Source organism: Pogoniulus pusillus, chromosome 4 (genome assembly GCF_015220805.1).
Source record: "Pogoniulus pusillus isolate bPogPus1 chromosome 4, bPogPus1.pri, whole genome shotgun sequence".
NCBI lineage: Eukaryota > Metazoa > Chordata > Aves > Piciformes > Lybiidae > Pogoniulus > Pogoniulus pusillus.
In genome coordinates, this window is record NC_087267.1 from 26789650 (window position 1) to 26933828 (window position 144179).

A 144179-nucleotide genomic window follows, 5' to 3' on the forward strand; every position below is an offset into this window, starting at 1 on the left:
ATGTAAGCAAATCCTCTGTATTTTGAACTGAAAATAGCCCATGTAGATATAGCCTATCTTGTATGAAGTGATTTTTGAGAAACATACCATCTAAGAAAAAATGAGCTCATTCCTCTGCCTGTTCTGAAGTGACTAAAACCAGGGAAACTTCAGTTATCATGTCAAGGCATTTGAACTACTAATCTTTGTTTCCAGCAGCACTTACTCATTCAGACTTGGCTGTTGTATTGCCATCACGTGGTTTGTATCCTGCTATCTTGGGACTGTCACAGGCAGACAGGCTCCTGTCTGCTCATATTGTAGTGTTTAGAAGTAAGCTGAGTGAACCATTGGCCTGTGACACTGCCCATAATACTCTCATGCTTACGCCTCAGTGAGCAGTTTTCATATGTATCTCAAAGAAAAAGTCCTCTAGGAAAGGAATGCAAAACTAGGTATTTCTGAAAAATTCAGTTGTCTTTTCTGAAACACTTTCTGCTGCACAAATTCTCAACCAGTTTTGAATCTAAGCAATTCATATTCAATGTCATTGGTCATCAGGAAAGCTATGCAGCTGATAATTATAGAGTAGAATAACAGTAAAAATAGAAGAAATATGTTAATCTTATCATTCTGCACTTCAAACAGTTAAAAGAACCCTGCGGAGTAATGCAGATGGAGAGGTAAAGCTACAATATATCAGTATAAAATCTTTTCGTACTTCCATATTGCTCTTTTGTTTTTGTTTTCTGCACTAATTTTCAAGCTAATTGTCTCTCTTCTAGACAATTAATAATCAAAAAGTGGTAAACATCTGCATCAGCAATATTCTTTCTTCTTTCCATTACTTTTATTTAAATGTATTTTTATTATGTATAAGCACTAGAGCACATTAATTTCTTCTGGAAAAAAATACTTTCAGAAAACAAGTAAAAGACTTGGATAATGATGTGCATGTATTTGCCTATTAATTCTCTTCACTCAAGTATGCATGAGTAGTATTTCTGGTGTGAAAGTTACTGTCAATGTGCATGAATCTCAGGGACAGAGCACTTCCAATTTCAGTAACTGACTGCAGGGTCTAGTCCAATCGCTCATGGGAGTTCATGAGGGCACACATCTGGCACAATGTTAATCATATTTGCTCTGACACACAGCAGTACATCAACTATTTCCCTTGGCAAATTACTTTATATTGTCCCATATAAAAATGGCTGACATCTTCAAAATGCTAATGAGAGATATGCCAATTTTTAGAAGAGCTTGGATGGGTTCCAACTACTTTTAAATGTACTCAACAAATTGTGAAATGGACTCAGTATATGGTTACAAATGCAATATGTTAATTTACTTTCTTGTTGCATGCCTTGTAATCTACACTGGCAGAGATAAAATATAAGCGGATGAATAAAAGTCTCTAAAATATTGGTTTATTTTTGCTTATTTTGCCTAATTGTTTATTCTTCTTCACTCATTTTTTTTATACCCTAATTGATCAAAACATAGTAGCTTTACAGTACATACACCAGTTTGCATCACTGATAGATCTACCCCATTACATTTCAAGCCAGAAAATGAAATTCTGATTGGATTACTCTAAATCACTTTTTCTTTTTCATTGTACTATGATGAAAATACCCTCAAATTATACCTCTATTTATTATTTTTTAAACATTTTCCTAACAGACTAGGTCTAAGCTTTATCATACTGATATGCCAATGTTCTCAGCTGAGTATAATGAGGCACACACTCAAGATCTATATAAAACAGATTTACCTTCCAAAATGTATACTTTGGATTAGAGCTATGAACAAAATTATTTAAAAACAAACAAACAAACAAAACAAAAAAACTCAATTTACAAAAAAAATTGAGGGTTCTTATTTACTCATTCTAACATGACTGAAATTAAAAAGGAGGTTAGGTTTGGCAAAGAAACACAAACTGATTTGGGAATGGGAGGGAAAGAAGAAGGAAGGAATGAAGTTAGAAAGTGTTTCCAGGAGGAGGAAAGGAAGGAAGGAAAGAATTAAGAAGATATTTGGAATTCAAAAGGAATTTGTAATTCTGAATTTGGAAGGAAGGTATCTGGAATTTGGAAGGAATGAACTCAGATGGAAGGAGGAAGGAAGGAAGGAAGGAAGGAAGGAAGGAAGGAAGGAAGGAAGGAAGGAAGGAAGGAAGGAAGGAAGGAAGGAAGACCAAGCAAAAAACAGGTAGAGGGATGAATGAGGTGAGTTTCTGAAAGTTGGTAGTTAATTTTGAATCATGACCAATGAACAAGAAACTGATTTATTTAATGCCATGTTAGCTAACAGAATTTATATCTACAAGTGTTTCTATTGTTTATAGATTGAAGACCTTAATGACTATAAGTGAGAACAAATTAATTGAAGAAAACCAATGCTACTCTTAAAAAGTATAGAACTAAGTATCTTCTTTTTTTGAAATGTTGGACATGTAGGCTCTCCAAGGTGAGATACAAAACTCATGAAAATAAATGAAAGATTTTTTCTGATTTTGGACAACCAAGATTACATTTTCAACAATTCACCTCTCTTCTTTATTCTTTAGCTGTGTGAAGGAAAAAAAAAATCTCGGAAGCATCCATATAGCCAATGGAGAGAATACAAATAGATCAAAACATGGTTTACATTGTTTGGAAGAGGATCTGCAAAACCTACTGATTTTGCAACATGGTCAAAAGTGTTCTGGGATATTGCTTGCTGTAACATTAATTCCAGTGAGAAGTGGAATACTTTACAGCAGACTCATTCCTAAGAGCTACAACATTGTATTTTTGAAGTCTGATGTTATGAACAAAGTATAGTAATTCAGTGTAATAAGAACAGCTTTCTGATAGAAGGAGAAATTTGCATGATTTACAAGACTGTGAATATGTTCAGAAAGACTACATCTTCTTGAATAAGCTTTGATTATTATGTACAAGTCTGGGAGGTGTTTTATATTCTTTATTCTTTGCAATAACCCACAATAGTGATGTTTAAAACACCACATACTGTAGAGTATAATGCATATATGACAAAAGATGCAGCATTTAGCATAACAAATGAAAGATAAATGCTGAAAGCATGAAATGCTTAGCCAAGGTAATAATTTTAAATAACATCAATAAATTCATAATTACACCCACAAAAGTATTCAATAAACTAAAGAGTTTAGCTTCTGAAAACTCCTGAACCTAGCTTCTACTGTAATTATTTGTTAAACAACTTTCTGATTGTATCCATGATACACAAAGTCTGAAAAGGACTAGTTACAGGTAAAGCTATGCTGCTTTATTTCTAGAGACTCAGGCATAAATCTAAGGATGCTGACATTGCTGGATTTATGTACAGAGTTGTGATGTTTTGACACACTCTGAGGTTTTGTACTGTTGGAGAGATTCTTGCTAGCAGAAGACACAAAATGATAAACATGAGCAACCTGTGCTGGGAACGTCCTTGTATCCATCTTGGGAGTTAAGATACCAGGCGCTGGGTAGCACCCCCCACATGCAGCTGCAAGGGGTGGAGTGCCAGCTGCAGGTGAGCAGAGTTAGCCAGCCCCAGAGACTGACCCTCAGATTGTTATGGTATATTACCCTATCCATGCCTTACATGTAACCCTGTACCCTCTATATGTAACCAATCTTGGTGGAGCACACCTCTTGCAAGAAAGCAAATAAGTCTCTACATCATGGAAATAAAGCAGACTATGACCATCTAACCATATTGGTGAACAAAGAGTCATTTTACCCAGGTGCTCCATTGGCATTAATAGTGCTGGTCTCCCAGAGACTTCTGCAACAACATCCTTGGAAAAAAGGTGGATGTCAGTGCCTTATCCATCATAGTTCACAACCCAGCACATTACCTCAAATTCACCTTCAGTAATGGCTTTAGCTATAGCTTCAGGATGTACTTGGGTATTGCTGTGGTCTGAGCATGGTTTATTGTCATTGCTATGGAAGCAGGAAGTCAGGATTGTTTAGAACCATTCAGGTTGGTAGGAGTCAAAACTCCCCTGTTGAGTTGATGAGTGGACACATAAACAACAGTTCTGTGAAGCAAACATTTCCTAGCATGCACAGGTGGTTTGATGAAGTCATATGTTAATAAACAAAACATTAAGAAGATGTTCTAACAGTGCTAAGATGAGTGAGGGCATTTGATTTGGAAGGTCTCACAGCCACAAGAGCAGTGACTTGCCACAAGGGAAACTGTGCAGCTGCCGTCCTGGGAACGTTCTTGCATTTGCATTATGGGGACACAGAAGTCACTTAGTAGGCTGTGAGCTGAAGAGAAATGTTATAAATTCCCTATAAAAAATATTGATAAGTAATAAAAAGTGGTTTGAGAACAGAAAGTATACCTGACTAGAACATGTAGAAGTAATAACAGAACACCTACCAAATGCATGAATTCTTTTGATAGGCCAATTGGTAAGGTAGTATGAACTGGTCAGGGATGTTCCCAATACTTTGCTAGAAATCTCAGTCTTGATTTGTAGTTTAGATAACTTGAATCTGAATCCAAACACTAATCAGACATTTGTTCACCATTAATGAAAGTAGATCATGCCCATATTTGAGAAAGACTGATAAAATATTTATTTACAGTAGATAAAGTTGAAGCTTGCCACAAAGAACGTTTATGTCTTCACATGGAGGCCAAATAACTGTAAAAATAGTATGAGATATCAGTTCACTGAGAAGTCCTATGCAGGGAGAATTTATCCTTCTCTACAACTACCTCAAGGGAGGATGGACTGAGAATGGATGCCAGCCTCTTCCTGAGACTAGAGGAAATAGTTATTAACTGCACCAGGGGAGACTTAGCCTAGATTAGGAAGTATTTTTTCACTGAAGAGCTATCAAATATTAGAGTGGTATTAATATGTCAATGAAGTACTCAGGCCTGAGAAATGATTGTCATGAGGCCTGGATGGACATTTTTTAAACTACATATATTATTTAGTGAAGTTGTCTTCTCTGCATTGAATAAATCATTTAAAATAATTTCCTTCACCTGAAAATGTATCTAATTAAGCACTGCTCACTAAGTAATGTGTTTGAAGAGTGGTGGCATGCATAAACTGGACAATTTGCTAAGAATAATTTTTGCAAATATTCAAGCAATTTTGGCTCTGGTCCTGTAAAAAGCATATTTACTGAAGTGAATGAGATTCTCAGATTTTATCTATGCTGCTGTGCTAAGATTACAACTGTTCTCTTGGACTGAGGCAATTAGGCATAAAATGGTCAATTTTCATGCTAGCAAACACAGGTAAGTTCCATGACAGTGAAACCATATGTGAACTGCCACAGTCCTGAAATATGCCACTTCATGCACCAGGGCCAAGAGAGATTTGATAAAGCAGGAACCGCTGTATTGTACACACAGTCCATGCAGTGTGTATGTTAATGACAGTGAATATCGTACACAGATTTACTGAAGACAGAACATACTTCAAGATGTATTTTTATTAGTATATAGGATTTTAGGCTGTCATTTGAAGTACATGCTGAAGAAAAGTAAAGATATCAAAGTAGTGTCTGTAGTCCTCTAAGTGTGGTATGTGCTCTCTAATCTTGTGGAGGTTATGCCATTCCTTACTGTGCCTGTTATTGAGGCCTCCAAGGAGAAGGACGTTATAGGCATGACAGAATGCCTATAACCATGTGGATGAATATGTGACATGATGGTAAATGAACCAGTGGAACAAAACATGAAGAATCTGTGCTTCTTGAATGGGCTTTGCTCATGCTTTTGTGCCTGGGGGCCCCTTCTAGACAGCACTAAATAAATAAAAAGAATACAAAGTTCTTTAACTAGAAGGCTGAGTAGAAGGAGGAATTAATTCTCAACTTTTTCTTTTGTTTTCCTTAGTTTCAGTGATCTGGTATTTGGGGAAGGGAGGGAGAGTAGGGGGTGGAATATATCATTAGAGATGTGGCAGGCTAACACATTTCACATGAAAAGAGTTTAAAGGTAGGGCACCTACAAATAATATATCAGGGTGGATAAATTTGGCAGGAACACAGTGTGTTAAAAAATAATCAACAAACTGAAGTATTAATCTAATGATCTCAACATGCTCTACAAAGGAAGTAAATGTTTGTAACTCAGTTCTGCAAACTGAGAAATTTATACTCAAATATGCTACCATCTTCTGCTGCCAGCTGCTATTCTAACATCAGATGTAAGATCCAAATTTAAAATGCTTAACTCACAATTTTACCTGACTTCTTACCAATATTTGTCAAAGTTTAAAGTTTATTACATGAAAGTAGTTAAAATCTCACCTTGAAAAGAAAAAGTTACATGATGAAAACGTTATGATCCTTGAGGTCCCTTCCAACCTGGTATTCTATGAATCTATGATCTCTATGGAAAAATTACAGATCGTTCTGGTTTGTGGAACTTCTCCAATTCATGTTGTTCCAGTCTCTATAAATAACTGTATTCAGGAAAATCTTCTAATCATTATTTGTTGAAATTTTTGTGTCTATAGGAAGTTTAGAGGAAGTCCATGTGAAAACTTTTTTGACACACTTAAAATACATTTCAGACAGGAGCTTCTGGTTCAGTGCCCGAAACTCTTAGCTGATGGGTGCACACAAACTTTAATCAATCTGCCTTTTAGAAAGGATAGTGTCCTTACACTACACAGAAACTACCAACGAGATCAGACAATGACTTCAACATTTTTGTTTGAAATGGGAAAGGGAGTTGAATTTTCACGTCAGAAAATGTCAAATGCTGCAAAAGTAAAAACTTATTTCAGAACAGAAGGAAAATATCTGCATTTTGTAAACAACACAAGTGAAATGTTGGAAGTAAATGGAGGTGTGTTCCTATTGATATCACAGTCAAAACCTCTACTGATATACTGACAGATTTTTCAACAGTTCTGTCAATGCAAGGCTTACAAATTTTCTAGATTTATCTACACTTGTAAATAACAAAAATAGTAACACCTATTACGCAGAGCTGGAGTAAAAGCCACAGAAGAAAACAAATGGGAAGAAGTTATGTGAGTAGCTTTACTGATTCATTGTCTTAAAACTATTTACTTTTTTCTCATCTATTTAGAATAAACCATTAAACCAGAAGTAAGCTTAGACAATCCCTAAGAAGGAAGAAAATGAGTCTATCTCAAACTTCTTAACTGACCTGTAGAAGTCTCTGCTGATATCCTTGTTAGCGTGACTCAGTGGGAGCCATGACTGATCAGTGAATTGACATTTCTTGTTCTTGCTGCTCTGCTAGACATACAGTCCCAGATGTTCCATGAATAATATAATTGTGATGTCCCTGAGAATGTCGATTTTTATTTGTCACATGAACTGCTTGGGTTCATCTTAGCTCTTTTAAAACTGTCCACTTTATTTTTTTTTCTGAGTGGTTTCTGTCTTGTAGGAGACTCAAGAACAAAGGATATAGCCTCTCAGTGGTTCATTTCAGGGCCATGCAGATGAAGTGAGGTAATCTATGAACAGATTGTCAGTCAAGAGGCTCTTTGGTATCTGTTTTTTAACAGTGGCCGAAATCTAAGAGTTGCTAAGCACTTGATTCATCAGTTACTATCACATTTGTTTCAGGAATTAGACCCCTACACCTTTAACATAGGCCAGAGAACAAATGTGTAAACTATCCTTGAAAGTCTTGAGTCTGAGCTGTAGGTTTTATTTATGTTTTTCTCTGTTTAGCTCAATACTTTCCCTTCACAACAGATGAACTGAAAACAAGTGCAATGAAAGCCAGATGCAACATCCTGAAGAAGACTGGAACTAAGTAATAAAGATTCTTCCACGTTGAACATATTCATCGGAAGAGCTTCATAGTTTGAAATTAACTAACGCAATTTTGTTCATGAGAGTTTTTTCTCAGATTTCTGTGTCAGATTTGCTGTGAATTCTATAGAGGACTGTAATGCCTCATTATACAGACATTTTCAATACCATGCCATAGATTTTATGTGGTGTGCTATTTTCTCTGTTTCAAAGAATTTAAGAGAACCATGAAGAAGGTAAGACAGAAACATCTATGAAATCCCATTACTGAATTATAAAAATTCTAAGTGAGACAAAACTCAGAAACTCAAAATATGTGAAATGCTAATAGGAAATCTGATTCTTAAACATGAGCATGAAAAAGAAATAAAATAGAAGACCTTCTGACACAACAATGAAAATAGGAAGCTATTGAATGGAATTTGTTTTAATAGTGTTTTGGAAGAAATTTTACTGTGACCGTTTACATCAGGAAGACTTGTTACTAGTGGTGTAAAGATCTCCTAAGTGGAAAAAAATCAAATGCCTATATGATAAGCCTGTAAGATAAGCTTTACTGTTGTATTTGAGGAGGGGTGGGAAGTGTTAGAAAAAGTTTTCCACTTACAGAACTGTGTATCCTCAACTTAGGCTCACTAATTTAAATGTCACAGTTGAAGGTTTATTTCTATCTGTGTGAAAAGTGCAGGCACATACCTCAGGCAGGCAGTTCACTTAATCTTCAACCTGTTTTTGTGTAATGATTAACCTGGGTAAAGCTTTAAAGAGTTATTGATCATTCCATTACCTAAGCAGCTGATAGAGTGGAGGTTAAGTTTATGGAAAAGTAAAGAAGTCTTGTCTGGTTTTATCCATTGCAGTCTGTTCTGTGAATACTTTGGCCCAAATCTTCAAAGCATATGTGAACTTCTTGAAGAGTATAAATATTGTCCCCAAAGTCAAGAATATTATTTGCTTACTAAAATAAAACTTATATTTAAGAGTTGTGATAGACAAAGGTGATATTTGATGAAGCACAATGAAACTTCGAGGAAGCTAAGTGTTAATCTTTTTATTAATATATAATCCCTACACTAAGATGAAATTTACTTTCCTAAGAATATTTAGAAAGAACTATTTTGATTTACTTTTTTTTCCATTTAATGATTCTTGTTAGATTGCTTCCTTTTAACTTTTCACTTTTTTATCATATATGGATTTTAATGAGGTGATGATGGGGGAAATGTAAAAATTGTATAGGAAATATATCCTCCAACAAAATCTGCTATAAAAGCTTAAAGACTTTTCTGCATCCTGAATCTGTGAGGTTCACTGATATAGTGTGAGGATGTTCCTATTACTACAATAACACTTGTTATTCCTAAGTATTTCTTAGTATTCCTAAGACAGGGAAATCCCAGTCTCCTTTATTTACTTACAAAATTTTCCATTGTTTTTGCACCTGAACAGAGTGAAAAAATGTCATAGTACATGAGATGTGTCTCAGCCTACCTTCAGACATCACCAACAAAAAAAAATCATCATAAAGCAGACATCTAAGAATGTCTGAAAAATACCAGTTCCTTTAAATTTGTTTAGAATAGGACAGATAGCAATTTGCTCACATTTAATCATCTATGTCATAAGCACGTAAAGCTATACAGGATGAATTCCATTCAGGACATCCCATAATATTTCTACTATGATTATTTGTTTAATTATAGGTAATATTGAAGGGGATAAAGAAATCTTCAGTGGTCTTATTGGTATATTTGAGCTGATATAATTTGTTCTCTATCTCTGAAAGTCAATGTGTCGCTCCATTGCTAAGGATCACAAATATGACATATTAAGATTTAATGTACTATATGTTTTTCTGTTAAAGCAGGGTTGCTAATATATTGTTCTTTTTCAGGGAAAGTGGTGAAATTATAATCTACCTAAACTAGAATAGGTTGCCTTTTACTACCTCCTTTCAATGAATTCATGGCACTTTCTAAGCTAATATTTGCTAATATTCTTGATGCTAGTGTACTACAATCAGGTTTTACATAGGAAAAGACAGACTAACAGCTGTTAAGGTCCTCTGTCTTTCTGAAATTCCTATCCAGTAAAGCCTGCCTCTCTGACTAAAGATAAGAAAGTGGGATAGTGGGTTCACTTTCTAATTTTAGAAATGACCTTGGGCACTGCAGAAATAACACCTGCAGCACATGAAAACCCAGTACAGATAGGCAGATTTCAATGTAATGAAATCTCTTTGTAAAAAGCGAACTTGGGAACTTCTTAAAAACAAATGTTGCATGTACCAATATTAATGCATAATTTTAGCATTTTGGCTGAAATCATGCACAAATATTGTTACTTCTACCTTCCATAGCTTAACCTCAATCCATGCTTTATGTCAAGCCAGGACAGCGCTGAAAGTACAGAATCGGTCAGAGTGATTGCTACAATCTCATTCAAAATAGGATTAACAATCCTGGATTTAAAATTAAAGAGAAATCTTGTAAGAAAACTTTTTCATTTAAGTCAATACTGATAATTTGGGTATGTTCAAATCAGCATTTGGATTATCTGCTGTATTGGTGAGGTTTGTGGGTGAGAAAGGAAGACTTGTGATACCACAGCAGAATTCCACAATATGAAATATGTATTATTCCAACATGCAGAATATCTGACATTGCTTGCTCTACACAGACCTCAAATTATAGTACATCCATTACTGAAGTGGCCATAGTCAATGGACGTTCTGTCTGCATTATAATTTTGATTAATCCATTTCTCATTGCTTCATTGGCTTGCAGGTTTTGCAAAACAGGAATCCTGACTGCACTTTGTTAAGCATAATGTGAGTCAAGCCATCATATAGATATAGAAATGCTACTGTTAAAATTTTTGGTTCTACTTCTACTTCTACTTTTAGATAAGTAGATAACATATTGCAAATACATTTTCCCTTTGCTTCTAACTTGACATAATAAAGACTAGTTGCCAAAATATATTTTTCTCTCTAAGAAAAAGTTACTAAAAAACCCCAAAAAAACCCAAAGAAATAAAGAAAGGAAGGCTACTGCCTAAGTTTTGGGGTGTGGATATTATTTTTTTTTCAGTGAAAGTGAGTAATGGACCTGATTGTGATTGCACTAAATACAAGAAAACCATTCATAGAAAATTCAGGTGGCTCATCTATACAGAAAACCTGTGTTTACTTTCTCCTTCCTACTTCCTACTGGTTGCATGTGCCACTTACATCTTGTCTTTTAGACAACAAACCCTCTGAAGTAGGACCTGTGCTGTACTCTGCTTTACAGGTCTACTACAATTCAGTACTCAATTTAATCTCCACCTGCTTCTGTAATGTAAGCTGCTAATATTAATGTTCATATCTGATAAATAGTTGACTAAAGTAATTTTTCTTTTATTTTTGGAAGGGATGTGCAATTATCCTGTTTGTGACAGCTCAGCGTGGTATTCCTCATGTTGAGAAAGTCATTGATACATTAATTGCTAAAAAAAATCTTACAGGATCAAGCAGAATACATGTGCCAGATAGTCTAACTACTGGTCAGGTATATTTCATGAAACTGCCTCAGGTACAAGGTAACAACAACATGTTTGAGAAGCTGTCACCACTTTGGCAACTCCTGTTCCAGTATTTGTTCTTGCAAGCACCAAGTGAGCACTGGATCTATAAAGCAGTCTAAGTATGTGTGCTAGTTTGAAGCAAGCTAGAATGTTTTGGTAAAAGAACTAGATAATGGGCAGTGAAATGAAAACAATTGATGTCAACTTCTCTCACAGTCTCGCTGAGAGCTCTGGGAAGAAGAAGTAAACTTTCTCCATTTTGTCTCTCACTCTTGCTTTTGCCTTAGACCTAGTCACATCTCATTAACCCTGCTCCTACTAACCTTGCTCCCTAACCTCTTGGCTGCACCTCTCTTCTTCCTGAGAACTGGGGTAAGGTTGAGAGGGCCGGGGGAGGTGTTGGGGTGGTTTGAGAGCCCCTCCTGGGGACTCAGGTTTCTGGGAGGGGAGTTGTGCTTTTGTATTGTTTATCCTTTGTATATTTCTGTATATAATTGTATATAACTGTATATATTGTAAATAGCTGCTTGTAAATTCTGCTAGCTGTAAATAAATTGCTTCATCTATATTCCCAGGGTCCGTCTGAGTTAGCTGGGGCAAATACAAAAGTGTGGGGGGGCGGGGTAACCCCCAAACCATCACAGTATGGTCTTCCTTGCACTACACTCCTCTTAGCTTCTAAAAATCTTATTCTTCCCAATATTAGAAACAAATTCAGGTTTTGTCCCCTTTTTATGGCTCTGCACACTAACAAGAAAGTTTTGTTTCTTCCACTGGAATTGTTTGAAATGGCCTTTTTTAATTTGTTCAATTCTCCTAATTATATCAGTATCAGATATAGTTATATCTATATCATAACTATATCAGATAGCTATAGCTATAGCTATAGATAGTTACAGCTATAGTTATAGCTATATCATAACTATATCAGATATGTGTATCCTCCACACATCAGCAGGACAACTCATATGCCTGGAGCACTAAAATGTTTCACAGAATTAAGAGACTAATTGTGAACTTATATGTATCGCCTTCTTTTTAGACTACATACTTTGATCCAGTATGGGACCCATTCTTTCAACTAACAGGTCTTGTAGGGTCTTAAGTTTTCTTATATGAACCATTTCCACGTGTATTTCAGCCAACGTGTCACTAGACTGGAAATCACTAAATATTTGACATATGTCACAAGTTTAAAATAAATTGACAAAAAAAGTGTCATATTGCATGCAAAGTTTTAAAGTTACAGGATCACAACATCACAGGACCACAGGATGTTAAGGGTTGGAAGGAACCTCCAGTGATCATCGAATTCACAGTATCACAGTATCACCAAGGTTGGAAGAGACCTCACAGATCATCAAGTCCAACCCTTTACCACAGAGCTCAAGGCTAGACCATGGCACCAAGTGCTACATCCAATCTTGCCTTGAACAGCTCCAGGGACGGCGACTCCACCACCTACCCAGGCAGTGTCCAATGACTCTCTCAGTGAAGAACTTTCTCCTCACCTCAAGCGTAAATTTCCCCTGACATAGCTTGAGGCTGTGTCCTCTTGTTCTGGTGCTGGCCACCTGAGAGAAGAGAGCAACCTCCTCCTGGCTACAGCCTCCCCTCAGGTAGTTGTAGACAGCAATAAGGTCACCCCTGAGCCTCCTCTCCTCCAGGCTAAACAATTCCAGCTCCCTCAGCCTCTCCTCATAGGGCTTGTGCTCAAGGCCTCTCACCAGCCTTGTTGCCCTTCTCTGGACATGCTCAAGCATCTCAATGTCCCTCTAAACTGGGGACCTTGCAGGACCATAATCTGGTGCTGGTCACACAGGAACACATCTATATGGCTCTTGAAAGTCTCAAGAGGAGACTTCGCAACCTCTCTGGGGAGCCTGATAAGTCTGTAGTAATATTTTCAACCCTGTGGATTCAGTCAAGAATTAAGTCCATGTGCAAAAGCGATGTTACTAACTGAATGCTGATCAACTCATAGGTGCTTATAATCAGATTTCTCTGGAACAGAGATTTGCCACAGCCTGTCATAATGGATATTGAAATAATCACCAAGCACTCAAAAATTTTGCATGCATATATGAATTAAATTGGAATTAAAACAGTGAGTTTTGCATTTTTCTAGCTGGCCACACCTACAGAAGAGACATTTTAGTCTCTAAAACCATTAACAGAATATCCAAATCAAGATAAACCCATCCTTAAAAATTGCTGCCTATTTTTAGAAAGCAGTCACAGGACTGCTCATTTAACTCAGAGCAAAGTCTAGTACAGACATGATGCCTGGCATGAGGAAAGCAGCAAAAGTACATGGCTCAGCTCATGCAAAGGTAACGACATGTGAAGCAACAAATTTGAAAAGAAGCCATGTTGAACACCTTGATTATTCTTTACTTTTCTCAAAACAATGCCAAACTGCTTCCTGCTCCTGGTTAAGTCTCTGAAAAGCAGAGAAAATGAGCAAAGAGTAGCCTCCATTTATGTATTCCAACATCATACGTCCAGCTGTGAACACATTTCCATTATCACTCTATGGTTGATAGCAGTTCTTACCAAGGAAAGACTTCTTGGACTTTGGGAGACAGCTGGAGTGTATAATTTTGTTGTGACTGTTGAGGTATTTTTTTCCCCAAATCATACATTTGGGTTTCATTCCTACATAAAACAGGAGTTTTTCTGGATAAAGGAAAATACTGTGTCCCAAAGTCCTGGTCACAGCAAGGAGGTAAGAATCGTTTCAAGACCAAGAGTTTGCACATTAATACAAGTATGAAATTGTGGCAAACAAATTTGTGAACTTTGTTGATAACGTTAGTGCAACACAGCACAGGAGATATAATTTTTAAAACAATTCAAGATTAGTAGAGAGATGTGCAAACTTACATATAAAGATCATAGAGTCATAGAACTGTTGAGGTTGGAAGAGATGTTTGAGATTGTCCTGGAGTCCTGTATACCCCTAAATTCCTCTCCCTCTGTGGCTTGAATGGGAGAGGAAAAGCTGCCTGGTTCCCCCACCCCGGCTTGCCCTGCAGGCCTGAAGGGAGAGAGCAAAGGCTTTTCCTGCACGAGGAGTGCCCGTGCAGTGTCCGCGCTGGAATCAGGCTGGGATTGGCTGTATCCTTCTCGCCTAAGGAAGTGGTAACTCTGCTCTTTGTCTAGAGAGGGTATAAATACTGAGGAGACTTCCTGCCTTTGGGGTTCCCGGCCTTGGAGTTCATTCCTACCTGAACCTTCTTGCCTGCCTGAGACTTCTCCCCTGGCCTCGCCTGGCCTGGATACAGAAAGAGCTCCAAAGGCCTGCTACAGCCATTAAGGTCCTTTTGTGCAAAGCTTAACAACTCTTAATGACCCTCCTGCAGCTGGTGAAAGGGAATGAGAGAGACAGGCCGCATGACAAAGTCAGCCTGATCGTGAGTTATTTTGGCTCAGCTCAGCTTTATTAGTAAGAAAATGCTATGATTTAATAGCTAAAGCCTTTTCCAACTGTCCTGGAGTCCTGTACCCCTAAATTCCTCTCCTGCCCGGACATCGGGGGAAGGGGGAAAAGCCGACTGGTTTCCCTCCCCCCTCGCCTGCCCTGCAGCCGTGAAGGGGGGGAGGACTGCCCCATGAGTTCCCGTGCTGGAGCCAGGCTGGGATTGGCCGTGCGCTTTCGCGCCTAAGGTGTGGTAACTCTGCCCTTTGTCTAGCGAAGGTTATAAATATTGGGGGTCTTCCTGCCTTTGGGGTTCCCGCTTTGGATTTTGCCTGTGCCTGGACGTATGTGTCTGCCTGAGCTCGCTCACTCCCCTGTGCCTTGACTGCAGAGAGACCTTCAAAGGATTTGCTTTCCTATTAACACCTTTGTGTGCCTAACGACCCTTAACGATTCACCTGCAGCCGCTGGAGGAGGAAGACAGACCGCACGAGCCAGCCTGAGTGAGTTATTTGGCTTAGCTTAATTTAGTAAGAAACTGCTATTAATTAATAGCTGAGGCCTTTTCCAACTTCCGACTTCCAATATGGTCAGATTATTGATGGTATCCTTGTAGGTTAATTCTCATGCAACTGAATCTGCTTATTAAACTGAATTAATCTTTGTATATATAGTTGTGGGGGCGGGTTTTTGGGAAAACAAAAAATAACTATTTTTGATAAATTCCCGACTCGGCCACGTATTAATTCCGGCTCTCCGCAACACCAACTTCTGACTTCCAAAATAGTCAGATTATGGATGGCATCCTGTAGATATTCTCAAACAAGCTGAATCTGGTAATTAAAACTAAATTAATTTCTGCATAGAGTTTTGGGAGCGGGCTTAAGGGAAAATAAAACAACTCTATTTTGTATAAAAATTCCTGACTCGGCCACATTGATTCCCTGTCTCCACAACAGAGATCAAGTCCAACTGCTCACCTAGAGCTCACAATCTCACCACTGCTGCTAGGCTAAAGATGAGTCCTGTTGCCTTCTCAGATTGCACATCTGTCAACATCATAAAGAGATTTTTAAATATTGGACAATAATTGAACTTCCAGTGTATTGATTGAATATGTATTACTTGATCCTTAGATACACTGTCACTGAATTTTAAGTAGATCCTCATCATTAGTATCATTTTGGCTTTGAAGAAGACATTTTATTCTCTCCCTGTTTTTTCTCCTTGTGAGGTGGCAATTGGTGACTGGAAGAAATTGTAGAATCATAAACTGCTCCGAGTCGGAAGGGAACTTTAAAAGTCACCTAGTCCAACCCTTCTGCAATGAGCAGGTATCTATTTAATTACATAAAATTTCTTAGAGTTCCCTTGAATGTTTTCTGGGAAGGGGAATCAACGATCTCTGGGCAGGCAGTTTCAGTGTTTCACTAACTTCTTTGATACGTTTAGTCTGGACTTAATCTCCTTTAGTTTAAAACTGTTGCTTCTAGTCCTGCTAAAACGACTGTGTCTATCTTTCTTATAGGCCTGAACCCTTTAAGTACTGAAAGGCCACAATGTGGTCTCCCCAAAGCCTTCTCTTTTACAGGCCGAATAATCCCAAGACTCAGGTTTTCTTCACAGGAGAAGGCCATTTTTGTGGCCCTTCTCTGGACCCACTCCAAACAGGTCCATGTTTTCCTTTGTGTTGAGGGCTCTGCAGCTAGATGCTGTACTCCAGGTGGGGTCTTCCCAGAGCAGAGAGGAGACTGGAGCAGACTGTCCAATGAAGTGGTTGAATCATCACCATCCCTGGATGTCTTTAAAAGGCGTGTAAATATGGTGCTCAAGTATATGGCGAAGCGATGGACTTGGCAGAGTTAGATAATGGTTGGTCTTAAGGATATTCAGGGTGTTTTTTGACCACAATGATTCTTAGTGTGGTTTTGTGTGTGTGTAAGAATTATCTCAGGCTCTCTGAGGGATTCTGAAGGATTCCTCAAGACTCTCAGGAATCAGGCAAAACACTGATTTGTCAACAAAATATGTCACAGTAATAATCATTTCTCTTATGATAATAAGAAAATATAGACATGTTTTTTTCAGGTAAATCTAATCCAGTAACCTCTGCTATGCACACAAGCTTATTATAAACAACTAGCACAATATACAAGCAGATATTTACAATATATACAGTTATATACAGAAATACACCAGATAAAAGGTAATACAGAAACACAACTCTCCTCCCAGAAACCTGAGTCCCCAGGAGGGGCTCTCAACCACCCCTGCACCTTCCTCCTACCCCTCTCAACCTTACCCCAGTGCCAAGGAAGAGTGGAGGTTCGACCAGGGGGTTAGGAAGCAAAGTGGATTAGTCCAAAATGGAGGGTGAGGTTAGAGAGTAAAATGCGGCTCAGAGCTATCCAGCAGCAGAAGATGAGAATCCCTTATCTATGGTTTGCTTTTCATTTTTATACATGTCAGCAAGCCTGTGAGGAAAGTCACCATTGTTTTCCTTTCACAGCCTGTAATCTAGTTCTTCTCACCAAAACATTCTAGCTAGCTTCAAACTACCACATAAGTGTTTTATTACATGGGGAAATACACATCTATGCCTTCTTTCCAGTGAATGGATTGGCTGACAGAATTGGCAGGACAGACTTACTGTACAGAAAGGTGTTACACTTTTTTATTAAAACTTAACACGATGACTTGGTGCCATGGTCTAGCCTTGGGCACTGTGGTAAAGGGTTGGACTTGATGATCTGTGAGGTCTCTTCCAACCTTGGTGATACTGTGATACTGTGATACTGTGACTAAGTACCTACATGAAACATACAAAGAAAATCTCTGGAAAGCTGAAAAGAGAAGACTATTAGTAGTTATTAACAAATGCAACAACAGTGAATTTCAAAGAGAAAATCGCTTGCATATAGAGAAGAGAGAATCAGATGGGCGTATCCTCAAATGCCATCAACATTGGGTTGTGCGTTATACATGTGATAATTAAATTATGCCTGTAAGAAAATGATGAAATATGCAATAGGTTAGCAGAGACAATGTAATGGCTGACCTAACAATATTTATGCAGGCACAAAGGTAAGCCAGAATTCATTTACAGGTTTTATTAGACTTCCTTCCAGAAACAGCTCTTGATTTTAAACAGAAAGTTGAGTATGATGCAGAAATTTCTGCATCTGTGTTATACAAGTGATCAGATTATTTGGTTAAAAGGGTCCCTTGTGGCCTGAGAATCTGAAACTTTACAAAAGCATTGTAATTAACATAATGACTTGTTTGATGTGTATATTGTAGCACAAACTCAGGCTATGTGTGAGTATGAAGACAGTTGATGACCATAATGTTGTGTTACCTTCACAAATTGCTGGGTCTGGAGATTACTGTGTTGTGGCATAATAGCAAATGACAATTTGTAAGCTGTGATACAAATGTTTCTAAACCACTCAGGTTCTTATCATGTGATGGGGAACCCACAATTTCTAATTAAGTCAGTAGGAGAAACAATCACTTAGCAGATGTGAAAACCATACTCATAAAAGTTGGTTTCTATTTCCAGAGATAAAGTTAAATGATAATCTCATAATTAAATTAAAAATTCCATCCAGTGTATATCTGGTTTAAGGTACATATAAAATTTAATGGAACATTAAGCAACAGGGCTATCTTATTTAGTGCTGACTACCTTATATGAAGAATTTGTTATTTTGGAGGCATTTATAGCTGGGCAAATTACACATTGTAGACAGCATGCAGACTTCAGTCTCTACTGTGTTTTAATTTATATTTGTAGTGGCCTCATTCAGTAGCTTAAAAAAACAAGATTATCTTTCATTGTAGGTTCTACACAGATTAGGTGAACAGATGTACTTTTTCTTAAGCTCAGACAGGAATATACTGCCTGTTAGGTTTAGTTACTGAAGAAAGCTATACTGAGAGCTAATCAGGTGAGAATAATATAGGCAAATGTAATGCTTCTTTCTAAGCCTCATTTTAGAAAACATTTGATATCAAGTGAAATATTTAGGTGGATATTAAATTAAAAACAAGTTTAGCTGTCTGAATTGGAGTTGGTTTCAGTGGATATTAGCATGACTTCATTGCTATTTCACTTTAATGTCAGAAATAGACATTGTTTCTCTCTTCTTTGTTTTTTACAGTTTGGTCAGAGTGTTATAAGCATTTGTTTGCCGCAGAACTTATCTGAAGTAAGCATGGATCAACAGGAAGTAAACTCATTTATTTACGGCTGTTTATCATGTTTTCCTTGCATTAAAACTTCAATAATCCCTGATGGGTTTTACTTCCTTCTTCATATCATCATGTTCTTCAACTTGACCTGCAGACTGAAGTTTTCCCAGTTGCAGCATGCAATGCTACTTGTCTGATGCTCTCCAAACAGTTAAGCTGGCCATGGCAGTGGAGGGGAAGACTCTTAGGAAGGGGAAGGTTCTGAGTGAGCAGAAGTAGTTACCTAAAGTTAATCTCCCTTTTAAGTGTCTTATCTAGAATCTATCATCTAAAGTATATGATTCAAGATAAGCTTTTTCATGTGCCCTGAGCTGAATCAGAACTGCATTTGTCAATAAACCATATATACATGTATTTTTGCAATATATATTTATTCAGCAAATGAGATCAGCTGAACCATAAATTGATGGTATTCTACATTGCCATGCCAGATATTAAAATACAGAACTATAAATAAGTCACAGAACAATATTATGTTCCAAAAAGATACTTGAATTTTATGATTTGCTTCTTGAAAGAAAATCATGCTATGTTTCCCATTAACAAAGTACTTGATTCTCTGGGTAAATGGAGGACAAGTATCATTCCTAAAGGAAACTATTTTAAGCGCAAAATTACAGTCCCTCAGGCATTTCCATTTTGGCAGCTGAAATACAATTCTGAAAGCCTACAAGTCAGTAACAGTGATTAAAATCTTCTTTGTTTTAATTAATAGCCATAGCATAAAACAAGAGGCAGCCATATCCTTTAGAATCAATTGTCATAATATAACAGATCTGTTTCTGTAATAAATACAGAGAATTAATTCTTCATTTACACAATGGAAAGGGTAAAGAATGAAACCCTGCAGCGTAACACATACCCCTCGAACCTTAACTTTTTTTTGTGTTGTTGTTTAATACTACAGTGTGTTGCCACTTTATGCTCTTTCTTCTTCGTTACACAGTTCATGCGAACATGACAGAAATGTTCTTCCTCCAGGATTCCATCTGGCACTATCTTAACAGGAAATCAGGGAATTTTACAAGCACAAAGAATATGTCTGAGTAGATAAACACTACACACTTCCAAGTAAGATGAAATGAATACTCCGTTGTTTCACTGATTTCTAATATCATTCCACACTCTTGATCAGAAAGGCATGAGAAACACTTACTGGGTTGTTGTTTGTTTTCTTTCTGCAGGCCTGTAATTACTTCTAGTCTGCTTTTCATGTCCTGTGGTAATGATTTCATTGCACACAACCTTTTCATTTCTAATGAATTCATCATTTGAAATTTTAATGTTTTCAGCTGCATTCTTTCCTTTTTTAGTGTGATCTCAAAATACTATGCAGCGTAAAGTGAACAGAAGAGATCTTTTAAAATTTACATCCTAATTAAACTTGGAGATATCTTCCATATCAACCCATTATTTCCCAAACTTGCTAAGTGCAAGCATTCATTTGTTGGTTTTTTTTTTGTTTGGTTTTTGTTTGTTTTTTTCTTTTGTTTGTTTGTTTTCCTCTCACCAAAGAAATAAGTCAGCACTCTGTCTGCAAACTGGATACAACCTTATATTTAATTTAGACTATATGGCTGGAAGTCTTTTTACAAGGGGTGCTAATCATCTGCTACATAAAAGTATGTGAAAACACGTTCCAGAATGTGAGCACATGTTTCCCTTAGCAGGTGACCCACTGAATTCTGTCACATTTAATATCTCAAGGACATATTGTCAGCTTTACTTAGAGAAAATAGCATCCTTCTCTGTAAGCTGTCCTATTCATACTTGTAGAACATCAGATAATGTATTAGTGAACAGAAGTGAAGGTATCTGAATATATCAGTGAAAATACTATCTGTCCAGTGATCATCATTTTTTCTTCACTATTTTTTTTAATTATGAGACTTTTAAAATTATTTTTTTCCCCTAGATACTTGTGCATCTGACTTTCACAAAAAAATAGTAAAGTAGTAATATAACCATTACAACATGCTGACTGATAAGAGATCTCAACGTATCTGGGCAAATCACTGAACAGGAAAAGAAAAGTTGTGGTTTCCTGATTCAGCTAGTTCTTTGTATCACAGCCAATACAATAAACAGATTTATCACAATTTGGCTGCTCGGCCTGAAGGCTACAGTTAAGATGATGAAAAGAATAATATTCATAATGACCAGCTACTCCAAAGGTTTACTCAGAGCATTCTAGTCAGCTTTCTCATAGAGTTGATCCTTGGAGGGGTCAAATCTACCCACCGGAAGATGTCCCAAACCTAAAGGCATAAAGCTGTACAATTAAAATATTTCCCCACACTGCTTCATTTTCTTCTACAATCCATAAATTCTATTCTGAATATACACAGAGAGAATTTCAATCTAACAGAATCATAGAATCATGGAATAGAATCATAGAATGCATTGAGTTGGAAGTGACCTTCAAAGATCATCTAACTCAACTCCACTACTGTAAGCAAGGACACTTTAAATCAGGTTGCTTAGAGCCCCATCAAGGTTGACATTGAATATCTCCAGTTATGGGGCCTCCTTACCTCCCTGGGGATTTTTTCCCAATGTTTTACCACCCTCATATTAAAGAACTATGGTAAGGTTTCACCAGATCATGCTGGTCATGATTCTTTTGATGCAGCCTAGGATGCAACTGGCTGCAAGCAGGCCTTGTTGGCTCATGTCCAGCTTTTTGTCTACCAGTTACCCTAAGTCCTTCACTTCCTCAAGCTACCATCTTAAATCCTGTGCTTTTTCATTTATTGCACTCACATCCTCTTCTGTTCTAGCTTTGTGTGGTCTTATTCTAATCCATTCTATTATATTGTGTTTATTATATATATAACTAATGCATAGTTTATACATTCTAAACATATATAGTTATGCTCTTATATATTGTGATACATTCTGCACCCACACCCTCTCTAATGTATGTATTGGGTTTGAAGTTTCAGCTGTTGTGGAAACATCTGCATAATTTGATTTAAGTTCTCCAATTTCACCCCTCCATCCATTGAGGAGACATATTACAGTAGAATGAATAAGTAGAAAACCACTGTGACTTCAAAATGAAATGCATCTCATTCTCCTCATTAGCACCTCTTACAATACAGATAGTTGTATCTACAGAAACAAATTACCAAAAAACTTCCTGAATGGAAGTTACCTTTCTGGAGGTTAAGGGATAGAAGTAGTAACAGGGAGAAAAGTAATATCATATATATGTGATGCAAGACTACTTTTCACTTGCATCTGTGAACACTGGATGAAAGAGCATAAGACAGCATCTAGCTGAGAAATGAAGCTAGGAATGGCAAAGTGAAATGAATTATTTGCCAATAAAGAAAGAAAAGAGGAAGGAAGTGAATGTAGCATCAATGAAAATAATGCTAAGTCAAATGGATGCCCTGTTGGTGATGATGCTTATGGATGTAATATCTCAAGATGACATTTTCCAGATAAATCTTTCCTCCAGCAATAACAGCTGAGCAGATAGAAGAACTGTTTGAATAAAAAAAAAAACTTTGTTGAGCCTGAGATTTCTTTGTGTGGTAAAGCAGGCATGTGATGGACAGACCCCTTTTGGTTTCCAAGACAGAAAGTACTAAAGAGATCTGTGTGTCTGGTGGCTAAGATGCACAAAAGGGATGTATACAAATGCGTAACAATGACATTGCTGATGAACATTCAAGCAGTGCAAGTGTCCCTTGCTCCAACATAAGACAAGCAGTAGACCAGGCCAAGACAAAGAGAAAAGTTATGCCAAACTCTCAACTAGCTAGAGAGATGGCTGTTAAATATGTGAGGGAGATCAAACGATCATGAAAACTACTCTTGCTCACAGAGTGTTGATGCTTTGCCTGACATTACTGAAGAATATGTTAGCGAGAATGCTAATTGTGAACAACCTCTTTCACTGAAATGGTCTTACATGGACTTTGCAAACAAATATATGCCTCTGAAAAGTGAATCTTGGCAACAGATGATAGATACTCAAGAAATCAATTCTTGGCATGTTTTTGCCATAGGACTGAAGATGATGATGAAGAAAACGATTAAGAGTATTACTGTTGTCTTCCAGTGAATAGGAAATAAATAATTTTTGAAGGAATTATAACCTTGAAACTTCATAAAATTCAGTGAGTTGATACTATCTCCAACTCACATTGAATTTCTATGTTCCTATTGTCTCTTAGGAAAACTGCCAGAAAATTCTTATTTGTTTAATTATTAAATATAATGAAGAGTCAAATGAAACAGTATAGGTTACAGATTACTTTAAAAATGTTTCTATTTCCAAAGTTCTATGGTGCAAGAAGACAAAATGCAGCATGGTTGGATCTTTAAAACTTACATGTAGTGGATCTAGGCTTCATTTATATTTTTTAGGTCAGTCTTAAAGCTGAGCTGTACTAACCACATTCTACTTCAAGAAAATGATTTATTTTTTCCAAAGGATGTGATCTCCTTCAGCTTCAGAGTCACACACTCTGATCTAACAACAATAATGATCTCTGGAAAACAGAAAGTTGTTGATGTTGGTTTCTTGAAAAGCTCCCATGCCCTCAGGCTTTGCCTTGAGTTAAGCCCTGAGGTGAGTTACAAGCACTAGCAATTACTTCCTTCTCTTCCTGTCTTCTTGGTCAAAGCCACATTTCATTATTGCATTTACCAATTTGTACATCTGGTTGACAGGCCACATGTATATATTTTTAATGACATTCAAAATTCATTCTGCTTTAGAGGTGAACTTTGAACTCTTTATATGAAGGTCAATCTTATAAACACTCACACATACAATTAGCCTTCATACATGAGTAGTCCCATGGAACTGGAAAGAGACCACTCACATTCATAAGCAAGTATCAAACTGAACGTGAACTACTGCTTCTAAGAGCAACTATCCCTTGGTGACCCTTCCACATACAAAAAAAGAGATTCTAGCATTCCCTTACATTGCAGAGAAACAAAAAAATGCAATTCAGAAAGATGTTTGCTCCAAACACATACTGTCTAGAAGCAGAACTTTACACTGTATTACCATGTCTACTTCTCCTGGGACTACTTGGAAAATATTTACCTTGAACAAAAATAGACACATTGCAGCATATCCAGCATGCTCTGAGCAGACATGAGCTCACACTTTGTGAGCTTCATGAAAAATAAAATCTATGTGACTGCTGACAGCGTGATGTTGCTCTTGCTAATGAATGCTTCTGAGACAGCTCAGGACTGGAGCTGTATGAATGCAGTCACACAGCTTTTGCATCAAGGCCAGCCTGAGTACAGCTGCCTTGGAGAACAAGCATAAACACGTTACAGATGCAGCCCTAAAGGTACCACGGAGCACCTCTAGGCATTCTGCCAACACGCTACACCAGTGGCAAGCACAGCAGACCACTGTGACTTTCCTCATCTTTCCTGACCTAGAGTGCCTCATTCTCACCCATTCCTGGTTAATTCACACTCCAGGAGTGCAGAGGCAAAGACTCAAGAGATATACCCATGAAGGGAATTTCATTTAATCAGGAAACTTTCTCTAATTCCTTATCTCTCTAGGACAGCTACCCTGCAATGAAGAAGCAGATGAAGTTTGACACATACTACAGACTTATTGAACTCAAACATTTTGTGGAGACAGGTGGACTGAACTTTTCATATTCAATATAATAAAAATATTACACACTGTTCCTGCCTCTGTTCAACCAAAACAAACTAAACTCAGCTAGCATTAAACATCTAAATACTAAAAATAAACATCTGAGCTACTACCAGAAGTTTACTTTGCAACAACAGACCTGATTCATTTAGTATTAAAACATGCAACTGTGATATATAGATGTCTCTTCATTGACTCTGAAGTGTCAATATTATTAGACTGTCCAAGGTTGTATTGCCCACCTGAATTTTAAAGAATTATGCCAGATGTGCTGGTGTTAGACTTTAGTAACACACAGATTATTAATCCTTGAATAACCTGTTATGATCACCAGGAGTTATTTCTTCCAGAAGTCTCCTTCAGCAGAAGAGAAATCGGATAGGTAATATCAGACTGAATCTAAGAAACCATATGAGGAGAGGCTGAGGGAGCTGGGGTTGTTTAGCCTGGAGAAGAGGAGGCTCAGGGGTGACCTCATTACTGTCTACAACTACCTGAAGGGAAGTTGCAGCCAGGTGGGGGTTGGTCTCTTCTCACAGGCAACCAGTAACAGAACAAGGGGACACAGTCTCAAGTCGTGCCGGGAGAGGTCTAGGCTGGATGTTAGGAGGAAGTTCTTCCCAGAGCCCTTGGAATGGGCTGCCCAGGAAGGTGATGGTAGTGTTCAAGAAAAGACTGGATGAGTCATTTAGTGCCATGGTCTGGATGACTGGATAGGGCCGAGTGCTAAGTTGGACTGGATGATGTTGGAGGTCTCTTCCAACTGGGTTGATTCTATGATTCTAAGTTTGCTAATATGAATTAATCTGGAGGTTTTCTTATTGCTTTAGCTATAGAATTATTTGTTGGGGTTTTTTTACCACTAAAACCAAAGAACTTGATTGTCTTTAATCCTGAATACAGAAAGATGGAAGAAGAAAGGACTTTAACCAAAATCTCCATTTTGTTATTTTGTTGGCTGTATGCCTTGCTCTTCGAAGTCCACGCACAGAAGGCCCATAGAATTTTACTGCTGAAAGGCAATCTATCTCCCACGCTGGCCAGTGGGAATGAAGTACAGAGTAGTGTTCTTGTAGAGTCCATGTACAATTCTCTTCAAAATTCTGCTGTAATGTAGTTTTAAGCATTTATCTTGCAAGATAGCATCTATTCAGCTTCTATACGAATACTGTGAAAAGGAGGTAAAGGCTTCAGCCTTGACCTTCTGAAACATACACCTTCAGCTGAGATGTCTATATTGCATCAGCTCTTGGACAACATGACAAAAGTCAGCATGAGGTCACAGATAAATGGCAGAGTCTGATGCTAGTAACCTGCAAGGTGGTATATATTTTAGTCTGCACAAAGGTATGTAGGAGCCTATACATTTTATCTTGGTATGATATTGACTCAGGGGAGGCTTATTTTAAAATAGTGAAGATGTGAAGAAAATTGGGCTTGAATTTGGGATTCAGTTTTTTCCATACAGATTTATAAGGAGTGTATATACCTATATACATATATACACACATATATTTATGTATACATATATATAAAAGTATGAAAGCCTCGGGTGGGTAAAATACCATGATTGCCAAGTGCAAATTACTATTCTAGAACACTGTTCTTGCCACATAGGATAAGAACGAAGACTATTTTTTTCCTCATCAGTGTGAGAAATTATTATTTCAGAGTGAAATTTCACTGTTTATTAGAAAACATCCCTTTTTTTGGTTTGTTTTAATGAAAGCTTCCCAGCCACAAGTTTATCAGTCTCTGTGCTTTTCATATTCATTTCATGGTTGATTTAATGTAACAAATACTTATCTTCTTTTAACCACTACAGGCTGCATCCTTGACAAGATGAGGCAATTCAGCAATAATCTTGACCCCCTTGTGAAACAAGGTTTCACTCAGAATGACGCAAATCTTAGCCTCTTCATCAGCACTTGTAAAATAGTTGACTCATACACCTGACTCTTTCTGTGCAGGTTTCTCATAATATCAGAAGTTTCATTCTCCCAAATAAAGGTCAAGGTACAACAAAACAAAAGCTCTAACACTCCAAAATGCTGTGCACAGCCTGCAGCTTCTCTGGTTTCCCTGAGTTGTTGATGTACTATACTTTCATTCAGTTTACTTGAAGAGATTTTTTTCAGACATCCTGCCTTTTGCTAGCATTCAAACTAATGTCAAGATTTCTACCACAGAAAACCTATTGGGTTTGCTGAAAATATGTCATCAATATTTGGCTCTTTTGCAAGTGTAGAATGTGATCTGGGTTGCATTCAGGTTGCCCACATGGTGCAAAGCCTGTGAACATATTGTAGCCTTCCTCATAACAAGTAAAAAGATAATGTCAAAAATTTCAACCAGTTTCCAAGGGGACCTGAGGGACTATGCTTACATAGGAGGCAACTGCTGCTTTGTTCCCATTCATTTTCACTGTTCAGGCTAGCTGAATTGCCTCGTGTAACCTCAGGTTGATTTCATTATTTTATTTTCAGGGTGGAGCACTACCATGATTATTTTCTGTAAACTGCTGTAGAGTGAGATTGTGAAATAGAGGGTGAGGGAGCTCAGCTGTGCAATTCTGGCACAATGAACAGTTTCAAGGGATCAGAATCTTTGTTATGATTTCGGGTGAGTCACTTTGGAAACTATTCCAATTTCCAGGGTTTTTTTTCCCCACTGTTACTCATTTTCTATTCGCTGGATGCTGCCTTTTGAAGTTAAGGGCCTTATCTATAAGACACATGGAAGACAGCTCAAGGGGAAGCATCCCGCCTGCAACCCCTTTTCCTTGGGGGTTGGAAATACTAATTCCTTCCTATTTCCAAACTATTCAAAATTGTGGAAATTAATTAACTGATTTCCTAAAGATCTGGATCTCACTTAAAAGCCTAATTAGTATAACTATAAAGTACTGCTACTGCACACACAGTGGATACTGTGCAGTGGATTATGCCTTAATAGCTGTCTACAGACACCCAGGAAAAGTTTTTGCATGAGTCTGTTTCTTCAAGCATTTTCACTTTTTATTTCACACAGCAAAAATATCACATGGATTCCCTCTACTCACAGGCTGGGGCAGCTACATACGGCCCAAGTAGCTTACTTAGGATGGTGGGGAAACTGTCAACACAAAAACATGACAGGTTGCAGAAAGCAAGCAGAAGACAAAGCCCTGGAAGAAATGCATACCTCTAGAAAAAAAAAATCCTAGAGAAAAGTACAGGAAGGATTTATAGATAACTATAGAAATACTTCTAATTGTTACTGGCTGATATATTAATCAATATTTTTGAGAAGCCAAACCTCTTGACTACAAAAAAAAGCTATGGGGCATATATGCACATTATTGAGAATAATGGCAGCATTTAACTGGGCATTTGGTCTAGGAGTTTTTTAAGGGGAAAAAAAAAAAAAAGAGAAATTACCTTGGGGGACAGAGTGTGATGTCCCAATACACACCTGTGAGTAGTTAGTTGATTGTTACAGCAACTTCAGTGTTATTATTTATAGCAGCAGTACAGGTACTGAAACTGCTGCGTAACTTTAATACTAGGAGACAGGAGTGTGGATGCCCTCAGCATTGTGAATTACACAATCTTTATTTGAAGTATGATATTAAACAGTATTTTGTATACCTAATATTTGCTTGCCAGTTACAGTCACTTTCTCTCTTGACTCTGCAAGCAAAATAATACCTCATTTTAAAGAAAGTATCATCAAAAGGGGTTCCTACTCAAAAGCCTCTGTAATGGAGATAAATATATTTCTGTTTTTCCCAGCAAAGAAAGTTTCCACTCTAGGAATCTCCTTTCCATTTTTTCTTAGAATCACATCCTAATCAAGAAAGCTTGTAATTCAGCACTTCATTTGGTTACATTTTCAGTCGTTAAATTCAGATCTTCCGCCTGCCAGCTTGTATAGATGAATGGTTGCTCATGTTATTGCACTGTTTGTACTTACTGTTTTGTAGGGAGTTTGGTCTTGATCAACACAAAGTTCATATATCACTGTCACCTTCAGAAGCAACTGAAATAAACACATGTAGCCATGGGGAGGATTGCATTGTGCACCCAGCCTAGTTATAGAGCAATTAAACACACTATGGAAGAAAACCAGTAATGGATTGATTAATTTACAGATGAAATGCAATTGGACAGTAGCAGATGTCCAATTGCATTTCATCTTGAAGTAGAGAAAATAGCTGTACTTCATCTGAAACAATGAAAACCAGTCCCACCTCGACAAACTGCAGTTAAATATATAAGCGTATTATCTGGATACAGGTCTACAGTAAATTTTCTGAATAGTTAAGTGGCCTTAATGTTATATTATATTATTTTAAATATTGCCTTTATTTTTTTTCCAAAAGCATTTCCATTTGTACAAGTTGTGGTTATTTTAAAGGATTATGTTTGTGGTGGTGGTGTTGACAGTGGATTTTCTTCAACTTTAAAGCTGCGCTTTGTGGTGGAAGTAAACTCCCTCCATATGAATATGCGTAAAATTACTTTCACTTTCAGAAATTCCTACTGGTTTTTAATAACTACATGCCTGTGTCCAGCAAATTGCTGCAGCAGTTTGTAATATCAGTGACTCTATTCTCCCAGAATCTCAAAAACAAAATTTTTCTTTCTTATGGAGATTTGAAGCCCAGATCTGTCTTACAGAAAGCAACCTTGGTTATTTTCCCTATGATTCTCTTGGCTCCGATGCCTTGTAGCTGTATTGCCACAAAGATTAATGATGAACTTTATTCAGGCAATCTGATACAGGAGTAACTATGATGAAAACAACATGAAAATTAAAGAAAAGAGAAAGAACAATGAGCAATTCAGACTGCTTACTTTACAGGGCTACCAGGTTTTGGCATCTTAAGCAGTTGCTGAAGAGAAGGTGCCATGATGTCTATTAGACCTACCCAGTGTAGAGTCTGTTTAATTAGCCATTAGACCATTTGTATAGCTCCTGCTTTCATTCTGTTCCATGTTCCAGATTTCTTAGAGAGATATTTCCTATTATTCAGCACAGTGAGGGATATCTATGGTCCTTTGCAGTGATTCAATAAGTGGTTATCATGGAAGGCCAGACCACAAAGGCAATTGAGCAGAAAGAGGGTATTAAGTCTTTAATTGCAGCTTGCACAAATCACCATGGAAAACAAAATTCTCTGTTCCCAGCAGTAGGCCTCGAAGTTTGATATTTTTTTCATAGAGTTGAAAATTTTTGTAGGAAAAATATCTAAATTTAGAAATGGTCCTTCTGTCATTCTGTCTTGATTCTGCTTGGGTCACAGCTGTATACCATACCATAGACATCATGTGCATTATAAAGGGAGAAGCTTGCTGAGGATAGGGGCCCCTCTTGCTCTTCCTCTTCCTTCTTCTCCTGCTTCTGTCCATGACTGGAGAGATACACTTACTATGTTGATCTGGAGGACTGCTTTCCTGTTTATTGTGGCTGCTTTACATTCAGTAACAGTAATATAACTGTGTATACCTCATATTTGTATTAGTCTTAACATTAGGTTTGCTTTTCCATTAAATCTGTTTTCATTTTGACCCACAGATTTCATCTATTTTCATTTTAACCCACAAGTTCCTTCCCTTTATTTGATCCCCCTTCCTGGCTGGGAAAGTTTCCTTGCATGACAAAACAAATGCTACAGTCTAGCTCTGAATACAGGGTAAATAGCTGCACGCTCTGAAAGAGTGAGACAGGAAAAAAAAGTGAGGCACTTCTAAGATTTGTGCAAACAGGGAGTTCAGTGTGGAAAAAAAGCAGTCACAGTCTTTCTCATCTCCAGAAGGCTCAATGTTAGCAAAACAAAACAACAACAGTGACAAAAAAATGTTGCATGCTAGAAGAAAAAAAAAAAAAGGGGGGGGGGGGGGGGAGGAACTCACTGTTTGTTTAAAAATAAGTGCAATATACTGTCATCTTTCAACAATTTTCTCTCATGTGGCATGTTTCATAAACATTTAAATATTTCTCCAGTAGGAGGCTATTTTGTTCTTCCTTTGGTGTCTCAGATGTACATACTTACATACATAATGCAATAAAAATAGCATTGAGTTAGCCTTTACCTGTGGTCACTAATAGATCATTAAAAAAAAAATATAGTTGCTGACCATTTCTGCCACAACTACAATTCAGCAGGTCTTTTTTTACATGCTGCAATATTTTAATGAAACAGTTATGTTCCTGATTTTTAATATTTTTGTAGACCTGTATGGGAAAGCCCTTATGACACACTTTATATTCATATCATTCTTCATATTCATATGATGGAGCAAAGCTGGAGGTGGGTAGGTTCAGACTGGGCATGAGGAGGAAGTTCTTCACCATGAGAGAGGTGAGAGCCTGGAATGGGTTGTGCAGGGTAAAGTGTCCCTGCCCATGGCACGGAGTTGCAACTAGATGATCCTTGTGGTCCCTTCCAACCCTGACTGATTCTATGATACTCCAGGTTGTACAGTTACAGTTCTTTATAGCCTCTTATACTGCTGACTGAAGTCACAGGTATTTGCACATATGAAGGCCTTTGACAGGCAAATCAGTTCACAGACCAGTTATTTCTTGTCGTCAGTGTAATCAGTCTTGCATAATATAACATAGTATCGATGCGAGACAAAGGGTTGCCCAAATATGCAGAGCTTTAATCCATTGAAACGTTAACCACACAGAAAGCATCAAAAGAAGACATCTACTATAGAGAGGTACAAGTAGTGTTCCACATTGTGGTGATCAACACAAACAGAGCATGAAGTATAGAACTGCAAGAAATATAAATAGCTAAATGACCAAGGGGCTTGTAGAGATTCCTAAAATTTGATGTTCAGGTTTATACTGATCGAATCGTCTAATACAAGGTGATAAATTACCACATACATTAAAAGTATCTGTGCTGTCCACACTAAAGAGCCTATGATTTTCAGTTGAGTTATAATGTTTACATCTCCCTGCTAAGGGTTTGCACATGCTGTACCCAATTTCATTTATTCTGACCTGGTAAGTTCTGTGAACTGAGAGGAGAACAATTAAAGCACTGGTTGCCAAATCACTACAAACTATCACTTAAAGCTGTTCCAGAGGTCAGGTCTACCAGAGTGTCCCAGCAGCAGTGGAGACTAACAACAAACTGGTCTGTATGTGCTGGTAGACAATAGATGAAGGAAAGTGATTATGTCTCCTTGCTTTGCAGTCGTTAGGCCATGTCCGGGTTCTTGCATCCAGGTATAGGCCACTGGGACACCAAAGTTGCTGATAAAGTGAAGCAAGTTCAGCACAGGGACACTGTGGTGGCTGGAGCTGGAGAACTCAGCCAGTGAGGGAGCACTGAAGGACCTGGATGTACAGGTCCTGTACAGCCTAAGGCAAGGCTGGCTTTGGCGTGACTGACCAGCACCAAAGTGCTGGTGCCCATGGGTTTGAGGAGATGAAGCCAGACCCTGCACAGAAAACAGATCAACCCAAGAAAGATTTCAGCTGGATATAAGGAAAGAATTTCCACTCTGAGGATAACTAAGCATTGAAACAGGTTGTGCAGAAGGGCCAAGGAATCTTCACCTTCAGTGGAAATGGTTGAGTCCCAAGGAGACTAATCTATATTGAGTGTTGATTCTTCCTGAAGTGAACAAAGCTCTTTCCAGCCTAACTGACTATCATTTAGCAGTCCAAATCAGATAGAGAATACAGTGGATTAAGAATGACACACAGCAAATGAGAGATGAGTGGACAGAAACAAGCAGATTAAATACCTGCACTGTATTTTTGTAGTCCTCTGTTTATTGTAACTTTTATTCATTCTGAATGGATGATCATCACAAATATTTCAGTGCTAGTTCTAAGAATTAAAGGTCAATTATCATCTTCTTCAAAAGAGAGATTTGGGGAATTGCGAGAAGGGAGTTGTTTCTAGTAGGAGCTTAATTTTATTAAAAAAATATTAATTTGCCAGGATAAAAGCTTGGATTTAAAGCTGTTTAAGAAACCCCATGGAGCCATAAAGTAATACAGAATGAATTGTTTTGGTTTTGTTTTAAATAGATTAATAAAACCAGGATTAAAACCAGCAGACTCAAGCAAAATTGGAAGAGGTGTATTTATTTGCTATTTTACCTTTCAAGTGATAGTTTTGGTGATACTCAATACGGTGCAACTTTTAAATTAATACCTAGTGTTACAGTTTGTCCTCTGCATTACTATAAGATGTATTTTTTCCTATGGTTTATTTTTCCCTGGTGTACTTTTCATAAGCTCATTTTTTCCTAGTGTATTTAGACTCCTAGTTCATAGTTCTCAAGTCATCTGCATTTATAGAAGACTATCATTTTAAGCATTATAACCTCTAGTCTTCAAGTTGTCAAATTCCTCCTCCTGCAATCCCCATCTCTGCCCCTCCCCATTCCCAATTAAAAAACAAAAACAAACCCAAAATCACTAGTTATTTCCTTCCAGAAATAATACCCAGTGACTACAAATGGGTAGCATGTCTGCAGGGCTTCAATGACACTGAATCTAGATTAGTTTAGAAATTACTTGAAACTCCACCTTGTCTGGAAAAGGTGGCAAAATTCATCAGAGTAACACATAGATAAGATCCCTGCAAATGTGGGTGAATGTAACATGCTTATGCTGCACTTCTCAAATTATTTCACATCTGTTTGCTAAGCTTTTGATCCTAGTTAGAGGAAGCAATAATAGTTATTTGCTACCAAATAAAAACCTTATTTTAATTACAGCCCAAATTCTCCGGCCAGATCATGATGCAACTAATAGTACTAATTGGCAACTAGGATACATGTATACATCAAAACAAAGGTGTAATATGCATTGCCACTTTAGATGCAATGGCCAAATAAGATCAAAATAGAACTGACTGCACCACGGCGTAAATACCTACACAGGATACAAATTAGAGTACAACCATGAAACTTCAGTGTGTGATTTCATAATATGCTAAAATTCTGCACCTTCAGCCTGATCAAAAGGTGTGGCAATACCTCTCAGCTGCTGTTGTTGTCTTATTTCAGCTATAGTCAAGAAAGCACAGTCAGACTTTGGCTTGGATATAGTAGCCATACCCTGTTTCAGTTTCAGTAGAGAAACAGACTACTGGGCTTGCATAATGTAAACTATTCTCACCTGCTGAGACTGGAGTAGAGGAACATAGGCAAGAAATGGAGGAGGGGAGAACTTAAACAATAGTAAAAGTAGAGGCGGTAGGATCCTTTCAGGACATTTTTGGCTCTAGGTTTCCACAGGAGTATGAGCGTATGGCATATGCTACAACTCAGTTAAGACCAGACATCCGGCAGGCAAGCCGACTTTTTTTTTGTGAATACTGAACTCTAAGTAAAATAAGAGAGGTTGTGTATTTGTTAGGCATTTTTTATACGTAATGAGACAATAGAAGTTACTTAATTATGAAAGAAAACAAATCCATGAGTCAATTTAAAGAGAGCAAACAATATTTTGAGGATAATACTGTGAAATAAAATGTATCTCATGATTTTTTCATACCAGGGATGTCCAGAATGTTCACCTGCAACACCTACTTTTGCTACTCTGATTTGAGATCTATGCAGAAGGAAGAGAATTCTGAAACTTGACAAGTTGTGGGGTTTGCCTTCCCTTCCCTTCCCTTCCCTTCCCTTCCCTTCCCTTCCCTTCCCTTCCCTTCCCTTCCCTTCCCTTCCCTTCCCTTCCCTTCCCTTCCCTTCCCTTCCCTTCCCTTCCCTTCCCTTCCCTTCCCTTCCCTTCCCTTCCCTTCCCTTCCCTTCCCTTCCCTTCCCTTCCCTTCCCTTCCCTTCCCTTCCCTTCCCTTCCCTTCCCTTCCCTTCCCTTCCCTTCCCTTTCCATGCAGTGAGTTTTATTGCCAGGTGAGCTCTTCTGTCAAGATCTCTCAGCCCCATTTGACAGGCTTCTACATGTTTCAGAACTTGAAAGACGCACCCAACATATCATCAGTGTTCCCATCATTGGTCATGTTGACACTGGCTTCCTCCCAGATCAAATGTGAACTTTTTGTTTTCCTATTTGTTTTTGTTTGTTTCTGTAAAACGGATTAGTCTGTAGTGTACCAAAACAAAATAAAAATCCCCCCTAAAAAAAATTAAACCCCCAAAAGCTCAACAAAGAAAAATTAAAACTAACCAACCAAAACAATAACAACAACAAATATCTTCCAGTTAAAAATAATATTTAACATGATACATTATTCCCATCTTAAGTATTCAAAGTGTCCAAAGAAATAAAAATCTAAATTTAAGCAGAAAACTCATTAGGAAGAGTGCAATGTGAGTTTGAAGATAACAGTTTAAGCCAAATAAAGACATGTATTTCAGATCTCTGATACTGATTAAATACATTTGTGTTACTCAACAATGTCTGCTTGTTGGCCCCAATTCAGCAAAGCATTACATATGACTAATGCATGGAACACTTTAGAATAACCAGATGGGTTCTTACAGCATCTTACTAAATATGGGTTTGGATATTTATTTAGCAACTGTATTCATGTAGGGTTTTACACTTGGTTTGCTGTAGATGTCATCAATCCTATGATTCTTTTTTCTTTTTCTCTTTTCCTCTTATGCTCCACATGGCAGTTTCCCATTTCCCTCTATATGGGGGGGAATTTGAGAGGAGGAACCAGTCGAGATGTGTCTGGTTTGCTTTTATGCTTACACTTTGCAAATATAGAAATAGACTATGTCTTTGTTTATATAACTGAATTGCATCTCACTGCGTTTGGTATCTCAGCAAACTGTTGTGAATGCCTACACTTTTTGTGAGTGCCTGAGTACCAGATTAGAAGGCTAGAAATGAGAGGAATAGACTTCTGAGAAAAATATATTATGCATTAAAATGGCATTGTATGGCTGTTTACTGTTTCTAAATGATTTCCAGAAGAAATGTGCAAACAGAGAGATGGTTTTCCTATCTGCCAGTTCTGCAAACACAATATGAGAGAGTCAACAAAGAGTTACATAACTATTTAAAACCAAATTATTTGATCAAAACCATTAGGCACTCTACCTGTGCAGCCTCCTTATCTTTTCAGTTTTACCTTTGTCACTTCCTCCCAGTTGTACTGGTCTCATCCACTTTTTATTTCTTGTCTGGAAAGAAACAAAACAGCTCATTTGAGAAAGGAAATGTGACTGCATGTGCCAACACACTTCATGTCTCAGTATAGCTCAGGCACAACTGCAACACTAGTAAAAGCATCAGTGAAAAGAAGATAAAATTCATGATATTTTTGTACATTATTCAAAGGAACCAGTGTGAAGCCTCTCTGTCACTCATTCAGTAGACAAATGCCTCCTTCGCACTTGTGTTCACTCATGGTTTCTCTCCATGCAAAAAACATAGCTTTTAGGATGACATAAGCTTGCAACTCGAACAGGTGAGTAAAGATATTTTATTCAGCCAAGTAATCAGCTTCTGAAATTGGACACCTTCAAAACTGGGTGAGGTTTTTTAAGGAGCATTGGGAAACTTCATGTTGCTTCAGAACTTTGAAGATTAGTTTTATTGCAATGAAAGCCAGAGGGTTTACAAGTGAACATTAAAAACACACAACGTTTAATATGGAGGATAAATCTTACAGACGCTACACATAATTTCTACGTTGGGATTATTATTTAATGACATGACAGAATGAAAGACTTTGGTTTTATTTGTATGTTATTCTCTTTTGGAACTGATGCTCAAGGCAAAACACAAGGTGTGCCAAGTAGGGAAAAGAACACAGATAGTCTGTTCCTTTTCCTCATGCACCTGTACAGGTCTGGAGCAGGATGGCGCCATGCATACTGTGGGACTTGAGTGAAGAGGTGACCCACAGTGCTTAAGCAAAATTAAAGATGTGGTTTACCACACTGGTTTGCAGGAAAGGACCCCTCTCTCCCTATTTGCCTGTGAGAGTCTGCCTAAGGCCATGTCTGTACAACAAAGCAGGGCGCCATGATAGAAACTTCAAGCTGAAAGACCTCAACCGACTGTACACCAGGCTGCGCCAGGTTTTGTGGGCCCAGATACATTGCAGGGGCAGTAGTTGATGATGTATCCAGAGCATTAAGTATCGCTAGAAAACTTTCTCCAAAGAAACTGCTGACACCTCATTTCTGCCACGTTCATGCTAAGTCTAGAACTGGTAGGAGGAGGCTGGGGAATATGGATTAAGGATGCCTGCTTTGGCTGTGTACAAACTTGACAGCTGAGGAAGGTCCAATTCTCTCCATGGTTATCCCACTTCCAGACTCAAGCTTGCCTTCATACAGCTGGCCTGGAAGTCTTTTCATAACATTTCCCCCAAAACTTAGGAAACTGCAGAAAAAAAAATGAGATATAATAATGTGTGCCACCACCAATGCTATTACATATAAATATGCTGAGACCTAAGGCTACTCCATAACTGAAGTCCACTAAAATGGGTGCCTGGCACACTCTTAGTCACTTCGGAGTCCCTAGCTGCATTTCAGATTAGGTACTGTAGTATAGGAGTGTGAGGTCAGTTACAATTATGTATTTAGGAGACTCAAATCCCTTCAGAACAGTTACCTACACTGCTCTTCCACTGGAACTTACACCAGTTATCAGCAATGCCCTGTGTTAAGGTGACCAAATCTTTCACTAGCTATCTAAAGTTTGGGTGTACAGCTTCCAGGAAAGCAAAAGAGACAGGGATGTCACTAAAGTGGCCTATCTCCCTGAAAGGGAAGTTTCTAAAACAGTTGAGAAAATTAGTTTTGAGGTACCTATTTCTCTCCATAGATAAAAAGGGGACCCCACGTAGTCCTATCTACAAAAAAATTAAACTACTTACTCCATAGATATCTCTTCTGAACACATAACCTTTTTATGGAAAGAGGAAAAACACAATACAGAGAAAATTCATTGCACACTTTGAACTGAACTTCCTGATTTCAGCTGTCAGTTTAGGTTTTGCAAACCAAATAAGGTCACCTTGGATCAGGCTCTTAGAAGGATATACATATGTGTCCCATGGAAATATGCTTGATACTCTTTATGATAGGTATGAAATGCAATTCTTTGCAAAATTTCTCCCCCTCTTCCACTACACACACTCTATCACTGCCTTACTATATCACATATACAATAGAGAGAAAAATAACTAGGAAGTAAACAAATGGGAGCAAAGATTCTTTCTACACATTCAATGTTGGATGATACCATGAAGCATTCTCCAGAGTGACTGAAACTCTAATCTTACTAACGTCTTTGGCTTCTAGTAATTTGAAAGTCACATCTGTAAGAGCTCAATAATCACTTCCGTGCATGTAACTTACAGCTATTCCTTGGATATTTTGCCTTTATCAAATATCAAAAGCATTCCAAGTCAAAGTGCTGGTATCTTTCTGCACTACAAAATAAATCAGGTTGCATATAAGTAAGCCATAGGGAGGAACTTTCATTTAAACTTAAAAGGTAATAATGGTTTCCCTTCATACTTTAGAAACACTCACTGCCTAAACACCAGCATATCAACTAGTAACATACAAAATCTCTAATAGTTTGTCTTATTAAGAACTATTATAAAGACTTTCTTCCCTCAGAAGAAACCCAGGTTTTGACAATTCATGTTTAATGTAAGTGGTGTTTGGGGTTTTTTGTTGGTTTTGGTTTGTTTCATATATAGGAGAAGAAAACTTGGGGGTAAATACACTGTTCAAGAAATCATGACATAGAATATATATTGTGGAAGAACATTATAAAATATACACGCAGGCCTTTATTCGTATGCCTTAAGGTGTATACATACATGCATATATTAATCTAAGTCTTTAAACCAGAGCTAAAGTAGATGCAGGTCGATACATCTTTGTCAGGAAAATTATCATAGGAAAGTAAGTTTCCGAGGGCAGCAGCTGTATGGAGGAAAGGGAATATTTATTTGGAAATCATTATGTGTAAGTGGACTTGGACCACTCTCAGATGAACATATCTTCTGAAGAACTGCAGCATTCTGGGTGCAGTTAAATGCAAACATTTTGCAGGGCAGTAAGGGAACAAGCAAGGATGTGCTCTGACACTGGCTGTGTTAAGCGTCTGCCTTTTCATCCATGGTTGATTTGTCACCAGTGCCCTGCTCACTTCCAATCTGCTGATGGAGCTGCAAAGTGAGCTCTTCCTATGCTATCGAAGTCCAAACAGACTGAGTTTACAACGTTCTTTTTTGGCATGAGTTATGGTGCTTGGCTTGACCAAACACCACTCTGGCCAGCTCTCCACAGCATGAGTTAGTGACATATAAGAAACTGAGCATGTCTGAAATGGTTGTTTCTGGAAGGGCCTCATAGTTTCTAGCTGCCTATGCTTCTCAGGTTTTCTGTGCTAGTTGTAATCAAGCTATGTTGTTTAATATTAACCAGTCCACCATAATAATAATTTTTCAAACTGTTTATAACTCTGGCTTATACAACATTCTGCAACAGCGAGTATCATCGTTAAATCAGGCATTTGGGGTGTGTGTGGGTAGTTTCCTTTTATGTTATATCTTTAAGCGTCCTTGATCACTAAATCCTGGTATAAAAGACTATAGTTCAGCTCATGAAACGGTTGGCAAATAGTAGGCCAGTAATCTCTCCGAGAAAGGGAAGACAGAAGGTGATTGCCATCCCAAGGACAGCAAGGTTTATAAGGTCTGGTCATGCCGTCACATTCATTAGAAACCATCTTTAGACACTGTGTTACAGCAGATAGAACCTGATAGCCTAACCATACCAAAAACCTGTGCCAGCAAACTTTCCATTTATACCAATTTCCATTTTCTCCAACTTCTGTTTTGAAAATTACTTTCCATTTATACCAACTTCACAACTTGTCAGACATTGTACCTGAATGAAACAAAGTATACACTGAAAGACATCTTTGTTGGTAAATCTATGCTATCTATTCAACCAGGATAGTGGTGTTCCTTAGTGATGTGATATTTAATGTGCCTAATTTAGTTAGTGATGCTGGCAGACACTTTGCATACAAGCTAGGCTTTGCTTTTACTTCTTTCTTCTTTTGTTTTGCTTCATTTATCTCAAATTTCCTCTTAATTTACCTAAACCAAATGAAAATAAACCTTATGTATTCTGAAAATAAATTGTATTTCTACTGGTTCAATTAACCTTTTCTAAAACAAATGCTAAACGAAACCAGGATATGTCCTTGTAAAGTACACAGCAGAACATTTAAGCAAATAATTACAATAGGGTTAACTTTTTCACTTTGTAACTGATATTGTGTTCAAAGAACCACTGTAACACTGAGCTTTGAAGAAACATGGAGACTCAATTTTACGGGAGACTCTTTGTTCTCATTATACGCCAAGCACATAAAAGAAATCTAAAGACTGTAGCAGTGCAGTGAGTCAGGTCTGGAGAGATGCTGACGTTAGATGTTAGGACTGCAGGACATATAGCCCATGTACTGCTCAAAGAAATGATCAGAGGAACAGGACATGTCAGGGGGAAGGGCTGATGATTGACAAACAGAATGTTCCTCTTCTTGCATATGTATAAAATACCTTTTTTGAACTAGTTTGTTATGAGTTTACAAATATGCATCCTGTTGGTTCTTAGCATACATACTATTATCTATTTCAAAGACTCATCTACACTCACATTGTTTCCTTCTTCAATGCTGGATGTGCTGCTGCAATTACTGTAGCAACTGTCTGTGTCACAGGCTGTTTCTCTAAGTTTGCATAGCACTGAGACAAAATGGGGCTTTGATACTTCTGAAGGTCATTCATACAACACAAAGAAAGAACATATGCATTTATATGGCTCTTTGTTGTTATATTTGGATTTTTTAATGTTAGTTTAAAACAAGACCTTTGAACCTCTATTTATAGCTTTAGTAAGATCAGTCCAACATCCTCCTGAAGGTTAACAGCCTTTTGACCTCCTACAAAAGGCAACTGTGGCAAATTTCACCTAGATAGTTCTGATTATGCCTGTAAAGCAGAGGAGTATGTAAGAACCTGTTGACTATCAATGGAAATACAGGAAAAGAGTATTTATGTATCTTAAGGGTTTCTTTTGCCATAGTACCCTTTATAACACCACGAGAAAACAAAAGTTTGCAGTGTTGTAGAGCTCTCTAATAATAAGCAGCTTGTCCTTGTTTCTTGTTTTTCAAGAATGGTTGTTCAGACCACTATCACAGACTGCTCCTTTCACATCTGTTCTGCAAAAACCTTGGGTTTTTAGGAGCATCAGAGGCTTGGGAAGCCTCAGTAAACATTAGGGAATATATTTCTGTATTAAGATTGTATATCTCATTAATTAACAAAATTCATTAAACCCAATATGTCTGCATTTGCCTTGCAAAAATAAAGTACTTCTATGGTTATTTCTTTACTCTCCAAGTTAGCTAAGATCTTTCGTTAGTTAATGACTTACTTTTGCTATTACAGCAACTTGTCCTTCAATTACCTTGAAGTATACAAATAGCTATTAGCTTGCATTAGTCTTTAGCATCTCATTGGCTTAGGCATTTTGTGCTGCACTGAAATAGATATATTGGGAAATAACTGAAAACTTTGAATTCTTCTAATTTATGTCATTTTACAGAAACTAGAGATCACTTGTCACACCTCAGTCACCATGTATATTTGGTGACTCTTGGCTTTCACCACTTAATGAGGAGTGAAAAAAAAAAAAAAAGAGTCAGTTTATATTTTCAAGCATTTAAGATCTATGCTGTGTGCCTATATATTAGGCATACAAGTAGCATGCAAAATACCTGTGTCATAATTTATTTATGAGCTTCAGAAATGCTGATATAGCAGCATATATTCAGTATCAAGTACAAAACTGTTTAGCTTCTGCTGGACTCCTTTGACCTGGAAACTCTAAAGGTAATGACTGTGTACACACTTGATAAGGATGCAATTATACCATTTATAGTAATACATGATTGTATCAGTATAAAAGTACTTTGACATACAGATCACAAGCCATGTCTATGAAAATCTTTCAAATAGGACTTGTGTCAGAGCACAGCTGTAAATGCAGTAAGGTTTGTAGGATGTAAGTGCTCTACTGCTCTGTGTCCTTCCCTGTCCCCCATCTCAATTCAAAGAATTGGGTCAGTAACTGGATTTTAAACACCTGGTTTTAAGAACTTGGTGGATTCCCTGTCTGGTTCTCAGACTTTAAAGGAAAGGTAGGGAAAGGGATTTAATTTCTTACAGTTTACTTTCTTCTACCTTTGAAGTTCTAAAATACTTCTTCAATAACCACAGCTCATTTTGCCAGTTTGCAGAAGCTCTGTTGTGCTTTAATTGTCAGAAACATGGAATTGTGTTACTAATACAGTTTGTTGCCCCACTTAGTGTTGGAGTGTGTTTTTCTTCAATATTTGCAGGATATCAACGTCTATCTTATTGGTCTGCAGTACTACAATGAAGACAAATAAACTAAAGAAAAAAACAGTGAAAATCAGCATATGCTATAGGTATTCACAAACTATTTACATATAGCAGTCATGTTACCCCAGGTTGATAGACGAGGAAATGGATTTATATCATGGCACTACTGTATTTTTTCTGTCATTGTTCTTCAAAATCACTTTCCAATTTAATTGGTTTAGACACAGATCTCAAATTTTATTTTTCTTTAGGATAGGCACAAAATCCCCCAATAATTATGTTTCCTAGCTCCACTATAAACATTTAATTCTTGAATGTGTATAACAAAATATCATGAGTTAAGTTGAATATTTGCTGCTGTTTATCAAAACCATTCTGCCTCATGCCAGCTTCAATATGGAAGTGCTGGCTGGAGCAAAGTGTTATGGTGCTTGAAGTTCAGATTGTACTATGAAAGTCTTCCTGTTCCGATTGCTGGTTTTGGGTTCCAGGTTTGGGTGTTGGCTGTTTTCCACAGTGATGTTGGCAAGACAGGTAGGAGTTAGCTCTCAGTTTTCTGCCTTATGCTGCCCTTTTTACCTGTAAATGGGCTAAGCTAAGGTAGTTGTGCATTCATTTACTAGATAAGGTAATTGTGCAGACAGGAGGTATACTTTTGAGCATTTCAGCTGGTTCAGAATGTACACTGAAATGCATCTAGCTCCTCCATTTACCTTTATGTTTGTTTTTGCTCTACTTTCTTGCCGCCTGTTCCTGACATATTTGACTGAGAATACCATGAAAACGTCTGTGCTGATATTATTGGGAAGACTAATGTGCAAGCCATGAGATTTGCACATGACTAGAGATGCACACACACTCAAAACATTATTAGGAGCTGAAGATATCTAAGCAATATTATCTGTATTCTACTTGATTCAGTTTACCTTTGAGCAGCTTACAATTCTAAAAAAGGATATACTGGCGGTGAATAAAACAGGTTGATGGAGACAGCAACATTATGCTCTCAAAAGAGAGCCAGCTCAGCCCAGTTCAGTCCAAAGCAATCGTTTCTTGTGGCAAAGTGTATTTTCCTATCATATGCAGAAATATTAATTCTGGGACAGAATATTTTGTTTCTGTGAGTTCCTGTATGCAGTCATTTGTAACAACTGGGTTTCATCCATCAAAAGCAAAAGTTCTTGAAAAGTTGGAATTAGAAAATATTTGGAGTTAGAAAATATTTGGAGTAATAATTCCCCCCCACCCAAGTTTCTGTTAATTAAAATAGATATATAAGTCTGAGACTATGAAGTGATAGGAATATCAACTTTGATAAATATGAATAGTGATCAGATGAGTGTGTGGGTGCCTTTCTTCCTTGTAATCTACAGATACCTAAATATTTCTTTGGTTTAGGAAGAAATGATGTACTACACGTCTCTTTGACTGGACACACAGGAGAAACCTTAGCTACACAGAAAACATCCCCACAGCATCTGAAAAGAAATTCTTCCAAAAGAACTCAAAGAATTCCACATGTTTCCTCATAAGTAGTAAGTCTCCATGTTTACAAAATCATAGAATCATAGAATCATAGAATCAACCAGGTTGGAAGAGACCTCCAAGATCATCGAGTCCAACCTATCACCCAGCCCTAGCCAGTCAACTAGACCATGGCATATATTCCATGGCATATATTGTAAAACCATATATTTCTAATATTTTGCTACAGCTTGGCCATATGCAGGCCAAAGTTCCTAAGTACAGCAACAAGTATTATACCTCATTAGATCAAAAAGCACATAGGAAAACTTTTTATGAGGTTTCAGATACAGTTTATACTTTAATCTCAGGAAATGGACCTGGAAAAGGACTAGTATAAACAAAGCTTAGGGTTTTTTTTTTCCTTCAGTTATGCCAAGTACCCTTATGCAAGATGTACTAGTATTTACAAACATCTCTGTGTTTTGTCTTTGAGCAAGACAACCTGTATATGTATTTTGGAATTAAAATTTATTCTTAGCTGGTTTATTTTAATAATTTACATCATACATCGTTGCTACAAAGTTAAATTCAGTTTAAATAAATCATTTTTAGTCATTTTGTCAATAAAATTTTCTTTCTAATCACCACTCCATGCTCTTCTCAAGAAATAAGCATAAACATATTAGTGCCTTAGTAGCTAAATAAGGTATCTGCTTATTTCACTTTCTTTTCTTTGGGTTCTATATGATGCCTGCCTATAAAATGAACTGCCTTTTAGGGAAAATATAATAAATAATTGTATAGAAATGCACAATACAGTGGCTTATGGTTTTCACTGTATAATCCTGTTCTTTATTTGTCATAGATAACTTTTTGGCATTTTATATACATAGTGTAGCTTTATATATACATTACATGTTGCAGAACTTTGTACAAAGTGGACTTAAAGTGTGATTTATGTCAAAGCTGTGTACAGAAATGATCATAGGGAATTTTTATAGTTTAATTCCATTTTCTGAAGAGCAGGATAAAACTATGCCAGTGTCTGCAGATGCAACCATACCTATACTGAGATTCTTGCCTACGTGGTTATATGGTTCATAGAATCATAGAATCATAGAATCAACCAGGTTGGAAGAGACCTCCAAGATCATCCAGTCCAACCTATCACCCAGCCCTATCCAGTCAACTAGACCATGGCACTAAGTGCCTCATCCAGGCTTTTCTTGAACACCTCCAGGGACGGTGCCTCCACCACCTCCCTGGGCAGCCCATTCCAATGGGATATCACTCTCTCTGTGAAGAACTTCTTCCTAACATCCAGCCTATACCTACCCTGGCACAACTTGAGACTGTGTCCCCTTGTTCTATTGCTGGTTGCCTGGGAGAAGAGGCCAACCCCCACCTGGCTACAATGCCCCTTCAGGTAGTTGTAGACAGTAATAAGATCACCCCTGAGCCTCCTCTTCTCCAGGCTAAACAGGCCCAGCTCCCTCAACCTCTCCTCATAGGATTTGTGTTCCAGGCCCCTCACCAGCCTTGTTGCCCTTCTCTGGACACGTTCCAGCACCTCAACATCTCTCTTGAATTGAGGGGCCCAGAACTGGACACAGTACTCAAGGTGTGGCCTGACCAGTGCTGAGGACAGGGGAAGAATAACCTCCCTTGTCCTACTGGCCACACTGTTCCTGATGCAGGCCAGGGTGCCATTGGCTCTCTTGGCCACCTGGGCACACTGCTGGCTCATCTTCAGCTTACTATCTATCAGTACCCCCAGGTCCCTTTCCTCCTGGCTGCTCTCCAGCCACTCAGTCCCCAGCCTATAGCGCTGCTTGGGATTATTGTGGCCGAAGTTAGCAGCAACTACAAAAATAACTGACATTTTTAGCAATAAAACTTCTATATTTATTGCTGTACTGGCCCTTATTGAATTTCAACATGTATATATGCAAAAAATGCTTTACAAATATTTAAGTCTGATTTAGAGCAGCCCCATTCTTCTTTCTCGTGTATTAACAGTGTTTGATTGAGTGTGGTTAGGCTACTTGATGCCTTATAGCATTTAATGCAAAAAGTCTTTGGAGTGGAGTAGCAGTGTACACAGCTAGTGAACAGAAAAAGACAAGATAGGCACTTTTGAGAAAGTGTGGACTGATCAAACAGGCTGTACTTTTACTAGTATTCTTTTCAGACAACCCAAGGTCAAATGAACTCTAAGCATAACCTGGTACACATCATACCCTGGACTACAGGATTCAGACGTTCCCCAGAATGAAAAACAACAAACAAACAAACACACAAACAAACAAACTAAACCCAAAAAACTTTCATAATTCTATTGAAGAAGTTCTTCAAGTAAGGCCTAAGATACACTCACTAAATCCAGTTCCTAAATATAGCAGTGAGAGGCAAAATTGAGGCTTTATGTGGTCTACATGATTCATCTCAGAAAGCATCATGTTCTGCCCTCAAGAGAGCCTTTCCTCCACAGCGTAAGGGAAATCACAGCTTTCCCTTCTAGCAAATAGCAGCATCTCTAAAAATTGTCCACAAAGCAAATGTCCACCATCTCTGACAATTAGTTTCATTATCTCTGAAACTGGAACCACACTGATCTGCAACAGTTAAAGGTTATGCCTGCTTATGCGTGATACAAAATAGTGCAATACTCTTACGAAATGCACATTTTGCCTTCACACAGCCAAAGAAAAAAAATATTACTGATTTCTGCTTTAGACTGTCTGATTGAGGAGTACCAACAGATGAAAAAGTTTAATGCCAGTCCAGTCAGTGTACTTTTGACCAACATGAAACTCATGTTATGCAAAGAATGAAACAAACCTGATCATATATAAATGATAACAGTTATATATATGAGGAATACTAGAAGGATCAAAAATCAGACAAGAGTCTGTTACCCTGACCCTGCAATTGGATATTACATCAGTCACTAGTGGTGTCCCTCAGGGATCAGTGCTGGGCCCCATCCTCTTTAACATCTTCATAGATGATCTGGATGAGGGCATGGAGTCAGTCATCAGCAAGTTTGCAGATGACACTAAGCTGGGGGCAGATGTGACTGAGTTGGAGGGCAGAAGGGCTCTGCAGCAGGACCTTGACCGCCTGGACAGATGGGCAGAGTCCAAGGGGATGGGGTTCAATAGCTCCAAGTGCAGGGTGCTGCACTTTGGCTACAACAACCCCATGCAGAGATACAGACTAGGGTCGGAGTGGCTGGAGAGCAGCCAAATAGAGAGGGATCTGGGGGTGCTGATTGATACCCACCTAAACATGAGCCAGCAGAGTGCCCAGGTGGCCGAGAGAGCCAGTGGCATCCTGGCCTCCTGCATCAGGAATGGTGTGGTCAGCAGGAGCAGGGAGGTCATTCTGCCCCTGTACTCTGCACTGGTTAGACCACACCTTGAGTCCTGTGTTCAGTTCTGGGCCCCCCAGTTTAGGAAGGACATTGAGATGCTTGAGCGTGTCCAGAGAAGGGTGACGAGGCTGGTGAGAGGCCTCGAGCACAAGCCCTACGAGGAGAGGCTTAGGGAGCTGGGGTTGTTTAGCCTGGAGAAGAGGAGGCTCAGGGGTGACCTTATTGCTGTCTACAACTACCTGAAGGGTGGTTGTGGCCAGGAGGAGGTTGCTTTCTTCTCTCAGGTGGCCAGCTCCAGGACAAGAGGACACAGCCTCAGGCTGCGCCAGGGGAAATTTCGGCTCGAGGTGAGGAGAAAGTTCTTCACTGAGAGAGTCATTAGGCACTGGAATGGGCTGCCTGGGGAGGTGGTGGAGTCGTCGTCCCTGGGGCAGTTCAAGGCAAGGTTGGATGTGGCACTTGGTGCCATGGTCTAGCCTTGGGCACTGTGGTAAAGGGTTGGACTTGATGATCTGTGAGGTCTCTTCCAACCTTGGTGATACTGTGATACTGTGATACTGTGATACTGTGGTGCCATGGTCTAGCCTTGAGCTCTGTGGTAAAGGGTTGGACTTGGTGATCTATGAGGTCTCTTCCAACCTTGGTGATACTGTGATACTGTGATACTGTAACTTGAACACTATAAAACATTGCTGTTGAGACATTAGACCCTTACAGCAATATCACAGTCTGCACTTTCAGTGACAGATATTTACTCTTCAATAAAGCCAGAATAGCAAAATCTTACAAGGCTTTATGGTCTTTGGCTTCCTGGAGTTTGGCAGGCTGCTCATCCACCTGACACAATTAATCCCAGCAATTACTTGATATAACAATGGAAACATGTGAACTTTTTCTGAGAATGACTTTATTTTATATTGCATAAAAATATTTGAGGAAAATGACTGGCACTGAAAGTTCAGCTCCTGATCATTTACAATACAGCGTACATTAGTCTAAATGCAGTCTGTGAAGTCTATGCCATCTGTTGTTTAAAAAAAAAAAAAAAGGGAAGTGAAAAATGAGTTCCATTTGCTTCAGACAACTATGGGGTGGTCAAGCTAGAATACTTGGCACAGAAGATGTTTATAATTGAATTATAGTTTACATCTGGGCTGTGCTCATGGCTTATTTAACTCATCTGCAGCTCCCTTTATTATCACAAGCACTAAAACATATTTCTGCAGTCCTCCTATGGGCTCACTGCCACTAATCCTGGCTACCAAGTTGTGGGCTAAGACCAACCTGGACCCTCGATAGCTGTGGCAGGAATTCCAAGGCAGGAGTTTCTGTGAGTAAGGTTTCCTCTGCAGACAGCCTGCAGGAGCTAACACTGCTGCCAAGAAGGCAGTCATTTCTCCCAGCAAAATCAACAGCAGGGAGCAGGACTCCTGAGTGATAAGTAGTAACCAAGTTCTGGAGTCAAAGTTTATTTTTTATATCACAGTGCTGCAATCTGGCAGGCTGGATTTCCAACAAAAGACATTCTGAGTGAGGATGCATTAGAAAGTGAACAGTAGTCATGCCATCGTCCAAAGTGTTTATCTTGGCTGTGTCCACGGATGGGAGACACATTACGCCACAGCTGGGGAGCCTTCAGTGGTGGCAGAGCCCTTCACATCAACACCACAAGGTGATTTGGCCTTATCAGTGCTGATAAGACACAAACATAGATAAGGGAATGTGAGTTTCTATCTGTTGGAGTCGGTGTCTGCATTTTCTCCCTGAGCTTTTGCTGTATAACCCAACTAATCTTTTCTGCTTCTAACCCCACTTGCTGATCCTCGCAACTCACCTTTACTGCAAGGCAGACTCTGGGATAAGGTAGAGGGGTGGAAAGAAGGTGGAAGGGTGGTTGGGAGCCCCTCTTGGGGACTCTGATTTCTGGGAGGGGTATTGTGTTTCTGCATTACTTTTAACTTCTGTATTTCTGTATATAGCTGTAAATACTGTAACATATTGTAAATACCTGCTTGTATATTGTGCTAAGCTGTGAATATAAAGCTTCCTTCCTTAACTTCCAGCCAGCTGAGTCTAGTCTGGGTGATTTCATAAGAGTGGGGTGGGTGACAGCCAAACCATCACAAGCACACACAGAGGGCTCTTTGGTGAAACTTCAGATGCCTGTATTCCTCATATATTAAATAGACAGTTTGTACTAACTCTTTTGTATGAAACAACAGCACTTTAAAAAGCACAGTTCTAACAGAATGAAGAAAACAGTTGTTGATAGCTTTATGTTAGTGAAAGAATTAATAAAAGAGAAAACAACTCTTCAAAAACGAGTAAATATGAAAAGTAACTCAGAATTCCAAACTAGTATGCAGTATGCTCTTTTCATTAGAATACTAGCTAATTAGTGATGGCTGTGCTGACCACACAGAATGAGTCAGAGTCTTATTTGGATTAAGTTGCAGTGGTTAATACAGTTGAGATTGTTCATCTAACTGGCTCAGCAGTTGTATCCATGTATAATCAAAAAAAAAACCAAAAAAACAACACCAAAACAAAACAGCTTGATGTCTGGAAGATCTCATTTTTCAATATTTTTCTTTTAAATTCAACATTTTAATTTCTAAACAGTGCTCACAAAGGATAGCTTTCAGTCACTCGTGCTGCACTTTACACTCATTCAGTCCAACTGTTAAAGGCAATTTAGCAAAGCACTTAAACACAACCCATGTGTATCAACAGAGTACCAAATAGTAGAATAGATTTTCCTTTGTTCCTTGGGGAAGAAACAAGGCAGTCTGACCCTAGTCCTCTCAGTTTGTCCCTAAATGTCTATAGAACTATGTTACAGGTCAGCTGGAGAGAATGTAATCTAAATGCCATGTCCAGGTGCACATGTATATATAAACGTGGTAAACATTTTGGAGCCTGAGTGTCCCCTTAGAGTGAGTAATCCTGTGCAAACCCAGTACTACACTCAGGACTTGAAGCATTCTCTGACTCAGGAACACTTTACAAACTGACTCATACAGATAAATATGCAAATATTCCCCTAACGATTCCTCATCTCTGTATCATATTATTCTGAATGTAGTGGAATACTCCTGTTATTCTTGGGCTCTCTCACAGACACAAGGGCTGAGACTTAAGGCCTGGAGCCTGTAAAGACATTCTTTCATACCTGAGCATTGCTTCTTTTATTTACAAGGGAAAAAATAGAAGTAGAGAGGCTGTTTTTTTTTGGACAGGGAGAGTACTTGAACAGGAACAGTGTTGTGGAATTGTGTAAATCAAATTCTTTCTTTCTTTACATTTTGAAGTTCAGTGTAGGCTTTCCCCTACAGTGTAGGCTTTGTGATAACAGCTCTAGCTGAGGAGGGGAAAAATGTCCTATTGGGAAAATGTGCAGACAGGTCCATCAGATAACAAATATCTGAGTAGAAAGTGAATTGAGAGTGACAGCAGCATCCCGCTGGCAAAACAAGCAAAAAAAAAAAAAAAATCAGGAAGCTAGTGAGACATGACAAAGAGAGTAAATGAAATTAATCTTCTTCCTGCTGACAATAAAGTTTAGGCCAGCCACAAATACCCAGCTTTGCACTACACACAATTATATTCCGGCTAAGTATGTTTCAAAATTAACAGGAACTTGCTGTAAGCTTTGATCAACTGAATTTGTGATACACAGGAATAAAAAAGAGCTTTTATTTTTCCAGATGGACTTGTGTTTTCTATAATGCATTAGGGTCTTGTCATACATAGTATCTTACTTTCAGAAGTCGTTGGCATCAGAAGTGAAAGTGCAAAACGTTTGTTGAGAAGTCATGAAGCAATCACAGAGTGTCAAAGCAAGAATAACAGTGTGCAACTTTGAATGGTAAAAATTTCCTTTCTCTCCCATTAAAGCTTTTTTTTAATTTAAGTCTCTAAGCTTACTGTGAGATAAGTGAGCTATAACTTCATTTGAATTCCCTTGGGAGATTTCTGTGAATGGTCACTTTTGTGGAATAGTAGCAAATACAAATCTAAATGTTTGTTTTAAAATAAGGCATGACCTTCCGTTTCCTTACCCTATCATGATGACAGAGAGAATCGGAGAGTCCAGAAACATAGAACAGGATGGAACAACCTGACTCTGACTTAGACATGGACTGATTGAATCTAAACTATAACTGCAAATCATCCCACTTGCTCTGACAGGAATAATTGCTTGATGTTCTTCCTCTGCTGAGATTGTCTGATACTTCTCTCTCAGTCATTTGTGACATTAAACTATTAACAAAGAGGTAAAGGATGCAGTACTTGTTACTATTATATATACTATTATGTTTACAAAATTCTAACTCTGTCATTTCTCCTAAGGCTAAGAAAATTTGAGAACTGAGAATGACCTCTTAGTGTGCTTAGAAACCATGCAGGTTTTGTTATAAAATTAACTTCCCAGAAGTACACCAGTGCAAAAAGTGTGCTATTGTAGCTGTCTCTGCCTTCTCACACCCTGCTTCAGTGTAGGAAAGAGACTGTTCACCAAGGCCAGCTTTGGTGAAGGATGCCAATCTTGTAAAATTCTTTTGCTACCAGAGGAGATAGATTTCCCAAACAGACAAGTCTGAGAACCCCAGCTAGGCTCCTGTCCTGTCTGAAATTGCCTCCAGGAGAAGTGTGCTCTTGCTACTGAGTAGAGAGATAAACAGAAGAAACCATGCTTTTGATAACATCATTCTCTTTCGATTTTCCACATAAGCATTAAGTGCCTCAAGTGTTTTTCAGCAATATGTCATTGGTTTCAAGTATATTAGAGATTACATTTGTTCAGATTGTCAGAACATGAGAAACAGCTGATTTATCTTATGAGGTCTAAACTTGAGCAGCAGACAATAACAGAGGGACTGGGTAGTGACATAGCAATGTTTTTCCAGAGTGCACCATCTGAGCCTCAAGTGACTCGTGGCTCAGGGAAACACAATATGGCTCAGTCTGTATTTCTCTAAAGATTAGTCCTGGAAAATATTGTGATGAGAGCTCTATCTGATCTGCCAGCTTACCTGTGAACAGCCTGCAGCTCGGCCTGGGGAATATGCCTGCACATACATCCTGGCAGAACGGAAAGAGAGTACTCAAATTACAGTGTATGACAGCTCAGTGAATGACATGATGCAGCATGCAGCAATAAGAAGGTATTATCAAAGAGAAGAATTCAATTCTTACTTTGTTTGGCTTATGGGAAATTTAACCTTTAAATTTAGTCATGACCTGTAGTAAACAGCATGTAATGTCAAGAGCATCTCTAGAGGAAAAGTTATTTAGCACAGCTAAAATGCGAAAGAAAGATATTTCCTCATTCCTGGGGTGAGTGGGATGGCAATGAGGAAACACCTTACGCTGTTTCTGGAATGATGACCTGACAATACATCACCATTTATGGATAGCTGTGCCAAAGCCCCTCTAGCACTAGTCTCATCAATTTTTGCTGTTGCTCAAGTCAGCTGGAAATTTTCTGCCTGCAAATTGATTTTTAGCATTCTTTAGAACCAGAAAACAGAACAAAAAAAGGCCTAGTATCTCTTCAAATAAAAGACAGATGTTTTCTATTACAGGAAGGTGGTGGCTTTACTACTGTAAAATAATGTTGGCTTACCTCTTTCAAAACACTACATATATTTCTCAATGAGAAATAGGCACTGCAACCACTCTTTTTACAGTTTGCTCTGTAGGTGAGATATGGTGCATGTAGTGCTCCTTTCCAAGATACATCAAACATGTAAGTACATTCATAAAGAGTCCTAGAAGGTGATTGCAGCTAACAACACCAAATAAATGGAAAAGGAGATCATTTTTCAAGCCGAATGAATAAAGAAGGAGCTAAAAAAACTAAAAGTGTTCATTTTTGAACTAAGAGTGTAGTCTGAAATTATCCAGACAAATGTATATGGCTGGAGTCTAATGAATTGTGACTTTAGGTGCCATTCATGCTGTTAACTTATGCACAAACAGACCATAATATTTTTTTTCAAATTATGGCTGACAGGCTGTCTTTGTTTTCCAATGTTTACACAAGCAAGCAAAACTCATAGCTTTCCAAGATTTTTCTACAACTGTCTATTCTTTGCCATTTTCACTTGCCATCAAAAACATCATTGTTTAGTGGAGTAGACTGGAGATAGGATGGTAGCTAATTCCTGAAACAGCAGTTTTGTCATATTTGATGCAAGGACACACACAAAATCTCAGATTCCATACAGATGAAAGTTTCATGTTCAACAATCATTTAATTCTAGTTTAAGTCACTCAATAGAACATAATTCTTTCCTTTCTTACCACTGTATTTAGTATAGCCAAGATGAGATAAGATAAAGTATCATTGTAGAAAAGCTTCTGCTGAATGAGCACTGTTTGAGAAAAACATATCTTGAAGTAATGGAGAATTATTTTAAAAATAACTTTTATATGACAGGAAGAAGAAATCTACAATATACATAATGATACTAAAAGTGAATTTAATTTATTACACATGCAATTGCCTTATGAAAAGCAGGTCTTTTCATGGTAACTGAAGTCAGATTCTGAGCAGTATTTATGAAAGGAATGATCTCAGTTAAATAGCTAGGATCATTTTCATACTGTGAGTCACATATGCAATATATTTATATATATATCTCTGTATAGAAATCATTATGTTCAGGCTTCATTACCTTCCAACTAGACATTCAAATTACTGCAAATAAAACATTGCAATAGACCTTTTATGGAAGGCTAGCTAATTAATGTGAGACGATATTTATCCAAAATCAATATTGTTTATTAATTTTGATATTCAGAACTCTTGCCACCCCTGACCACTAATTTTAATAATAATTGGATCTTTGCACTGTCATGGAAACTTTATACAGATAATAACATAGGATCTACAAATAACTAGCAAAAAAAAACCCTAAACATTAATTACACTCAATTGAACTGGAAGAGAAGGTTCCTGTGGTCAGTATACCACTTGTCCACTAGATGGACTCAAGGAGATCCTTTCTGCTTATGGCAGAAGGAAATGGTGAATTACAAGGGGCTGTAAATATTTTCTCACAAAATACAGTAATTACTCACAAAATCTCCTGACTTGTAACCTAGCTACATCTTCAGATAGTACCCAAACGCTTTCAGGGAATTCTGTTACATATCAGTGCTGAGACTTCTGATTCTTCCCAGACTGGGGAAAGGAGGCAGACAATCTCTGGCCTTATCCTGGTTTCTCTGGATGATCTGTGTATCTCCAGGGCTTCTCATCTTGGCAGGAGACTTTCAGGTGTAGGCAGGAGGTCTTGCCATGTGCAGTCCCTCAGGGATAAGTGCTGGGCCCCATCCTCTTTAACATCTTCATTGATGATCTGGATGAGGACATCGAGTCAGTCATCAGCAAGTTTGCAGATGACACTAAGCTGGGGGCAGATGTGACTGAGTTGGAGGGCAGAAGGGCTCTGCAGCAGGACCTTGACCGCCTGGACAGATGGGCAGAGGCCAATGGGATGGCATTCAATAGCTCCAAGTGCTGGGTGCTGCACTTTGGCTACAAGAACCCCATGCAGAGATACAGGCTGGGGTCGGAGTGGCAGGAGAGCAGCCAGACAGAGGGATCTGGGGGTGCTGATTGATACCTGCCTGAACATGAGCCAGCAGTGTGCCCAGGTGGCCAAGAGAGCCAGTGGCATCCTGGCCTGCATCAGGAATGGTGTGGTCAGCAGGAGCAGGGAGGTCATTCTGCCCCTGTACTCTGCACTGGTCAGACCTCACCTTGAGTAGTGTGTTTAGTTCTGGGCCCCCCAGTTTAGGAGGGACATTGAGATGCTTGAGCGTGTCCAGAGAAGGGTGACGAGGCTGGTGAGAGGCCTTGAGCACAGCCCTACGAGGAGAGGCTGAGGGAGCTGGGATTGTTTAGCCTGGAGAAGAGGAGGCTCAGGGGTGACCTTATTGCTGTCTACAACTACCTGAGGGGTAGTTGTGGCCAGGAGGAGGTTGCTCTCTTCTCTCAGGTGGCCAGCACCAGAACGAGAGGACACAGCCTCAAGCTACGTCAGGGGAGATTTAGGCTTGAGGTGAGGAGAAAGTTCTTCACTGAGAGAGTCATTGGACACTGGAATGGGCTGCCCGGGGAGGTGGTGGAGTCGCTGTCCCTGGAGCTGTTCAAGGCAGGATTGGATGTGGCACTTGGTGCCATGTTCTAGCCTTGAGCTCTGTGGTAAAGGGTTGGACTTGATGATGTGTGAGGTCTTTTCCAACCCTGATGATACTGTGATACTGTGATACTGTGTCTTAGAATCATAGAATCATAGAATCATAGAATCAACCAGGTTGGAAGAGACCTCCAAGATCATCCAGTCCAACCTATCACCCAGCCCTAGCCAGTCAACTAGACCATGGCACTAAGTGCCTCATCCAGGCTTTTCTTGAAGACCCCCAGGGGCGGTGCCTCCACCACCTCCCTGGGCAGCCCATTCCAATGGGAAATCACTCTCTCTGTGAAGAACTTCTTCCTAACATCCAGCCTATACCTACCCTGGCACAACTTGAGACTGTGTCCCCTATGTGTCTTAGTACAATGTCATGCTGGCTATGCAGGCTGATCACATGGAGGCATTTAGAGCCTCTTCCTGGTAAACTTGAGGTAGTTTCCAGGCAGTTCAGGATGCAATAAGGCAGTAAGGCAATATACTGCCAGGAGCAAAGAGCAATAGCAGTAGACAACAGCAGGCATGAATACAATGGCAGAGCACCTTGTGTTACCTGCTCAACTCTTTATCAGTACAGCCTGAGACTAATGACTCTTTGGACACAGAATAGCCAAGCAGAATGGCAGTTAGCCAAGCTTGACCATATTAGATGAAACCACAGGCTTGCTTTACACAAATTTGGGAAAACTTTGGCCTTGCACAAGGCAGGCACAAGCCAAGCATAAGTATATCACAGGATGTAAACAAGTCTGGGCAGGCCGGAGTCCTTAAACTCAGTGGCTCCAAGTTCTTTGTCCTCTTTCTCACATTTGCTTCTCCCCATGGCAGAAGGAGGGAGAGCAGAAAATCATGCCTGGACAAGCCCGGACATGTATAAGCCTATTTTGGCCTGCTCAGGTCTACCACAACAAGGCCACTACTGTATAGGTGGTAAATGCCACGTTTATTACAAAAAGCCACTTCATAGTACTTCCAAACATTAACATTTTTACTGTGACTGCTTGCTGTAGCCTTTTGTCTATCAAAAAAATTTCCTTAGATGCTGCAAGACACACTTCCAGAAGTGTCATCAGGTACCATGAAAAGCTATTAAAAATGTCATTTTTAATTTCTTGAATTGTAAAATTATGGACGTTTAAAATCTGGTATTGCCCCAGCAATATGTTTAAAAATATACATTTAAAATCCCACTGGGGACCTGGATATCTCTTTTTCCCATAAAAGTAATTCCCACTGGCAAAACAGAGAGATAGCACACATTGTGCCTCTGAGTTGTTCAAGGATATCATGTCATTAGCATGCAGTTTGGGGCTGTTGCAATTTAAGAGAATAAAGGGAAGCCTTATTTTTGCCAAAATGTTTAAAAATATACATGTCCAATCGGAATTTTCTGAAGTTATTTACAACCATATAATCCATTAACAAAAGAGAAGTGCAGAGGTAATAAGCAATCAGTAGAATAACAAGAAATGTATATTGAGCAAATGTAACACAATACTGAGATTTATAATAACTATATTATCAAGGCAGAAGCTGTATAAAAGTGTTACTACAGCTGTTTCTGCTGTTATCAAATCAGAAGCATATACATTTTGTATAGAAATCCACATTCTAAGTTGCTGGATTTTTTTTTTTTTTCTAATATTAGGCAGTATGGGTATTAATAAGTTAATTTTTAAACTACTTTGGAAAGGTCAGTGTAGAAAGATTCAGAGGTAACAAAATATTAGTTTCTGCATCTCTGTTTTTTCCTGTTTTGCACATCATGAGTGTAATGGATGGAACTAAAAGCTAGGAATGCATTTCTCATCTTGATGTTGACAATAAGTTTGGCCTTGGACAAGTCAGAATCTCTCCACTTCAGTATACTTAATGGTAGAATAAAGCTGTATATGCACTGTGAATCTCTGAGAGATGGATTCCAGCATCCTAAAGAAATACTTTTGGAAGGTATTGAAAAGCTTTGTAATATTCTCCAGAACTTTCTATCTTACAGCTCCCCTACAGAGGCACAGTTCCCCCACAGTTCTCAAGTACTGCAAAACATCACAGTTAAATGGAAATGCTTCAACTCAGAATTGGTAGTAAGACCTCAGTTAGACTTTGTGGTGCCTAGCAGTAAGGTTTTAACAAATTGTCTATAGTAGTAAAAAAAAATCAAAACCCAACAAACAAACTCATAATTCAGGACCTTCCTACTCAGGTATGAAAAGAAGTTTTACATCCTAACTGTGATCATGCAGTTTAGCCTTGATCCTCAGGTTCTCACTTTCTGCATCTGTCCTCACAGTAGAACCCTGGTATCAAGTGGATGTGCAACAACCGCAAGATCCTGCAGCCTTCCAGATCTTCCTGTACCCCTACCTCTCAATTGTCCGTTTTCTGTGTCGATACCAGCACACAGGGCAGTTGCAGAGCCATACTGTGAAGAATAAGGATCATCTTCTTATAAGAACCTTGGAATATACTTATTGCCTCTATTAATTTTGCACAAACTTAACATAAATGGGAGATATGATTGCCTTCTTTCATAAGAGTGCTTTATCCAATTCTTAGTGACCATTAGGCTTTGTTAAGTATTATTTTGCAATTTTGATTTCTCAATTATAGACTATTATCTACTAAGTATTGCATCTATATATCAGTCAATCCTGTCTGGAGCAAATACATATATTAGCTGAACTAGTATTGCATAAGCTACTTTATCTCATAGCAAAGCTGTTAACTAATTTGGGACAAAAATGTTAAGTATCGAAATGTTCTTTTCAGGTCCATTTCCAGATTACTTCAAATCAAGTCTTTTTGACATGAGATTCCTTTACAAATATGTCATCTGAACTTCTAATGAGCTTCCATTGAAATTCCAGAAGTTATGTGATCTGTAACAGACATACTTCTACCACCATTACATCAGGAGTTTTCTTTCATAGGAACCTAAGCTTTGTTCTGAGGAACTTCGAAGTGTTTAACTAAGCAAGTGTTCTTATTACAAATGCTTACTATATCAGGCAGGAGCAGAAAAGTAAATGTTTATGTTGTGTTAGTAAGCCAAATATTCTTTGCAATTTTTTTTTCACATTTAATAGTTCAAAAGATTGCCCCAGACAAAACCTCCCTTGGACATTTTTAACCACTTAAGTATCATTATTGAAAGCAAAGTTTGACCCTAATTGCATAATAATAATTAATACCAAACTAATACTTGGAAATAGCTTGAAAAGATCAGATGTCCATGTCACAAAATTACAAAACAAGAAAGAAAATTACATAACTTTAAACTTTGAAACATGAGTCTGGATTCTCTGAATCTCAAAGTCTTAGAGGAACTAGATGACTAAATTACATAATAGAGATTGTATTTTTAAAATTACTGAAGGAAAAAAAATAGGGGAAAAAGCAATGAAGATGAGAAGACAGTATATCCTAACAGCTATCAACTTCTAATCTCATTGAATTAATCTGACCTAAAAGAATTGGAAGAAACTGTATAAAATTTCTTGTAATTACTTAAAATTATTTCTTGCTCAGTCTACATGTTGTTTTTTCTCACCAAATTTAAGAGGAAGTTCGCTTTTGAGATATTATTTCTGAATTTAAAATTTTTCTTCCTAAATGTGTGTTTAATATTTAATCAATTATCTTTTTTTCCAGATTTTTCATGGGTACTGTTTGCAAACAGCTCAGTGCAGTTCCATTTTTCAACATATCTTCTTTTATTTTATATATATATATATATGTAAAGATATTTCAATTTTTAAATATAATATTTCAAAATACTACTCAGGTAGAACAGTGATCGAGGAAAAACTCCAAATGAACTAGAGAATGTAGCTGCTGATTGCATAAACTAAGAAGGGTGTGAAATAATCCCCTTTGACAATCCTCTCATTCTTCTATGAAGAACAGTTCCAGCTGTGAATCTGTCTTTTAAAACAATCTTCCACTAAGACTTCTTTTTTTATTATAAATAAAAAAATACATCAGATGGCTGCTATCCTTGCACAGTTATGGCAAATCTACATTCAATAATGGAGCCTTTTGCTAAGATCTTTTACTTGGTTGCAAAGGGTTCATACTCGAAATGAGAATATCAGAGCCAGAGTTTTATTTACTAAGAAATAGCAGTGGGCTAACTCCACTTCATCTTCTTCAGGACCGTGTCTCAAAGTGCTGACCTCTGTGGTTTGGAAAGACGAGTCATGTTGCCCAGTGTGGCACAGACATGCTCTTACACATTTCACATGTAGATCAGTTGGGGCCCTCTCCTTGAAAAAAACCTCACTGCACCTGGATCTTGGATTGTAGTCTGATCTTCAGCTAATAAAAAGTACAATCAAAAGACAAGAATGCTACTTTTCGTTGCCATTTGGTCTCCAGATTCTTAGAAATACCAGACAGATGTTTGAATTCACAATAGAGACATGCAGAAGCTAAAACGCTGTGTGTTTTCAAGAATATAGAACACTATGTTGATGTAATGTTCTGAGCTTGCTTTCATACACTGTACATTTGTCATTCCATTACTAATTTATTTCTAAAAGCCATCACATGGCAAATGAACTCCACAAAAATATCCATAGTAATAACAATGACTAATGTGTAGTATTTAAACAGTGCTAGTCCTCTTCAAAGCATTTCACAAATATAAATTTGTGATCAGAAGAAGAATAAGACAATTTTGGCTGGAATGCTTTAGTGCCTAATCCTTTGATTAATTAATATTTATAGGCTTCGTTTTATCCCTGACAAAATTCTGTAGATTTACTTGGATTTTTTTCCAGAGTGATTCTGGCCTGCTTTATTTGCCTGCCTTTCTTGGAGGTATTAGAAAATATATGAAACGTTGAAGTCTGAGGTAGCATCATTTTATGCAGTGGTTTTGTTTTTTATCTCCTGGATACAATGCTTTCAGACTTTAGACAGACAATTGAAAGCCAAAATATCTCAGACCATTTAAAAACTATCCTTCACACAGCTAATTGTCAGCACTAAGGGAGATGCAGCATTACTCTGTGCACCTCTCCAGAGGCTACAACAATGACAAACTGTGACCATGAGTAAGGAACAAGAATAGACATGAAGAAGTATGTTTACAAAGAGTTAACAGGGACAATTTCTAGTTTGCAAATAGTTCAGAGGATCCAAGGAAACTACTGTGCCATAGAGTGGGCTGTGTTACTCAGTGATCACGTAGAGGTGCAATAGGAAAAAAATTACAGGAAAGATTTTATTGCTTGCCATAGCCTTTTGGGGCCATTCTTGAGACAGAATTGCTCTAGAGAGATCCTGAGCAAAATACTTTCAAGTGGATAACAGCCAAGTAGTTTGGACCTTCCTGAGCTCCTAGGAATGCCCAGGAGCATAAAGCAAGCAGGCCAAGTTTTAGGTTTTGAGGTGTTCACCTTTTTTTGTTTATATTTGGTTGCTTGTTTGTTTGTTTTGTTTCATTTGTTTTTTGTTTGGTGTTGGTTTTATGTCTGATTTTATACTCCCTGAGCAAATGTCAGAAGCTCCTGCTCTAAGGCAGGCTCAATACTCTCAGGGCTGACTTAAATTTTCTTTTTTTTATGTTAGTTTCCATGAAGATAGATTGATTAGATGAGAAAGTGCTCAGATATATTTTCTATCCACTCACAGATCCTCTCTTCTTTGACATTTTTCATAGAACGCTAGGGTTTATAAGAGACCTCCAGAGATCATTAAGTCCAATTCCTCTGCATAGCAAGATCACATAGGTCAGGTCACACAGGAATGCGTCCAGGCAGGTTTTGAAGATCTCCAGAGAAGGAGACTCCAGAAGCCCTCTGGGTAGCCTGTTCCATTGTTCTGTCATCCTCATGGTAAAGAAGCTTTTTATGTTGAAGTACAGTTTCCTCTGACTGAGTTTGCTGCTTATCCTGAGTATCGCTGAAAAGAAACTGACTTCATCCTCCTGACAGCTACTCTTCAGATATTTGTAGATATTGACAAGGTCCCCTCTCAGCCCTCCTTTCTCCAGAGTAAAGAGCCCCAGGGCACTCAGTATTTCCTCTTAAGAGAGATGATTAATCATCCTCATAGCTTTTTTCTGTCGTTGAAGAAAGATGCTGAGGTGCTGGAACATGTCCAGAGAAGGGCAACAAAGTTGGTGAGGGGCCTGGAGCACAAATCCTATGAGGAGAGGTTGAGGGAGCTGGGCCTGTTTAGCCTGGAGAAGAGGAGGCTCAGGGGTGATCTTATTACTGTCTACAACTACCTGAAGGGGCATTGTAGCCAGGTGGGGGGTGGCCTCTTCTCCCAGGTAACCAGCAATAGAACAAGGGGACACAGTCTCAAGTTGTGCCAGGGTAGGTATAGGCTGGATATTAGGAAGAAGTTCTTGCCAGAGAGAGTGATTTGCCATTGGAATGGGCTGCCCAGGGAGGTGGTGGAGGCACCGTCCCTGGGGGTCTTCAAGCAAAGCCTGGATGAGGCACTTAGTGCCATGGTCTAGTTGATTGGATAGGGCTGGGTGATAGGTTGGACTGGATGATCTTGGAGGTCTCTTCCAACCTGGTTGATTCTATGATTCTATGATTCTATCCCCTTTAAGAGTAGACACTGATCTGGAGAAATGTTGATTCACAGCAATCTCGACCCACCTGTACAAGATAACAATTTTTTTTTGTTTTGTTTTTTTTTTTTGGGGGGTTTCTATGTCACTTTTACAACCCTGATATTTGCATTAGAGATCAGATGGACTGAGACAATTGATAGTTTCAGAATAACCACCATTAATGATCTGAGAAAGAGGCACTTTTTTTTTTTCCTTAGAAGAGATGCATTGCATCTCAAAAAATTCATAGCAATTTGTGAAATTATGAGTAAATTATACTTTAAAGCAGAATTGTCACCTAGAGCAGTGCACCTCTGGCTTTCTGTAAGCTATTTTGGCATTGCACTGTTTCAGCTAAAGCATTTTGCTATTCATGTAATGAAGAGAATCACCTGGTAATTGAAAGAAGGATAGAATTAAAAAATAAGATGCCAGGTAGGAGTCATTAGTACCTTCATGAACACATATGAAGAATTCAGGATTCATTAGGAGTTAACACATATCTTCTCTTGATTTGATATTCTCTTTTGTCACTGAAAGTGTCCTTACAAGCATATATTTTGATATGGGGAAATGTTTGTTCATTCTAATTTATGCCTAACCATGTAAGAATTCTGATTTGTGCAGGGTCATTAAAAAAAAAAAGTAATAAAACCAAACAAACAAACCACAAAATCAAATAAAAGGTCACAACAGCATGGAGCATATTAGTTCAGCATTATAGAAATAATATATTAAATATATATAATAAATAATAATTGTAATAAATAATTTATTCATAAAATAATAAAGAAATAATAAATAATAAATACTAAAAATAGAGTTTCCATGAGTATTTCTCTACATTTTTAACAGTGTATTATAGTTTTCCCTTCTACATTTTGCAAGTGTTTGCTTAATTAACAGAACATAAGATAGGCAATTTGTAAGTAAATACTAACTTTCAGTATCTTACTAAGTCTTCCTTCAGATGGAGCACTGCCTGCTTAATGCTTCTTCAGAACATGGTATACATTGGATTTTCTAGCTTCTGTTCTCAGGTCACAAAATCATGGGAGGGGTTCTTTCAGCAAGTAGTAAAGCCCATATGTAGTTTTCTGAAATCTTTCAACCACAACTGAAAGTCAAACAAGGGACAGATGGTCATTAGAGCAGTACCCTTTCCCTGGCTCTTCCAGTGAACTAGCTGCAAATTTCACAATGCCCTCAGTTGCCAAATAAGAGCACGTAGATTTTTTTCCTTTGTGTTTGTTATATGACTTAGTATCATTGCAAAAGATTTATACCTCTACTTATCCTGAAAGCATCTGTTGCTCCATTCCAAACATGCAATACTTCAGTTGGTTCTTACACTGATCTTTTCTTGTCCTTCCCTGTTAACTGCTCAATCTAACCCAGCCGATTGAAGATTTGGGTCGAATTTCTTTGTCCTCATTGTTTCATATAACTGAGACAACAGATAACCATGACCAACATTTAAACACCTCTTCACTAACAAATTTTTTGTGTGTGTGCCAGCTACTGCCAGTTCCAGCAGAGGCAATTATTCTTTTATGGAACAGAATAAATAACATTCAGATCTAGCTATACTGCAGACAATAAATTTATTAAAAACTCTTTGCAGCTAGAAAGACCAATTAAATTGGTAAAGTTTCATAGCTGGACATTTAATTGAGGTTTGGCTGACAGCTTGGTGGTCTCACGTGAATATTTGTTCTAATATTGAGTATTTATCATAGACGTGTATATAGGAGGTGCTAGGCAAATATATATGCAAGGGCTTTCTGTCCTTTCTTCACTGATACTTCATAGCAATAGTTCTGTTTCTGCAGTGAGATACACCTGATCTTCTTGTCAATAGGTCTGCAGTACTTCAGATACAGAATTATTTCTTTTTTATCACATATTTGATGGTACAAAATTGCCAGAGGCCCATCTGTGGAATGACAAAAAACCCCACCTGGTGAAAAAGAAAGGAGGAAGAAAAAGAGATTCTGCCTCAACACAAGGGGAACTTCTTTGCTGTAAGGGTCACAGAGCAATGGAACAGGCTCCACAGGGAGGTTGTGGAGTATCCCTCTCTGGAGACTTTCAAGGCCTGTCTGGATGTTATCTGTGTTAGATAGTACTGTCCTGCTCCGGCAGGGGAGTTGGACTCGGTGATCTCTTTGGGTCCCTTCCAACCCCTAACACCCTATGATCCTATGATAAGAAAGCTTGTACCCAGGTCCAAGTTAATAATCCTGAAGTGCTTCTCTCAGTAGTCTCTAGAAAGAGAGTTGATTACAATTTTGGTTCTAATTTAAATGTCTTATTCATGTAGCTAAAATCAAGTAATATGAAGAGAGGCTTTGGAACTCACAATTTTCCATTGTTCATAATTTGGAAACACAGATGGGTTTCTCTCCCTAGACAAACTACACAGGGTCAGGCCTCCAAAAGAGCTTAGACCTCAACTTCTAACTGCTCCAAAACAATATTTTTCAAACTTTTCAAAAACGTTCCCAGTGACAATTCTCAACACATTAACCAGTTTATAAAGCAAACTTTCCTCAAAAACCAACCAGCCAACCAAAAAAACAACCCAAAACTCCAGCTTATGTACATGATCTGAGTTCCTCTGGAAATATGGTCCTGATTCTAAGTGCTAAAGGCATGATTCTTAAGATCTATGTTCCTAAACTGATTTATTTGTAACAACAAATGCTTATAAGGCAAATGGATGCAAGATGGGAGATGGTATATGGATATTAAATTTTAATTTAGGTATCAGAACTCTGCATTCTTAACAGAATTTTCCCATCTGCAGCAGTCTTTCAAATAAAAATAGTCTAGAATATTTATCTTGAAAAAATACCAACAAAGCCTTCCCTCCCTTTCCTTCCCTCAGTGGTCTGTCTACAGATATTGTTATAATTCAACATAACCTTTTAGATCATTAAAGTGCCGTAGCTGCCTTAAGAAAGATCACAGTGTTCCTTGCCTCAAACACCTCATTGATGTTGATTGCACAGCTTGACACTATGTTCTGCATCTGGGAAGAGAGCGTAGCAGAGGAGCTGCCACCATTCAACAGTGTGCATGCAGAGTGTACCTGCTTGGACACAAACAATAGCTCAGTACTCTGCTTACTGCTTTCTTCATCTATACACACACTCTAAAACAACAGAAGCACTGGCTTTAATGCCAGCCTAGACACATATTTCTAAAGGTCAGTTTAATTCATCAGAAGTAGCTGAAACTCTGCCAGTTGAAATGATGCCCTTCCACTGGGTCTTTTGCTCTTGTGAACAAATGTTTCTTAATACTGAATGCCTACATAAAGGGCAGCTTCTCCCAACAGAGCAGCACAGTGTCTTTATTACAGATACTGGGCTCTCACTTCATGTATAGCCTTTCCCACTGCATAAAAATAACAGGTTAAATATCAAACTCATAGAATCATAGAATCAGTCAGGGTTGGAAGGCATCATCTAGTTCCAACCCCCCTGCCGTGGGCAGAGACACCTCACACTCAATACACTTCATGAGGTACTCTGGAGATGTGTCTCTTTTTAACCCAACATAAATGTGGAAGCAAATGGTGGTATTATTTCCTTTATCGTGCTTCAATGCTAGCATTTTAACAACACCCATAGTGTCAGCAGTCTGCCATGCCATGAAGAACATTTATGTTATAGAGGTGTAAAGGGAATTTTGAGGCCTTGAGATGAGTTCTACCTTGCAGTGTTATCTAGAGGAAAATATAGACTAGAGCACCTCATTTCTCCTCAAGCTTCACATTGATGCACTAAAACTATGCTTCTGTATGACAGAAAGGTAATACACCAACGGCATGTTGAGACAATGAGCAGAAACAATCAGCAGTGTAAATATGGAGGCTGGTAATCTCATCTGTTTGGTATGTATGAGAAATGAGCAAGCTACAGGCTGCCCAAGCCTCTGACTGACTCTGAAAGAGGAAGAATCCCAAGTGACTTTGAGCAGGAACTATGTATTTAAGTGCACATACTTGCACATTCATCACACATTCCTGTTATGTTAATTCAGTGCCAGTGCACATAAATATTAATTCAGAAAGATGAAAGATTTTATTAATTGTTTGGAATGTACTTAATGGAATGTACTTAATGGAATGTTTTTGAAGAATCAACATTTTCTTTGTGATTTTGCTATAGATATATATTTTTAAAAAAAAGTAAAGTAGTCAATTAACAACAAAAAAAGTATTTTCTTTGTTTTGTTGGATTATTACTTTTTTTTTTCCTGGCAATTTCCAGAGCTTTATAAGAAGTAGATAAACATAAAAGATGTCAGGACAAGCGTCAGAACACAGAAAATAGCTGTGGTGATATGAATACCTCATAATCTAACTGTTATATATGAAAAAAGTTAAGAAGATAAGTTCACACTGCTGTTTTTCTAACAGATAAGAAGTAAATATGGCAATAGAATATGAACTACAGAAAACAGAAGCCATTATACTAAACTGCACAGGTCTTCATATAAAAGGCTAAAATGGGCTGCACATTGCATAAGATTGTTTTTTAATGTGAAAATCTAGAAGTAGCAGGATATTTCTAATTAAAAATCAGCAAGGTTGTGTTGCCCAGGTGAGACGGTTGAGGCCCCATCCCTGAAGGTGTTTAAGGCCAGATTGGATGAGGTTATGGCCAGCCTGATCTAGGATAGGGTGTCCCCACTCATGGCAGAGGGGTTGGAACTAGATAATCCTTGTGGTCCCTTCCAACCCTGACTACGATTCTCTGATTCTAAGGTTGATGAGAGGTTTGGAAGGCATGTCATATGAGGAGTGGCTGAGGGAACTGGGCTTGTTTAGGCTAGAGAAGACTAGTGGGAGATCTTATTGCTCTTTACAACTACCTGAAAGGAAGTTGTAGTGAAGCTGATGTTGGTCTCTTCTCCTAAGTAACTAGTGATAGGAAGAGGAAGAGGAAGAGAGCTTAAGCTGTGCCAGGGGAGGCTTAGATTAGATATTAAGAAAAAAATCTTTACTAAAAGAGTGTGAGGTGTTTGGCTAGGGTGTGACCAGGGAGGTGGTGAAGTGCCCTTCCCTGGAAGTGTTCAAGAAGCATGTAGATATGACTCTTCAGACCCCCACCATGACATCTGCTTTTTTGGCTTCCTCCTGATTCTTATCTCAAGCATACAACCCTATCATCACTGTCATCATGCTTGAGACTTTCAAGACATGACCCTAACATATAGGGCCACCCCAATGCCTCTCCTCTGGGCCTATCCATTCTGAAGAGCCTATAGCCATCTAACGCAGGATTCTAGTTATGGGATTCTACTCCCTACTTGATCATTCCCAGGCAGTACTGTGAGTTCTAGCTCATCAGGAACCCTTGAATCTTCCCTATCACATGGCCCACTGTTACCTACCTCCCCTGAGAAAGCAGTAGAGATGTCATATCATCCCACAAATGCTCCAGGCTTGTCTACAGTGAGCTATTTTTCCTCTTTTCTCCTCTGAATCTAGTTTGAAGCTCTGCTAATGAGTCCAGCCAGCTCCCATGAAAAAGTCCTTCTACCCCTTTGAGAGAGGTATACGCCATCTGCTGCCAGCAGGACTGGCATCATATAAATTGACCCATGATCTAAAACACAAAAGTACTGTTGGTGGCACCAGGCTCCAAGTCCAGAAATGATCTGGCAGGTTTTCCTCAATCTATCTGGACTGGTCCCTGCAACTTTTCCAGATTGTTGCCTATCTGGAAAGTCAATAATGGTTAATAATCTGTGGGCCATACCAGAGCAGGGAGGTTTCTTGCCACATCCTTAATTCAGGCTCCAGGAAGGCAGCACGTTCTCCTCAGAAGTGGGTCAGGTCTGCATATCAGGCCTTCTGTTCCCTTCAGAAGGAAGTCATCTATAATGATTACTGTTTTCTTTCTTCTTTTTTTTTTTCCCTGTGGAAGCCATTTTGATGCTGGGTTTGGGCTTCCTTAATATTGGGACCATTCTATGCAGTTGTGTAGCAAACACTAACGAAATATGCCTTCTGAAGTTTTAGGGATCTTCTTTACACATTGCATGAATATGTCAAGCTTTTAAGACCATTGTAAGCTGCAAAGTTTGGAACCAAATTCTTTTTTTCAGATAGAACTAGAGACTGATGAAAGTAAAGGGTTGCATTTAATCATTCCACTTAGGTTTCATTCTCACTTAAACGCTTTATGAAGTAGACATCAAGCCAAGGCAAAGCATTTGAGCACAGAAGGACCAATGAAAATCAGTGTCATTTGCACCACTATATCACTGAATTTCTTTTGAAACTGTAAAGAAATAAGACATTTTTATATGTCACATGTATCCACATTAAATATACACCTACACATATTTATTGTGTGCAAGTTACTATTACGCCAATGACTGCAGATGGCAGGACATCAAACCATTCAGTTAATTAAAATTTCTTCCTGAGGAATAGGAGCACCTGAAGATGGCCAGGAATGAGTGATTACTGACTTAACTCTTGGAAATCCCTTTTAGCATCATCTTTGGAAAAGGTGGCACAGAATGGTTCACACCAGTGCTGAGTTGAGGCATAAACAGCCCAATGATACAGGCGAGCATCAGTGTTCTTCCCAGCTCTTGACAGCTCCTTGTCTCTGGACCCTGCTCTACAGAATGGGCACAGCTTGTAGATGCTGCTTTTCTGAGTTTGTGTTTAGTGTTATAGCACTCAGCACTGGTACAGCCAACAGCACAAGAGTAAACACAGAACACAGTGACACCATGTTCGTTAAGAGCACTCAGAGGAATTCTGATATAAATATTAGCTTTCACAAGAATAATGTAGTGCAGTGTTTCTCTTCCCTGTGCTCTGTGATTTGATGTATCACTATAACATTTCAAGATATTTAGATCATTGGATATTCACAAAAATCACTTCATAAACCTAAGTAGATGATGGACATTCCCTGGCTGGAATATCAACACCTTTTTGTAATAAGCTACCCTGTGGGAATCCTAACAGGGCAACTCAAAACCTGAACTAGAAATTATTATGAGTAGGTTTTGATTTCATTGCCTTCTCTAATTCTTTAGCATAACTTAATTTGTATGTCTATTTATACTCATGAACATGCCCTGGAATAACTTTGCCACTTTCCTACAACATCCCCATTGTAAATACTTTCCAGCAAGAACAAGAGAATCCAGTTTCCCAGCCAAGAAACCAGACTTCAGCAGGAAGTGATCTCAGTAGGCATATCCTTCATTTCTGGACTTACGTGCCTGAGCCAAAAGTCAGATGAGGACACATTTAAGCATACAAACTAGAGTAAAACAAAATGCACTACGAATTAAAGGTAAATCAGTCAAAACAAGATATGGGAAATACATCAGATTCTCTTTCTTTTGCCAACAACACACACTTCTGCAGTTACTATGTATGTGGATTAAGGAATGTGCTAAAAAAAGGTCTGTTTTCAGATGAAGAAAGATTGCTAAACTGTACACAATGGCATGAGGCACTTTAATATGCACTGATCTTTGCCAAGAGGCAAAGGCCTTTTCTTTGCCTGCTCTATGTGCTCAAGACAACATGCGAATATTCAGTTCCATATGCATTTGGCAGTGATAAATGGAAGCCCCAGAACAGTCTCATTTTACTAGCTTGTGAATTTTCATTTGACCTTATTTTTTGCTAAGATTTGAGGATAGTTTATGAACAAGGACTTTTTAAGTATGTGACAATTTTCTAAGTTTGCTGGGTTTTGTTGTTTGTTTTTTGTGTTTGTTTTTTTTTTTTAATACCATGCTTGTTTATTTTTTTTCATGAGGCACCTATTTGTTAAGTAGTTCTGATGGAAAGATACTTGGAATATTTTAGTTGACATTTGTAGTTTCCATCAGTCAGTATGGAGTCCTGTATTCACTGTACCTTCATTCACCTTTGAATATGTAATTATCTATTTCCTTACAATTTGGTTTGTGCTGCTATCAGTATAACTTCAGAGTAGAGCAGAGATGATCATGAAAATCTTTTTGACAGCATGTGTGCGAGATTTACTGGTATTATTTCCATGTATCAGGGACAGAGGAATACCATCAGAGTCTAAGTCATTCCTAAGCAAAATGTTTATCTTCATGTAACTTACACGTTACTCTCACCCTAATCTTCTTGTAATTTCTACTCCTGCTTTAGCTCTTTGCCACTGATCATTCTGTTAATTGAGGCATCCTCCTTTATAGGCAGCAATACCAGGAACCAAAAGTGAGATCATAGGCATTTCTCAGTACATAAAATATGTCAATAGTTGCTAACAGTTCAAAGCAGCAACTCTAAAGAAAATTCTGGTCAAATATCCAGCCTTGGATTTAAGCATGCCCAGCTCAAATGAAGTCTTCAGATAGCCTCTCTACACCAATAATAACTACTGTCACTGTGGCTCTAACAAGCCTCTGAGATTTTTGAAGGCTTACAATTTGGTTAACAACTGCATTTCTGACATCACAATGACATCACCATATTTGTCACTAGACAAAAAATATAAGATAACTCAATGCAATGTTTACCAGCAGTTCTGATGCTGAATCATAGAATCATAGAATCAACCAGGTTGGAAGAGACCTCCAAGATCATCCAGTCCAACCTATCACAATTAAATGCAATTTTCCTGTCCAGAAAAAAAGCCAGACAAATCCCATTTGACTAAAACCTCTTCCACCTTTTCTTATCAGTGAAATTGTTCCTAGGAGGGGTAATGTTTCAGTTCAAAGAGTTAAAGTTTTGCAAACATAGAAGCAAACTAGAAAAACTAGACTGATACAGTGGAAATCATTGGGCAAATTTATAGGGCTTCTGCATGTTCATAATATATAACAAAGTAAATAAACAAGCAAAAAAGACCACGTAAAGGGCCAGAGAAAAATAATCCTTTCTGATAATTGTAGAGAAAGTCAGAAGAGAGTGAAGAAATTAATAAAGACATTTTTATTGAAATCTTTAAAAAGAATAAATAACTTTCCCAGTTGGTTTGTTTTGATTTTAATTCAATTTTTCTTCTAATTTTTCCTCTATTATTAGTCTGTAACACTTCACTCTTAGGGACCCTTATGAAACATGCATGTTCTTTTTGAATACATTTCATGCCTAATAGATAAGACATAATTGTATTAACATATTTAATCATTGAAACTCTTTAATGAACAATGATTCATTCAAAATATTAACCTATTTATATCTAGACTTTCCAAACCTGCTAAGGGAAAGGAAAAGTGTAAAAACATGTGGGACTTATTTTCAACACAACTTGCCATTTTTATTTAAACAGAATATTTCAGATAAGAAATCAGAAAAAAAGGCTAGCAATATTAAGATCATGTCCAAGTGGTGAATTTTGCACTTGCCTGCTGATGAGAATTAACATTTCTTGAGAATTAACATTTACACACACATGGAGTTTCTTTTGACTTTCATGGATCTGATACAGGTTCTCACTGATGATCATAGAATCATAGAATCAACCAGGTTGGAAGAGACCTCCAAGATCATCCAGTCCAACCTATCACCCAGCCCTATCCAGTCAACTAGATCATGGCACTAAGGGCCTCATCCAGGCTTTTCTTCAACACCTCCAGGGACGGTGCCTCCACCACCTCCCTGGGCAGCCCATTCCAATGCAAATCACTCTCTCTGGCAACAACTGTCTCCTAACATCCAGCCTAGGCTTCCCCTGGCACAACTTAAGACTGTCCCCCCTTGTTCTGTTGCTGGTTGTCTGGGAGAAGAGACCAACCCTCACCTGCCTACAACCTCCCTTCAGGTAGACAGCAATGAGTTCACCCCTGAGCCTCCTCTGCTCCAGGCTAAACAACCCCAGCTCCCTCAGCCTCTCCTCATAGGGTTTGTGTTCCAGGCCTCTCAACAGCTTCGTTGCCCTTCTCTGGACATGTTCCAGCACCTCAACATCTCTCTTGAATTGAGGGGCCCAGAACTGGACACAGTACTCAAGGTGTGGCCTGACCAGTGCTGAGTACAGGGGAAGAATAACCTCTCTCGTCCTACTGGCCACACTGTTCCTGATACAGGCCAGGATGCCACTGGCTCTCTTGGCCACCTGGGCACACTGAAACAATATGTTAATTTTTTTTTATTCTGCCTGGACTTTCTAACCTCAAGCATTCTAAGGGCTACTCAAATCTCATACCAGTCTGCTGTGCTCAGGCAGTAAATACCTACATTTGTACACAGCACTAATAAGAAATTAGTTTATTCGCTATATGAATCCAAGAACAGTATTTCCTCTCGACTTCTGGTTCCAGTCTGGAAAGCAAGAAGTAATTTTTTTCTGTGAGATTAGTACATATTCTGGGACATCAAAAATGTTTTTTTATATAAGAACAAAATAAAATAAATACAAGTATACCTTCATGTTACTAAATTAGTTCTTTGTAAAATACAGCTATCTCGTTGTATTTTGCCTTTTCAAGAGCTAGGGTCTTGACCACACTGCAAATTAAGATATTTTTGCAATATCAAGAGCCATAGCTGTACTTGTTTTAAACTGGTTAGTACAGACAGCAATAGTAACAAACATTCATTTCAGAAAAGTCTATACACAACTGCCAAAGGCCATAAGAAATACATCTGTACATTTTCCTCCTGCTGAAATTGGTGGGGTTTGTTACTACTAACTAAATTAAAACTGACACGGATATCATGTTCTTCTGTTCACAATAATGGTGTACAAAAGCAGGTGTACACAACCTGAGTATAAAAATTCATTTCCATTCCAGTGTTTCCATCTATCTGCTCTCTTGCCTGACAACTCGTCAGGTACTAGCTATTTATGCAATGGACCCAAAGCACTATAAGGCTTCACCTGCAGTATTGTGTCTAGTTCTGGGCTCCCCACTGAACAAGGATGGGGAAGTGCTTGGTACAACAAAGGTCCACAAAGATGTTTGAGGGACTAGAACATGTCTTACAAAGAAAGGGTGAGGGACTTGGGGCTGTTTACCCTGGAGAACAGAACCCTGAGGGAGGATCTTATCAATGCTTATAACTACATAAAGGAAGGGTGTCAGGAGGATGGGACCAGCCTTTTTTAAGTGATCCCCAGTGACAGGACAAGAGGTAACTGGCACAAACTTGAATATAGGAAGGTCTATCTAAACATGATGAGGAGTTTCTTTATGTTGAGGGATAGTAAAGCACTGAAACAAACTTCCCAGTGGCACGTTGGAGTCACTCAAAACCTGCCTGGACACTATATTGTGCAACCTGCTCTTGGTGAACCTGCTTTGGTAAGGGGATTGGACTAGATGGTCGCCAGAAGTCCCTCCCAACCCCTATCATTCTGTGATTCTATACATAATAGACCTATGGATTGAAGAAGATGGTGAGTTAACACAAGCTGCTATCTCCAGAATTACAAATATAGCATCTTTTCACCTTCTTTTCATTGATTAATTAAGGAAAATCTAAATATACAGGAGCAAGAAATCAGGGAAGAAAAGACAATCAAGTAGTGGAGCTTCAGGAAAAGGTTTCTCAAAAATTAGATTTCTGGTAGCTAAATTAAAAATAAGGAAGAAAATAATTTTTAAAAAAGACAATTTTCTTAAAATGGAAATGTATACAAGATCTCTATAAGTTTAAGCAAACATGTGGGATAAATTTGTTGAAGAGGTTCTTGAAACCAAAAGAAAAAAAAAAATATGGGGCATAGATAAGACCCTTGTAGAAGAATGCCTGGCTTTTAGCTCTTCCCCAGAGAATTTTGGCAAGTTGGTCCTAACACTTAGATATCAAAATGAGATCATACATTTCTATCTAAGTACTAGCATTTCTGTAGATTTAATTGGGATGTCAGAGGATCATCTATACAAAGGTTTACATTTGGTCTAAATTAGACATGGCACCACTAAGAATCATGACATGTTTTTGCAGCTAGTAATCAATTTATAGCAGTCATAGAATCTCTCTTTCCTCAGTTGCACTTGTAAATATTTTCTTCGGCAGTAGACTGTGAAAGAAGCCACGCTCAGTAGTCTTAACCTAATGATGAATTCATACCATACAGAAAAGCATCGCAGGAAAAAGAAAGTGACTAAATCATCCTTCCTGTAAAAGAAAATAAATACATTAATTCACTATTATATGTAGATTGCAGCTTTTGGAAATATATATATATATATATATATATATATATATATATATATATATATATATACATATATATAAAACTCAATCTTGCAGAGGGAGATTGCAACTTAATCCTGGTCTTACTGAGATTTATAGCTTTCCCAGATACAGAAAGCCTAAGTTATAGCAAAAATAGGTCATTCATAGTTTGAGTGGAAACCAGTTGTTACTCATTATGATTCTGGTTAGTACTCGAAGGAGAAAAAAGTTCCCCAGACAAAATTCAATGATACAGGTGGAGTTTTCTTTTGAATTTTTTGTTCTTTGAACTCAGTATTCAAAGCAAAACTTGGGGGATATGAATCCACATAAAATGAAAAAGTTAACATGGAGCCAATTTGAACCAATTTGTACTGCTTTTGCTATAAAGTTACAAAACATAAAAACTACTTTAAAAATTCCCAAAATTTGGAATAGAGAATAGACATTTACAATAAACTCTGTAATGATCAAAAGCAATTCCATGAGTCCCAGAATAATGCAATTTAATAAGAGTTATTAATTAGATACACTATAAGACACAGCATGGGCAGAGTCCAATGGGATGGCGTTCAATAGCTCCAAGTGCAGGGTGCTGCACTTTGGCCACAACAACCCCATGCAGAGATACAGACTAGGGTCGGAGTGGCTGGAGAGCAGCCAAACAGAGAGGGATCTGGGGGTGCTGATTGATACCTGCCTGAACATGAGCCAGCAGTGTGCCCAGGTGGCCAAGAGAGCCAGTGGCATCCTGGCCTGCATCAGGAATGGTGTGGTCAGCAGGAGCAGGGAGGTCATTCTGCCCCTGTACTCTGCACTGGTTAGACCACACCTTGAGTCCTGTGTTCAGTTCTGGGCTCCCCAGTTTAGGAAGGACATTGAAATGCTTGAGCGTGTCCAGAGAAGGGCAACGAGGCTGGTGAGAGGCCTTGAGCACAGCCCTACGAGGAGAGGCTAAGGGAGCTGGGACTGTTTAGCCTGGAGAAGAGGAGGCTCAGGGTTGACCTTATTGCTGTCTACAACTACCTGAGGGGTGGTTGTGGCCAGGGGGAGGTTGCTGTCTTCTCTCAGGTGGCCACCACCAGAACGAGAGGACACAGCCTCAGGCTGCGCCAGGGGAGATTTAGGCTTGAGGTGAGGAGAAAGTTCTTCACTGAGAGAGTCATTGGACACTGGAATGGGCTGCCCGGGGAGGTGGTTGAGTAGCCATCCCTGGGGCTGTTCAAGGTAAGATTGGATGTGGCACTTGGTGCCATGGTCTAGCCTTGAGAATTGTGGTAAAGGGTTGGACTTGGTGATCTATGAGGTCTCTTCCAACCTTGATACTGTGATACTGTGATGTTTCCAGCTTCTCACAATCCCTTTAAAGAACAAAGAAATACTTAGTAAAGTTGGGAGTCATGCTATGTAAAAGCTTTAGGAATATATTTAGGAAGTTGAAGCCTTTAAACAAAAATTCAGGTGAAATTGACAGCTATGTCCAAGCAATCCCACACCATGTTCTCCTCAGGAATATAACCTCTGACATGAATCTACATAATGGAAAACCTCTCTCATCATGTTTTATGACAATATATAATTTCATTATCTACCTGTGTGACAGTTTGGGTGTTATCTGCCCTCCCCCCACTCTGATGAATTCACCCAGACTAGACTCAGCTGGTTGGAAATTAAGAAAGGAAGCTTTATAGTTACAGCTTAGCACAACATACAAGCAGATATTTATAATATATACAGCTATATATAGAAATATGCAAGTTAAAAAGTAATACAGAAACACAATACCCCTCCCAGAAAGCAGAGTCCCCAAGAGGGGCTCCCAGCCACCCTTCCAACTCCTATCCACCCCTCTACCTTACCACAGAGTTTGCCTTACATGCAAGGTGAGTTTGAAGGATCGGCCAGTGGGGTTAGAAAGCAGAAGGATTAGTTACACAGAAAGTAGGCCAGGGAGAAAAGTACAGACACCAGCTGCAACAGAGAGCCACTGCAACTGTGTTATCTATGTCTTGTGTTTTTATACATCTCAGCAAGCCTATGAGTGAAGTAAACATCACCATTGTTTCCTTTTCACAGCCTATAATCTAATTTCTTTCACTAGAATATTTCAGCTAGCCTCAAGCTAGCACAACCTGAAGTGCACCACATGTAGCATTTCAGCTGGGATCAGATTGTTTCTTATTACACTTTCCCTCACCACATGAATCATTTCTTAGAGTATGAGAACTGGCTTCCTAGTGGAGGACCACAAACAAGAATTATTCAGGGATGCCTGTTTGGCTCTTGCAGCTCTCATGGACATTCTGAAGCCAGGGAGACCAGGGGAGCATAAAGGGTTATTGGCATTCACATGCTGTGGAAGTTACATTACTAGCACCAGCTGACTTGCTCCATGTGGCTGGCTCTATTCAGTTACACGACTTGCTAACATATAGGCTTGATTTGATACAGTAAGCCTAGACAATTTTTCTACCTTTAACTAGTAGAAAAATTTCTTTTATTGCAACAGTCCAATACCTTTACCTAATATAGTTTGGGTAATAAATTCTGAGGACTTTTTGCCTAAGTCTGCATAGAATGAACCTTTATTTTCCTTACTATATGCCTTGAAGTATCCTACACAGCATGCTGAAATATCACAACTGATACAAAAACATCTGGGCATACACTGTGTCTGGAACAAAAGTCTTACAAAATTTCAGAAGGCAACTTCTCTGTATTTTTCCCTGATAACACTAAGGATATCCTCTTGCAGGAGAACTTAAAGTGTACAGTGAACCATTGCCAGCTTGTGAAGCAAATAACATTCAAAATTTTAGTTTAAAATTGAGCAGATATATGACAATTAAGTAAATGTCAAAAAAAAAAGGGAGAAAAATCTCAGCTTGAGAACAACTACTCAAAAGTAGTAGTAGGGAGGTTCATAACACTGATCAGTGCAGCTGTGTGGAAAACAGTAGTTGATTTTGATTAGATAACTGGTTTCTAGGACTGATTTTCACACAGGAGGAATGCGGTTAGAGAAGACTATTGATCTATATTTTTTTTCCTTCCTTTGCTCTTTGCTTCTCCATACTTGAAATATATTAATATGTTTTTTTCCTTTTTTTTTTTAATCAAATTATTTATATATATTTTAATGTGTGTAAGAATATGTAAGGCTTCTTTTCCTTTGACTTTAACTTTATTTTCCTCCTTCACATTGTACCCGTCTCTTTCCTTTTGTTATTCCTCTTCATGTCAGACCAGTTTCTCCTCTCTTCTGCCTATCTATTTCATGGTTTTGTTCAGCCATTATCAATCTTTTCTCCACATACAGATACATCTGGGTGTCTCATGTATGAGCATCTGGATCCACTAAATCTCTCACTGCACATTTCTCTCTGTGTGAGATCAGAGGCAGCCTCTGATGGTGGTGAAAAAAAAAAAAAAAGCCAAGAAAAATGCTCCAGGCTACTCGCCAGCATTTTTTGTTGTCTTACTTTGGAGAGTATCTGTTCATCTGATTTTGATTAAGAAAGATAGATTCTTATAAGCAGCAGTAATATGGCCTTGTTTGGGTTTTTCCATTCTCAGAGGCACACAATGTATGTAGACATACAGATCTTCCTAGTGAAGGATGATGCATATTTCCCAATTTTACTGACTTTAAGTAGCAGGTTGTTTACAAGATGACATTAGCCTGTTGAAGCTACTTTCACCATCATCCTTCAATGGAGAGATACATTCATCTGTAAAGGAGCTGCAATGTCTGAGTAGAACAACTTTTTCACAGCATCTAACTGAGCAACAATACATAATCCAAATGAAAAGATATTTGCTCTTCTTCTGTACACCATACATATCTCTGTGCTGGATCTAGCAACTCCCAGATTTGTGGTACTGAACTGATTAAACCAAACATTTTTTTCATGCAAGTTTTCGGTTGAATTAAGGAGCTTATCTAACCAAACTCAAAATTACACAACCTGGCAAATATTTTGTGCTACCATGAACAGGATGACAGGAAAGCTAACCTACTAGTAAGATGAAGGCAGACCACGATGTCACATCCTGATGGCTCCCAACAGTTAGGTCACCAAAGTATGCAGAGGCACTGAGGAGACAGGGAGTCCTTTTCTTTACTGACCACAGCAGGATACTAGAAAATCAAGCAAGCTGGTCAAAAGTCAGGATTTGTCATTAATTTTCCTTTTGTCTCATAATTTATAAATTCTTTCTGTGATACATTGAGGAAATCTCAGAAACAGAAGGAGATGCTTTGAGTGTTCAGTAAATCAACACATTCATTTTTAAAAAAGCATCTACAGACATGGAAAGTGTAGTTTACTTCATCAAACTATTGATAGGTGAAAAAACAGCATATTTGTCTAAAGGCACACAAACCAAGCAGGGCACACTAAATTGTAAATAACTAACATATTCCATTTTGTCTTGCATTACCTCTAAGTTTAGAATATGACAAAATGTAGAATTTGAGGTAAAAGTTGATCTTCTATCTTCTTTTAATTTTTTAATCTTGGTAAAGTCAGCTTCCACCTTGCACACAAGACTTTTCTTCACGTTCACTTTGCATGCTAGAAATTACACACACATGAAAAATTGATAGGGAAGACATCCATTATTTCATTCAATTTAAACTATAAGGCAATTAAAAACAGAAGGAAAAGGAAAAGCATTTTTTTTTCATTCAAACTATTTTAACCTGTTGTTCTTTGTTATTTTTAACATTTATTTAATGGAAAAAAATGACACAATATTAAAGGTCATCATTATAGATTAAACTCCTTTATCATTTGACTAAGTCCTTAGATCCCAAACTGCAAACATGTAATATTCTTACTGTTAAGCAGAATGTGCAATCGAGGGGCACTCACGCTTTGTAAAGTAAACACATTTATAACCCCTTTTGAAAATAGAATCTAAAATAAATTATGAACATCATTAGGTCCTCCAAGGAATCATTAAACAAAACAGGAAATTAAAATACAAAAGTCTTGATATTTTCCAGATATAAGAACAAGCGAAAAAAAAACCCAAATTGTAATAGACAACAAATTTTATGCACCAAATATTTTAAGTTAATTTTAAGAAAAATAAAAGGGGAGAAACCACAACACCACAAAATTTCCCCTTGCTTTTCTCAACTATCATTTTTCAGCAGGTCGTCCTAAGGGCTTGGTACCTAATGAACATAACTGATGTACAGAAATGCTGATCTCTCAAAGCTTTTTGTTTTCCTGTTTTCTTTTTACTCTAGTTGATTTAAGCTAACTATATTCAACTTTCAACTTTCTTTTTTAAGAAATAAGTTACAAATTATCTCCTTGATCTGTAGCCCAACCAAATTCAACTTTCAACTTTCTTTTTTAAGGAATAAGTTATGGTTTATTTCCTTGTTCTGTAGCCCACACTAGGAAAGAACAATACAGAGGGTTTTTTTAAATAAATATCTTTATTGTATTTATTTTTATAGGTTCTCTCTCTTCTAAAAAGGCACATTCATTTCAACTATACCAATATCCCACTTTGTAAAGGTACAATCACTTCAGCTGAAATCATGTCAAAATCAGGAAACTGCAGTTCTCTTCTCATCCAAAACAATTTTTGAAAGTCATCTTTAATATTTAAAAGTCATCCAGAGGGACCTGGACAGGTTGGAGACGTGGGCCCAGGTCAACCTCATGACATTCAACAAGGCCAAGTCCTGCACTGGGGACAGCACAGTCCCAAGCACAAATACAGGCTGGGTGATGAATGGCTGGAGAGCAGCCCTGAGGAAAAGGACCTGGGGGTCTGGGTTGATGAAAAGCTCAACATGAGCCGGCAGTGTGCATGTGCAACCCAGACAGCAACCGTGTTCTGGCTGCAGCAAAAGAAGTGTGGCCAGCAGGGCAAGGAAGGTGATTCTTCCCTTTACTCTGCTCTCGCCAGACCCCACCTGGAGAACTGTGTGCAGTTCTGGAGTGCACAATAGAAGGACATTGAACTGTTGGAGCGAGTTCAATATACTTTTCAGATGGCTTCTTTCTCATAACTGTATTATTTTTCACAGTTCTTTAAACATGATTAGCCAATTACCATTAATTATAGGATCAGATATTGTATCAAGTATTCTAAATAAGTACTAAAACAAGTTCATAGCACTGAATCTTAGTTTTACCATTTGTGGAGGTATTTTGTTCTCCTTAGCAAGGTTAGCTATTTAATGTATAAACCCAGAGATAGTCTAGCAGAAATTCTAGACATCCACTCCAAAAAGTGTGGATGGCAATGTTTTTATTAAATTATACATAAAATTAACAGCATAGATATCTTTAAAAGTTTTGACACTTTTCCAGCAAAATTATCTGGTTTTAATGTTAGGTACTGTTGTGGAGAAGTTGGAAGTTGCATATGGGACAAGTGAGATACTCCAGAAGTTCAACATTAATCCTGTATTAGCCAGGGAGAAAGGCTGGATCCAATGGTACTTAGACTTTTTTCTTTATTATTCCTCTTAAGAGGATGAATGTCTCATAGAAGAGTAGTTCAGTGAACGGGTGTAATCCTTCTGCTCTTGAAGCATTACAGCATTCCAGTCTTGGTGCTTGATGAAGATCCTCCTTTAATTTCAAAATTAATAGTACTTTTCTTGAGGCTGTAGCTGAAATTTTTCACTCTTGCAAGTAATAAGGGATGTATGCGTTAAAAGTTATTCCAAGCAACTATAAATTATGCATTTTTTCTGGATGCAGTAAGAAATTGTAACAATCCTAGCCATATATGGTAGTCATGTGCTAGCTCATAATGCATTACACACTTCAGACTGTGACACGATTGTTGGTTTGAATATTTAATCATGCAGCAAAGCACAGGAAAAATAAGAATCTGCATTTATCAATGTTTTCTGCACTTGATAGTTTAATCCTTCACTCATCAATGTAACTGCATCTTATTTGAAATGATTGAGTAAAGAAGGACTCAAAATTGTCTTGAGGAATTTGTTTAAACATGTTGCATACAATCACACGTTTGGCAAAAGTTAGGAAAAGGAATAAATTTACTTTCAATAACTGCTGGAGAAAGGGGATGCTGCTGGATCATGGTAGAAGCAGCAGCAAGGAATGCCTTGGTGTGATGTAGTTAGATCTAGAGTTCCATGTGGCTCCCCCACAGCCATTGTGTTCACAATATGTCTGAAATCCTGAGGTTTACAATCTCATTTACACTTAATGTTTGAAGGCTTCTTTATAAATTACAGACAGATTTGCCCCGTCTGAATAATAGGGTTCCTGGCATCAATGCCACTGAATGCCATCTGAAAAAGCTCTTTCCTTGGGTCAAATCACCAGTGTCTTTCACCAGATTTTTAATGTTGGGTATTTCTTAATCCCTTTGCTTTCCAACCTTTCATTTAATTTCAGTTTAACAAGCTTCCAGAAGGGATTTGGGTGTGGTACACAGTCAAAAACCGAACTATGGTTTTTGATCCTGTGCTCAAACAGGTGGAAGTGATGACATTTTTATTAAAAAATGCCTTTCACCTAGAAATAATAATAACACAAAAAATAATCTGGAATAAGAGTTGGAGGAATATGACGAAGGCATGCTGCAGTTAAATGGACATTAGTGTACTGGACACGAGGAGGAAGTTGTTCAGCATGAGAGTGGTGAGAGCCTGGAATGGGTTGTGCAGGGGTTGAGGCTCCATCCCTGGAGGTGTTTAAGGCCAGGCTGGATGAGGCTCTGGCCAGCCTGATTCAGGGTAGGGTGGCCTGCCCATGGCAGGGGGTTGGAACTATATGATCTTTGTGGTCCTTTCCAACCCTTACTGATTCTATGATTCTCTACTTACATGCTATGTTTCTGAAATCAATGTCAAGAAAACTGAAAAGAGTATGAGAGATACTGGTCAACATTTTTAGAGTCTCTTGTGCAGTACAGATTCAAGTACAGAAATCTCTGAATAGTAGAACTGAAAAGGACAAAAACACTGGATGAAAAGCAAAGGAGCTTGATGGATGAAATATAAAGGAGCTTGACAGATGAACTTACAGAGAGGACAATCTTCCAGTGCAACTTAGGCAGTAGGTCTGTTGAGTGCTACAAAAACAATGTTTACTTTAGCCACCACCACTGGCACAATACTGAGCAGTGTTAAGCCACTGTTGTCTGCAGTTTGTGCAGTGGTCACTGAGGCTGCTTCATCACAGGAACCTCATAACAAAACACCATAGATGATAAGGTCAGGCTAGTTTATATAGTGCATACAACCAGGGACATATGGTTCAGCAGTCAGAAAACTCTCTGTGACTTTTGTAACTCTTAGGTTTGCAGAGCAGTGCTGTTACCACATTCTGCACGCATAAAAGTTTTCACAGACAGACTAACTTTTGCCATATTGGTTCTGAAATTATTTTTAATATTAGAAAACTTGGGGGATGTTAAAGCAAACTAACCAATGTCCTGCTTAGGGGAAACACCTTTTACACACAGCTCAGACACTGAGTAAAACAGCCAACATGACAACATTTTTCTAGAACTCCCAAATCAGATATATGATAAGTTTCATGGAGATTCTGCATCTGGGTATGCGTTGCTACCTACATAGCAAGAAGAAAATTAGCAGACAGGACTAAATTCCAAACATCTTGCCATTTTAGGCACTTTGCTAGTTACTAGAAAATTAAGAAAGCATCAGGAAAATTGTTGTGTGTAATCACACCAGTAAACTGACAGATTTCACTAGAAAAAGAGATTCCTAACGCAGTGACTCTATGGTGAAATAGTCTATTCAAAATCAAAATAGAAGATAGAAGTCGGTACTGCATTAAAAAAAAATAAGGCTCAGCAGGGTAAATTATTAAAGTCCTTTCTGTAAGTTAGATGAACAATCAATGGTATACTATTAAAAGTCTCTCTAATATTACATATGACAACTGCAAGAGTAGTTAAAAAAAGCAGAGCAAGAGCAGGTCAAAGCAGTATCTGAAGACTGATGTGTAAGTTGCATAAACATGACAAGATTATGTATACATCAGGATATGTTGTGGTGAAAGAATTGTTTGCTTGTCACACCAAATGGCTGCTACTTAATGACTGATATTGACTAGTTAACCAAATGCATTTTCTAATTATATTTCCTGAAAATGTAATAGAAGTGAGGGAATGATAATTATTTTGATAGCATCAATTCCCTAAAATCATAGGATCATAGATTGGTTTAGGTTGGAAGAGACTTCAAAGATCATCTAGTTCCAAGCCCCTGACATAGGCAGGGACACCTCTCTCTAGAACAGGTCACTCAAGGCCTCATCCAACCTAGCCTTAAACACCTTCAGGGAGGGAGCATCCACAACCTCCCTGGGTCACCTGTTCCAGTGTCTCATCCCCCTCACTGTAAAGAATCCTTTCCTAATGTCTAGTTTGAATCTCCCCTCTGCCAGTTTAAACCCATTACCCCTTGTCCTGTCATTACAAGACCTTGTAAGTAGTCCCTCTCCAGCCTTCCTGTAGGTCCCCTTCAGCTACTGGAAGACCACTATAAGGTCTCCTTGAAGCCTTCTCTTCTCCAGGCTGAAGAGTCCCAACTCTTGTAGCCTGTCCTCATAGCAGAGATGCTCCAGATCTCTGATCATCTTTGTGGCCCTCCTCTGGACTCGCTCCAACAATTCAATGTCCTTCCTTTATTGTGGGCTCCAGAACTGCACACAGTACTCCAGGTGGGGTCTGGTGAGAGCAGAGTAAAGGGGGAGATGCTGCCCTGCTGGCCGTGCTTCTCTTGATGCAGCCCAGGACATGGTTGCTGTCTGGGCTGCATGTGCGCACTGCCAGATCATGTTAAGCTTTTCGTCACCCTAGACCCCCAGGCCCTTTTCCTCAGGGCTGCTCTCAGCCATTTGCCACCCAGCCTGCATTTGTGCTTGGGATTGTGCTGACCCAGGTGCAGGACTTTACGCCAGGCCTTGTTGAATGTCATGAGGTTGGCCTGGGCCCACCTCTCCAACCTGACTGGCTCCCTCTGGATGGCATCCCTGCCCTCCAGCAAGTTCAACTGTGCCACACAGCTTGTGTCATCTGCAAACTTGCTGATTCCTCTGTCCATGTCAACGACAATGATTTGAACAGCACTGGTGCCAGCACTGACCCCTGAGGGACACCACTTGTCACTGGTCTCCAGGTAAACACTGTGCCATTGATCACCACTCTCATCCAGCCAATTCCTTATCCAACAGTGCTCCACCCATCAAGTCTGTGTTCTTCCAGTTTGGTGACCAGGATGTCCTGTGGGACAAAGGCAAATGCCTTACTCAGGTTCAGGTAGATGATGTCAGTTGCCCTTCCCTTGTCCACTGTTGCTGTGACTTCATCATAAAAAGCCACTAAATTTCTTAGGCTTGATTTGCCCTTCATGAAGCCATTGCTGGCTGTGTTGTGGAGAGCCTGTAGGCCCGAAAAGAGGCTTGTTTATGCCTTGCCTTGCCTGGACATGTTTTTCTGCCAGGACCCCTGGTTGTAAACAAGTTGTGTAAGCCCCCACACACCCAGCTCGTGTCTCCCTGGGGTAAGCCCATGTGACCCCCATATTTGGGGAAGTCCAGGCAAGTAGATTCTGCCTATTATGGTAAGGTTTGGCTAACTGCCAACCTGATTGGTCATTCTAGTGGCTAAAGGGACCATTAATCTCAGCCCACACTCAAAAAATAGGGGTGCTCAGGTAAACAACGTGCTCAGCTCAGACCCTCAGGCATAGACCCTGCATAGCTCAGCCGCTCAGATCCCCACACTTGGATGCCATTGCATAGCTCTCATGCTCAGAGGCCCAAACCTCATGCTCTGACTCATTCGCAGCTCACCTGCCTGCATACCTTTCTTGCAGAGCTCATTTAAGCCTGCACATACATATATGAGGAGCCTATAGCCTCCAGCCATCTGTGCACACTTGCACGCCATTGTGTTATCAGGACCAGATCCTGCATTGCATTTACCTATGGAGCTCAGGCTCCCAGCAGCCGTGCACACTTTGCATGCCTGCTGCCTATCATTGCCAGGTAAAAGCCATTGCTGCTGAGATAACCAGGAAAGCAGATTCTGAATTGTCTGCACACACACAGAGCCTGCTAGCCATGAAGAACTGTGCCAGAGAGAGCACGATATTCTCCTCCTGTTATACCTAAGATCCTGCCAGCTGAGAATTCCTGGACACAGTATCCAGCAGCACCAAAGGCAGAAATTCCATCCCTCGCCAGGAGAACAAGGTTATAGAACACCATTTCCCCACAAACTGGGAAGATTTATCTTTTCCCTTTAAGCCGGGAAGATTCCAGCCTCAATGTCCATGGGCAGAGATCCCCTGAAGTCTGGACATTAGACACAGGCTGTGATGCAGCCCTGGAGGGTGATTAATAATTCATAAGAGTTGTGAGTAAAAGCTTTACTACCTCTGTAAATATCTGTTGCCTCTGCCATAGAGTATAATCAGTTTCAGCCCACTCTGCTGAGCAAATAGCATAGAGACCCCAAGTGGCATTAAACTGTGGGGAAAACTCCTCTCCCTGTTTAGAGTTTGAATGTTTGCTAGTTAATTAACAATTTCCTGTACATATTTTTTCCTAAATTGTTTTCATAACCATGTATCAAATTTTAATATTCATATACAGTGGTTGGGGGTGGCAAGAGGGGGGTCGGAGTGGCTGGAGAGCAGCCAAACAGAAAGGGATCTGGGGGTGCTGATTGATAACCACCTGAACATGAGCCAGCAGTGTGCCCAGGTGGCCAAGAGAGCCAGTGGCATCCTGGCCTGCATCAGGAATGGTGTGGTCAGCAGGAGCAGGGAGCATATTCTGCCCCTGTACTCTGCACTGGTTCTGGGCCCCCCAGTTTAGGAGGGACATTGAGATGCTTGAGCGTGTCCAGAGAAGGGCAAGGAGGCTGGTGAGAGGCCTTGAGCACAGCCCTATGAGGAGAGGCTGAGGGAGCTGGGATTGTTTAGCCTGGAGAAGAGGAGGCTCAGGGGAGACCTTATTGCTGTCTACAACTACCTGAGGGGTAGTTGTGGCCAGGAGGAGGTTGCTCTCTTCTCTCAGGTGGCCAGCACCAGAACGAGAGGACACAGCCTCAAGCTATGTCAGGGGAAATTTAGGCTTGAGGTGAGGAGAAAGTTCTTCACTGAGAGAGTCATTGGACACTGGAATAGGCTGCCCGGGGAGGTGGTGGAGTCGCCGTCCCTGGGGCACTTCAAGGCAAGATTGGATGTGGCACTTGGTGCCATGGTCTAGCCTTGAGCTCTGTGGTAAAGGGTTGGACTTGATGATCTGTGAGGTCTCTTCCAACCTTGGTGATACTGTGATACTGTGAAGAGTTCAGAATATTGAGATTAATAAATATATATTTTTATATTAAATTATCTCACACCAATTAATTTCTTCCCTCCAGCAAATAGGCACTGAGAATCCCCCTCTGTAACAGGTTGCCACTAATCGACTCTGCTTTGTTTTCCATTTGCCTTAGCAGAGCGTTCAGGAGGATATGCTCCATGATCTTGCCAGGCATAGGGGTGAGACTGACTGGTCTGTAGTTCCTGAGGTCATCCTTCTTTTCCATCTTGAAGATGGGTGTTATGTTTGCCCTTTTCCAGTCAGCAGGAATTTCACCAGTCTGCCATGACCTTTCAAATATGGTGGAACTCCCAAACTACCACATCATATTAAATAACATTGGCAAAAGAGCAGACCAGGTTAAGCAGGAACTTATCAGGATTCAATGACTTTTCTCTTGAATTAAGGATCACCTCCATGTTTTGCCATTGAGCATTTTACACTGAGATAGATAACATTGTAACATAGTTTCATGAGGGATTGGTAGGTGATACTTCAATATCCCTAATACCTCAATACCTCTTTATTACCCCTTTCTAGCTAAAGAGTTCTGCGACTATTCTATGCGCTTCAGTAGTAACATCGGAAAGTTAAAACTGCAAATGGTGAGTTTTGAAGTCCTGTTAATGAAGTTATTGTTAATAATAATAATAATATCATTAGTGTTCTAGTAAGTCACAAGATACTAGACATGAGCTTTAGAAATTGGATTTATTGGAATGAGAAGATATATGAATTAAGGCACATGTAACTATGGCTAGACAAATCATTAACATTTTCAGATTTCTCCTTTCATCTTTCCCAGATGATTCCAAATGTGTCATTTTCACCCATCTGTTTTCTTCAGCTGCAAGTTAATTACTGTCCTATGCTTAAATGTGTTCATGCCTTCAATTAATAAACACTCATGATTTCTGAAGGCAGATTCTGCCTTCTTCTATATTCTACTTTAAGCCAAAAAAAAAAAAAAAGAACAAAATTCTGCCTCAAATTTTCTTTTTAATGAAAGGAGGCATTGTCACAGATTTAGAACTTTAGTTTAAATATATATGAAATTTGATAACTACAAAGGATTAGTCGCAGTGATTTTGTGAACCTGTAAGATCTTGATAACATGCTGTCCACCAGAATAAATATCAGTCTACAAAGGCTTTTGGGTATTCTTTGAGAGCACTTTTGTTTGTTTGGGGTTTTTTGTGATTCTGCTATTAAAACAAACAAACAAACAAACAAACAAACTGAAAACTGGCTATTTTAGCCACTTCTCAGATGTGAAGCTGCAACATAGTTGGTTGCTTTTGTACCACAGGTATTGTTTTTTCCAATATTAAAAAACTCCTACTTAAGTCACCCCACTGTGTGACATCAGATTGTTTCTCAATTGGCCCTCTCTGTTATTCTGTGGGTATGTAAGACTAGCAACAGTAAAATTATCTAAGCAATGATAATATAAATCATGCTGTGTTACAGTAACTGCATGTTTTCTACGCCAATTGCTGTAACTCATCCCAATATAACCTTTATCCTGAAAAATCTTTAATGTCTTGCCTATAGTCATAGAAGCTAAGCTGAACTTTCCCACTTAGAGAGATTTTTCATGACACTCTGCTAAAAATGTATCATATACTCCAAGAATTCTATTTTAAATGCACCTTAGGAAGCTATGATAATTACTGTGCTCATCAGCTGTAGTAATTGTAGGGAAGAATATTCATATCAAACAGACTTTGCATCGCTATGGTAACACAGCCAGTAATAAGCGTGGATCATTTTAGATCAGGGATCCCCAGTTAGAAACCTGACGCACCTGCAGATGATTTCTCCATGTTCTGGAACCAAAGTGCTCTTCTAACACACATGGAAAAAAATCAGTAATTTTTTTGGAGAAAAAAATCCTAACAGAAAAAAACAATGAGATTCCAAAACATACAGATTCATGGATTGCATTGGGTTGGAAAGGACCCCCAAAGATCATCTCCAACCCCCACTGCAGAGATCAGGGACATCTGCAACTAGATCAAGATATGCAGGGCCACATCAAGTCCGATCTTGAATGTCTTCAGGGACAGGGCCTCCACCACATCCCTGGGCAACCTCTTACAGTATTTTACCACTCTCATTGTAAAGAGCATCTTCCTTACATGCAACCTAAATCTACCCTGCTTCAGTTTAAAAGTGTTGCATCTCAACCCGTTGCTACAAGCCCTTCTAAATAGTCCTGCCCTAGCCTCCCTGTAATAGATCAACAAAAGAGAATTAACCCACAGTGACTTCCCAGGATGTGAATTTGGTATCAGTTTTGTTTATGATCCTTGGTATATTACCATAGGATGATAACTGGGTGTTAAATGCTTGATTTTTCTGAAGACATAAAATACAAAATTTTGCTACTAATAATCTTAGGTCAGATTCTCAGCTTTGTACCTCTATATTCTGACTACACAAAACAATGTGGCTTTCATTTCCCAGTGTAAAGGAATGGTAAGTGGGAAAATAGAACAAGGGGCAATTGTTTTAAACTAGAGAAGAATAGATCTAGACTGGACTTTAGGAAAAAGTTCTCTGCTCTCAGCAATCTGATCTAGTTGGGGATGTCCCTGCTTACATTTAGTTCAACCTCCCTTGTCCCCTGCAGGGAGGCTGGACTAGATGACATTTAAGGATGCTTTCCAACCCAATGTATTCTATGATTTTTTGATTCTGATAAGTTAGATTTATACTACCTGAATGTTCCTGCATACTGAGTACTTTGAGGAAGGCATGCAGCTAGACATGTTGTAAAACTTTGATTCTTGAGACCTTAATGTAACAAAATGTTGAAAGTAGTCTGTAAACTACACAGATCTGCATTGCGACTGACATGGAAATGTTTTTGCCATCATCATGGATGAAAAATTTTCAAACAGATCTCTTTCGGTCACCAACTAGGAGAAATCAGAAAGCACACCATCAAGCCCATCCTGTCCAAGGTAGCTGAAAGTCCTTTGAAAGCCTTTACAATTTTATCTCGGGGGGGGGGGGAAGGAAATAACCTTGTTCTGTACTACTAGATTATTTAAACCATGACAATGCATTCTGGTGTTGGTTAGGTTCCTAGCCTCAATTTTAAAGTTTGGCCTTTGTTTCACATTTTTCTTTAGACTGAAATAGATACAGATGATTGAATTTAGTCTCAGTTTAAGCAGAATAAAGGCCCAGCACTAACTGAAGAGATGCAGAGACTCACAAGGCTTCAATATGACAATCTGTTATTTTTTTTAGAGACAAAAAAAGACAGATCTACCTGTGCTTATATCTGCATTCTCAAATTAAGAGTAACATAAACTAAGCAATAAGCACACTGTAGGCTTTGAAAAGTTGCTTTGAAAGCTGAGCTTTTTTCCCCTTTTTTTTTAGTTACTGGTAATTTGGCCTTGCTTATCGCTCATTAAAAAAATTGTAACTATTCTTCCATTATAACAAAATAACATAAATTTTACAAAGATAAGATGTAAGCACATTCTTTAGGAAGTCAAGTAATATATTTTGCCTTTCTCCCTTTTTTCTCTCTTTTTGAAACCCTAAAACAATGTTCAAATTTTGTTCACTTAGAAACTGCTAATGAGAAGACTATTGACTCAATGTAGAAAAAGCATTGCTTTCTGTCAAAACTTATTGTAGTTTGGAGGCATGGTTATATATTTTGCTTCCAAATTCCATATGGCATAGATAACCACCTCTGTATCTCTACATATTCTTTTTTATCATTACTGGTACGATGCTATGAACTGCAGATGCTGCTCCTGGAAGTCAAGACATGCATTTCAGATCATTAATCTCTATTTTTTCCCATTACTTGCTTACTTGTTACACTACCAGATACACTTATTCAAGTCCCCACTGTCAGAAATTCTCTAAATTTCTTGATTTATCAAATTGATGCTTTATAAGAGTATGATTTTAGGAATGCATTCTCCTTGTCTGGATTCTAACATGTTACCTTTGACATTCATAGCTCTCAAGTCAGTAAAAATCATTCGACTGGTTTCAGAAGGAATTTTGTGTACTAACAGCAGAGAATTTCAAATAGTAATTGTAGTACCTTAGGAGTGGTTTGTTGTTTTGTTTTGTTATTTGTTCTTTTTCTTGTTTGCATGCTTGGGTTTTTTCACACACAACAGTAAATAAGCAAGTTTAGTTTCATCAGATATTTAATTACAGAAAATAAGAACATGGTTAAACTTACTTTAAGACCAACTTCATAGAGGAGAAATAAGTATAGCAAATGTTTCTTCAAATATCAGTAAATGGAAGAACTTTACTTAAATGTTATGAGTCAATAATATATATGAAGGTATTTAATTGAGGTTTGCATTTTCCAGGAAATGTTTCCTTAGCCTCCATGAGTCAATTCCTCTGCTTTTGATTTAACACTGTATTGTCTCATAGAGCATGTGGCAGAATAGATCAGACCACAAGTGCTCTGTTTGTTCCAGACTTTGTCACCTCTCCCATTCCTGTTCTCCAGGTTTAGCTCCTGCAAGCAAAGATTATGGAACTGAATGACTGACTATAGAGCTGAAGAGCAATGAATGCACATTGCTTCAAAGGAGACTGCATGTATCCATTAGTCCTTCTGTGGTCAACAGAGAGCAAACATCTAAAATGTCCATCATAGGCAGCTTCACACCACCTTGAGAGTAATCAGTGTGCAGTGTCAATAGATGAATTCCTGAGCAAAGGGAAGGTTGGAAACATGAAGTTTGAGGCTGAAACACGATATAGAAGTCAATAGTTAGAATCCAACCGACTTTGTAGGTAGAATATCACCCCTTATTATTAATCAGTGTATTTTAAATATGCATACACAGGTATGTATATGTGTGCCCATACATATGCATATTAATTATGTACCTGAATCAATTTAGGGCATTTTTTTAATGCTTGCTGCACTGAAAATGCATAAATACCAAAGACTAATTGCACTGGTCCTACTTTAGGCATTACTACATGTTAATGTCTTTCAGTCTTTATTTTAATACACATGATTAATTAACAGATCCATTAAAAATCCATGCTATTTATTGAATGGAAAAAATCTAGTGTAAATACCTTTTTAATTATAATTTCTATAGGCATCATACAGCTACCAAAATTAAACATAAAAATTAATAAACCCATAAAATTAATGAAGACCTTTTAATGCACGTAAAAATAGGAGGGTATTTCTGATAAAATCACAAATGTAACTGATGAGAACAGCATCTGCCTCAAAGGATAATTTAATTTTACTCCCCAGGTATTCATGTATGATTCAGTTTTGTCATTGGTCTGAGCACAACACTGGAGACTTGACATGCTTTCACTATAATTTCAGATCTAACTGGGTGGCCTTGGACAATTCATTCCTGAGCTTGTTTTAATTTCATTGTCAGCAATGTGTAAGAGAAGTAGGTTTGGGGTTTTTTTTGCTGTTACTTGACCAGTAAAATGGCAATGGCCATCCTTATCTGCTGCTAAAAGATCCTGTATGGATTTTAGAGCTAATATTTGTAAAATGCTGTTTGTGAGGATTAAAAGCAGCATAGTTATTTTGTTTAATAGTTACGTAAATGGCTTAATTTATAAAAATGCAACTAGAAAATATCCTTAGATGTATTTTAAAACGAGGCCTTATCACCTCCCAGAATCTTTCTGTGGTGTTATTTAAAGCAGATAGAGATATCTGAAAACTGCAAGGTAGTAATATGCACTGGTGAATATGCTATAAGCAATTTTTTGCCTAATCACGTCTTCTGTTATGTCCATTTAAAAGAGTTTTTAAAGCAGGAAGCACACACAAGAGGCTGAAGGAAATATGAGTGACTAGCAATTACAAATAAAAACAATAATTTTGTTTGTTGTTTCTGTTTTGCTTTTATGGGGGCTTTTTTGTCTGGTTTGTTGGTTGGTTTTGTTGTTGTTGTCTTTGAGTTTATTTGTTTTTTAAGTTATAGAGCAAGATGTGAGCTGAACATTAATTTACATGGTTTTGGAAGAACAGCTTCTGATAAGTCACACATTTATTATGCTGTCAAAAAAAAAAAAAAAAAAAAAAGGAACAGACTTCAGTGTTGAGGCTAAAGCCTGGCAACTCTGTAACTGAAGCATCTGAATGCTAATCACCTGCCTCAGTCCAAGCAATCTTCCCAAATTATTTCAGTGTATACATCTGATATTACACTCTATGGGATAAAAACCTCCATAGTTTTGGATATCTGTGGGGTTTTTAATGGCATGTGAAAACATGTATGCTGTCTCTCTGTTGAGTTGTGGTGGAAGGTCTAAAATGTACCTAGAATAGACATCCAAGACATGTCCTAAATGCCTACCTGAAGGCTCACCTTGTGTCCCCTCCCTTCCTTCTTCCTGGGTGGGAGCACAGGAGAGCAGACAAAAGTCTTGGCACCTCTCAGTCTGTCACTGAGACACCATGTTTGGCCTTGTTTTGCAGCCAGCTTTGTCTTTGTGGTAAACACAGGTCACAGATGCTAGGCATGTGCATCTTCCTTTTTTGGTGAAATAACATAGGATTGGTTCTATGAGTGCTTTTATCTCTTGCTATTCATCAAAGATACTCATCAAAATGCTTAAAACCCTAGACAACTTGTTTGCTGCTGCTCACAGGACCACAGGATGGTAGGGGTTGGAAGGGACCAAAGGAGACCATCAAGTCCAACCCTCCTGCCAGAGCAGGATCACACAATCTAGCACAGATCACAGAGGCACACATCCAGACAGGCCTTGAAAGTCTCCACAAAAGGAGACTTCACAACCTCTCTGCAGAGCCTGTTCCAGTGCTCTGTGACACTTACAGTAAAGAAGTTGCCCTTTATGTCGTGGTGGAACCTCTTTTGCTGCAACTTACACCCATTGCTCCTTGTCCTATCACAGGGAGCAAGTGAGAAGAGCCTGTCCCACACCTCCTAACCAGCCCTCGGATGTTTATAAACGTTTACTAAATCCCCTCTCAGTCTTCTCCAGACTAAACAGCCCCAGGACCCTCAGCCTCTCCTCATAAGGCATGCCTTGCAGTCCCCTAATCATCCTTGTAGCTCTCCGCTGGACCCTCTCCAGCACATCCCTATCCCTCTTAAATTGGGGATCCCAAAACTGAACATAGTGGTTACTGTAGGAGGCTGAACTAGATCACTTTTAAAGGTCCTCTCCAACCCAAGCATTTTATGTTTATAAATCTAAAAATTCTGTATCCTTCATTGAGAGACACGGGCCTGGTCTTTGAGGTAGAAAAACAACAGACTGCTGAAATTGCAGTTTCCTTACATCACCATACACCGTGATAACTCCTGTCAGGATCACACAGTCTTGCATGTGACTATCTGTGCTAGAGCTGGTGAGTAATCTTAAGAACCTAGACAAAAAACTAAGCTTTTGTGTCTTTAAAAGTATAGAGTGTGAAAGAGATGGCAGAAAGCATTACTAAAGGTGTATCTAAAATTTGTAGTGTTTTTCTAATTATTGTTTCTATACAGGCACTGGCACCCTGACCAAATCTGTGTTCACCCTGTCATCCCTGCATACAGGAGCAGACACATCCACTGCTGACTTGTTTATTCACAGAGCTAAGCTGGAGCTTAGTCAGTCTCCACCAGCTACCAATCTAACATAGGCATCTCTGGTAAATGCTTACACTTAGGCAAGATGAATGCAAATGCTTTTGCACTCAGACACTGAGGGACTTTGCATGAACTTTATAGCAGAATATAGGCAGATCAGCCGAGGACAACAGCTGGTACTGAGAACATCAAGTTCCCACCACATGTGTTGTAAAGATATGTGTTCAAAATTGAGTCTGTTCTGGTGTTTCCTACTGAATATCAAATTAGTTGTTGAAATTCATTATGTTAATTCCCAGAGCACACCTCTGAGGTTAATTTTATTCTTTGTTAGACTACCAAAGAACAGTGAGCAAGGGCAAAATGCAGTCAAGATCTGAAGCAAAGCACTAACACTGATGCACCACTATGACTGTAAATTCTCTTTCCTCAATGCATGGCCACATCACTTCAAGAAGATGAAGCTTATATCTCCCAATGCCTCCCAATTTTGTCCCCTCTTTGTTATTTCCATCTCCTGTTTTCTTCAAAATTTGGTTATGACCATTCTGGACCTTTTGCATACAACTTCCCAACACCACTACATATTTTGAAAGTTTCCCAGCCCTTTGTTTCTCAAAATATATGTTTGGATTCACAGTTATCATTCAACTGCACGACAAAGGAAAAACTGCTGTGTACAAGCTTCCTGTGTTAAATCATCAGTGATGTGGATAGGAGCCAGAAGCTAGGAAGAAGGAGATGGGATTTAAGGTGGCAAAACACTCACAAGTACCTAAACTCCTATGGGTACCTGTTTATCACTTTGGGAGGGGACATAACGGCCCAAGCCTCTGTTTTCCTCCTGCCCTTGCTTCCTCCATCAGCAGAAAGGTGAGGCAAGCCAGAATATGTTTTAGGCCTATCAGCCTTCCACAGCAATATGATATAGCACTGTAGATTGAGAATATGAAACTCCTCTTATGACAAAACCTAAATTCTGCCAGTTGGATGTGCCTGAATAATGCTATTCCTAGAACTGAAAAACAGACAAGACCCTCCCTGGGTGCTGTGAAACCCTTATTGGAAGATGGGACAAGAAGGCATTTCCCTATGACAAGATGACAGAAGTGTAGTATTAATTCCATATCAACTCCTCTTCCTTTTCTCCAGTATGTTAGTCCTTGACAATACTGCATGTGTGTTTAAGACTGTTCTTTATTGTGCAGTCAGCACTCTTTTTTAACCCCATGGTAGTCCTGCACTATCACTACATGTTCTTTAAAATCTTTCTTTGCCATGATCATACAAGGGAATTGCAACACTTTCAGTCACAGCAAGTTCACCTCAAAAATCACTTCCTATGTGCCCTAAGCCTAGCTTATTGACAATTTTCTGCTATTTCTTCAACAGAACACTTAGCTCATGTCAACATGCCATCAACAAGAAGAGAAGAATGGAGATATGGCCATTTCAGTCCTCAAAACAAGGCTCAACAATACCCCAGGGACCTGCAAAGATAAACCAGAAGTCTTTAAAGAGACACACTGGCTTGTTTGAGTCTTGTCTGAAAGATTTACATTCTCTCAAGTCATGCCATTGTCACAGACAGAATCCAAACTTCCAGAATTCTTGTTTTGCTTTGTTTCCTTCAAGTGGTATATTTTTACAAGGGAAAGAAAGAGGAAATGAGAAAGTTTTAGACTGGATTTTGGAGCCCAGTCTCCTGTTGCAGATCTTCTGACACGCTCCAGACTGGATAAGCATCCCAATGTAATGGTTGTTTAAGGTCTCAAGGAGTGAAATAGATATGTAGGAAAGGCTGAGTTTGGGAATGTCATGAATGGGGTGTTCTGCCCGTATGCTGGTTGTGACAGAGGGGAGAAATTAATTGATGCGAGAGGATATTTTATAAAAATATATATTTATTAAATTCCAATATTTTCAACCCTCGCCACCCCCAACCTCCGAACTTGAATATTAAAAGGATTCTTTACATGGTTATGAAGACATTATGGGAATATATATCTACAGAAACTTATTAATAACTAGCAAACATTCAAACTATTAACAGAGAGAGAGTTTTCCCTGCGGCTTAATGGCGCCTGGGATCTTACACTATAATCTGCTTTTTGCTCTATGGCAGAGGTAACAGAAATTACAGAGGCATTCAAGTATTTACTGACAATTCGGATTAATCAGAAATCACCCTCCGGCCTACGTCACAGCCTCTTGCAAGTGTCCAATTCTTCAGGGTCTCTGCTTGTGGACTTTAAGGCTGGAATCCTCCGGCGTCAGGGGGAATAAGAGTCTCAGACCTTGCTGCTGATTTCTGCAGGCAGGATCTCCAGGTGCAGAGGCAGGATTCCGTGCAGTCTGAGCACGGGTCTAACACCGGCTCCTAGGTGATCTAACGCAGACAAGTGGGTCTGCTCCCGGCAACCCACGGCAGTGTGCACACCAGGCACTCATACAAAGGCAGGCATAAAGCTGCAAGGAAGTACGCACTCAGGGAGGCAAGCATGTGGCAGAGCCACAAGTAATGTGGGGAAGGCTGCACATGAGCCTGTGCACCCCTATTTATCCAATGTGGGCCGGGAATTAATGATCTCATAGGCCACTCGAATGACCAACCAGGTTGGCAGTCAGCCAAACCTTACCATACTAGGCAAAAGGCACTTGCCTGGACTATCCCAAATATAGGAATCATATGAGCTTACACCAGGCAGGCACAAGCTGAGCATGTGGGTTCTTACACAATCAGGTGTCCCAGGCAACTGATTTATGGCCCCAGTCTGTTGTGCCCCTTTTGTGCTCGTTTGCCCCTGGTGCAGGCAGAGAGACATGTGCAGGCAGAGCAGGCATAAACAGGCCTATAGGCCCTCCGCAACAGGGAAGGAGGGAAAGCAAGGTAGAAGATACAGAGTGTTTTTCCACTTTTGCCTTGATGGCAAATAATCACAATTTTTTGTCTAGAAATTTGAATATTTGTATATAAAAGGCATTAGCTGTATTCAACAGGAGCAGTGATGGGGAAAGGCCACAACTGTCTATTAATACAGCTTGACACAAGTGGCAGTCTTCTCATTTTGATGCTTCTCAAATAGGCATCATGTAGCTGTGTGCCCTATTACTATTGTCTTGAACTAAAAAGAAGTTTTCTACCATATCAGAATGGGGGTTCAAGTAGAAAAGAGAATATAAAACAAGTCTTAAATTCTTCACCTTTTGGTGCTGATTTGCCTGCAAAACTAAGACAGCAGTTACACTGTCTTGGCTTTTCCCAGGGAAAAAAGATTAGCAAGGCAGTAAATGCTGAATAATCCAGTGATTGCTTTTTAGCGTATCCCATAGACATATGAAATTAGTAAAGATAATAGTCTTTAAAAAGAATAGTCTTGTTTTAGTGTCTTATCCAGCAAGGGCATCTGTCCCCACTGAGCTTACAGCAAGAGTATGGCTACAAAAAAGAGTGACTCAGATTGCAGTCAATAGGCTTGGACATCATTAGCATAAGCTAAAAAGAACTTGTGTGACTCGCCCTTGGAAGCCCCTTTGAAAATCACAGCCACTATTTTTTTGCTGCCAGATGGGTTGATGACAAATAGCAATCAGAAACACTCTGGTCTAGTGCTATTAAAATCATTACTGGATAAATTTGGAAAAAAGACATCAGCATTCTTTCGCTGTATTAAAATATTCTGTCTCTTATGAGCTGAGTCATAACAAGCTGAGACATAGTTACTACTTAGATAATTTTTAAACATTACAGAGTACTTGCTCAGAATATTGCTACCACAAGCAAGACAATTGACATTTTCAATATTAATATGAATAAACTCTAACATTAGTACTGCAACAATGGAAATAACTGCAGTACCTACTCCATTAGTACTGCTTGGCCAGGAAATTACTTTAAATTATGGTAGCTGGCAGTTATATACCTCATATTTATGACTTCCCAGCAAATGTACCTCAGAATGCAAAGACACAGTTTACTACTATAGGAGTCACACTTCCATAGTCTTAGGATTTATTTGTTTAAAATAAATGAGACACTACATCCCTTCTACTGAGTTACACCACAAGAGCTGTCAGTAGGCCATCTGAATTCTATTTTCCTGTCCTAGAACAAGATCCCTTTGGATTAGATTTACTATTGCCTTCCCTCAACCACTCCAATCCACTGCAGCCTCCTCTCTGGTGGCAAGGGCTAAAAATAGTTGCCTCCAGAGACCAAATCACTAATTGTAATATCTGAACACACAGAGAATCAGATGTGCCAGTTGGTAGATGAATGTTCCCTTTCACCAGTTCCAGCCAAGAAATAAAATCCCGGTACTGGGTTTAAAATAGAAACTCAAGTATGAAAAACGAGTGCTGGAGTTAAATGGTTAAGTTATTTTTGGATAATAGAAACAAACTCCATTACAAACAAGCAGGCAACTCTAACATAATGAAATTCCCTTCTGTGCAGGGATAAGAAAACCCTTCAAAATAAATAGATCAGAGAGCATGTGAGCTCATTGACTAGTCAGTCCAAGCAATAATATTACTTATGCAGAATTATTTAAAATCTTCAGGTGTCTTTTTTCATATTTTATAAGTATGTGTCTTAACACATTTCCTTATTTCTTTATTCAATATGGCTAGCCAGGAGATAGAGACAGTAGCCTGCTACCCTGTGAGTGATCCTATTGAAAACTGTGGAACTGGGCTACTCAGTATCAGTAAGTGGGTTGGAAGATGTATGTGAACTTGACTGCATATGGGTTTTCTCTCTCTTTCTTCCACAAATCAATAAAAGCTTTTAAAAGTGAAAAAGTTCTTTCCAATAATGCAAAGTAAATTATATTATCTCTACATTTTACACTCTTAAATGCTTTGTAGTTAGGCACTGTGCCAGGATTATACTTCACTAAATCATTACTGGGAGAGCACACTTAGGTAATAACAGGGCATCCAAAACGAAAGCACAGACACACATCTTTCCACACAGAGACATGCTAGAGTTCTTTGTACAAAATGTGCAGAGGTAAACACAAACCCAGTGACTTTGCTTTGGACATTTTCCTTGGATTTTGTTGATATTAGTGTGTTTTGCCCAAGAGCCATTTTCAGTACTCAGCAACTCCAACACCAATGATGTATTTGTGATTGTCCAATATTACAGACCAGCTTTAAAACAGTCATATTTGAAACTATGCATATGGCAATGCTGTTCATGTAGGACTATTTGCTATCATTCAAAATGTGCCTAGGATGGGACACTCGGATGGGACACTCAAGTCGAATAGGTCCAATGTGCAGAATGACTCAGAGATATGATGAATTACTCAATTTATTGTATCATTCTGATAGAAATGCTTTAGTATGAGCACCAAAGGAAGCTAAACCAACACAGAATAAAGATCAAAGGTCTATGTGGAGGTACAATGGAGACAAAGATGATACTGAATGCCCCAGACGTGTTTGTACTAATAAATCAAAGCATGCTTGTAAATTTGGCCTCCTGCAATAGTAGACTCTTAGAATATTCTTCAGCACAGATTTGTCATATTGCAGCTACTATCATCCTCAAACTTTTCTGATGTCATTTTGCAGCTGTAATTAGTCATTAGCAATTCCCAATAAATTGTTCACCTGATGCCTTCTGGAGGTGAAGCACTTGGCTCTAGTGCCTAGAATATTTCCAGACATTTATTTTACTCCCATACCCATACAGTTTGTGATCACTACTTTATTTTACATTAAACATGTATATATATCTTGAATTAAGATACAGAAAGTTGGGAGGTCAATAGGATTTGGGAGTAGTTTGGTGCCTTGGAGAAGGCTCTGAGGCTGATCAAGCTATTATGGGAGATAAGGTGAGATAATGTTGCCAGGTAACAAAGAACTGGTAGTAGAAGAACTGATTTTGAATTTGTATCCCCAGGACGAATCCCAAAATCACAGCTCAGGCAAGGAGACTTGCTTCCAAGGCCACTTCTTGTTTACTGTTTGGTTCTTGCTTAGGGGATTTTTTCCCAGGTTTTCTCTTTCCCATGCTGTTGAAAATATACAGTAGTACTGTGATGTTCCAGATCCACAGCAGCCTGAGGACCTGGACCTTTGTGCTTTGCCCTGCTTCAGTGGTTTTGGCTAGGCTTTGTCACAAACTATGCCTTGTTCTCATTGCAACATTAAGATCCATGCCAACCCTTTCCTCTCACTTCCCTTCATTTCTCCAGCTTACCATCATCACTGCAGAAATCACATACACGCAGTCAGAGAAGAACCCACCAGTGCTTTCCCTCATCAGAGCTGCTTGAATTAAAATGGGGGAAAAGTAAGTAAAATGAAGTGAGTTGTAGTAGTTTGCAGCTTACATCTGTCTAATAATCAAAATGCCACAGATTGTGCACAGGATTTCTGCTAATACTTCAAAAACTTAAAAACTGGAACTGATCTTTAGCCTGAAGTGGTACAGTAATATCTTTCAGACACTTCTCAGAATGTAAGGGTTATCTTTTGGCCCTCTATTGACTGACGCTGTTATGATGAGAGAGGGAGGCACAATTCAACAAACCAAACATTACTACAATTATCTTAGAAGGAAAAGGAATTCCTTGAGTATTGTCAAGAGAAAGAAGACAACAGAATCTTCATAAGAAGGCTTATATTAATGTCACAACTAGTACAAAGGACAACATGGGGATGGATATATCATAGACATCAGCTTGGATCATAGCTGAACTGATTCTGGTGATTGTAGTGAATGGATCCATGAAACTACCAGGAGTAAGACAGGTTGCCAAGAGAAAAGAATGATGTGATGACTGCAGATCTGAGCCACATGCCTGGGACTGATATCATGTACCTGGCACCCTGCAAATATGATTGTCAGCAGTTGCACATATTCCTAAGACAGATACACACAGAGTCCACTCAAGAACTGTGAAAGTTTTGTACAAAGCTGGCCAGAACAACTGCAAATCACAGCAGTGCAGTGTCTGTCCTGACTGGTAAAATGTGACTCCCTCTCTTCATGATGGACTGTGCGATCAGCAATACTGTTGTGGTGAGAAAGTGAAGTACGTAACTACAACGGAGAGTAACACTCACACATTCGGGGAAAGCTCACAAAATGAGTTTGAAGAACATCTGTGTGCTGTTTGTAGAGGGACTTAGGATTGTCCAGCTTCTGAATAACCACAGTATGCCAATTCTCAGTGCTGGCTATCACTTGGACCTTGACCACATCCCACATCAGCTCAAGATCAAGACAAGCACTGTGATCAATGGTCACCATTTCTGCCACGAATTAACTTCTTTCAAAGTGGCCAGTTCAGTCTTTTGTAAATCTGCCTCCCCATGTGCCCTCCTTTGCTGTGCATTTCATCATGGGATGAAGGAAATATGTTCCTAGAGCAAGGACCCTTGCTCCAGTTGCATAAAGCAGCTGCCCAACCACTGTGAAGCACAGATTCATGCAGCTGTTGCCACTCACCAAGAAGATGGAAATTACATACCGGTCTTGCAGCAGAGAGATGTAGAGAGCAGTGATTAGATGCTATATATGAGACACTGACTGATTTCAGAGTCAGAAAACAAGACTTCCTTCAGAAGGCTCATGCAAACACCTTCACAACACACTAAGGTGAGTTTGCCTCAATGAAGAAGCCAGCCTCATTGCCTTGTAACAACTGGCAATGGAATGTGCAATGGGAGGCTGCCTGCACATGGAAACAACTATAGTGCTGCTTTAGCAGTGCTCGTGTGAAGCATGCACCTAGGTTTTAGGTGGCTCAAATCTGCATGGTTCAGGGGGATACAGTGTTAACAAGCACAGAGCTGTTAGCCAAGAACTCTTGCTGTGGACACACATCCTATCCTGTGCCACTCAAGCAGTTGTCTGCTCCCAAGTGCTCTTTATCACCCCGAACCTAAACTTACTACCTGTCCTAAAAATAAAGGTGGGAGTGTGTTGGAGAGATTCTTGCTAGCAGAGGACACAAAATGATAAACATGAGCAACCCGTGCTGGGAGCGTCCTTGAGTATATCTTGGGAGTTAAGATACCAGGTGCTGGGTAGTTTCCCCTACTTGCAGCTGCAGGGGGTGGAGTGCCAGCTGCAAGTGGGCAGAGTTAGCCAGCCCCAGAGGCTGACCTATATTACCCTATCCATGCCTTACATGTAACCCTGTACCCTCTATATGTAACCAATCTTGGTGGAGCACGCCTCTTGCAAGAAAGCAAATAAGTCTCTGTACACAGAAATAAAGTCGGACCATGACCATCTAACCATACTGTGAACAAAGAGTCATTTTACCCAGGTGCTCCACCGGCAGGAGTGTTGCCTTATCCACTTGTCAAAATGAGGCAATGAGGCAGTTTATCTTAAACCATTTCAATACTGATGATTAATCTTTGCTAACCTTTCTTATTTTAGCTCTACCAAGATACGGCAGGTTTACTGTAAAATGCCAAATAGAAAACTGAGTTATGGCTCACTGACAGACCTGTGCACCATCATCTGCCCTGCTATTCCACTGTCAACCTGTCAGGGAGACAAGATAAAGCTAGCGAGATCCTGTAACACCTGAAACCTCTCAAAGGACGTTCAGCAGAGGTGTATATCAGAACCCTTAGGATGCACATCAGTAAAATTCCTTCCAGGTGTGACACCTATGTTTAAACTCGATGAGGTCTACTGAGTTAACAAAAAAAAAAAAAATTTCAAAACATAGAAGAAAAAAATGTCTCAGAAATTCCAGCCTCTACCTCCATTCTTCTTTGTATAAAAATCTGTAGAGTCACATGACTCCTCAGAATGCAGCTATTACAAGACATCCCCAGCTATTTCTGAGAGAAAGTCAATTCTTTATACACTGATGGCTTCTAATACATAGGTCATATGGCTTTTTGTATCAGATCATTATGTGAAGCATGGTAAAAACAGGAAAAAAAAAAACCACAAACAGTTTTCTAGCTCTGTTGTTTCATAGAGCAATTCAGACCATAGATAAAAAAATTGTAAACTGCCTTTTAGACCAAAAAGAGGTGGGGAACAAGATATCCTCCTGCTTCCCCATTATACAGCCAATCCCAATTCTTAAGTGCACAAATAAAATAACAGTAAATTAAAATAAATCAAGTAAATGACATTGTGGAGTTTCAAGCCCTACATTATGCCTTGGCTGTAATAATATACATTATCATTAATGGCTTTCACTTTATACTGTTGAGAATTAGATTTGTTGTTGTGATCCTCATTCCTTGACCCTTACTATCTGCAATGCTCACATAAAACCAGGTCTGCTGCCACACTTCAAGAAACAGTGTAGTAAGGTCAACTATGCATCACTCTAAATCATCTAAGGCAATTTTAGCATATTTTCTTTATGATGAATGTGTAAGATCACTGCAATTATCTACAGTGACAGTTAGACTTCATGCTATACAAGTTTCAGGTTTCAATTATATTGGAAAACACTAGTACCAGAGAATTAGTGTTTTATCACCATGAATACAACATCCATTTAACTGTGGGGTAGCAAAAAAGAGTTTTGTGTTCTGAAATTTATATCTGTATTCTGGAAAAATATAGAAATGAAAAAATGTTATTATGTGCACTCCACTTAAAATAATTTGCCTGCTTTTCATTCTTGATGTACATTAGCGTTTGCAAGGTTTGGGGGGGGAATAGAGCTTAGGATTCATATGTGAGTTCAGCACTGAGAAAATAATTTTACTGCTGAACATTTAAATCTCTGCAGAAAGAGATTTGTGATGAACTACAGTATATCAAAGAAATCTGCATTAAGAGTATGCTGCATTCAGTAGCCATCACTATAAAATTAGATAAACACAACAGCATTACCAAGGGACTTCAATTTGCCAATTAAAGAGGGCAACTATTTCCTGCTTAAAATATAGAAAAGACCCTAAGCACTTACTTGATTCTCTTTTTCATTTGTAGTTCTCATGGTTATTCTATAAACTGAGAGGGAAGGATGTTTTTATTCTGCATCTTTGATGAACTTTGACACATCCTTTTTGACAGGAAAATGCATTTGTAATGGCAGTGGACTGGTGGACAAGACTCCATAACATGACATGTAACTAATAGGTACCTCAGCTTTGGGAGTCAGAGTGCACAGGAGCTTCAGATCTTCCTACTGCTCCTAAATAAAATGGTCAGGCTTAACTAACACTTCAGCAAATTTGATCTGAATCATGAGATTAATTAATACACTTTTTAATTACCCAACTGCTTGCAGACAGCTCCTATTTGTACCTCTGCATTTCAAAATCATGAGCACATTATGGGTGCCAATGAATCACAAATTATCATCAGCAACATATGCAAAGGTAAGAAATCATTTGGTTGAAAGAGCAACAAAAAGACATATTAAAACCTATTGCATGAGGTTTCTCCCCCTTCTCTGATCTTGAAAATCTCAGAAGGTTAAATACTGATTCACCATAATGTGAGAAGAGGAGGCTCATTAATGTCTACAACTACCTGAAGGGAGGTTGCAGCCAGGTGGGGGTTGGCCTCTTCTCCCAGAAAACCAGCAACAGAACAAGGAGACACAGTCTCAAGTTGTGCTGTGGGAAGTATAGGCTGGATGTTAGGAGGAAGTTCTTCCCAGAGAGAGTGACTGGCATTGGAATGGGCTGCCCAGGGAGGTGGTGGAGTCACTGTCCCTGGAGGTGTTCAAGAGAAGACTGGATGAGGCACTTAGGGTCTAGTTGACTGGCTAGGGCTGGGGGATAGGTTGGACTGGATGATCTTGGAGGTCTCTTCCAACCTAGTTGATTCTATGACTCTATGATTCTGTGACTCTATGAAAGAATTGATTAATTATTTATGTTTTATAGCAGCTGGAGCTATAAACCACTAGAAATGGTATTCTAAGATTACCTATGTGTGTACAAAAGCAGAGAAAGCACTGAATCCTTTCATTGCAGCTGTAGTGAAAGGAAACACTCAAACAGCTTATTCAGTTTCTACATCTATGTTACTAGCAGCATTTTGTTAAAGCAGAGAATGTTCAGAAGCAGCATTGATTAAGTGCTATTTTACTAAGAAAGATTTTGTTAAGAGTCTAGTCTGACTCAGTGTAGTGCAGACACCACAACAGTCTGAGCATGCTGAGTAGAAGCCATATTATTCAGGATTTATAGGACAAAATTAAGAAAGGGAATACATAGAATTAATATCAGAAAAAGAAATGAGTGAAGCCCAGCCCATTGTTGTGTGGGCATTTTAGGAACTGAATCACCAGCACTTGTATGCCACTCCCAGTAACAGGTCAGTGTATAGAGAACAACAGCAGCTTTCTACCTCTGATTTTTATGTTTGGTAACTTTTTTTCCAGTTCTGCTTTGGGAAGATTTTTTTTTTTTTTTTTTGGTAATAAAAGGTATTCTGTATAAAATGTAAATTGCTATAAATTAGATTACAGACTTTATAATAAAACATAAAAGGCAATTTTATTATTCCCTGGAAATAATTAATGGGGATTGAAGGAGGACAAACATCACTCCAATCTTCAAAAAGGGTAAGAAGGAGGATCCAGGTAACTATAGACCAGTCAGCCTCACCTCTGTCCCTGGAAAGATAATGCAGCAGCTTACCCTCAGCGCTGTGCTTAGTCATATCAAGGACAAGAAGGTCACTGGGAGCAGTCAGCAGGGTTTTACAAAGGGGAAGTGACATTTGACCAATCTGATAATCTTCTATGAAGATGTAACCAGGTGGATAGATGATTGCATTACCTGGATTTCAGAAAAGCATTAACACAGCATCCTCATAGCTAAACTGAGGAGGTGCAGTCTGGGTGATGGAGTAGTGAGGCGGATTGAGAACTGATTAAAGGAAAGGAGTCAGAGAGTTGTTGTCAATGGGGCAGAGTCTAGCTGGAGGCCTATAACTAGTGGAGTTCCTCAGGGGTCAGTACTGGGACCAGCATTATTCAATGTATTCATTAATGGCATGGATGAGGGCATGGAGTGCACCGTCCTCAAGTTTGCTGACAACACCAAGCTGGGTGGAGTGGCTGTCACACCAGAGAGTTGTGCTGCCATTCAGAGAGACTTAGACAGGCTGGAGAGTTGGGCAGGGAGAAATTTAATGAAGTTCAACAGGAGCAAGCGTAAAGTTGTGCACCTGAGAAAGAACAATCTCATGGATCAGTATAGGTTGGGGACTGACCTGTTGGAGAGTAGTGAAGGGGAGAAGGACTTGGTGGTCTTGGTGGATGGAAGGATGGCCATGAGCCAGCAGTGTGCTCTTGTGGCCAGTAGGGCCAATGCCATTCTGAGGTGTATTAGAAGGGGTGTGGTTGGTGGGTCGAGGGAGGTTCTCCTTCCCCTCTACTCTGCCCTGGTGAGGCCCCATCTGGAGACCTGCGTCCAGTTTTGGGCCCCCCAGCTCAAGAAAGACAAGTTGCTAACATTCTATGATTCTAAGATTCTAAGATTTCTGCAGTGACAAGTTTTGAAAGTACAAAGAGCATGTATTTTCACAGAAAAAAATAACTTTTCTCGGAAGAAATTAAAACTAGTACACATTTATGAATGTTTATGTCATTGTCATTATTTATTTTTGTTTTCCTAATGATGCCACTTCAGGATAGAACATGTTTGTGCATAACAGCTGAGATCCTTCTGCTAAATGAGGAAAGAAGTGTCCTTACAATCACACTAACTTTTCTTTAGTCCTTCCCATTCATTTACTACCTTCACTTCTCAGCCCAGTTTACTGAAAGTTCTCCTTCAGCTAGCTTGTTAATTTTGAAACTGCAGTCCTCCCAGAAACATGTCACTCTCACCAATATGTGTATACTGCTCACTAAATAGTGAATTCGGAAACAATCATATAGGACATGAGGATCCTGAGCAACTTCTGTTCATGTCCTGCTCCAGACTCACACAGAATAACACATACCTGATTTGGGGCTGGTAAGGGGTTACCAAACAGTGGCAGCCACTTGTGTCAGGTCTTCATAAGTCTCACTTGCAGGTCTGGTCTGCATTCTGCAAAAAGTCTGTGAGACTCTTGATGAGCTGCTATTATTTTTCAGCCCATGGAAAGCAATGCACACAGGCAGCTATCTAGTATAAGCATTATTAATGTCTAAATTCCCTATCTAAAAATCTGCATTTTGTCACCCATTATGTACACATAGTGGTAAAATGTCATTCATACTGAGGAGTCTACAAGCAAAACATACCAAATATGGCAAGAGATGAAGAAGCACATGCAGGAGAAACTTGTTTTTACCTGCAGAGCAAAACCAAGATCATAAGGCTACCAGGTTATTACAGAAAATATAACTCACTACAACTAGACACATCTTTATTTCTTAATATACCATATTTAAATAATCCACTTAATAAAAAGACTTAGAAATGTGTAAAGATTCATTTGCAGTTATGTGCATAGCCACTTAGTGAAAGCAGTAGCAATTATGTGCTACTTACTGAAAGACCCTGTTTATATGAAGGCTGCATATTAAAATTTGTGGGAGTTTTAATGTAAACATATATCTTCTTACCTTCAAATTCTATTTTTTATCAAAGGGCATACTATTCTGCCTACACAAATCTGCTTCCAAATATCCTGAATAGGTATTTTGTATAGTAAACACAATATGAATTTGATGTGCATTGATTAATGCAACTTCATGTAATTTTGCCCTATAAGACATGAAAATACATTTTTTTTTATTTCCCTGGGAAATATAATTCTGTACCCAGCAGCCCAGTTCATTTCAATCAGATGTCAACTGATTCAGTCAAAAAACAAGAGACAGTATTTCATGTGGTTTAGCTAGCACATTCTATTGGACTAAACACAATACATTAGGTTGAGTCTGACAACTCTGATCTCAGTTTGGCAGAATATGTATGCACTCTACCAGACTATTCAAACACCAAGAGGCAGGATTTTCTCATCCCACAGTGTGTCTATGTCCTGCAGCAAATGCCTCTGACAATTCAGCTTCATGAACTGTTTAGAATGGAAAGATGTGTGCCATGCTTGAAAATGACTCTCCTATCCTTGTCTTATCACCAGCTTGCTCAATTTCATGACACTATATATCCCTTGAGCTGCTCTAAGCATTTGTGCAGCTACACTCAAAAGTAGCCAGGAACTTATGTAACCCAGCACAATGAACGAGAAATTGCGTGATATGAAGAAAAGGTGGAACTGTCCCTCTAGGTGGAGGTACTTTCTATCGAGATTTTAAGTCATCCATAACTGAAATGGTGTCTTTATTATGTCACTTATATATCTTTTACTCACTTACTGATTTATAATAGCATTTATAACGATCGTATTATATTTCCAAAACAGAAAACAAAACAACCCAAAACTTTGGAGGGGAAAGATATTACTGTTCTGCTGATTTTTTTTTTAATAGTAGAGAAATATTTCAAGTTATGCAACATTGGCTAGAAAGAAGTCATTTTATCACTACTTGGAATAAATGGCCACACAAAAGGGCACAATCTGGAATGCTTTGCTGCAGTTCTGAGTTAGTAGTACAACGCCTGGTGGAGTTCTGCTGTCTTCATAACAAAATGTCTCTGCACAAATATTGCTCATTACAAATTAAAAACAGTAACAGGAAAACCTACAAATATAAAGAAAGAAGACAAAATTCTGTTTAGCTTTTAACAAAGTATTAGAGAAGAAAAATTATTTTCTCTGCTTTAAAAAATATTTTTAAATGGATGCTCTTTCTTATCACAAATAAATATGCAAAAATGCAGTTATGTTGAGTAGCAGAAAAAAATGCAACAGTGTTACATAGGTATAATAAAAATATCAATGCTATACCACAATCTCACAATAAAAATGCTTATTATATTATGATCTCATATGGATATAAAGAAACAAAAAAAAAGATCAGCAACAGCTTTCTACAGCATGGAAACATATTTCAATTTGATTTCCAATTTTTTTCCTGAACTCACTTTTATTAAATATTTTTTTGTATTAAAATATATAGATATACACAATCACATAGCAAAGAGTTCAGTGTTTCATTGATTGATTGTATGGCAATACAATTCATTAGTAAGGTATATTTGGGATTCCTGTGGTGTTTTCCTCTTCCTGTAGACAAGATAATGTCATAACATATTGTAACATGAAGTGAGTGAAGAAACTTGGGAAGATCCCATTTTGATCTTTTACTCAATTTTATGAAATTGGTCTCAGTGTTTGTTGCTTGAAAGAATTTTGATAAATCGTAGGTGTGAGATTTCCAAGCACAAATCAGGTGAGTTGGGTTTTATTTTACTTTTTCTTTTGTCTTAATCTCTGCCTTTTAAAGCATACAATGATCAACTAAGCAGCAATGTAGTGAAAAATACTTTCTTTTGCCTTGTATTTCCTGTACCAGAAACTGGAAACCTGAAACCCTGCTCCTTCAGTACTATCTGTTAGATCCAAACACACTTCACAGTTCTGCTGAAAGTGTACAGAATCTCTACATCCACTACTCTTCTCTGAAGCCTACAAGGTATTAGAGTTTAATGAAGCCAATTGCAAGCTTTCTACTCATTTTGGAAGCCAACAGACCAAGATTTCAATTTCCACTCCCTACATATATTTCAAAGTATGCTCTTCCCAAACAACTCTGGAAATACACTGTTGAATCTTCAACTAACTGTTCACTATCTGAATGCATTCACCATTAATGTAACTAGCCAGCTGATTTGAAGTGTAAAGCTACTTTATTCTTGCAGCCCAAATTTATGAACAGTTTCGGAGCAAGACCCTTGATTCATTAGAGTTTCTGACCTATGGATTCATCCTCCTGTTTCAAGTCTGGCAGCACAGCCTGTTTCACCAGCCCCAGCTGTGATGTATTTGCAGGAGAAACAGTTAATTTAATAACAGAAAACTTGCTGACAGTGCTCCACTTTTTCCAGTGCTACTCAGGATCAGACTCACTCACACAAGCACCATAAAGAGGACTAAAACTAATGCAGGGAGATGGGAATCCAAGCCTCTGCGGCAGACTAGCCATCATAGAATCATAGAATAAACCAGGTTGGAAGAGACCTCCAAGATCATCCAGTCCAACCTATCACCCAGCCCTATCCAATCAACTAGACCATGGCACTAAGTGCCTCATCCAGGCTTTTCTTGAAGACCCCCAGGGACGGTGCCTCCACCACCTCCCTGGGCAGCCCATTCCAATGGCAAATCACTCTCTCTGGGAAGAACTTCTTCCTAATAGCCAGCCTATACCTACCCTGGCACAACTTGAGACTGTGTCCCCTTGTTCTATTGCTGGTTACCTGGGAGAAGAGGCCAACCCCCACCTGGCGACAATGCCCCTTCAGGTAGTTGTAGACAGTAATAAGATCACCCCTGAGCCTCCTCTTCTCCAGGCTAAACAGGCCCAGCTCCCTCAACCTCTCCTCATAGGATTTGTGCTCCAGGCCCCTCACCAGCTTTGTTGCCCTTCTCTGGACATGTTCCAGCACCTCAACATCCTTCTTGAATTGAGGGGCCCAGAACTGGACACAATACTCAAGGTGTGGCCTGACCAGTGCTGAGTACATCTTACATCAAGAAGGCCTACTGCAATGTCATAGGCAATTACTGTAACATGCTAACAAGGATTGCTTAGACATTTTAATGTGAAGAAAGCTTCCATGCCCTTTTTCATGGCAGATCGGATCAAAAGCACTAAATGACAGAAAAGTGCACTGTTTTATGGCAGGTGTTGTCATAGTTCTGAAAGAGAGAACAGATTTGAACATGAAATCATGGAGAAATATATTTTAGTGATATCTGCAGGCTCCAGATATAAGACTTTGAATATGACCAGAAAATATCCCTTATTTTCAGGAGTTTTATCAGCTGTGACTGATTGATTTATGTATTTTTTAGGAAAAAAAAAAAAAGAAAGTTTTAGCCTGGGAAAGCATTGATTAAATAAGTAATATGGTCTCTAAACAAGCAGGCCAGTCACATCTTCTGCAGAATACATGAAATATAAAGAGTCTTTGGGGCACTGAAGAATCTCCATGACAAGCACATACTGATGAGTTTCCACACATGCCTCATGCTCCCACCTGAGCTCTCCTCCAAGACAAATAAGCCTGTTGATGTTCCATGCCTTCTCTGCTTCCAATATTGCTGCAGAGTACTCCCATTGTACAGCCTCATGTTTGAGTTTTGGCTCAATAACATGTCAGATGTTTCTCACCCCTAGGAGTAACTCAAAACTGGAAGCAACATAATGACACCTTTCTCTGCACATTCATTTTCCCTGATATGTCTCCTTAACTTGCACTAAGATACATAACACACAGCATCTGGCTTTTACTTTTTCAGCTTCTCAGCTTTCAGATATACCACTTGTTATCTAAAAGCTCTACATTAGAAGCTCACAGTCAGGAAAGACTTTGCTAGCTGTAACACTGCACTATAAAACAATTAACCTATCTTCAGAGGAAAACATTTTTAGAATTTCTTCCAGACATGTTCAATCTGCTCAAACCATATTTGCACTGTCTCTGTCTTCAAAAAAGCATGACGTAAATATTTATTGCAGATTCCTGATTGTAGGGTATTGCTCCGATTGCAAGTGTGGTGTTTTAAATCACATCTCATATTTGGGGAATGGAATTAGTATTGTTTCTTGACATATTTATCTCTTTCAGATTGAATCAGAGAATTTTTCCATTAGCATAATTTATTAAAATAATCATGTATTATAGTACTAATATAAATCAAATAATTTACCTTTTTTTTCATTTCTAAGAATTCTATTTCTTTATTAACTAATTTCTTACAGTCATAGACTCTTTAATGAGAGCCAAGTGCATTTTTGCAATGATTGACAATGTTAATGACAATGTTATTAACAATATTACTTAACAATAACAATATTTGGACTTCAGCAAAGCCTTTGATACTGTCTGCCACGAGAAGCTCCTAGCCAAGCTGGCAGCTCATGGTTTGGACAGATTCACTCTGTGCTGGATCAAGAACTGGCTAGATGGCAGAGCCCAGAGAGTGGTGGTGAATGGTGCCACATCCAGTTGGCAGCCAGTCACAAGTGGTGTTCCCCAAGGATCAGTACTGGGCCCAGTCCTGTTCAATATCTTTATTGATGATCTGGACGAGGGCATTGAGTCCAGCATCAGTAAGTTTGCAGATGACACCAAGCTAGGAGCAGGTGTTGATCTGTTGGAAGGTAGGAGAGCCCTGCAGAGGGACCTGGACAGGCTGGATGGGTGGGCAGAGGCCAATGGGATGAGATTTAACAAGGCCAAGGGCAGGGTTCTGCACTTTGGCCACAACAACCCCAAGCAGCGCTATAGGCTGGGGACTGAGTGGCTGGAGAGCAGCCAGGAGGAAAGGGACCTGGGGGTACTGATAGATAGTAAGCTGAAGATGAGCCAGCAGTGTGCCCAGGTGGCCAGAGAGCCAATGGCATCTTGGCCTGCATCAGGAACAGTGTGGCCAGTAGGACAAGGGAGGTTATTCTTCCCCTGTACTCAGCACTGGTCAGGCCACACCTTGAGTACTGTGTCCAGTTCTGGGCCACTCAATTCAAGAAAGATGTTGAGGTGCTGGAAGGTGTCCAGAGAAGGGCAACAAAGCTGGTGAGGGGCCTGGAACACAAATCCTATGAGGAGAGGCTGAGGGAGCTGGGCCTGTTTAGCCTGGAGAAGAGGAGGCTCAGGGGTGATCTTATTACTGTCTACAACTACCTGAAGGGGCATTGTAGCCAGGTGGGGGGTAGCCTCTTCTCCCAGGTAACCAGCAATAGAACAAGGGGACACAGTCTCAAGTTGTGCCAGGGTAGGTATAGGCTGGCTATTAGGAAGAAGTTCTTCCCAGAGAGAGTGATTTGCCATTGGAATGGGCTGCCCAGGGAGGTGGTGGAGGCACCGTCCCTGGGGGTCTTCAAGAAAAGACTGGATGAGGCACTTAGTGCCATGGTCTAGTTGATTCAATAGGTCTGGGTGATAGGTTGGACTGGATGATCTTGGAGGTCTCTTCCAACCTGGCTGATTCTATGATTCTATGATTCTATGATTAACAATGTTAATAACAAATAATCAGCAAAAATTACCTTCCTGGATCATCTTACTGACGTGGTATAGTGTAGGAACAGACTGCACTCTAGTCACCTCACTCTTCAAGCCCCCTTGGAGCTATAGAAGCCTTACATTGTCTTTGGTGTATATCTATGTACCTGTTGATGTTGTCACTCTGTGTTCAATAACAATGAGATATAGAATACATTAAGACTATTCACTGATGAAGAGAGAACTATGTTAAGAGTATTAAGATGATACCTTTGAGGGAAGTGTGTGAAAATCCGATAATTTAAAGGATAAAAGTCTAAAGTACAAATCAGTATACCCATGCTTTCTTTGTAGCTCTCCAATAAATACTCTGGGTAGTCTTCAGAAAATTGCTTCACTTCCCACTGCTCTGTTTCCACCCTCTGCTATCATCTTTTACCTGTCTTGCCTATCAGGGAAGATACCGCTCCGTGTGTTTGCTCTGACTGGCACAGAGGTTTCTGGGGGTCTGTTAGTAAAAGGTGTGAAATGAAATTTGCTTTGTTTCTTTACAGAAATTTTAATAAGAGAGAATGCTATGATATCTCCCAGCAACAGTGAAGCCTTTTAATAAGAACACCAGTGGCCTCTAATATAGCACCAGCACTGTAATATCTGTGACCAGTGCACTGTTAAAAAGTAAACAAATTACTTCAGATTTCTTGAAAGGGAGCATAAAGATAACTTCAGTGGAGAAGTCTTCTGTATGAAATCTTTATGTTAGCTAAAACCCAGTCAGCTCCCAGGAGACACTACCCCACAAATATTTTGCAGGCCCTACCTCTGTGGAGCCAGGGCAATTATCTTGGTGTTCATTCCCTTCTTGCCTTTTCTGCCACTGCCAACAACGGGGTCACTTATGGTGGTTTCTGCAGTGCAGACACTTGTCTGCTAGAAACAAGCAGCACACTATTGGCATGGAGGGAAACGCCAAATCACCTCAGATTGCTGTATGCAGCCGCACCCTTGTGTAAGCATGGATCCATATTTAGAGCCTCTTAGGTGCAGCAGTGCTTGCTGCACTCAGTTCCTTCAGACGCAATAATGTCTTAGTATGGATTAAATATTCTCTTACTTCCTAAGAAATCATTGCTGCTACTACTGGAAAAGAAAAAAATGCAACTTAATGTAATGTAAAAGTAGCAGTTTTCACAAGTATATATAATTGTTGATTAGAGAGAAGCTTCTGATTAGTGTTCCTGTCCTGCTTTAGCTTTTCACCCAGGTTTTTGAGAGCATGATTAACCTACTATATAACTTGCTTCTTTGTTCATTCATCTCAATCATTCAACTTACTGTCTTGTGGAATTTAATCATTGCAGTATAATATTTTTTCTGAGAAATGTAATTAAAAAAAACCTACAAACCAAAACCTGACAAGGCACATGAAAACTTAGAGATGCACAGGAATAAATACGAGTACATATTATCAGCTATTCAATCCACTATTTTTATTACACTTCCAAAATGAGGTAGGAACAGATGATATTAATGAAACAGTGAAACAGTGGCAGAAAAAGATTCTTAAAAACAACACATTAGTATAGGTGAAGAACAATGTACTGACTGGACAGGGCTGGGTGATAGGTTGGACTGGACGATCATGGAGGTCTCTTCCAACCTGCTTGATTCTATGATTCATTTGTAATTAATTTGTTTACGCCTTTCTGATTCCACTGGATGAGACACTGAATGGACATGAGGGCTGTCCATTGAGGACTTGTGCACATAGGTCAGGAGCAACCCAAGAGGTTTGTTAGATACAACACATAATACAGAACAGCTCAGATATGACAATCGGAGGGGGGGGGAATGTTTTGAAACTTTTGTCAGGCATTTCTGCAATTCTTCTGAAGATTTTTCTCAGAAAGTATTGCTCCAAAGGGTGACTGTTTTGATATAGCCATCATTATAAATTGTCTCTCCCTACCTTGCAGCAAATCTTGAATTTAGTTGTATGCTACTGTATTATCTTTATTTTTGCTTATTAAGAACTCAGAAAGCTGTGGGAACCTTGGAACCTTTTTTTTAGAATTCTACATGGGTTTCTGTGGAATTTTGGATACACATAGTAAGAACAGTAATAATAATTAATAATAATAATCAATAATTAATATATATCACATTAAACTCATTGATTTTGCCTTTTATCTATTAGCTCTCTTGTCTTTAATAAGTAAATTATTAAACCCACTGTGCTAGTTTGAAGCAAGCTAGAATGTTTTGGTACAAGAACTAGATAACGGGTAGTGAAATGAAAACAATTGATGTCAACTTCTCTCACAGTCTCGGTGAGAGCTCTGGGAAGAAGAAAGACTTTTTCTCCATTTTGTCTCTCACTCTTGCTTTTGCCTTAGACCTGGTCACATCTCATTAACCCTGCTCCTACTAACCCTGCTCCCTAACCTCTTGGCTGCACCTCTCTTCTTCTTGAGAACTGGGGTAAGGTTGAGAGGGCCGGGGGGAGGTGTTGGGGTGGTTTGGAAGCCCCTCCTGCGGACTCAGGTTTCTAGGAGGGGAGTTGTGCTTTTGTATTGTTTATCCTTTGTATATTTCTGTATATAATTGTATATAACTGTATATATTGTAAATAGCTGCTTGTAAATTCTGCTAGCTGTAAATAAATTGCTTCATCTATATTCCCAGGGTCCGTCTGAGTTAGCTGGGGCAAATTCTAAAGTGTGGGGGGGCGGGGTAACCCCCAAACCATCACACCCACATATTATTATTATTATATTGGTTTTTACTTAAGCGCTGATCTTCCAAGCACTGAAAACCTCTTCCTGATTACAATCGGTGGAGAATTTACACTAGCACTGCATTAGCAGAAAGGCTTTGATTCATTTCAGTAATTAGTTTCACTTAGGCAGAAGATTCACAATTCCTGCCATCTTCTTTTTGCAAAGACAAGATGCCTTCATATTACTAAAGCAGAACAAATATCACCACAGTGTGACCAGGAGTCCCACAATCAGAGACAGTATCTCAGCAGTCATTCTACAAATCAATAACTATGTGAAGTTCAGTATCTAAACCACTGCCAGAGTACAGAAAATTCTGCTTTTACACAGGCCATATTTTAAACACAGAAGGATCTGCTCATAATCATGTCATAGACAGTGTCACATTCAAGACTGTGCATTAGTTCCAGTTGTGAATATGGACAGCCAGTTTGGAAAAAAAAGTATTTGTTATCTACAGATTATTTCAGGTGCATGTTAAAGTGAAGACTCTTTATATCAAAAATCTAGGGCCTGAGTGCAAGACATAACTCGTGGTGAAGATGCTAGGTCCACAAATCTTCCCCATATGGATGCACAAGTTCACTATTGTGTGCATTTAGAGATAGTGGAAAGTGGTAAGTTGCTGTGCTGCTCCTGACTGGGTATCATTGTGATAGTTCTCACAGATCACCAGCTACTATAAATGTCAAGAATTACTCTTTTCCTTTATTTTTTCCCCCCTCTGCAATTTGGTAACTAAGGCTAGCTAATCTCACTTAAATGTCTATATAAGCAAAGTTAATACACAGAAACCTTGCTCTAGCACTGAAGCCAGCTGTCAGACCATGGCCAAGAGACTAGCAACCTCTCCTAGTCTTTGCAGAAGACAACTATGTGCAGACCACCTGCTGAAAAGAGTTTGGCATCCCTCTACAGCATGTCACCTGAGCTGCTTGTTGCCATCTTATATAGGAACACCACAGCAGAAGGGCACTCTGCCTAGGGACTGTGAATGTTGATCAGTCAGCAATGACAGAAGACTCCTAGTCCAGCACATCACTTCCCAGCACTTAGCAAGATGTACTGCCTGCCTTTCAGTACTGGGAACATTGTCTTCTGACAGGTACAGCCGGCATTCTTCTCAGGACTGCCTCGGGAATAGACTCTTTCAAGTCTGCTTCTGAGAGTTCTTCCTGTAAACTGCTACTGGAGTTTAGCTTTCAATTACTATGTTATTTTGTTAAAAGGCAAAACTATATTAAATGTGTTGCACCTGATAATGCAAGTACTGAAACAGTTTTCTAACTAACTTTGACTGAAGAAAATAAACCTTTGAAATAATTACTTTTTTTTTTTTCCTGCCCAGAGTAGCGCCTAACGGGAAATTATAAACTCTTCCACGGCTGATGAATGTTTGGCAACATTGCTTATTTTAATGGATATATATTACTTGGCACTAAGACTTTGCCATCTGTTACACTCTGCAATTGGGAATATAAAAAGACCATATTTCACGATTACATCACTAAAGCGTATAATGGAAGTGACTTTAATGCATATGTATGTTCTCTGGACAATGTAGTGTGCATATGTGATGTTTTCATCATATTTCAGAAATAAAAATGCTTATTCATTACAGAGTAATTTTCTTGACTGTCAATTTTGTTCACAAATTTCAGAACATTGCAGCAAGAAGATTCTTCCGCAGAGGCTCCTTAAGCAAAGTACAACTGTTCCTGATGCAGGCCAAGAGAGCCAGTGGCATCCTGGCCTGCATCAGGAACAGTGTGGCCAGTAGGACAAGGGAGGTTATTCTTCCCCTGTACTCAGCACTGGTCAGACCACACCTTGAGTACTGTGTCCAGTTCTGGGCCCCTCAATTCAAGAAGGATGTTGAGGTGCTGGAACATGTCCAGAGAAGGGCAACAAAGCTGGTGAGGGGCCTGGAGCACAAATCCTATGAGGAGAGGTTGAGGGAGCTGGGCCTGTTTAGCCTGGAGAAGAGGAGGCTCAGGGGTGATCTTATTACTGTCTACAACTACCTGAAGGGGCATTGTAGCCAGGTGGGGGGGTGGCCTCTTCTCCCAGGCAACCAGCAATAGAACAAGGGGACACAGTCTCAAGTTGTGCCAGGGTAGGTATAGGCTGGATGTTAGGAAGAAGTTCTTCCCAGAGAGAGTGATTTGCCATTGGAATGGGCTGCCCAGGGAGGTGGTGGAGGCACCGTCCCTGGGGGTCTTCAAGCAAAGCCTGGATGAGGCACTTAGTGCCATGGTCTAGTTGATTGGATAGGGCTGGGTGATAGGTTGGACTGGATGATCTTGGAGGTCTCTTCCAACCTGGTTGATTCTATGATTCTATGAATATAAAATAGTTTTAATTTCAGTATCTTTACAAAATAAACTTAGCAAAACATATCTACATGTCTGTAACTCTATGTTTCTTGCTGTTTAATGGACAGCTGCAAGATTTTACTCTAATCTCAAGGGACTTATCTGAATTAAGAAACTGAACTGATGACTTACGTAGCATTAGTAACATGGTCTACTGTAATGCAAGTAACAAATCCTGGGGGGGAAAAAAAAATATGTTAGACTCACTAGAATATTTGTATTTCTTGTACAAAACCCCACACCTTACTCTCCACTATAGAACTGCAAAAAAAGTGTAAAACCAAAAAAATAATCCATAACTCAGGTTTTCTCATGAGTAATTCTCTTACCACCTGAAAGCCAGAATCATCTGATGCTGGTTTAAATGGCATATTGGATACACTGGTAATTTCTGACTTCAGCAATCCTTGTTAGTCCACGCAAGGCAATTATTGCCAAGCTCTGGGACACATAGATAGTTTGGCTAAATTAAAATGGGTTTCAGGAAGCAGAGGAATTTTCAGAAGTGGCACACCCTGAAGGCTACAGATAAATCTCTAATAGGTCATTTTTTGTCATTTTTAGATAGTGCATATGCAATGAATGCATAATATCTCCTCAGGTGTTGTGCTATGACATTTTATAAACAGATCAACCACTTCAGTACTATACCCTTACACTTTCCTTAGCCTCTGATACAAAAGCAAGCACCTATTAATGACCTGTTCCATTGCAAAACTGATAATGATCTTTCTTCATGCCACATGTTAAGATGCATTCTGCTATTAGACATGAAGATCCATAAGGTGGCCCCTCACAAAGTAAAGGCTATTATGTGTAACAGCACAGATATATTTTCAGAGTCATGCGGTGAGGGATTTCCAATATCCCATAGTCTGATAGGATTAAGTTCCTCCTTTTCTCTCCTGTAAAGATCAAACCCTAAATCCTATGTTTAGTAGCATTAAGACTCAAGATGACTTTTCCTTTGTGAGCTTGCACAAGTATTTGCCATCAACTTTAAAATACTAGTTATGAGTTCCCTCAGAGCTAAAAACTATTTACACCTCCATGACAATCTTGGTAACAAATTATCACTAATTTTGTCATAAAAAGCAGTTTGTCTTCCTCACGACATTTGTATATCAGAGGTGGATCTAGGTAGGGATGACTGTCCACCATTAAACGACAGTTCTCTCTCTGAAATCACCCAACTGCCATTTTCCTAAAACCTTTGAGGTTTCATGCCTGTTAAACAACTGCAGTTGGCCATAGGAAGAGTAATCTAAATCTTCATGCAGTCAGATAAAAACATAATTACTTTTTTTTTACACCATTATAGATCACAGGCTGTATTATTTGCATCACTGTGGCCCATTTTTAATACTTTTTAGTATCCTTGCTACAGAATTTGTACACGAGGTAGACCCCACTGACTGCTATGTGTTATACTCACACAGCAATAACAGCAATTTGACTGTTGCAATGGTTAATGTGTGCTGCTAACAAAGGGTTTAACACCCTCTATGACCTACCTCTTCAGTGCTGAGAATGAAAAAATTGCTCTGTTTTGGTTTCAAACTGTACTTCATTTTTCAAGACTGTGTTTTTTCTCTTCTTGCTGAGACATTTCCTACAGAACACTTTCAAAAGACACAACTTTTAAGCAGAATAAATACACAGCAATTTATCAATTCATAGAAATTTTGTTGCTAAGAGATTACTGTAAATCACAGGCAACTCATGCACTTCTCAGCAGGAGACTGACATGGTTCCAGGGCTGTTGCTGAAATATGGCACTCATAATTAAGAAAATGCTCAAGCTCTGAATTTACTAGAGGTGATTTTGTTTGCTTTAAGCCATCTTCTTACATCACAAGAAAAGTGTTGATTAAATGGAAAATATGTAACTTCAAAGAAGAAACTTCTACTTCCCTTGTTCAGAGTGCGGGTCACAGTGAGTTTGAAGAAAAGCTTCTCAGAGGTGAGCTCTAGATCACACTTTTTGCTATCAGGCAATGTTTAGTCTTAGAGGCTAGCTACTGTAGTAGGAATTAATACTTGTTTATGAATGATGAATATTAATTTCTATATTAATATTAATTTTATTAATATTTGAAAAATCCCTGAGATTCTTTGGAATTTTGGTCGACAGGAAGTAGTCACACAAGAGATATTTATAAATACGGAATTAAACAGTGTAAACAATCAGAACTTTGAAAGTAGGAATGCAAAAACCAGGAGAATTGTAACTATGCTTATAGAGCCTTAGCATTAACTCCAGCATACGTACTTAAGATGCTTTGGTCCCTGAGTAAGTCTCCTGTGCAAAGATGCTTCCAAAACTCACAATAATGATCCCGGGATAAAATAAAAATTATTCCAGGCAAAGGGGAGGAGAGAAGAACTGAGTTGCTGCTGCTGAGCTGCTGGTGCAAGCTGCAAACACGTGGCCACCGTGACTCCCAGTTAATGAGCCGCAATTGGGGTGCTGCTCCCGGTGGAGGGTCAGTGCAGAAAGGCATGGTTCCTAAATTACCCCCCTTTACATACATGATTTTGAAAATGAAACTGGCCAATTTGAGAAACCAAAATGTAAACAGGAATATATCTTTGATTTAAAAGGTATGATAGTGGACATATTTCTGTTTCATGTACACTATCATTTGTGTAACCAATATTACTACTATGATTAAACAACTGCCAAATATAGGTAACAAATTTTTCCATTATAGATAAGATGCTAATTTTTTTTTCATTTTCTCCATCAAATCATAGAATATTTCCTCACTCACAGAATTCCAAGTTCTCAATAAATTGCAATATTTTCAGATGCGTTTTTATTATGAAGTGTCCTAAGCTATATATTGATAGTTACTAATGGATTTTATTAGAAGCAGAGAATGCAGGACTGTTCTGTGCCCTACAGCTTTCAAGATCTGTTGTCAAAACACTATTTCTGGGCCACCAAGTGCAGTTTCTTGTAATCTAACATCATACCTTTGTCTTAAAATTATCAAATTCCTCTTAAAGGTAGCTGAGCTTTCTGCTCCTGTAGAAGACTGCCTCAGAGCACCATTTCTTTCTTGGAAACTTTCAGATTCTCAGACTAAAGTGATTTATGACTTTTACCTTAGGCAATCACCACCCTTTTTCCTTTCCCATCTACCAGTAATTAATTCCTTCATATATTCATAAGAAACATTCCAGTATCCCTTAGATCTTCTTTGGCTAGCCTACATTTGACATGCTTTTGCTTTTTCCTACAGTAGCTCTTAATTTCCTCACTTACTCAGTGAGGAACTACTGTAGCATGAAGTTAGTTATCTCATGTTAGACACTGAGATCAGCAGAAAGGCTTTATAAATATTTTCAATCAAAGTTCACACTTCCAGTCAATTGCAATCACAAAAAAACAAACAAAAAAAATTCCAAAACCAAACCCACCAAAACCACCAGCTTCTTGATTTCTGATACCCATAAAAGCATTTTCCATGATGCAACTCAATTACCACTTTTAATTAGGAAGAATCAGCGTAAAGCAGAAGGCAGTATTTGCACTAGATTTGATGTTCTGGAACTTGTTTTTAGCTGAAAAACATTCTTTTAAATGTTTTGCTGCAGGGTAACACTGCAATGACTTCTGAAGCTTAGCAAACTTTTAGCATTAACCTGAGCTATATAAACAAACTTTGTAAGCAAAAATATTGCTAATATAAAGGACCACTTTATTTCAAAAGCATTGACAAATACACAATCTCCTTTTACAGTCAATTTTTCTACAGTGAGATTAATTTTGCCTCATTCTAATTGTATAAAGACTAAGACTTTGGTCTAAGGTGGTTAGGTAACCAGACTGCCTCTACAGTCCATGTAGAGATACACACATTAACAAGGGAGTTCAGTGGGTGTGTAAAATATGTGCCCTAGGCTTTCCCTAGATTTAATGCAAAGAAAAAATAAGTCAGACAGGTCTGCCATGAATGAGTTTAATTTAATTTAATTTTCTTTCTTCCACTACCCTCTACAATGTATAGGAAATGGGACTGGATGTACAGCAGTGTACATTAGCTGTTTGACACTAGTAACCAGAGAAGTGTAAGTGTAACTCCAGCACGATTCAGATCATCATCTTGCCCCTGGTGTTGAGCAACTCCCATACTTTCAAAATGAAACAGTTTGCAAACCACCGAAACTGCAAGCCAAAACTTGCTAGGTTGGCTTGTCATCAGAAGAGCTGTTGTGGGAAAGTGCTTAGGGAATATAAACCTGCCAATCTTTTACTTGTAGTAAATCGTATCTCTGTCGGTGGCCCTAATATTACTTTTGTTGCAGTAATGCAAATGAAAAGGATATCTTTGTGTAAAGAACTGAATTCAACTAAAGAGCCTTATTTTTTCTCAGATTATATCCTGAAAGATGTTTGTTTAGATTATAAATCTATAATTGTTGTAAAAGTAATTTTCTCCATTGAGAAATCCTTTTATGGCAGGACATAAATCCTTTCATGGCAAGATGGTAAACAGTACAGAAATCCTGCACAGCATAGCTTGCACATTTATTTCATTATAATTGCACCAAGGGCTTTTGGACAATTCATACCCTGGCAGTATACAGACTACGCTCTATTGCTTTAATGCCACATCTATTTCTTGTGTGCTATGGTGTCAACTTAAAAAAGTGTGAAGATTTCATCAAAGTTGGCTTAAATTTCTAGTTTAAGCTATTTTAGATAAAGTTTCATTTCATTTTTTTTAAATTATGTGTGTGTATATATTTATCCCTTAGGGGATTCTTCTAAGCACTGATGCTATTGAATATCTTGCACAATTAGAAAATACATCTCTGTTTTTGGCAAACTGCTAAATCCCCTACTTCTCCTCCTCCATTAAAAGATTAAGTGTTTAGAAAAGAAACATTAGAATGTTCACCAACACAATTAAACTGTGTATATAAACCTCAATTAGTATAATTTACTAACAGAAAATGGCTTTGACTCTTCTTTGGTTGGTCTGCTAGAATTCATTAACATAACCAACATTCACTGAAGCTGAACTTTAGAACACAGCAATAATATACCAAAATACTATCCCCAAAACAAACAAACAAATAAATAAATCTATTCCATTTATAAGATAAAGATATTCAAAGCAGAAAACACTAAACAACATTTCCAAGTTATTGACTAAATTCTTTCAGACACCTTGCAGTTCAGCCCAGTACAATGGCTGAGGACATTTTTCTCCTTATGACTGTTGGCAGCATACACAGTAAATCAATCTGTTTAAAACATGTAACATACATGCATGTTTTAAAAGAAGTTTTAATGAGGAGGTAGTAATATATATACCTAACTCTGAGTGTCAGTCTGAGGACATTCATTCATACAGATGACAATTAAAAAGGAATATGGTTGTCTGTTCTAAAATCCTCTTAAGTATTCTGGAATCCAAAGACTTGAGTCAATGGCACAAGGGACTTAATGAAACCAGAGGGGTCCTGATTTTGATTTATGTTTTCAAAGATAAGTTGAGTGATTGAAAAGGGGAGCAGAGAGGACAAATATTATATAAATACAACCTAAAAGAACACACTACAAAATTATATAAAATCAGATTATTCAGATTAAATGAAGAGTAAAGGAAAGAAGCAAAACTTGATTAAAGTCAGAGCTAGACAGACCTATCAAAGGATAAATTGTAGTGCCTCTTGGTACTGACCTAGGAGGTCTATATTGTGCTTTAATATTGAGAAGAAAATATCATTAACATGGAAATACTGTGAAACAGAGGAGAAAGTACTGATGGACACTGCTCACATCCAGTAGTTTGCTGAGAACCTGCTGAAGTGGAAAGAATGTTCAGTCATTAATACATACAGAAAGGGATTTCTCTTTTACAGAAAAAAAATAAATTAAAAAGACAGCAAAACCTCCATCCTAAAAAACATCATGTGGAAAAGAGCAAGGTGGAAGAGGAAACAGTTCATAAAACCTGTGAAAGCAGAAGTACAGTTCACAAGGTTCATAAAACCTCAAAACAACATAGGGCTTGCCCATCTCTTACTATTAGTCATCTATAAGAAATGTTCCTCCCTGACCTCTGATGAAACCTCTCCCTTGGATAGTTGCTCCTTCTGATGTTGGATATAGTACTCTTTGCTAGGGTGCTACACAAACCAATTTTGAGGAGTCTGTGTTCTGAGAGTGATCCTACATCTGGCAAAAGAACAGGTGACTTCACTATTGAGGAGGGATGGAAGAAACATAATGGAGACAGATGATTCTCTGTTTGTTACACTGATGTGCTACATAATCCTGCACAAACTTTCCAGCAGCACCAAACATGATTTTTTTTTTTTGTTTGGTTGTTGTTTTGTTGTTGTTGTTGTTGTTGTTAGGTTTACCACTGAGTTTTGTTCTCTAAAAAGATAAGAAATACATATCAGTGTCAGGAAGCATACTGACAGCATTCCCAAGCAGACTGACAATTTACCAGCATTTTCATTCTCCCTCTTTCCTGCTATTTTAGGACTTGTGAAAATATAGAAATGTTACAATAGAAAAGATCCAAGCAAAACAAAATTGCATGGGCTCATGACCTAGTTCCATATACAGTAGTAGTTAACAGAGTTTTTTTTTCCTCTTCACACAGAATTTTCAGGAACTAATCCTCAGCTGCAAGGCTGCAACTACTGTTCTACACTACAGACTGCATCACCCTGCAGGGAGTACTGGGGTAGACAGAAACTGAACACTTCCTGGAGCTCTGCATTTACATTGGAGACACTGGCTGTGATTTGTGACACTCTTAGCATAAAGCACTATTTCCTTCCAGCATGAGCAAGCACTTCTGGTAGCCTGTCTGTGGGAGAGATGAAGGTATGCTTACACTTACTGTCTGCATATTTCTTTTAAACACTTTCAGGAGATCAAACCCACACATTCTTAAATAAAGCATTTGCAATCTTGGACTCACACAGGTTCACTACACTAGAAGTTTGGAATTGAGTGCAGAAGGACAATTTATTTCCAACTAAATAAAGGGAGAGCTTAGTATACACATTTTCTTTCAACATCATGTTTCCTCATAAAGATACAGGGTTTCTGCAGTCATGATACGATGATTATAATTTTTACTCCAAAGTCTTGCTGCTGAAGACATTAGAAAGCAACTTCATACCAGACTTAGAAGCTCTCTAAAACAGCCTTATATCCCCACTTGGTATTAGTGAGAAAGGGTGGAGTCGCATGCTATTTGAACAACAAAACAAACTGTAATCTGTGATAAACAAATGCCTGAAAGAAAACACCCTGACCCCACCTCTGTCTGATTCAAATGAAAAAAATACCAGTTTCACCTAAGCCACAAATGCACATATGCTCACAAACATACACACATACACTACAATTCTAAATTCCATCATTTGACAACTGAAGCATTCTGAACAGGTGAATTAGTGCATCAATAAACACAGTGCCTTTTTAATGAGGACTCACAGTGATTACAAAATGTATTACTATTGTCATTCTAAATGTTCAGAAGTTTCAAAAATAAGTTTCAGAAATTACTATGCATATTTGTTCTCAAATCCTGTGTAAGTATTTTGCATTGTTTTTACTGTGCTTTTGCTACAGTTCTTAGTGTTTCCTTTTCACAGTGTCTTCTTCAGCTCATGTCTTGGCATAATTATACATCCTTTGTTTCTTTGTGCTTTGTCTATCAATGAGGAGCAGTTACCCTAGACCTTCAGTGTCCTCCACATTTTCACTGTCCTTTCTCTCATTTTTGCATGCTTTATGTGTCCTTTGTAAATGGAAATGCCAAATTTTTTTCTTCACATTTCAACAAATTTCTTGAACTTCTGCCTCTTCTTGATTGGACACAGCCAGAAACTGAAAAGTATCTCCATACTGAACAACAAGCTGGTAAGTCATAGAGTAGCTGCTGTCTTCTTGGAGACATTTAGAAATAACACATAAGAACAGCCATAACAGCCAAAACTAAAGATCTCTTTAGCCCAGTATACAATTCCCAACAGTGTATATTAGCAGGTGCCTAGGGGATAGCATACAAACACAGGAAACTTAGAATATAAAACTCTTCTACATTCTCCCAGCCTCCAGCAATTTGTGATTCATATTTTCTGTCTACAAAAAGGTCAAAGAGGCCCAGGAAGACAAAGAACAAAATATGACTCAGAACATGCTGCTAAGTGAGGCACAACTATCTTGAAAGGAGGAAAGAAACCGTATCTATAAATTCATCAAAATATTAAAAGTAGCTATAAAGAAGTTTTCTTTAAGTACTGGATGCAGTTTAGCCACAGAGGATAATCTAAACTCACTTTGTAATCTAGTTGTACATGGTAACAAGTTGCCACTTCCAGATTTAGATGCATAAGAAAACCCTAAATTATTCTTATCAGAATAGATAACATGCCTTAACAGACTTAAATATTTTATAAATATTAAATTGCTAATCCTTTTACCTGCAATGGGTTAGGGAACACTCACAGATGTGTAGGCCAGTTGTATTCAGAAGAGAAGCAGTAAGCTTTTCAGCTAGCATAGATAGATGCGATAAGTGTTATCAATCCACAGCAGTACAGAGCTAGAAATGAGAACAGATATACTCTTTGCCAGCCAAAGGTACAATGATTCTCACCTATCCATCATCACTGCCACTGGAGATTACCACAGGTACAATTCTGCAAAATGGACTGCTGCAGCAATAGTCAGAATCAGTATTCTGTTGGTAAAATAAAAATCTCATCTACTTTACAATATTCAGGTGTCATGAGCAGAATAGGAATAATGCTTTTCCATGACAGCACTCCTTTACCAATTCTTCTGCATTAAACTGGGTGAAGTGCTTCCTAGCCACATCAGCTAAACCACTTTATATTGTTAAATAAACTCTTTGAAATAGCTTGGCTGATTTTGTCAGAAGAAAAAAAAGCAGAAAGTGATCATTGTAACTTCCAGATGAACTCCAGGATAGGATAAATTTAAAAGGAAGGCAATATAAAAGCACCTAGGAAGAAATAGCAGGATATCTTCAGTTGCAGTAGTTATTTACAGAGCATATATCTGCCTGCACAGAAAAAACAGTACAACGTGGAGATTTTTTTACTTAATGTATTGTCAATTCATAGAAGTTTTTGATTACTGGTGTGGGTATTAGGAAAAAAATACATTTCCTCCCTGCCCAAGTTCATATTAAACCAAAGCTTTCTGCTCTCAGGCTGCTAGTCATCACTACCCCAATACTCACTGTAACTTTCTACACAGAGTTTTGTAAGGTAATAAGTAATGCAGAAGATTGGGTCTGTACATTCAGTGGTTGCTTATGCCATTCTCTGCTTGTAGGTTTCTATCTACACAGCAGAGCACATTAGCTCCTGCACAGTTACAAAACCTGGGAAGCAATCTTTAGTGTTGACAGAATTTAATGTTTGGATAAACAGATTTCCTCCTACTAATTTATGAGCTATGAACAGGGTGCCTGCATTGTTCTCCCACAGAAGAAAACTAAAAGGTGTCCCTCAGTGAAGGATAGGGTACACAACATTTCTGATTCCACAGAAAATTCCTCCTACATTTGATAATCAAGAAGAAATACTTTCTGAAGCAGTATTTGAAGCCTTAAGACATTTACTGTGTACGGCACCTTTTAGTATGGTCACTGACTAAGCACTTGTGAAGCAGCTGCAGTAACTAAAAGAGTGCAGCCCCTAAATAATTGTCTATCACATCCTTCTCTGTTTCAGAACTGCATAATACTCCACATATCAGCAACAAGCCAGCTCACTGAGGAATATTTTTTCCCAGAAACAAAGGGCTTGATGATGAATGGCAGGCAGACAAATGGATAGGAAAGAGATAAAGGAAGAGTGTCTGCTTTCATGATTCAACAAGGGATTTCAACAAAGGGTGAAAAGACGCATTTCCAAGATCATCTCCCTGTTAGACAAGCATGAGTGCCAGCACATAGGTGAAAGGAAAATATACAGCCAAAAAATGGAGGGCTGGGCCACAGTAGCTTTGTCTTAAATGATCTCTTGCTGCCACTAAACAGCATTCCAAAATGTGACTCCACAGTAGCCTAAGTAAATCTAATTAATGCCTGCTGCAGTGCTGTATTTACCTTGCTATTCCTGATCAGCTTCGGTGCTTGACAGACAAGGTATGTGTAAATGCACTAAGTTTATTTCTTTGATTGTCTAGTACTATAATGACAGAGGGATAAATCAGCCACAGTTCTACTGGGCACCAACACCAATGCAAGAAAGCAATGGGAGCACACAAGTGAACACTGTGTGCTGAAGTAGTCAGGGATGGGAAAAGTGTACCTCCTTCCACAGTAACACTTAATCACAGTCCCCGTTTGGCTTGCTGAGAACCATTAGAAAAACAGGTATTCTTCTATAAAAACTGATGATCCAAGTTCAGGGAAATAGCTACAGTTCCAGCAAGACTGTTACTTTTGAGGATAAATACTAAGAGAAAGGTAATTAAAAGCTCAGTATCTCTATCCAGGAGGCTCCTCTCTTGATTTCCCAGAGAACAAGACCTTCAATGTAAATCCACACATAATGCAAATATTTTAGAGTGCACCTGAAAAGCTCAACCCAGACAAAATCCAGAAGTCTGTGCACTATAGTGTTTTCACACCACATCTGTGCTCTTTGACATTCCCTATTTTTAAATAAACTCCACAGTGTCCTAAAGACACACAACTCTCTTGTCATAATATATTACCATTGGGTCATGTCACACTTCCAGGAATCTGAAAGCAGGACTATCCTGGAAGTTTTTAATACACTATTGTTTCTCTTGTCCTTCCCTTTTCATACAGAATTAAATGAGTAAGATTACCACTTTGCCAGAGTAACTGTGTCTTAAAATAAGGTCAAAGACTTTGGCAGAAAGCAACACTACATTGCATACAAAATGTTTTAGGAGAGCATTTTTAGATCTTAGCAATGCATAATCACATCTTTAGGGAGATTAGATGTCATCATCAAGACAAGGAAGAAACCAGCCTCTCCAGAGAGTTTAGAGGAGAGGTATGATATTTGCTGATGCAGCTGCTGATGCAGCTCTTCACCACTGTTATAAGAGCAGACACAGGAACCATCAGAATCATAGGCTCTTTTGCTCTTGGACTTGGTATGGCGTTCATTGTTACTAAAGACTATTATTATGGCATTAGAAGTTTGAAGTTTAGAACAGACCCATTACACTGACAACTAGTACAAGAGAAAAGCTTTTCCATTTGCTTCTAATACATTTTATGGCTCCTTGTCACACTCTTAAAGCACACTGTGCCAGTTAGTACGATGTTAAGCTGCAGACCTTAATGTATTGTGACATTCTTTATCTGCAATGAGTAATCCTGAAATCAGAGCAGGCAACAGATTTCTTTATGTAATCCTTTCACAGATTATTATTTCCCACCAAAGCACAAAGTTCAGCAATATGGATAACCATGGATGCACAATTAAAAAAAAAAAAAAAAAAAAAAAGAAGACAGGCAAGCAACAGGCTATAACTTGAACAACAAAATTAAAAATGAAACCAAGATACTTGACTGTACTCATTTAAGTGCATTTTTCAGAACTTTGACCCTCATGGTTGATAGGTCTTTGTTCTGTTATCTCTTTGTCCTGGATATAATGGAGTGAAAAAAAGGCCCATTTGCTCCAACAAAATAATGTATGCAGTGGGAATCTTAAAAAATGGTAGGACAGTAAAACCATAATTGCACAGATGTATCTGCAATGACCTTGTTTAAATATCTCTAATGGCAATGGAAATCCATTTGAATTCAGTGGAGAAATTAGAACTAGTCCTGAAATCCTTCTGAAGTACTGTGAGAACAAACAGGAAAGTGTCCAATAATATGACAACAAATGGTACGGCCTGAACAGAGGTGCATTGTCAGAACCAGTATCACTCTGACTCTTTTTACTTTCACAGAACGTAAAGAAACGATATTTTTATAACACAACCCTTATTTTTCTAGCAGAAAATCTCTGCTAAAATGGTTCAGCCTTAAGATGAATTCATCTTAATGATCAGACCTAAAAATTGTAAGAGATGTATCATAAGTGCATCTCTGTTCCAAGAGTAGCAGTCACCTTCTATGGAGCAAGCCACAGAACTGAATAAATTAATAAATATTAGATTTTAATATAGTGCCTCAGGTCCATAAGTGTCCCCAGACAGGTACTTCTCACACACATAAAAATACTTCAGTATTCATAACATGAATTTAAATCTATTTCACAAAAAAGAACCCAATCATCTTCCATGAAATGGTATGAAAAGCAGTTGCAGAGCAAACAGCACAATATTGACTCCTTTTTTTGCTAGAGGACAGGTCATAAATTATGAAGCTTTAAACTACAGAGACACAACCTTCAACCCATGTGCTTCACATTTTCAAATGTAGGAATTTATTAAGATTCTCACATTTTTTAAACAGTATTTGTAACACAGATATGCCCAGTTTCCCTGCAGACAGATGGCAAAGAACGGTAATTAAAAATGGAATCTCAAAATGTAAATCAGAAGAAAACCAGGTAACAAGGGGAATTATAGGCAAGGAAAAAAAATCTGAGTTCAATTGGCCTGAGGACAATAATTTTTTTTTAATAAAAATCAGGAGAAAAAGAAATCCTGGTTCTTGTGAATGATGCTGCAGAGGTGGCAAGAATATCAATTACATCAGAAAAGGCAGATAACAGAACTGTTAACTGTGAAAGAATAGGCAGAGACATTCAGCATATTTCTGTTCTGTATTTGGAGCAAAGCTAAGCATGTCTTTGTACCATAAAACAATGATGATACATTTCCATTTCCGAGATTGGCTAAGGATGGTGTCAAAGAGAGGCAACAAAAAATAAAGACTGAAAATTAAGGAGACCTGGGTATCTTTCTCCCAAGAATTCTAAGATAATGAGGAGTCACCTGGATCTTTGAGAATCTCATCATATTTTGATGATTCAGAATTGGCTCTGTGTTTTGCCTTTTGAGAGTTTGTCAACCCATCAGAGAGAGAAATGTTGTGATTTAAGGCAAACTAATGGCATAGCTGAAATGGGACCATCGATTAAAGGAGGGATTATCAATATGTATTATTTTATCCCATCAAATATCAATTCTGTTAATAGAATCATTTAGGCTGGAAAAGACTCTTAAGATCATTGAGTCCAGCCTTAAACTTAACACTGCCAAGCCCATCGCTACACCATGTCTGTAAGCACCATGTCTACACATCTTTAAACACCTGCAGAGACACTGACTCAATCACTTTCCCTGGGCAGTCTGTTGTAGGTAGTATTTATATGACCTACATTTATATGATGGCAGCATACCGTTCTGCACATTCCTGTGGAAGCAGGGTTGATATTTCATTGAATTGCTACATCAAGATGAATGCCTCTATCTCAAAACAAAATGCTCCAAATTAGGTACTTCACTGCTAGTTCACCTAACTAAAACAACATACTGGTGCTTCTGAGCGAAGCAAGAATAACAACAGTGAAAGACACAGAGGCTCCCCACATGAGGAGATAACCTAAACTCTATATAGTAACAGAGGCTGCGGTTCTTAGATACCTCAGCCTCTGATCTTTGTTAGAAATGTCTACAGAGTCCCTCTCACTATTTTAAACATAGATTCTGAACTACTGAATACTGTCAGGCTCAGTATCACAACAGAAGTCTGAAGAAGCAGAATACTGCTAGCTGTCTCTTCTATTTTTGGAAGCAGAGAGAGTGGAGCTTGTCATCAGTTTCCTTCTTGGGTGCCAATCAGAAATTCTAGTCACCATTATGTAGCTTATGCAGTCCAAAGCCATTCAGTCTTTTTTTCCAGCTCCTATCAATGAATCTATAGCTTCTACTTCAGCACTAGGTAAAACACATTTTTTATCAGCATGTTCCAACACTGCTACTAGATCCTTCAATGTTTTGGGGGTGTTTTTTTTTTTTTTTTTTTTTGTTGTTGTTGTTGTTTTGGTTGGTTGGTTTTGAGTTTTTTGGTATTGCTGTAATAAATGCAGATAATGCAGATAACTTTGTTCCTTTTCACCTCACGTGAAATTTACATTTTATATTCTAGTAAAGCTGGATCCTTTTATACAATAAATAACCAACCTCTGGACCAAGATTTAGAGTCCAGTATTCCTCCATCACACAAGATTAAACTAACCAGGACAGACACATTCAGAATGCTTCAATTAAGATTTCATTTGGAATTTAAATTCTCAAGGCTAAAGAATCACTTTACTGTCAAACATACCTAAGATCAAGAAAAGTTACTAGACATGCCCTTGGAATCTTCAACATGCCCCTGGAATCTTCAACTCAGAGAGTGCATGTCAGAGTACAATCAACCTGGTACTAGAAGACCTTCCTAGGAATTTACAGCTGTGCCTCTTCATAATGTAAAAAGTCTAGAACATAGATCATCCCTTCTTTTGTAGTACTGTACTGTACTGTAGTACTTTCACTACAGGACAACATTTAATTCCTGAGTGGACGTTGTTGCTCTCTGCCAAACTCTGCGTTAGATGACTCCTCAGACATACTCTTCTGCACAATGAATGCTCACAGTAGCACTGAGGGTTGATCAAAAGCAACTGTCAAAATAAATCATAGAATCAACCAGGTTGGAAGAGACCTCCAAGATCATCCAATCCAAACTAGCACCCAGCCTTATCCAGTCAACTAGACCATGCCACTAAGTGCCTCATCCAGTCTTTTCTTGAACACCTCCAGGGATGACTACTCCACCACCTCCAAGGGCAGCCCATTCCAATGTCAATCGCTCTCTCTGTCAAGAACTCAAGTAATGCATACTTTTCTTCTTCAGCCCAGGGTGGGCAGTCAGGATGAATGCTCTATCTCATGTTTTGCATTTGGAAAGCAGAGTTTTAGGTCTGTAGCACAACCATTGCTTCCTTGTCTCAGATTTATTGCTGAGATGAATGTTGTGAAATTTCATGAGAAAGTGGAATAGGTTGAATTAGGAATAGGGAATAAAAGTCTACCAGTAGCAGTCTTCATTAGAACATGATCACAGGTAATTTTCAACATACAGCAGAAAGAGAATGCTTGAAAGACAAAGATTTGGGTGAATACCACTTCTGGAATTTCATTAGAGCTAAACACATGTTAGGACTTGAGTGTAAGGGCTTATACTGGTTCACTGGCATAAACAGATTCGAAAAGCACCTCAATATCCTTACTTTCTGTGCAGACAAAAGCACAAGTTAGGCAGTTATGACTGTCCCCACATGCCATATCCACACTATATGGTTAAGATTCTAACTGTACATTCATGGAGCATCTGAAAACCTACAGCAATTTGAGATGACACATAACATTTTAAAGGAACACAGTTACTAAAAGGTAACAGAATTATTCAGGCATCTAAATTATTAGATGCCTGAATAATTTCAGATTACAGCATATCTGAGGCTTCTACAGATGACAGCAGATGACAAAAGACCTGCACTATAGTTGCATCATTCTTGAGCAGCAGTAGGAGGCCATACAGGATACAAGTGCCATCCAAAATGGCACCTCCTTACATACTTGAATTACTCCCTAACTGTGCATAAATACAAACAGAATACTGAATCCTAGAACTGCAGAATGATTTAGGTTGGGACATTTAAACATTATCTAGTCCAACCATTTCACAGAAAGAAGAGACATATTTAACTACATCAGGCTGCTCAGAGCCCTGTTCAATATGACCTTGAATGTTTAAAGGGATGGGGCCTCTACCACTTACTTCGGCAACCTGTTTCAATCTTTCACCATCCTCATTGTGAAAAAAATATTTCCTTTCACATGGTATAGATCTAACCCCTCTTAGTTAAAATCATTACCCCTTGGCCTGTCACAACAGGCGTTGCTAAAAAGATTGTCCCCACCTTTCTAATAGGCTCCCTTTAAGCACTGAAAAGCTACAACAAGGTTCTTCACAGAGTCTTTTCTTCAGGTTGAACCCAAATTCTCTCAGCCTGTCCTCACAGGAGAGGAGCTCCAGTGCTCTGATCATTTTTGTGGCTCTCCTTTGGACCTGCTCCAACCAGTCCATGGCTTTCTAGTGACAAGGACTCCAGAATGGGGTCTCACCATAGCAGAGTCAGACAGGGAGAATCACCTCCCTCAACCTGTTGGCCACACTTCTTTTGATGCAGCCCAGGAAGTGATTTTTCTTCCAGGCTGTGAGCACACATTGTTGGCTCATGTGCAGCTCTTCATCCACCTGTACTTCTAAGTTCTTCTCCACAGAACTGCTCTCAATCCCATCATTCCCTGACCTGTATAGACACCAAGGACTGTCCTGACCTGTGTGCAAGCCTTGCATTTGGCCATGTTGAACCTCATAAAGGTTCACACAGGCCCACTTCTCAAGCTTATTCAGGGCTTCTGGATGACATGCCATCCTTAGGCATATCAGTTGTACCACTCCTGTTGGTGTCATCTGCAGATTGCTGAGGATGCACAGAAACCTGCTGTTTATGTCACTGATGAAGATACTAAATTGTGCTGGTCCCAGAATAAACTCCTGAGGGACACTGCTTGTCACTGATTCCCATCTAAACGTGAAGCCACTGATCACTACCTTCTAGATGCTGCATTCCAACTACTTCATTATCCACCTAAAAGTCCACCCATCAAATCTAAATCTCTCCGGAAAGATACTGCAGAGGACAGAGTCAAAGGCCTTACAGAAGATCAGATAGAGAGCTGAGTTCTGGCTTCTCAAAATTAGACCCTTTGGAAGACTCTCCATATGTATGGAAAGCCAGAAAGTCTCACATCTGCTCTTAAAACCATGTAGATGAGAATAAAAAAATAATATTGCTAAAATATTAAAAATGTCTTTTATGTCCCAGCTTTTGTTGTCCAGTTTGGTTACCTTTACTTGGTTTTCTGAGTACATATTTTTAGATCAGGCATAAGAAACTCACCAGCTTGAAATATGAATAAAATCGCCCTTTCAGAAAGTGTAGTAGTTAAATTGTAGCACATCTGTTTTTAGAGTCTATGACTTAGGAAGCAATTCAAAACAGCAAACCATTGTCCTTTCAGAACGTGCAATAGATAAACTGTAGCATGTATGCTGTTAGATTCTACAATTCAGGAAACAATTAAAAAGAATAAACCACCTCAATAAGATACTGATTAACCTAACATAAACTATGATAATCTTTATGAAGTCTATGGAAGAAACAGAAAAGAAAAAAAATAGTGTACTACTACTGATGAAAAACACAGTAAAGTGTCCTTTGATCACACAGTCATATGTGGTTTGTCGCACATACTTAGTTATCTATGAATAAAACATTAAGCAAGAACAGTGGCTACATTTTTAATTATAATATAAATGATGAATTGCATTCAGTTGAGCCTTGGTCAAAGATTCTTTAATGATACTCATTCCTTCCTATCCTTTAAAAAAAAAATTAATAGTACATTAACAAATCAAGTATCAACTTTCTGTATATGCTCAATGGAATTGTTCTTCTCATAAATTTGATCTGACTTCAAAAAATAAAAAGTGTGGCCTATGCTGAAAAGAGTAATTACACTGACAGAAAAATATACTTGGTATGTAACCTCCTCCATGTGAACTTCTGCTGTTAATTACATATATTAGCACAGTATTGAGGATGTCTGTATGAAAATACACACAAATTCAGTTTGCTAATAATACTGTCTGATACTGATGAAAACAGCAGTAACTAGCGATAGTTCTGCAGAAGACTACACATGGGATGCAGGTGCAGGACTGGAGTTTGTGCTGGTTAATAATGACATTCCTTTAGCTCAGCAAAGATCAGGAAACACTGGCAGTTTGTCAATTAGAAAGCTGAGGCACGCCTATTCCAAGTAATCTAGTGATTACTCTCTTGTATGCAGTTCAAAGGACAGATCTCATTTCTGTGATTACAACAACTCTACAGTAGTTTTCACATTACAGAGTGGCTGAAGAGCTTAAGTAGATAAAGTGGAGATGGTGGTACACACTGAGTGATAGTAAGGTAGTAGAAGGTTTGAATGTTTTTATACTGCTCAGTTTTGGTTAATGAAGTATTAACAAGTAGCCTAAGTAGCCATAAAACAATTTGAAAACTTAAACTGCTGTTCCAAAGCAGATCCACTTATAGTACTTTAAAATGCGAACTTATTCCACCATGCTCATACTGCAACTATGACATTATTTTAACAATTCCTGATTTAACTTCACCCTCACTAACTGTTCTTTCAATGCCTTTAAATGACTGCTCTTGCTTTTAAAATTAGAAAAATATCTTTAAGCAGAAATTGCTAGCATAAGACCACATCAAACATAAGCCATTTTGTTTCACAATGTTGGTAGTATGTTTGGTTTTAAATTTAGTGTCAAGATTCAAACACAGATCAAACGAAGGGCTGACAGCTCTGTATACTGTGTCTTTTTGCAAGTCCTCAGTTTATTTATTATTAACATAATTGTTATTATCATCCTAATAACTGAAAAGCAATTAAGCTTTTCTAGATGTTCTCAGGTATAGAAAGATGCATTAGTATTGTTACCAACTTTTGGAATTAATTTATGATTAACATTATTGAATTATTTTACTGGGAGCACAGTGATGTGCCTTTTGGATCAGGTCACACATCTAATGGAATGATCTAAATTTTATTGCTATGATAGTCACAACTCACATAAGGCTTTCATATATTTATCCTTCACATTTCACAATTTTATATATAAATTTTACATACAAAAATTATGAAATGAAAAGGTTAAACAAAATCCAGTTACATTTGTCTTCTAACAGTTCTTTAAAACTCAAACAGCATGAGAAGAGTGCTTTTTTTGCTTCATCCCTAGTAAACGTCCCTCTAAATTCATGGTTTACACACAAAATCTTGAGAGTTCATCTGTTCCAGTGCTTCTTTTAGTGAAGGATTGATAGAACACTTTGTGACATCTTACTACTTCCAGCAATACATAGATTATAGTTTGAAAAATACTTCTCTAGCATATCCCACTGAACAAACCACTGGGATCAACTTTGCACATAATTGTGGCAGTTTTAAGTACAACAATACTGAAACAAAGATAATTAAACTACATACAGGACTTTGAGAATTGCCTCATTACACAAACTACTCCAGCACTCCGGCTCACTGACCAAAGACCCCAGAGCAGGCAGACATGGATCACCTTCTCCTTACTAACATTCCTTATTCATTGAATTACCAATGTCAATATCAGCTCATTACGCAAATCATAGGGCTGATTTTCCCCTTGGAACTTGAGAATTAATAGCCTTTCTATTATTTTTATACTCTAATTATAACTCTGAATATTCTTGTTATCCCTAAAAATACAGTACTCTTTCTAATCTTGATGCATTCTTGGTCTCCATGACTTGGCAGGGAGTTCCATGATCTAAGTACAAGCTTTATAAGTAATTACAGGTTGGAGGGTTTTTATCAGATTTGAATGTTACCTTCTAATTTTCTTTGATGTTCCTATGTTCATGGTAGATGACAGAGAATATGGTCATCTAATCTACTGTACCTAGACCATTATTTTACCACATCCTCTTTCTTAATCTTCTCTAGAGTGAAAAAAAGGCCAAATCTTTCAACAGAAGGTTTCTTTCATGTCCTCAGCCATTCTCATTTCACTTCCTTGATCCCACTTTAGTTCTCTTATATTTGAAATGGGGAAAACAGCTGCTGGAATTACATAACCTCACTACTGAACACAATGTGCCACCTGCATATCAGTTGAATATGAGGTCCTGAGAGCTCAGTTCTGTGGAGTGTACGCAGTTTGAATCATAAACATTAATTCTGCAGAGACTTTCCAGTCTGACTTCCCTTGACAAAATTTTATGGCATCTAATGGAAATTCGGTGTTAAATCTGTAAACTTTTTATATGTATCAGACTATCTTCTTATTTTAAATTTAGTTTCAGTATGAGGCCTTCAATTAACAGGACCACAATCACAGTTAGGACCACAATCACAGTTATCCTCTGTTACCTGCCAGTACTTTATTTCTATAGTTTGTTGTTTTCTTTCAGTTCCGAGGCTGGAAAATTCTTCCATAAAGAGTTATCCATTTCTAATTGTGTGGGGGGAAGGCAGATACTTCTAGAATGTGATGGTAAAAGGCCTTTTACAAATTAACAAACTAGATTGAGCTACTAAACTTCATGTTTTAAGACATCAGTCCTAGCCCTCATATTCTCCTTGAAAGTATACTCAGTTTTTCAGCCTTCTTTCAACAATAGCCCAGTACTAGTCTCACTAACATTCTATCAAAGGGGATACATTCTCTGCCTACTTTTAAACTTACTCTCCCTTGATAAAAGGCCAGTGTGCAACCCCTTAGCTTACAAGTGTCTTCACCAGACAGGTGGTGGTGGTTATTTCTACAAGTGTCCCATATTCCTGTCCATGGTTACCATATTTCTCCATAATCTTTTATATGCAAAGGCTAATTCTCAATTCTACTATTTATGTTACTTTTATCATGGAAAAGCCTCCATTGCAGATCACACATTGTGAAGGTTCTATATAACAAATAAAAAGATGGTCTTTAACACAGAAGTATGTTCGGTTTGCTTCCCTCCTCTTCCACACACAGCCCACACTCCCGCACTCCAGGTTCAGCTGAAGCCATTTCACCATACAACCTTTTAATTATTTGTTTGTGACTTCATCTGGCATTCTTGATGAATGCTGAGATATATCCTACCAGCTTAATAGTAGCAGTATAATTTTTGCCAAATCCTGGCAGGCAGGAGAGGACTGGAGAAGAGCCAATGTCACTCCAGTCTTCAAAAAGGGCAAGAAAGAGGTTCCAGGAAACTATAGATCAGTCTCACCTCCATCCCTGGAAAAATGATGGAGCGGTTCCTTCTGGAGAGCATCTCAAGGCACCTGGAAGAGAAGGTTATCAGGAGTATGCAGCACAAATTTACCAAGGGGAAGTCATGATTGACTAACCTGATAGCATTCTATGATGACATAAGTAAATGGGTAGATTCAGGGAGACCAGTGGATGCAGTCTACCTTGAACTTAGCAAGGCTTTTGACACCGTCTCCCATGATATTCTAGTGAGCAAGCTCAGAAAGTGTGGGGTGGAAGAGAAGACAGTGATATGGATTAGGAACTGGTTACAAGATAAAGAGTAGTGATCAATGGTACTAGGTTCTGCTGGAGAGCTGTGACTAGTGGAGTCCCCCAGGGATCAGTGCTGACTCCAGTCCTGTTCAACATCTTCATCAATTACACTGATGAGAGGACAGCATGTCTGCTCAGCAAGTTTGCTGATGACACCAAACTGGGAGGCTTGGCTAATACAGCTGAAGGCTGTGCAGCCACCCAGCAAGACTTGGACAGACTGGAGAGCTGGGCACAGAGGAACCAAATGAGGTTCAACAATGACAAGTGCAGAGTCCTGCACCTGGGAAGGAACAATAAATTGCATCAGTACCGGTTGGGAGGTGATCTGCTGGAGAGCAGCCTTGTGGAGAGGAACCTGGGAGTCCTGGTCGATAACAAGTTAACTAAGAGATGGCCATGTGGCAAATGGGATCTTGGGGTTTATTAAAAAGAGTGTGTCCAGCAGATCAAGGGATGTTCTCCTTCCCCTCTACTCTGCCCTGGTGAGATCTCATCTTGAACACTGCGTTCAGTTTTGGGCTCCCCAGTGTAAGAGGGACAGGGGTCTGCTGGAGAGAGTCCAGCAGAGACCTACAAGGATGATTAAGGGCATGCTTTATGAGGAGAGGCTGAGGGACCTGGGGCTTTTTAGTCTGGTGAAGACTGAGAGGCAATTTAATAAATGTTTATAAACATCTGAGGGCTGGTCAGGAGAAGGGAGGACAGGCACTTCCCACTTGCTCCCTGTGATAGGACAAGGAGCAATGGGAATAAGTGGCAGCGCAAGAGGTTCTGCCTCAACACAAAGGGCAACTTCTTTACTGTAAGGGTCACAGAGCACTGGAACAGGCCCTGCAGAGAGGCTGTGGAGTCTCCTTCTGTGGAGACTTTCAAGGCCTGTCTGAATGCATTCCTCTATGATCTGTGCTAGATTGTGTGGTCCTGCTCTGGCAGGGGAGCTGGACTCGATGGTCTCCTTGGGTCCCTTCCAACCCCTAATATCCTGTGATCCCGTGAACAGAAGTTTAAGACATTTCTCAAAGATTCAGAATGTACTAAAGTATGCATAATCTTTTAAAGTCTGGTCACATCTTGTTCACCTATTTATTCATCGCTTACTACTACCAAGTCCCAAATGCTAGTCATCTTGAAGAAGCATAGCTTCTGTAACAATCTACTAACGGTTCTTTTCATAAATTCCTTGTTGCCAGACTATTAGCAACATCTACATGTATATTCTGTATGTAGCCTAATCTGAAAAACAGCAATTCTATTACATTAGACAGATGAAAACTTCTAGCAATGTTCCACGTGGCAGGGCAAATAGATAATCTCTGCTGATACACATGTATCATCAATGATAACATGTAAGTACAAACAACACTGTGTATCTGTGTGTCTAGGAGGAAAAGCAGATTAAACAACAGGTATGCACCACCTAGGCAGGATGCAACAAAAATATTATTTATTGATGTAGAAACATAACTAAAACAGAAGTTTAATCTCTTGGTGGTAGTCATCATATTTGACTTAATTCACTGTGGTAGTTTGAGGGGGTCCCAGATTCCCCTGAAACAAAACCATAGGGACAGAGGCACATACCAGGGGCATGGACCTGCTCATCCCAGAATATTATAATATTGTTATTCCAGTCCCTTTCCTGTATCACAGCTTAAAAGATAGTGCCTGACTGCCCTTCTCCCTTTCCCTTCCTTCCTTCCTTGCTTCCACTCCTCTCTTGGAACAGCGCACATGCCTCTTATCTCATTGTTTGTGGGGGAGCTGACAAGCAGGGAGTTGAGTCACTGAGGCCTAGGAGGCCCAGCTGGGGGAGGGCGGCTTTGGCCTACCATACAGGCCTACTAGGGAGGTAGAGAATTCTTGAAGCCCAGTTTGGGCCTAGTGGATTTTACACTAATTCTACCTGACTGCCATATATATATATATATATATATATATATATATATGCCCTTATAAATAGAAATTCTCTCTAAACATCCAATCAGTGTACAGTGTCCTCATTCTTACTCCCAAAAACTGGTAAGAGTCAATTCTGATCTCCAGAACTGGGCATGCTCATGGCCCAAACTGGAACACTCACTCAGCGGTGTGAGAGATGTAAGAGAAAGAATGTACCATATCTGGAAATGTAAGGTCTATTAATGATGGAGTTGTCAACATTTTTCTCTAATCACAAATAATTTTAACAATGAATTCCTTAAATGTAAAGAAGTAGAGACTGTAGCTCTGTAAGACACACTGGTCAGAAGGAAAACAGTGAAATTGCTGACTAAAATCCTAGCAACCTGTCTGCAAGACCTAGCAGAATCAGACATATCTGTTAACAATCCTAATTAGCAAGTAAACAGGTAGGTACAGCAGAAGTCTGTCTGAGTGGCATAGTGAACACGTAACTGAGCTCAACAATTAAAAGGAAGCATATGGGAGGTAGAAGTGAGGAGAAAATTAGGAGGAATACAGCAGCATTGCTCCAGTATGCAAGGATGAGATTAGACAATGTTTGTGTGCAGTTAAAACTGATGGATAACGTCAGGGATAATAACACTTTTGAAGTGAAAGGGGACAGTAAAATCTAGGCCTACTGCTGAATACAGCAGGTCACCTTGTGCCACAACAGACCAGTACTCAATGTCTTGTCTCAGTTTCTACTGGCTCAAATTCTCCACATCAAGTAGCAAGGATTAAGTTGGGATCTACTGAAACAAGCTGGAAATGTAATATAAATCCATGGGACTGGAAGGGATGCTTCTGAGAATAGTAAAAATGCCAATAAATGTCATTGGAAGAGTAGTCCCCGTCCTCTGTGAAAGGTCAGAGCAACCAGAAGAGGTTTCTGACAACTATAATTGTACAAAGGAGGATCTGGGTAATGTCAGACTAACCAGCCTTCTCATTGTTGTTGGGAAAATTATGGAGCAAGTACTCATGAAAACCATTTCAATTCACGCAATGGTAAGAATGCCATTGAGAACAGCCATCTTGAATTTCCCAAAGGCAGAGTGTGTTTAGTCACTCTAATTGCCTTCTACAATTACATTACATACCCTCTAAGTAGGTTTCTTCTTGTTTCTTTAAGCAAGGCCTTTGATATATTTCCTTAGTGTTCTTGCAGGCAAAGTGGGGAGATGCAAATGGACTACACTCACTGTAAGTGGGTTAAAACTAGACAAAATCACTGGCCTCAAAGAATCACAGAATCAAGCAGGTTGGAAGAGACCTCCAACATCATCCAGTCCAACCTATCACCCAGCCCTGTCCAATCAACTAGACCATGGCACTAAGTGACTCATCACTATTTCAAGTCTATTTGGCAGGTGATTCCAGGTGATATTCCCTGGAATCAGTACAAGAGCTGCTGATATTATTTAATATTTCCATCCATGGTCTGCATGATGAGACCTTTACAAAATACACCAAATCAGAGTGAGGCTTATGTTATATTGATTGTTGCGGAGAGCAGGAATTAATTCGTGGCCAAGTCGGGAATTTACCAAAAATAGTTATTTTTTATTTTCCCAAAAACCTGCCCCCACAACTATATATACAAAGATTAATTTAGTTTAATAAGCAAATTCAGTTGCATGAGAATTAACCTACAAGGATAACATCAATAATCTGACTATTTCGGAAGTCAGAAGTTGGAAAAGGCCTCAGCTATTAATTAATAGCGGTTTCTTACTAAATTAAGCTAAGCCAAATAACTCACTCAGGCTGACTCCTGAGGTCTGTCTTCCTCTTCTTTCCAGCGGCTGCAGGTGAATCGTTAAGGGTCATTAAGGGTCGTTAGGCACACAAAGGTGTCAATAGGAAAGCAAATGCTTTGAAGGTCTCTCTGCAGTCCGGGCACAGGGGAGTGTGTGAGCTCCGGCAGACACATACGTCCAGGCACAGGCAAAATCCAAAGCGGGAACACCAAAGGCAGGAAGACCCCCAATAGTTATAACCTTGGCTAGACAAAGGGCAGAGTTACCACACCTTAGGCGTGAAAGCGCACGGCCAATCCCAGCCTGGCTCCAGCGCGGGAACTCACGGGGCAGTCCTCACCCCCTTCACAGCTGCAGGGCAGGCGAGGGGGGAGGGAAACCAGGCGGCTTTTCCCCTTTCCCCCCGAAGTCCGGGCAGGAGAGGAATTTAGGGGTACAGGACTCCAGGACATTGATGGATATAGCTGCCATTCAGGAAGACCTCAACAAGCCAAATGAGTACCCTAGGGTGCTGAGAGAGCTAGCAGATGAGCTGGCCAAGCCACTCTCCATCATTTATCAGCAGTCCTGGCTCACTGGAGAGGTCCCTGAAGACTGGAAGCTGGCCAATGTGATACCCATTCACAAGAAGGGTCGTTAAGGAGGAGCCAGAAAACTACAGACCTGTGAGCCTGACCTCAGTGCCAGGCAAGGTCATGGAACAGGTAATCTTGGGTGCCATCACAAAGCACCTACAGGATGGCCAAGGGATCAGGCCCAGCCAACATGGGTTTAGGAAGGGCACGTCCTGCCTCACCAACCTGATCTCCTTTTATGATCAGGTTACCTGCCTGGTGAATGTGGGGCAGGCTGTGGATGTAGTCTACTTGGACTTCAGCAAAGCCTTTGACACTGTCTGCCACAAGAAGCTCCTAGCCAAGCTGGCAGCTCATGGTTTGGACAGATTCACTCTGTGCTGGATCAAGACCTCAGAGAGTGGTGGTGAATGGTGCCACATCCAGTTGGCAGCCAGTCACTAGTGGTGTTCCCCAAGGATCAGTGCTGAGCCCAGTCCTGCTCAACATCTTTATTGATGATCTGGAGGAGGGGATTGAGTCCAGCATCAGTAAGTTTGCAGATGACACCAAGCTAGGAGCAGGTGTTGATCTGTTGGAGGGTAGGAGAGCCCTGCAGAAGGACCTGGACAGGCTGGATGGGTGGGCAGAGGCCAATGGGATGAGATTTAACAAGGCCAAGTGCAGGGTTCTGCACTTTGGCCACAACAATCCCAAGC